The following is a 144,179-nucleotide window of genomic DNA, read 5'->3' on the forward strand; positions in this document are numbered from 1 at the left end:
TAGTTTGAAATCTGGTATCGCTATACCGCCTGATTCACATTTCCTGCTTAGAATTGCTTTTGCTATTCTGGGTCTTTTATTTTTCCATATGAATTTCATGATTGCTTTATCTATTTCTACAAGAAATACCGTTGGGATTTTGATTGGCATTGCATTAAACCTATAGAGAACTTTTGGTAATATCGCCATTTTGATAATGTTAGTTCTGCCTATCCATGAACAGGGTATATTTTTCCATCTTCTAAGATCTTCTTCTACTTCTCTCTTTAGGGTTTGTAGTTTTCATTGTATAAATCTTTCACCTCTTTTGTTAGGTTGATTCCCAAGTATTTTATTTTTTTGGAGGATATTGTGAATGGAGTGTTTTTCCTCATTTCCGTTTCAGAAGTTTTGTCTCTGATATACAGAAATGCCTTTGATTTATGCATGTTGATTTTATATCCTGCCACTTTGCTGAATTCATTTATTAGTTCTAGTAGTTTTTTTGTAGACCCTTTTGGGTCTTCCAGGTATAGGATCATGTCATCCGCAAATAGTGATAATTTAAGTTCTTCTTTTCCTATCTTTATGCCTTTAATTTCTTTTGTGTGTCTAATTGCTCTGGCTAGTATTTCAAGGACTAAATTAAATAGAAGTGGTGAGAGAGGTAATCCCTGTCTTGTTCCAGATTTTAGAGGGAATGCCTTCAACTTTTGCCCATTCAGAATGATGCTAGCCTGAGGCTTAGCATAGATAGCTTTTACAATGTCAAGGTAAGTTCCTGTTATCCCTAGTTTTTCTAATGTTTTGAACATAAAGGGATGCTGTACTTTGTCGAATGCTTTCTTTGCATCTATCGAGATGATCATATGGTTCTTATCTTTAAGTCTATTGATGTGGTGAATAACGTTTATTGATTTCCGTATATTGAACCATCCTTGCATCCCAGGGATGAATCCTACTTGATCATGGTGCACAATTTTTTTGATGTGTTTTTGTATTCGATTCGCCAGAATTTTATTGAGGATTTTTGCATCTAGGTTCATTAGAGATATTGGTCTGTAGTTTTCTTTCTTTGAGGTGTCTTTGTCTGGTTTCAGAATCAGGGTGATGTTGGCCTCATAGAATGAATTTGGAAGAGCTCCCTCTTTTTCTATTTCCTGAAATAACTTGAAAAGTATTGGTATTAATTCTTCTTTAAAGGTTTTGTAAAACTCCTCTGTATACCCATCCGGTCCTGGGCTTTACTTGGTTGGAAGTCTTTTGATTGCTTCTTCTATTTCATATATTGATATTAGTCTGTTTAAGTTGTGAGTTTCCTCCTGACTCAGTCTGGGCAAATCATATGACTTAAGAAATTTATCGATGTCTTCACTATCTTCTATTTTACTGGAATATAGGTTTTCAAAATAATTTCTAATTGTCTTCTGTATTTCTGTAGCATCTGTTGTGATATTGCCTATTTCATCCCGTATGTTAGTAATTTGAGTTCTCTCTTTTCTTCTCTTCGTTAGCATGGCTAAAGGTCTGTCGATCTTATTTATTTTTTCGAAGAACCAACTTTTAGTTTTGTTAATTTTTTCAATAGTTTCTTTTGTTTCAATTTCATTGATTTCCACTCTGATTTTAATTATTTCTTGCCTTCTGCTACATTTGCTGTTATTTTGCTCTTCCTTTTCTAGGGCTTTGAGATGAAGTGTGAGCTCATTTATTTGTTGTTTTTTTTCTTTTTTTGAGGAATGACCATGAGGCGATGAATTTTCCTCTTAAAACTGCTTTCATTGTGTCCCATAGATTCCGATATGTTGTGTCTGTATTTTCATTTATCTCTAAGAACTTTTTTATTTCCTCCTTTATGTCTTCTGTAACCCATTGATCATTCAGTAACATATTGTTCATTTTCCATGTGATGTAGGATTTTTCCTTCCTTCTTTTATCATTGATTTCCATTTTCATTCCATTATGATCAGATAAAATGCATGGTATTATCTCCACCCCTTTATATTTACTGAGGGTTGCCCTATGGCATAATATATGGTCTATTTTTTAGAAGGATCCATGTGCTGCTGAGAAATAGTATATCCATTTGATGATGGTTGATATATTCTATATATGTCAGTTAAGTCTAGGTTATTGATTGTGATATTGAGTTCTATAGTTTCTTTATTCATCTTTTGTTTGGAGGATCTGTCCAATGGTGAGAGAGGTGTGTTGAAGTCACCCATAATTATTGTGTTGTGGACTATTTGATTCTTGAACTTGAGGAGAATTTTTTTTATGAATGTCGCAGCACCATTATTTGGTGCATAAATATTGATAATTGTTATGTCTTGTTGGTGAATGGTTCCTTTTAACAGTATATAATGTCCTTCCTTATCCCTTTTGAATAACTTAGTCTTGAAGTTGATTTTATTCGATATGAGGATGGCCACCCCTGCTGGCTTACAAAGACCGTGTGTGTGGTATATTTTTTCCCATCCTTTCACCTTCAGCCTGTGTATGTGTTTTCCAATCAGATGTGTCTCCTGGAGGCAGCATATTGTTGGATTTGTTTTTTTAATCCTTGATACCAGCCTATGTCGCTTTATTGGAGAGTTGAAGCCATTAACATTCAGAGTTACTATTGATATATGGTTTGTACTTCCAGCCATGTTTGATTATTTATCCTTTTTTTTAAAAAAATTTAGTTTGTTTCTCCATGATTATCTTTCCCCTCGCCCTCTGTCTTTACCGGGGCACTCCCCACTGATGGTTTTGGTTATTGTTTTTCATTTCTTCCTCGTGTAGTGTTTTGCTCAAAATGCTTTGCAATGCTGGTTTTCTGGCTGCAAATTCTTTTAACTTTTTTTTATCATTTAAGATTTTTATTTTGTTGTCATACCTGAAGCTTAATTTTGCTGGATACAGAATTCTTGGTTGGCATCCCTTGTCTTTCAGTGTTTGAAATACATTGTTCCATGACCTTCTTGCTTTCAGCGTCTGTGATGAAAAATCTGTTGTTAACCTTATTGGTTTACCCCTGAATGTAATCTGTCTCCTTTCTCTTGTAGCTTTTAGTATTTTCTCTTTGTTCTGTATATTGGATATCTTCATAACAATGTGTCTTGGCATTGGTCTACTGTCATTTTGTGTGCTCGGTGTCCTGTATGCATCTTCAATTTGTATATCTGTTTCCTTTTTTATTTCTGGAAAGTTTTCTGTAATTATTTCATTCAGCAGGTTACTCATTCCCTTGGTTTGAATCTCTGTACCTTCTTTTATCCCGATGACTCATAAGTTTGGTTTTTTTATGTTATCCCATAACTCTTGGATGTTTGTCTCGTGATTTTTTACCAGCCTTTCTGAGTTGGCTAGACTCTTTTCAAGATGATATATTTTGTCTTCATTATCTGACGTTCTGGCTTCTACTTGCTCCACTCTGTTAGTGATACTCTCAATTGAGTTTTTAATTTGGTTTATCGTTTCCTTCATTTCTAGAATTATTGTTTGATTATTTTTTATAATCTCTATCTCCTGATAAAGATGCTTAACTTCTTCTTTTATCCATTTATGTAATTCATTCTCAATGTGTTCTTTTGCTCCTTGAATTTGCTGTCTCGTATCCTCTTTAAGGTTCCATTCCATCTGTCTAAGGTGTTCCTTGAGTTCTTTATATGACCATTTTTCTGATGACTCTAGGTCCTCCTTAATATTTAGGCTGTTCTGCATTGTTTGTACTCCTTTTCTTCCTTGCTTTTCAAGTTGCTCATGTTACTTCTTGTTCTGTTTGAATGCTGAGTTACTGTTTACTCCTATAAATTTATTTGATGCTGTAGCCGCAGGTTTGAATGAAGTTATCTCCTCCGCCGCAGTCTGGTGACGTCAGTTCTCTGCCATGGTGGTATCTCTTGCAAATGGCGACAGTTCGTTTCCCTTTGCCAGGTGACCAATGCAACGGGTGGGTCCTTACTGTCTCTCCAAGCCCCGTTTCAAACCTGTGGCCACTACCTATGAAGGCTCAGTTGGCATTTACCTCCGTAGGAACAGAACGGCCAACCAGTTGTTTCAGCCGGATGGATTAGTGCTGAGTCACAGCTCTTTGTCTGCGGGAAGCAGGCGAACGGGAGCTTGAATTCAGCCAATCAGGCTCAGTGTGTGTTCTGAGAGGCCCAGACTGTTCGCCCCAGATCCACGTCAGTTCAGCATTGCCTAGTGATCCATTGCCTGGTTCTCAGGAGTAGGGCTACTTGGGATCCTCAGTTCCTGCACAGCAGAACAACCTGTGACTCTGAAGTGTGAGACATTTCCTGGCTTTCAGGGTTCTCAGCGTTCTCCCTGTGGTTTGTTTTCAGCTTCAGCATAGTACAGAGACCTAGGCTCTGGATGCAGGTCAGAAGCCTACAAAAAGATTGAAAAAAGGGCTGGGGATGTGGCTCAAGCGGTAGCGCGCTCGTCTGGCATGCGTGCGGCCCGGGTTCGATCCTCAGCACCACATACCAACAAAGATGTTGTGTCCGCCGAGAACTAAAAAATAAATATTAAAAAAAATTCTCTCTCTCTCTCTCACCCCTCTCTCACTCTCTCTTTTAAAAAAAAAAAAAAAAAAAAAAAAGATTGAAAAAAAATCTCTCTTCACATTATTGATTGTTTCCTTTGCTGCAAAGAATTTTTCTTGTTTTGTTTTGGTTTTTTTTTTTGTTTGTTTGTTTGTTTTAGTTTGAATCCATCCCATTTATTGATTCTTGATTTTATTTCTTGCACTTTAGGAGTCTTGTTAAGGAAGTCAGGTCCTAAGCCAATATGATGAAGATTCGGGCCTAGTTTTTCTTCTATTAGGTGCAGAGTCTCTGGTCTAATTACTAGGTCCTTGATCCACTTTGAGTTGAGTTTTGCGCAAGGTGAGAGGTAGAGGTTTAAATTCATTTTGTTGCATATGTACATCTTGATTTTTTTTTAATTTATGAGAATGATGTAATATAATTAAGTCACCTATATTTGGCCAACACAGCAATTCAGAAAGAATAAAGCTCTCAGACCTCTAAAGTTAAAGACCAAATAGTGGTATGAGAAGATATTAAAGAACAGAAAAACAAAATTGGATCCCTGAATTGCTAGAAGGTCTCTCTTTTTATACATTCTTTTAACAGTGAACACCTGATGAAAGACAGATCTGATTTCATACTTGTCTCATTTAGCTTTAAATGTTTAAAAATTGAATTTGAATTCCTTTGGAAGAATTTGAATTCTCAACCCCAAAGTCCCTGTGATGATATTATATTTATACAGTGTCACTCACAAATTTATTTTTCCTACATGACTCATAAAAAATTATTTAGTTTGCTAATGTCTACCCTAGAAAATGCCTTGACTTCTAATTGCTTCAAGTATATTAGTTTGATCTCAACAAACCTCATACTATAGGTTAGAGTACTCTACATTGCAAGTTTAACTATTATCGTCAATTTGCAACATCTGAACAAGAAAAAATGAAACCACATATCTTAGGGAGTAAATGTGTTATGGTGAGATTACAATAAATCACTGAGTAGATCTTAGAGCAGGATGGGACCTTTATTCACCAGTTGATGGTCTGGATTCACCAACTAGAAGGACAAGGGGCAGGCTGCAAGTCTATACCCTCTGACCCCCTCCTGGGGTTTGAGTACACCGTTAATAGTCCAAAACCATATTAATCATAAGTTGCTGTTTTTATGATTCAAAACCATAAACAAATGTCATGAGATCTAAAATCATAAGCAAACGGTAGAGTGGGTCAAAACATCTCTAGTTGAGTACAAGTTAAAGAATGGTTACTAATATCTAGACAATCTTTGACCAGGTACATTGTCCAATAAAAATGGGAATGAAAGAGAGAACAATTTTATGTTTTATAAGAATTGCCATTTTGTGTTGCCAAACATACTATGCTAAGGAACTATTGATGGGTAAAGAGGTGGAGCTTTCACACGGGAGAAGCAGTTTTTATATGATGTGGAGTCTCAGGGAAAAAAGGAACTTTGTTTGGTCATTGCTCATATAGTTTGTCCTATAACAAATGGTATCCCCTTAAGGTACTTAGGTAGCTCACATTTTTTATTTGTTAAAAGTGTGCCAAAAAACTCAAATCACAATCCTATGATAGTGGGTCAATGATGCCACTGATGTTATCATGTAGCCAATTTTTCCCATTTGAGGAGTGAACTGACAGATCCTCTACAACTGAGATATGCCCTAGCCCTTTTTTATTTTTTTTAATTTTTTTTTAAAGGAGAGAGAGGGAGAGGGAGAGAGAGAGAATTTTTTAATATTTATTTTTTAGTTTTCGGTGGACACAACATCTTTATTTTATTTGTATGTGGTACTGAGGATCAAACCCAGTGCCCCACACATGCCAGGTGAGCGCACTACCGCTTGAACCACATCCCCAGCCCTTTTTTTATTATGAGACAGGGTTTTTCTAAGTGACCAAGGCTAGTCTCATACATGTGATCCTCCAGCCTCTGTTGTGTCCAGAGTGCCTGGGATTTCAGGCATGCACCACTGAGACAAGCTAGCAACATTAATTTTAAAAGTTTAAAAAAATAGACATTTATTTTTAGTCTATTATTTTTATAATTTAATTATAATTTATGACTGAATTTTGTAATTTAGTTTATTATTTTTATAAAAGATACTTTATCTATGTGCAGTTATTGTTGACTGTCTTACCTTGCAACTGTTCTCCTTCATTAATTTGGTCTACAATACCATGCTTTACAAACAGCAGTAGAAACATTTGCAGCTTAACTTCTTGTTTTGTTTTTCTTTCTCCCCAGCCAGCCTCTACCCTTTTTGTTTATACTTTATACTTAGAGACGGTGTCTCACTGAGTTGCTTAGGGCCTTGGCAAATTGCTGAGGCTGGCTTTGAACTTGCGATCCTCTTGCCTCAGCCTCCCAAGCCATTGGGATTACAGCCTTCCAGTGCAGCTTCACTGCTTGGGAAGGCACTATCATACTGTCTTTTCTACCTATTTCAACCCACCTTTTTTTTTTTCTCCTCAAACCTGCAATTATCCTATCATAAAGTAAATGATAGGTAGAATTTAGAAAACTTTCTCCTAAAACAAATTTTATATAACATCATATTTAAGTATAAAATATTTAATTGTAAAGTAAGTATTTTAGTCTTTATGAACCACAGTCTCTGTTGCAAATAATCAACTCTGCCATTGTAAATCTGAGTATAGCTGAGTTCCTCTAAAACAACAACAACAAAAAAAAGCCAGTGGTGAGAAAATGATATGACCAAAAGTGTTACTTTTCTAACACTGAATAATATCACACTGTCTTATGGAATGCATGTAAATTTGAATGGAGCTCATTTCAGTATACTGTTATCTGACATTCCAGAGCTTCAAATATGCGTAGATGACAAATTTGTGCTAATATACCTAATACTTATATTCCTAACTCCTAATTAGATGTCAAAGTCAGTGCTGTTTTTAAACTTGTTTCATTTCATTACTGAAACATCTCTCAAAATCTCCTGATTAAGAAGAGTAGCTTTTCATCCTGATATTACTTTTGACCCCCATTACTATACAACTATGTAACATGAAATGTTATGTTTCATCTGTCACTGTGATGATGACCAATAAAACTTAATGAGACTTTCACAAATGATTCATCTGACCTAGAAATAAAAACAATAAAAGCGTGGAACATTTTTCAAAATTTGAAGAAAATCTTTATTTCTCTAAATAAATAAGCAGAAGTGGAGCCATCTAATGTAAGTCATTGCCACAATTCTGCATGTCTTTGGAAAGGAAAAATTGTTGAACACCAGTTGTTAATTCTCCCATTCAGGAAAGAACAGGAGTCCAGAGAGTCAGGCATCTGGGCTATATATACATATTCACCCTGTGCAGCTGAACCTATAGAAGCCATTCTTATTTCAGTCCTTCTTCTTGCTCTTCTCCTGAAATTTGGAACATGGTTTTCCAGATGACCTTGTCTCCAGGCCTGCGTTTCTTGGCAATATAGATCTTGGAAAAAAATTTCTAAAATTAGACAACTATGTAAATCTTTTTAAAATTGTGCCAATGGACAATGGTTGTAAGGGGAACAATTGTCACTAAACCAGTTAGAATACGAACCACATATTTGTATTAATATATTCCTTGATGCTATATGGTCAGAAAGTGTAAGAAGATACCATAGAGAATGAGGGGAATGATAATGCCCTGTGAATTGAAGCCAGAAACTAGTAAGGAAGAGACTAAGGCAGCATAAAAGTCAATATATGACTGTCCTTGAGGGCTAAAGTTCCATTTGCCAAAAATTAGATTTGAATTTCAGATAGACAATGCATTTTTTTTCATTATACTTATGTTTCAAGTACTGTGTGATGTATTTTTACCAAAACATTACATATTTGTTTGAAATTATTACCTCATATCATTATTTGGCATATATTTGTGATGTGTAATTTTATCTGCTATTTTTTGTCATATTTAAGAGTACCCAGATATTTGGTTAAACATTATTTTGGAGTGTGTCTGCAAGGGTGCTCTGGGTGAAATTTGCATTTGTATCAGTGGGCTCAGTAACAGAGTTTTCCTGCCAATGTAGGTGGGCATCATAAAATCCACTGAGGGTCTATATAGAACAAAAGGCATAGGAAGGGAGAGTTCACACCTTTTTCCTAACTGCTTGATCTGAGAACTCAGTCTTCCCCTGTCCTTAATCTTATATTTATACCATTGGCTTTTTGGTTTTCAGGCCCTCAGACTTGGACAGGACCCTCACTACTGATATCTTTAAATCTTTATCTTGAAAATGGAAGATCATGGAACTTCCCAGCCTCCAAAATCACATAGGAAAATTGGTAGTACTTGACCTCTCTTGGCTTAATGTTGAGGAAGGGATTCAAAAGCTTAAGGAGGTTGGGATTTCAAACTGGTTTGTCATTTAAGACTTTTGCCCAAATTAGAAGGCTCCAAAAGACACAAGATTTATTAATTTTGATAAATAAATTTTTAAGAGGAACCATAGCATTCTTCTTACTGGTCTTCTTTTCAGGCCAAGCATTACAATGGGAATGTGAATCACTTAATTTGAAAACCTACAACAATGAAAGAATTTGTTTATGGAGGGCCATCTTTTGGTCCACGTTTGAGTCAACCAACTAAATTAACTACTAAAGCCTTTTCTAACACATCATTCATTAGTATCAAATATAGAATATCTGTTTAGTGAGTTCATACCAATAAATTTAGCCTGATTCAACATTGTTTCTTCAGCCACAACCTTACCATCTTTTTCCACATGTTCTCTATTTCACACTAATAGTTTATTTATACATCATATACAAAACAAACCTTTTGAAATTTAATTCCATGAAGCTTTTTTTCTATATTTTTAATAAAAATTTCATAGTTTTAGCACTTACATTGAGTTTTTAGTCAACATTGAGGTTATTTTTTATGTAAGGATTAAGATGTACATTTAATTTTATTCTTTCAATGTAAATATCCCATTTTCCCAGCACTACTCATTGAAAGGACTGCCCTTTCCCATTGCATAGACTTGGAATTCATATAAAAATATGTTTCCATATAAATAAGTGAAGTCTTATTTGTGGACTTTAATCCATTGTATTGACCTCTATGGATGCATTTAGGCTAGTACCACCTTATTTTTATTACTTTATATTTACGGAAGTTTGAAGTCAGGAATTTATTATCTCCAGCTTTGCTTTTGCTGAAAACTGCTTTTGCTATTCAGGGTCATTTGAATGGTTATGAATTTTGTTATTTCTGCAACAAAAAATCATTGGGATTTTGATAGCAATCTCATATAAGTTGGAGATTGCTTTAAGTATTATTGATATCTTAACAATATTTGGTTTTCAGTTCCATGTGCCTGGAATATTTTTTCATTTATTGTGTCTCGTATAGTTTCATTCAACAATATTTTATAGTTTTAGCATATAAATGATTCACCTACTTGCTTAAATTCATTTCCAAGTATTTTATTCATTTGATGGTATTGCAAATATAACAACTTTCCAAAATTTCATTCCATATTGTTCATTATTAGTGTATAGAAGTGATACTGGTTTTTGTGTTCTACAACTTTGCATTAGTTATACCAGTTATTTTTTAATTGATTTTATTTTTTTTAAATATGACAGCGGAATGCATTATAATTCTTATTACACTTATATGCCACAATTTTTCATATATCTGTTTGCATATAAAGTATGTTGATACCCAATTCATGTCTTCATACATGTACTTTGTATAATGATTTCCCTTACATTCCACCATCCTTGCTAATCCCCTGCCCCCTTCTTTGCCCTCCCACCCCTCTTACCTATCTAGAATTCATCTATTCTTCCCATGCTCCCCCTCCTCCTTCATCTATTCCTACCCCACTATGAGTCAGCTTCCTTATATCAGAGAAAACATTCTGCATTTGTTTTTTAGGGATTGGCTAACTTCACTTAGCATTATCTTCTCTAACTCCATCCATTTACCTGCAAATGCCATGATTTTATTCTCTTTTATTGCTGAGTAAAATTCTATTGTGAATATGCCACAATTTTTTTTTTCCATTCATCCACTGAAGGGCATCTAGGTTGCCTCCACAGTTTAACTATTGTGAATTGTGCTGCTGTAAACATTGAAGTGGCTGTGTCCCTGTAGTATTGGAAAGTTTTAGGGATGTCTACATATAAGATCACCTTTTTTTTTCACACAAAGACAATTTTACTTCTTTCATTACAATTTGGGTAGCTTTTATTTTATTTATTTATTATTTTTGTTTTGCATAATTACTCGGGTTAGGACTTTTAGTGCTATGTTTTTGTTCATTTGATTTGGTTTTTCTCTGATGGAGTTTAAACTCTGGGCCTTGCACATATAGGGAAACACTTCCCCACTGAATTGTAGTCCAGTTTTCCAGTACTGTGTTGAATAGAATCATGCATTTGTATCTTGGTTTTGAACTCAGACCATAGAAAGCTTTTAGTATTTCACCATTGAGTATAATATTTTATGTGGGTTATTCATATATGGCCATCTATTTCTATCTTATTGATATTTTTAGCCTCTCAACTATCATTTCCAGATAATAAATCTCTAAGGCACTTAATATCATTTTCATGTTCTTAAGAGCCAAACAGGGCTCTGATGCTTAGTAGTTCTCTAGTCATTTAATATCCAAATTTCAGTTATCTCATCTGTAAGATGTGACTAAAATCAATCTCTCTAGTGATGTAATGGGATTAAAATGAAGTAATGCATGGAGATTATTTAATGTAATACCAAGAAAATAGTATGCATTTACTACAATTTAGCTGTCAGCTCAGTGTAGAAGAGGATATTCTGTACCACTTTCTGTACCCAGTGTATTTCATGATTTTGACCTTGGTCCAAACTCTGCCTTATTCTAACATAATGATAGAAAAATCGCTATTCTAAGAAGCATCTGATGCAGATGAATCCATCCAAAGTCTATTTTGTATGGAAGGCAGCTCAAATGAATGATAGACACGATATTTAGAAAAAAAAATGTTTAACGAAGGATCCAAGAACTGGTAATGGTAGGTAATCTGAATTATCCCTAAACCTGAAAGATAAGAGGAAGAAATAGTTACTGAAATTCAAATAAATATGTAGTTATGAGAAAGGGATGCTTATCAAAAGCTTTAGCTTTCTATAAAACACTCCAATGCCAAAATGTATCATGGCAGGAAGAGAGCCAGGAAAATAAATATCCCAATTTTGTATCCATTGATTTACTTTAAAAAAAACAAACATGCCTTCTGACTTTATGAATGCAAAGTCATAACTATAACACATATGTAATTACTTATTTGAGATTTTTCAATTCATAACAAAACATATTATTTGATTCCTGCAAAAATTAAAGGGTTGGCCCCACTCCTCTTTCTGAATGAAACACTACAAGATATTGAATTCTGATATCAGCATAATTCTGATAATTTTGCCATACTTACTTCCAGTCTTTGTGTGTGGTTGGAGGAGTGTGTGTGTGTGTGTGTGTGTGTGTGTGTGTGTATGAATCAGCCATTACTATGAGGTTCATGTATATCCTTGCAGTTCATTGTTTTGTATTTTCACATATACATATAATGATTTTTTAAAGTTTACAGAAATGAATCATATGATCTCAATCATTTTGAGAAACTCTCTGTCCATCTGGGCTTCTCTGTGTTACTATTCTGTCATATGTACATAAATATAAAGTCCTCTTTTTCTAATTGTCATTTTTTGTTGTTCCATTCCATATACTCTGTATCAGGAAATGTATTGTTCCAGCTACAAGACCACTCTGCAGGTCTATAGGTATATTTACACCTATTCAGGGGGCCGGTTAAATTCCTGGACTTTCCTCTACCCCACTTATGATCACAAGAACCTCAGAGGTGATTTTCAGCCCATTTTCACCTACACATGCTACACAATTATTTTTATTTTACATCTACTTCTACATAGTGCTAAAGTTTGCTGTCACCCTAGTTTTGATCTTAAAAAATAAGGCTTGCTGTCACCCTAGATTTGATGTTAGAAAATTTCTGGGAAATTTACCAGGAGATTTATTTGCATCTAGCACATAGTCAATGAAGATGGGGATATGACAATTCTTCCTATGCCCCACGTACATTCTTGTCTATCTTGCTTTGTCAACAATCTTCTTCCCAAGGCACATTCCCTCCAAGCCCATGGTATCTCTATGTATTTTTAGTAGGGAAGAATAAAAACCTGCTTTTAACTTAATATACATTGTCAATAAAATATTTTATTGAGACATTTTTATGCTTACAATCTTCAAAATTTTTAAGATTTTAATTTTAGAACTTTTGAATGGAACTATAATGGCCTAAAGTGGAAATGGTTACAGGATAAGAGTAAACTCAGAAGTAAGGAAAACCCCAGCTCAAATGTCAGTTCATTACACTGGCACACAAGTAGCAGTAAAGGTGTTTCCCTTATAACAAAATTAGTGAGTGGAATAGATTTCTGAGTTAACAAGTCAGGTTAGTGAGAAAGGGCATCAGCATTTAGGGATTTTGGCTAAGATTTCCAAAACAATAAGAAAGAGAACATTTCTAGGTTTTTCAATGTAAGCATTGTACAGGTTTTACATTTTTACATTCTTATTTTGGTATCAATTAATATACCATAATATTAATTAGTGATAACAGAAATTCTAGTCATCAGAGCACACTTCACATTATTTTAAAACAGGCCTGGAGGGATAAAATCAGACACAGCTCTTTGAAATATATACCTTCATAAATTCACTTAGACTTATGTCAGTTTTTTCAAATCTGAAAGAGGCTAAAAAAGAGTCAATTAGGCTTGGAAATCCATCTGAGTTCATAGAAGAGTCCTGGCCAGTCCAAAGCCGAATAATTTTCCCTAGTGAGAGAAGGTGTGATTCAGTAGACACACATAATTTTATTCCTTTTAACTATAATCTTTCCAGTTGTTGGTGGTGGCACATACCTGAAATCTGTTACTTGAGAGGCTTAGTGTCTCCAGCAACGGGGATGTGATGTAAAGAAAATTGGTAACCAAGAGGAAAATTAATTAGAAAACCTGTCCCTTTCACCTCAGATGAACGTGGCAAGAAAAAGTGGACAAATAATGGTGACTGCTGAGAAAACATGTTTCATAGTCTTTTTTCTTTCCCTGGAATAAGACCATAGGGTCCAAGTCTTATTTGAGAACTCAAGAAATGTTATGGTTTGGACGTGGGGTGTTCCTCAAAAGCTCACATGTGATACAATGCAAGAAGGTTCAGAGGAGAAATGATTGGGTTGTTAAGAGTCTTAGCCCTATCAGTGCATTAATCCCCCTGATAGGGATTAACTGATTGGTAACTGAAGTGTTAAGACAAAGTTGGAGGAGGTGGGACTTGAGGCATGGCTTTGGATACATATTTCTATCTGGCAAATGGAGTCTCTCCCTGCTTTCTGATCATGTTGTGAGCCACTTCTCTCTGTTGCTTCCCTCTGCTGTGATGTTCTGCCTCACCTTGAGCTCTGAGGAATGGAGGCTGTTGTCTATGGATTGAGACCTCTGAAACTGTGAGCCCTCAAATAAACTTTTTCTCTTCTGTAATTGTTCTGGTTGGGTCCTCTTAGTCATAGCACGGAAAAAAGAAATGACTAAAACAAGAGCAAATCTAAAATCCATGGGTTTTTGGATAAATCACTCTGTGGATATAGAAAGAAAAAAAACTTAGTTTCTCCCCACTGTACTCTCACAACACAAAATGCTGCTGCTATCAAATGTGGAGGGTTTCCCCCCAAAGAAACCAAGCAAGTGATCAGATCTGCAGTGAACACACCAACTCTATGTCCTCTAATTCAATTCAATTTTGATAGCATCTCACAGTTGACAGCATCAACTCTCACAGTTGGAGGTCTCTGTTCTCAGTACTCTGTCCCCACTTTTAGAAATCAATTACAAGCCCTAAGTTGTTTCACTCATTTTTCTGATCCACTGGATAAAAATTAGTGTGGGAGGCCTCCACGTCATGTGACCAGCGTTTTCCTGATTGGTTGAGGCCCTGTTGGTCACTCCCAGTGGTCTGCCACTTTCAAGTGGCTGTAGATGGTGGCTCCAATCTTGAGAGTAGTAACATTGCAGACAAATATGTCTTCATGTGTGGGCGTGCCTTCCTACATCCCCAGGGATTGAGTTACCTTATCTATCCTTGTAACCCTGCCCCTCTTGACCTTTTCTGGATGGAAATTTCTAAGAACCAGAGTCCCCCCAATAAAAGACTACTCCAAAACGTGCTAGCTCTCTCTCACCAGCCTCTTGTGACATTCCTTGCTCTCCTATTTGGGGAGCTTGAGGCCGAACGCAGAGAAGCCATCCTGGGGCTTGAATTTAAAGGTAAATTGTGTGTCTGTGTTTTATTTGATACCTTAGGAAATTCACTGGAATGACCTCTAGTTTAGCTGCCGGCACTGGCTGCGGGCAGTAAATTAGAATTCCTATTAGTGTCTCCTCAAGTTCCATTAATTTTCTATATGACTCATGGAACTCAGGGAAATTGTTACTTACATTCACTAGGTTATTATAAAGGATATGACAAAGGACACTGATGAATATCAGATGAAGAGATAGGTAGGGTAAGATATGGAAGAAGAAGTATGGAACTCCTAGGCCCTCTCTGAGCAAGCACCATCCAGGAACCTCCATGTGATCAGAAGTCAACAAGTATCCCCAAACCCGTCTTTGGTGTTTTGTGTGTGTGTGGTTTTTTTGTGCGTGTATAGTTATAATTGTTTAAATAATTCACCATTGGTGATAAACTTTAGACCCTCCACTACTTGCTGGAGATGGGGCTGAAAATTCTCAACCTTCTGATGCTTTGGTCTTTGTGACAGGATCCATCCCGAAGTTTCCTAGAGGCTTCCAGCCATCAGTTACCTTATTATCACACAAGAAAACAGTCATCACTCATCACTGTGGAGATTGGTATGTAAGGAAATGGAGACAAACACAACATATATTTTACAATATTACAACTGCATTTGTGACTTCAGAAGAAATTGCCTTTAGTGTTCCCTCCACATCAAAACGAGGAAGCAGCCACATTTGAGCCACATCTATCCACTTGATGGATAGCATAGTTATGCAAGGTATAACTAGAGTTTAGTGCCACAGCTGTATGGTATATAAGGTATTTAGAAGTTCCTGTATACTCTGTAGAAATAGATATATTAATTATGTTGTTGATCAGATGATGTCCAGGGGATTCTGAACATGGTCATAGTGATTAAATCAAGAAACAGCATTTTCTAATCATAGTTTCTAAATGTGTCAACCCTTATACTTGTTGAAACAATATATAAATAACTCCATTTCCTATATTTGTGTGACTAAACTACCAACTAAGGCATGGTAGCAAGTGCCTTGTCCCTATTCCTCCTTTTACCAATTAACCTTGACTAACACAAGTACAGTTATGCTTTAGTGCCCTGGGCCTCTGCAACTCTCCATTCCTTTTGCTCAAAAATCTCAGATTTTGGAATCTCACTGTAGACCTCAGTAGCCTGAATGTGACTTTCAAATGCAGCTGTTTAGTGGTAGCCCTGGGTAACATATGTTTGTCTCCTACAAGTCAATATGCTTAAGCTGAAGCAAGCCCATCTCGACCATCAAGAACATGATATTCAATCTCAGTTTGCTTAACCAGGCATGGCACAGTATGCATATTGGTGCCACATAACTGTTTCTGGACCTATTACAACCAGGCTGTAATAGGTCTTTTGTTCTGTCCCTTACTTACTGAACTCATTTAACTTGATAGGCCAACTAGTGTGCTATGTATAAATGTTTAACTTTACTCTAGTATTGGTTTGGGTAAAATGTTAATTCAGAAGATCCAACGGGCTGCATATGTGCTTTAAGGCTTCTTTATATCTCCATCTTCCCCTCTAGAACTGGAAAAGTCTAAAATCCTGTATTTAGATTAGAGACCATGGTAAGTGTGAGAAGCAAAGGAAGGGGATTTTATTTTTGTATTTAAATATTTCAGCTACTGTGGCAATATAACATCAAAGGAATATTTAGGAAACATTGACATATTCTAAAGGCACACTCTTTATAACCAGAGGAAATTTGTTTTATTTAAATTCAACTTGTCAAAGTACAAATACCTTTGTACAACTTATGTTGTTGTTTTTTAAAATTTAATAGGTAGTAGTACATTTTATAAGTATTTCTCTGGATTTTTATTTGCTGCTTTCATAATCTACAATACAAAGCCATTTTAAAAGAACATATTGCGGAAATTCTAAAATTGAACATTTACCTGAAAAGTTGCTTTCATAAAGAGTTTTTCCAAAATTTCCCTTAATATCTTTATATTTAAATGGACTAATTGGAAATAAAAATTTAAATCTAAAATACTATTCAAATAGCTATTTTTGTTACTCTATATTAATTTGAAAAGTGTTTTACTACAATTATCCTTTTTTCAGTTGGATAAATATAATGTTAACAGAAAAGCATGTGTTGGTGCATAAAAGATAGCTACAAAATGGACCATGGACTATGCATATAAAACATTTGATGTTTCCATGTGTGAATATTGTATAACATTTTCTCAATTTTAATGCACTTAAAATTGTTGGTTTTGAAACCCATTTAACTTAATGGTATGTATATACTGAGTTTACATAAATATTTGAGGAAAATAATACTTTTCTTGTAAGGGAGGACCTGATATACTGAAGCTAAAGTCACAGTTGGTATCAATATGATAAACATTCACTGTTTTATGATGTAGATTATATATGTAACACCACAATAATATTTTACTGGTAACTAAATTAATATAACAGTATGGTAAGAACTATCAAATCTGAATGCATTTTCTGGTAAATAGTTACTGAAAAGAGTAATGAAGCTTGTGAAAATTTTGACATACTGTGATCAGCATAACAAATTATGACAGTGCACCATTTTTTAGACTTGACACAGGAAATATTTTCATCTTGAGAAATGTAAGATATAATATCATTATTTCGGTGCGGTTTGAATAAGACTATAGTGTCTTGATGAAAATCATATTCTATATTTTAAGTTTCAGGCATTATTTTATATTGTTATATTTTGGATAATAGAGTACCTTTTTAAAAAATAAAGTGTTTTTCATTTGTCAGGCTCTTAATTTGAAAATTCTTAATGCTTATATTATCTTCACACTTTGATCACTGACAATTTTCATTAAGTATTTTACCATTTTATACTAATGAGGTTAAACCTAGCCTATTGGATTTCTCTATATTATTAACTATGACAAAATATGCACTTAATATTTGTCTACAATTCATATTTAAAACTTATGTCGGCTTCAAAAATGAGAGCAATTCTAAGTATATATTAGAATGAAAAAACAAACTTTGAGTTTGCTTATTAATTTTAGAAAAGAACATATTACTTCTTTCTCCCTTTTTTTCTACTATGCTTCTTGCAGTTATCCAGTTTCATTCTATTTGATAAAGATAGCTTTAGGGCAGCTTCACCACCACAACACATGCACCAGCTCTTCCAATATTAACAGGCACCTCCTAAAACAAAAACATGAAAAGAAATAAGGTTTGAATTCTGTCTTTAGCATGACATAGAATGTTGGGACTGAGAAAAGCGATTATTTTGATCCAACTTTCACCGTACAGAAAGATAAGAGAAACTATAGACCACACAACAGTGTAGTGTAGGGAAAATAAGATAGATTTTAGATGGCATAAACCTGAGTTTGTGGATTAAGTGATAAGTTTCACCTCTCTGATAATTTTCATACTTGAAAACTTGCTGAGAATAACACTAACACTTCAATGTTTTTGAAGGGTTAATAAAATTATTAATGAAAATAATTTATCCTATATACTTGTAAATCTACTCCCTGGTATTTATTTCCCTATTTTCATTATCACACAATATAACAGTGACAACCAGAAACAGAATGGGGTTCTCTTAGCTACTTGTCTATTATCTTCAGGAAATTCAATTCCATAAGTTTAGCCAAACATTTTGATTATTGTATTTGAACTAAAACCTTATTTGCTACTTATTTTCCATCTCTGATTGGTACCAAGCTTTGCTAAAATAAGAAGTTACCTACATGGTAGGGTGTGAGACTCTTCAAATTTTTGGAGGAAGGAGAAGAAAACCCATTATCAGTTGTCATTATATTAACAAATATTTATTTAAAGCACAACAAAATGCAATGTGGCATGAAGTCAGTTTCATGCAAGGTAAAGTTGAGTTCTAAATAGGAGATTTGCCAGTTTGCATTGATGGTAAAGAGTTAATCCTATATAATTTTTATCAACCCACAATTAGCAGAATAAAAAAAAATATATTTTGGGATCAATTTAGGGCTAGTCACTGGCAAAATGGTCAAAAGAGTCACATTTTTCTTTACAATCTCCAAGATGTACTTTCAGTTTTCTTTTTTGCATCCTTGGAATTTGTTCTATTAGATCCTCAGCTCTTTTGAGGAGTTTAATTCTGGTCTCTTGCTGTGTACTAAATTCCTTGAATGACTGAAGTTAGGAGTATTGCCATTTACACAGTCTCTATGAGGAGAAGATTGAAGGCTTTTCTTCTAGTCATCAACTGTCTTATTAGGGCAGGCATTGTGGAATAAGATATTGATCATTATTTCTCAACTTAAAATACAAACATAAAAGGTTAACCAGAGTGAAGCTCTTGAATTATTCAATCTGATTCACTGCCTTATTTTCTTTTTTCCCCCAGTACCAGGGACTGAAGCCAGGGATGCTTAGCCACTGAGCCACATCCCTAGTCCTTTTTCATATCTTATTTAGAGACAGAGTCGAAGTTGCTTAGGGCCTTGCTAAATTGCTGATGCTGTCTTTGAACTTGTGATCCTCTTGTCTCAGCCTCCAGAGCCACTGGGATTACAGGCACGTACCACTGTGCCCAGCTGATTCACTTCCTATCTGTGAGAGTAATGCTTCCGTTGAGTCAAGCCTTTTCTCTTTCATATAAGTGCAGCTGTATCCTAGTAATGACCTTCTAAAGCAACTAACAATTCTCTAAATCAACTATAAGTTCTCTAAGACATAGATAAAACACATACTATCAATCTCAACAAAAAGCCAGGTTAGGTCCTAGAAAGGAAAAGAATGAAATTAATTCCAAAAACAAATTTTAAAATAATTTACTAAAATTGAAACATACTAATTTGAATATTTTTATGAGAGTACCTCTGTCCATTCATTTTTCTGAGCATCATATGACTCAACAGTGTTCAAATAAGTGTGTCCATCATATCCTCCAACCACATACAGTTTGTCTCCAAGGGGACAGACAGCAACAGCATCTCGAGGAACACTCAGAGGTGCCACTGTTGACCATGAATCATGTTTTGGATCATATCTTAAGAGATTTAGGAAGACAATTCAGAGAGAAAATGCAATATTGTTAAAATATAAAATAATGGGCATTAATAAAATGCACATTTATCTAAAACACAAAATTAAAAACACATTATAAATATCAAGAGTTAGTTGGCTAATAGTGTTAAGGATACACAAAATTAAAAACACATTATAAATATCAAGTGTTAGTTGGCTAATAGTGTTAAGGATACATACATAACAGAATTCTCATCAGCCACCAGAGGTCTCTCAAGGCATATCAAAGAAGTGTTTCCTAAATACCATGAATTTCTTTATTCTGTATTCAGATTATCTTTGAAGAAAATTCACATGTTGGAATCATAGCATATATAAAAATTGTCCACTCTCTCATGTAGTGTTTTGGTTGGGGAGGTATTTAATTTCATATTCTTTGTTCATGAAAATTATTCTTGGGAAGCCTAATCCTGATTACATGAAAGCTCACATTTCAAAGTAAACCTAAAGACAATTGTTGTTTTTTTAAAAATTTTATTTGTGCTGAATAGAATGTAGTACCTTGCTTTTAATATTATTTACACTTAGAATGAGTATAATTTTATCCTGTTTTTTTTCTTCTGAGGGTACTTATTCAACTATACAGGAGTCTAGGAGCTTTTATGTTTGTTTGTTTGCTTCTATTTTAGTCTAACTGCTATATCAAAACATTTTCAGTTTGCAAACAAGAATTCAGTAAGTAATATTAATTAAAATACTTTCTAGGAACTGTTTCTTAAACTTTAAACACTGAGACTTAAAAGGGATAAAAATTAAGAAAATTCACAAAACTATACTTGGGAATTCTCTAATTTTATGTTGACCTAGTTATAAAGGCCCAATGAAAGATTTATTTATGGCTTATTTTATAAACTAAACTTTCATTTATCATCTACTAATGTATTTATATATTCATATTGTCTCCTCTTTTAATATCATATATATCTATATATCTATCTATATATATATATATATATATATATATAGAGAGAGAGAGAGAGAGCTATATACCATGCCCTTTTTATTTATATTTTTATGTTTGTTTTAATTTTTATTTGTTATTTTTAGTTATGCATGACAATAGAATGCATTTTGACAGATTGTACATATACAGTGTATAATTTATTCTATTTAGGATCAGACTCTTGCGGTTGCACATGATTTGGAGTTACCCTGGTCATGTATTCAAATACAAGTCTAGGAAAGTTATTACCTATTAATTCAGTGTTTCCTAATCCCCTCCCCCACCTTTATCTACATTTTATTTTGTTTAATCCAATGTTTTACTATTATCTTTCTCCCCAAGCTCCCCTGTTTGGGGTTAGTATCCACAAATTAGAGAACATTTGGCCTTTGTTTAGAATTAGATATATTTCACTTAGCATGATAGTTTCCAGTTCCATCCTTTCACTGGCAAATACCATAATTTCATTCTTCTTTATGGCTGAGCAATATTACATTGTGGACATATACCACATTTTCTTCATCCATTGATGTTTGTTGTTTCCATTGCTTGGTTATTGTGAGTTGAGCTGCTATAAACATTGATGTGGCTGAATCACTGTAGTATGCTATTTTTAAGTCCTTTGGGTATAGACGGAGGAGTTGAATAACTGGGTCAAATGGTGTTCCATTCCAAGTTTTCTAAGGAATCTCTATACTGCTTTCCAGATTGGTTGCACCAATTTGCAGTCCCACCAGCAATATATGAGTGAACCTTTTTCCCCCACATCCTCACCAATATTTATTGTTACTTGTATTCTTAATAATTGCCATTCTGAGAGGATTGCTGAGCTACATCCACAGCTATTTTTATTTATTTTTTTTATTTTTTATGTTTTGAGACAGGGTTTCACTAAGTTGTTTAGGGCCTCACTAATTTACTGAGTCTGGCTTTGAACTTACAATCCCCCTGCCTAGTCTCTGGAGTCACTGGGATGTGCACTACCATGCCCTGCACCTTTAATTATATTTTAAATCATCTGATACCAGCTTCTATCTGAAGTTGACCTCATATCCAAGAATATACCTGATACTATTCGAAAACAGTAAGTAACTAAGCAAATTCAATACCCATTAAAATTTATTGTTATGTAGTATATCAACTTGATTTCTGATATAAGATGACCCACAACCAGAATATCTATAGTTATTTGCTCTAGCTATGTGGATCTTCGAAACACGAGCTATTATTAACTGAGGCTGCATTCAGTAACATTCAATGTAAAAACATGTAGGAATGGTGAACCAGAACTCACTAAAGGAATTCCTTACAGATTTGCATCCAATAACCCAAGACTTTTCTGCATGTTTATAAATAATAACCCAAATCTTGCTCATGTTATTATTATCTGGATATTGCTTAATACACATTTCACCATACTTTTTAAGCACAAATAAAATTTTAAAATAACAATAATTTTCCATGGATTCATTTGTACTTTGGATCAATGTTTTCCCTAATATTATATTAATATTATGTTTATATTATAGATGTTTTAGTGTTGTCTACAATAGAGTAATTCATAAAAAGACTATAGAGGGCTAGAGTTGTGCCTCAGTGATAGAGTGCTTGCCTAGCACATGTGAGGCACTGGATTTAGATTCTCAGCACCACATAAAAATAAATAAATAAAATATAGGTATTGTATCTATCTACAACTAAAAAACACTTTAAAAATTTGAAGACACATGGTTCTTAGGTACAGAATCATATTTTACATAAAAATATAATTCAATTCCTCAGTACAGCTAAAATAAAAAACTAGAGATATATATTTTATGACAAGTTTGTATATGTATTTTTCATATATACATATATTACACATATGTATATGTAAATTTTCTGAGAGGCAGAAATTATGAATTGTAGATGTATTTAACTTTTTGAGGTTTACAAAAGGAATCCATAAATTATCCAGGTAATTTAAAATTTCTACACTTCTTTTAATTTATTTCAATATTCTTTTAACAACTGTATCTACTACATATTTTGAGTCTTTCTAAAAGGAGACCATGATTCCTTCTAGCCACACCCACACAATGCATACACACAATTCCTAAAATTTGATAATTTTATCATGAAATTCTTTATGAATAAAAGAAGAAATTATTGACTTGAATTCTGTCAAATGTCCTAATGTAACATAACAAATTTGATTTTACACCAAAATGGAAAGTCAAATATGATAAGTTTCATACATTTACAAACTCCACATGTAAGAAAAATCCTTCTGCTACTGTTTTTTATTTAACAAGAGAAGGCCTCAGCTTCTACATCTGTAAAGTGATAGGGATAAACTAGATCTTAAAGGTCTTTTCCACTTGAAACTATAATAATTCCAGTGTTGTTGCTGATGGATATAAACAATGAACACAGACATAAGCCACATCCTTAAATATAAAGAAAATGAAATGTGACATTTTTGTAATTTTTTATCTTGTCAATGTATTATCATTAAAATTGATGTCAGTAATTCGGTAGGAAATCTATCTATCTATCATCTATGTACCACAATCCAGCCAACAATAGCAGAACAAAAAGTGACTATGGAATATCATAAAGAATAGAGTATGTTTTAGGAGATGAAGTAGATATTAATAAGTCAAAAACATTAAAAATTTCCAAGATATTCTTTTCTGGTCACAAAGAAAATAAACTGCAAATTAAAAAATAAAACTGAAAAATCCATGAACCTGTGGAACAAATGAGTCAAACCAAAAGTCACAAAGAGCTAGGTGTGGTGGTGCACACCTATAATACCTGTGGTTTGGGAGATTGAGGCAGGAAGATCACAAGTTCAAAGCCAGCTCAGCTTCACCAATTTAGCATGGCCGTAAGCAACCATGTTTCAAAATAAACAATAAAAAGTACTGGAGATGTTACTCAGTGATAAAGCACCACTGGGTTCAATCCCCAGTGCCATAAAACAAAGTAATCACAAGAAGAATTATAAAATATTTTAATAGAAATGAAAAGGAAAACATGATATACAAATCCTATGTGATACAATGAAAACAGTGCTATGTGGAAAATTTATAACTGAAAATGCTGTATTTAAACCAAAGTTTGCAAATCAACAAACTTTACATTTAAAAACTAGAAAAAAGTAAGCAAGGGGCTGGGGATGTGGCTCAAGCGGTAGCGCGCTCGCCTGGCATGCGTGTGGCCTGGGTTCGATCCTCAGCACCACATACAAACAAAGATGTTGTGTCCGCCCATAACTAAAATAAATAAATAAATATTAAAAAAAATTTTTAAAAAAAGTAAGCAAACTAAATCCAAAGCACACAAGTAAGGAAATAATATAGAGCAGAAATAAATAATATAGCCAACAGAAAAACTAAAGAATATTAATAATGAATGAAACCAAAAGTTGTTTCTTTTATTATTATTTTTCCTTTTTGGCACTAAGGATCCAACTTAGGGGTGTGTTATCACTGGTCTCCATCCGCAGTCCTTTTTATTTTGAGTCAGGGTCTCACTAAGTTGCTAAAGCTGGCCTCATCTTTGAAATCCTCCTGCCTCTGCCTCCTGAGTAAGTGAGATTACAGATCCATGCTTGCAAGTGTTGGTTCGTTGAAATGATAAAAATGTTTATAAATTTTAATTCTTTTATAATAAGCAAATAGAGAAAATATTCACTAGAATCAGTGAAATAAGTGACATAAATACTAATTTTTCAGAAAAAAGAAATAATAAAAAATTACTAGGAGGGGCTGGGGTTATGGCTCAGTAATAGATTGCTTGCTTAGCATGTTTGAGGCACTGGGTTCTATTCTCAGCACCACTTATAAATAAGTAAAATAAAGGTCCATTGATAAATACAAAAATACATTAATAAATGAAATTAGTATGAATGCTTTTACTCCAATAATTTGGACAAATTAGATGAAATGGGAAAATTCCTAGAAAAATACAACCCACTGAAATTGCATCATGAAGAAGTAGAAAATATAAATAGATTAACAACAAGATGAGACTCAGCCAATAATCAAAAATTTTTCAACTAAGAAATCTCTAGGATTATATTGCTTTTTTAAAATTTAAAGGAAATTAACATTAATCCTCAAATGCCCCAAAAACTGAATAAAAAGTAATAATTCTAAACCCTATCAGTTCTTCATAAGTTTTATGAAGTCAAAAATACCCTACAAGGAAAGAAAACTACAGAACAATATCTCTAATAAATATTGATGTAAAACTTTCAACATGATACTAGGAAACCAAATTATACAACCTATTGAATAACTGTAACCAAGTGAAATTTATTTCTTGACTTCAGGATGTTTTAATATACAAAATACTCCCAGTATAACAAAATGAAGGAAAATATATACATGATCATCTCAATTGATGTAGAAAAAAGTATGGGTCAAAATTAATCATATTTTCATGATAACATACTCATAAAACCAGAAGAAATACACCACAATATAATAAAGACTATATATAAAAAACCCAGAGCTAATATTGTATTTAATTATAAAATGAATTTCTTATATGGTCAGGAACAAGAAAAGGTGTTCATTTTCAACAGTTCTGTTCACTACATTTCTGGAAATTCTAGCCAGAGCAGGAGAAGGAGAAGAAGGAGAAGGAGGAGGAGGAGGGGGAGGGGGAGGGGGAGTGGGAAAGGGAGGAGGAAGGGGAAGGGGAGGGGGAGGAGAAAAGGTATCCAAACTGGAAAATAAGAAATTACTAATGAATGAAAAGATACCTCATGCTTATGGATTGGAGAAGTTAATATTGTTTATGATGCCAAAGTACAGTTTGATCTACAGATCAATTACAATTCCTTACAAATGATGAATGACATTTTTTTGCAGAAATATAATAATGCATCATAACTCCACATGAGGTAACAAGGGATGATTCATAATATCAAAAAAAAAAGTTGGAAACCTCACACATTATGATTTCAAAATACTCTGTAAAGTTACACTAATGCAGTCAGTGTGGTGTTGCTATAAATACATAAAAGACCAGTGGAACAGAATGGAGATCTCAGAAAACAATCCCCACATTCATAGTTAAATAATTTTGGGCAATAGAGCCAAGACCATCTAATGAGGCAGGGGAGATTTTTCAGCAAATTCTGATGGGAAAACAGGATATCAGAATGCAAAAATAAAGTTGGGTCTCTATTCTGCACATGAAAATTAGCTCAAAAGGATCAAAGAGCCAAAACTATAAAATTCTAAGAGGAAAACATAGATGAAAAGCTTACTGACATTGTATTTGGCAAGCAATTCTTAGATATGGCACCAAAAATATAGTTTAAAAGAATACAAATAGATAAATAGGATTCCATCAAAATTTAAAATGTTTTGCAGCACAAACATTATCAATATGGTGAAAAGGAAATACAATGGAGAAATTATTTGAAAATCACATATAAGACAGGCAATTAATTTCCATAATATGTAAAGAATTCTTTTACCTGAATAACAAAAATAAACATCCTTATTTTTAAAACTGCAAAGCACTTCAACAGACATTACTCTAAAAAAGATACCCCAAAGTCTAATAGCATCCAATAAGATGCTCAAAATCAATAATCCTTAGGAAAATAGAAATTACAACCACAATGAGATGATGCTTCACAACCATTGGGATGGCTGTTGTTTAATAAATAATATGTAAGTAAAAAACTATTAATAATATGTAAGTAAGAAACTATTAGATATAATTACTTATTATGATTCAATATTAATGCTTCCCACAAGTGAAATATTAGTTTTCTTCCTTAAGTCTTTTCTTACTACAGTTTATGCTTCAATACCATAGTTGGATAAATTTCATCCAAACTGCTTTCTTTATGATATTTCAATTCCCTCACATTTAAATATTCCTTTGTCTACAAGATCAAGTCCCAAAATGTCTACTTTGTTATTTTAGGTCATATGACAATCTGCTATTAACAAATTGCCTTTTCAAATTATATTTCAACCCAAACTTTATGCTCTCATTTACAAAGCTTTCTCCTTTTACCTCCTTGGCCTTTTTCTAGACCAGAAATTGCCACCTACTTTGGTAGAACTACAAAGTACAGGTTATTTTCAGCAATATACCACACTGAATGTCTCCCATTCAAAGAACTTACCTATGGGAAAGGAAACACTTATTGCAATAGAGTTAACATTCCGAAAACTATTAACACCTTTCTATTGGAGTTTTCCCTGTATATTTTGAGGAAGTAAAGTCTTTATACTTTTGATGATTGATCTGATTTTAGAAATTATAAACTTAATTTCATTTGATTCTGGTTGGTAAATGAATTGACTGATGTAGCTTAGGATAAAATTTCCTTATTCTTTCATCACTTTTGTCTCTATTTTGTGTGATTATCACACAGTAAGATATCATACTTTTAAGGTTTTATGCTGGCTACAAAATGTATAAGGAGGATTTTTTCCAAAATATTTTGAGTGTAAGAGCAAGTAGAAGCCAGCCAGAGTGGCACATGCCTGTAATCCAAGTGTCTCGGGACACTGAGTCAGAAGGATGGTGAGTTTAAAGCTAGCCTCAGCAATTTAGCAAGACCCTAAGCAACACAGTGAGACCCTGACTCTAAATAAAATATTAAAAAAGGACTGGGGATGTGGCTTAGTAGTTAAGTGCCCCTGGGTTCAATCCCCAGTGCCGAAAAAGGACCAATCCACTGAAAAAAAAAAAGATTAACAATTATTTGGAAGATTACTTTCTTATAGTTTAAAAATCGTTTTATTTCTGAAACAATGAATAACCAAATGATCCCACAGAAAAATAAATAGAAACAATTTACCTTTCCACACAGTCAGAAAGCCTGGAGCAATGGTTAGAAGCAGGGGCATCATGACCCCCTACAACATATAAGAATCCATTGTATGTTGCAACTCCCACACCTCCTCGTCTTTTGGACATTGGAGAACACAGACTCCACTTGTTAGTATGTGGGTCAAAATATTCCATTGATTTGAGGCAGGAACTTCCATCACGTCCACCAACAGCATATAACCTAGAAAAAATATAATTGTACTTGTGTGTGTGTGTGTGTGTATAAACAAAGTGCATGCCTAGAAATGAAAGCAAAATAACCTCATATAAAGTAATTCAATTTTCTGACATTTCTGCTTTCATATTCTAAAGTCCCTAAATATTTTGTAACAGAGTTTGTGAATGGATAGTTATCTGGGGGCAACTGTTGAGGTCTATCCTACCCTAATCCTCTCTCCTTCACCATTTTCATCAAAATAACTTTAACAAATAGATAAAAGAACCCATGGGAAATTAACAGAAAAGGGAGGGAGATACCAAAAGTTTTGGGAAAATGGTTCCAAAGACCAACCTTAGTAAACTTGCAATTTTAGTTAGGTCCAATTGCTCAGTATCAGAATCCCTGTCATGAAGCATTTTATTTATTATGAAAATATCTATCACTAAGAAGCTATTAACTTAATAAATAATTAAAAGGATAGAACACATAAGCTGGATTTTTCTAGCTTGGAAAAGAACTATAGTATTTCTCCCATTAACTTTAAAATGCCAATTCTTTTGATGAACAGTATTTTTAATCTAATTTATTCTTGTAACAATAAAGATGATAAACATTTATAGAACCATATGTCTATAAATACCCTTCATAATGAGTTTTAAATAACAGCAACTCATCAAAACAAAATTAAATGAATCAAAGTTGATAATTTCAACCTGTTCTCTATAGAAGATCGTATTACTGAATCACCTGACATCATTTGGGTCATACCAGAGATAGATTTAGATGTAATTTAAGCTCTAAAACATTGTAAATATGGATCTCCTTTAACATATAAAAATTTTCTGTGTCTTCTTGTGCAATATTTTAAAATCCATTTGTGTTGAAATTTCATTGAAATCATTTATATGTTGAGGTATTGGCTTTATAAATAATTAGTACAGAGAGACAAGGCTTTTTCTTGCCACTGATCCAACCTATTGTTTGAAATTCTTTTTTTAAAATATTTTCAATTTCTTTATTTTTTTAAATTTAATTGATTTTATTTTTTTAAATACACAACAGTGGAATGCATTATAATTCTTATTATACATACAGAACACAATTTTTCATATCTATATATAAAGTGTGTTCATGCCAATTCATGTCTTTATACATGTACTTTTTTTGCATTACAATGCTTATTACACATTATCATGCAAACCCTTTCTATATGCTTATCATTTGTCTCCAAAGGTTCCATCTCAAAAAGCCTGTAACTATCTGGTAACAATTCAATCACTTGAAAACCTTTAACATTATCAGTTTTAGTATATTGGCTTGCTCTCTTGGGGAAGTGATCAAGCAAAGGCAAATACTGAGGAAGAGTAAGACTAGGTGGGATTCCATAGTTGGAAACCCTGAACACTCAGGAAAGCAACTGTAGAACCAAAAAAAAAAAAAAAAAAAAAAAAAAAAAAAAAAAAAAAAAAAAAACAAAGAAACAAAACAACTACAAAAATACTTTTGTACAAACAGAGGCAGATAAAATTTTGATAAATCAAGAGTAAATATTAGGGCTGGAGTTGTAGCCCCATTGGTAGAGCTCTTGCCTAGCACATCTGAGGAACTGGATTTGATTCTCAGGACCACATAAAATAAAGGTATTGGTTGTGTCCATCTACAAATAAAAATATTTTTAAAAAGAGTAAATATTAATATAAAAGTGTTAGCTTCTTAAGAGTAAAAATAGACCTGATTGCTGCAAAAGTGAGTTTCAGATTTATGTTCCTATACCTCTACTGAGGATCTTGGTTTAATATAGATTCTGACGCAAAGATTCAGCATTACTGAATGGACCTCAAGGAATGCTGATGTTGCCTGTCCTAGGACCACACTCTGAATAGCAAGGGTCTACAGAATATTTTATCACATATGTATTTTAAACAAATACTTTAATTTTAATGACTGGAAAGTTACAACAAAATGCTTTTATGATAGATAACAAACATATTCTGAACACTTAAAAGGCTTATTTATTGATGGATCATGTTTATGAAGTTCTGTATTACATGACTTGGGAACAAAGAATATGTAAGTCTGGACTTACTTATTGTTTAATGCAACAACACCAACTGTGCTTCTAGGAGTAGACATACTGGCCACATAATTCCACTGGCGTCCCTCAGGATCCCATCTTTCTACAGTATTTAGATAACTCCACCCATCATGACCACCTACAGCATACATTGGTCCTTCAAGTGTGGCTACACCTATAAGATAAATATAGTATTAGGATTCAACTAAGTGTCATTAACAATATGCACTGTTTCATTTCACAAGCAACCTACTACTCAAAAATTGCTATATTCTCAAATGGTTTTGCCTTCATACAAATAATTTACTCAATTTGATCCCAGGCTAAATATAGTCTTCTTACCCTAGAAAACTTTTAGTTATAGCTACTTAACCATAGAAATTTATTGTTGCTACTGAAGTCAAAGAAGTCACAGAATGCACCATTTCTAGGTATGCAATAAAAAAATGGGAAACTTTTCTTTCTGGCATAAAGTCAATGTGTTATTTTAATGCAAGAGGTAGATAAAATATTCAATCTTAGAAAAACCTGGAATTCTAGACTGAATGTACCATATCTTTTTAACTCTTGTTATTTAATATATAGATAAAAAGAGTACTGTGAGATAATTAACCAGACATTGAGTTTTAAGATTTAGTTAGTAGTTTGTTCTCTGCTTCCTATCTGTTCTGAGAAATCATATCATTGAGTTTTTCTACACTTTATTCATCATCTCAATCCACCTTTCAGTGATGTATCTTCATCTTCTTTCCTACCTCTTTAATAACATTAATTATATTGAAAACAAACTTGCTCTGATGTTTTTTTTTCTACAGGAAATGATTTCTTATCTGTAAGAACTATACTGACATAACCAATCTTAATAATCACATAGTGCATATGTGACAGAAACAATTTATCTGGATAATTGGTAGGGGTGATACCAGTCCTGGATCTGCCATATTTCAGCTATAAAAAGTTCATTATTAAAAAAGCCAATTCTTGTGGTGTTTTTTAATCACCATTATGACATCTCAAACATATGGAACCTAGTATGTATGAAGAAAGATGTATCCTGACAGATATTCAGGAGAATAAATATTTCCCACTATTCCATAAGTCCTTACTTCATTTATCTTAAACTTCTTGGAAACTGCTGGGCAATGTGTAAGTTAAAATTGTTTTCAACCAAAGTGTTTCTCTGAAACAACTTTACCTTGGACCTGCATCCTAAGAGTTTTGAAGAAATATAGATTTGATTCTTGTGGGAAGATACATAATTCATCTAACTAGAAACAATATCTCTCTATCATCAAATGGTCTCCTCTCTATATTGAGCTTAGGAGAAAACTTCCTGTTGTAATTTTAGGTTCCTCAATAATATAACCTACCTAAAGTTGCTATCTTTGTTAAAATGTAATCCTCTTTTAAAAATGGTATAAAGGAAGCAGGATTAACAAGTATGTAATCTATTACATTTAAAGAGTTTCATGAGTTTTTACTATTTGCTTAAGCTTTTCAGCATTTAGAATCATTTTGACCTAGAGTTTGACTAAAGTTCAAAAATGTACAACTATGGTTCATTTTTTAAAATATTTACTATACATTCTTAATGAATTATATAGCATTAATTCTTACCTAAGCCATGCCTGTGTGTTGACATGGGAGGCATGACAATCCAGATTTTGGCAACAGGATTAAAACATTCAACTGTATTCAAAGTTTTTAGACCATCTCTTCCTCCCACAACATAAAGCTTATTATCAATAACTGCAACACCAAACTGAAGCCTACGGCCACTCATGGTGCCAATATGCAGCCAATTGTTGGTCCTGAGGTCATATTTTTCAATTGTAGTGGTACCTGTTAAAGGGATATTTGACAATGGTAAAAATCATTTATATTAAAAATTTTAAGTTGACATAATTCACATTATATTTTTATATCCACAACTTATAGTAAATTATCAGGGATTGCAGCTCACATTGCACTAAGTAGCCCAGATGACACTACAACATGACAGATAAAGCAAAGGGTAAAATATTTACTTACCACTTTTGGGTCAAAATGGAAAAGTCAGAATAAAATAATACTTATGGTACATATATTATATATTTATACCTCATTTGGCAATATTGTGCTATTGGTAGTACTAATACATGTATTAAATATTATATTTTATAAAACATACCTTGGGTTCTGTTATTCAACATTTGCACGTCTTTTACAGTTTTAGTTACGTATGAGCATTGGGTATGTTGATTTCTGCTCCACTGTTCAGGTTGTAAGGTGTGTGCGTGTGTGTTTTAAAAGACAAATGACTAAAGAACAAGGAACTGATACACACAATGTTTCATGGTAGTATCACAAATCGTGGTTAAGAATATAGAAATCTGAGGTATTACTTTAGATTTTAATAAAATTTCATTTTTCACTCTATTACTAAAAAATGTTTATGGCCATGGGAAATTATCACTACCATCATTATAAGTAACAATAAATTGTAATTTCTGCAGACAATTCTTGATTATCATTCACTCATAATTACTGCTGATACAGTAAAAGAAGATTTTGCACAATATAGAGCCTTCTTTCAGTACTATGATGGAAAATACTAAAATTATTATTCAAACCAATAGTGTTCCTAATATACTATGTGGAAAGCTTAGGAATTTTCATACCAATCGCACAAAGCCAAGAACAGAGATATGAAAATTACATTTTCTAATTGTCCCTTTACTGAGAGATTTGTGGAGAAAAAAATACATCAGTTATTATGGAAATAAAATTATTATCTGAAGTTTATTCTATGGCAGTTATAAGGCTATGGTATGGGGTAACATCAAGTCAAAATTTGATCATAGAACATATTAGATATTTTGTTAAATATGAATATTTTTGTTGGGTTACGTTTTTTTATTAGATTATCATTTCTGTACCAAACATATTCAGATGACACTGTTCAAACTTGAATATCTACAAACACATATAGTTTCACTCCTGTTGCTTTCAACTAGTTTTCTCTGAATATTTTCATATTTTTATATTTCCTTATTCCAATTTTCCAAAATCTTTCTCCATATATTGTATATGTACATTTATGCATACATATACATACATACATACATACATATACATGAATACATTTGTATATGTTAACTTCTTTACTTCTAACTCTTTCCATTAGTGGACTTTACAAGCTAGCCAATTTAGATTAGGACACAAAAGCTAGGCTGCATTAATTATTGATATCATGGTGATATTCATGTTGAAGTAATTAGGCAGGAAACTGTACAAAGCTACATTAATTATCTGTATACAGAAGGTTTACACTGAAAGTTGCAGACATTTGCCTTATGCCAGGTTAATACTTCCAGGAATTATATTAACTGTTAAATAAGTTTATCTCTCACTTCTCTATTGCCATCATGAATGTTTATGAACCAGTAGTTCGGTATCTTGAATTCGGGAGAATTCCCTATCCCATTTGCCCATACCTACTAATGTGCCAACTAATTAAGATGTAAATTCTCTAGCTAGTTTATTATGATAGCTCCACATTTCATGGGAAAAAAAATCACAAATTATATTTTGGCTTTTTTTGTATTTTTTCTGTGGAGATCATCCTTTTGCTGAGAATGTTACAAATACTGTTTCTCGGGTCATTTTGAAGCTCAATTGTTAATTATAATCTTAGCAAGAATGAACAAATCCCATTAAACTTTGTAATACTAATGGGAACACAATATTTCCTGCAGTTGCGAATATATATGAATTAATGATTTCCTTTATTTATTTTTAAAATGAACTAAAAGTGACTATAATCACATTTCCTTTGTCATCTGTAGTATTCTCTCTCAGAATTCATTGCTTTTAATGAATAAATCATTACTAAATAGTTTGTATGTACAAAGTTTATCATTGGACCATTGTACAATTTCAACCTTGTTCACACTTAGAACTTTTCTGATTATTCTTTCAGATACATTCTAAAAGTTATTATTAACCCTAGTCATTTGTGTGGTACCTATATTTAGCAATTAATTCTGAGTTTATTGCATGAGTCAGAGAGGAAATTAAAAACAGAGGAAGCACTATATTTAATAGACATCAAAAGGTAAAAGCTCCAAAATATATATCTTTAAAAAATAACTTAAATAACACACAATAGAGCTCTAATTATAGACAATATTTTTATAGTTTTATGAAAGAATGGTAATTGACATATTTTTTCAATATAATATTGATTTATATAAATATATGTTACACTTTAATGTTCTTTGTTATATTTCTTTCTTTACCCCACTTTTTATTTTTCAATAGATTCTAAGGCATATAAGAAAGAGGGTGTTTTGCTATTGTTCTTCCTTTTAGAATAGTGGTAGTATAAAAAGACACACACAGAATTTGAGTCAGAATTCAATTTCTAGACTTTCTCCATGTTTGTCCTTGGGTTGGCTAACTAATATTAATATGTGCAAATTAGAAGTAATAAAACCTCTCTTGCAGTATGGTTGTAAGGTTTAGAAATAATGTTTGAAAATGTCAATCAAGGATTGGGTACTTAAAAGTTAGAAATTTAAGTATTCTTCTAGCAATCTGCAACATCCCATAGAGACATTTACAGTGTCTCCACATAGTAGGAACTCAAAGGGTCTCAAAATAATGCTCTCTACTTTCCATAACAAACTGTGGTAACAGAGACTAGGGATTATAGGCTACTATTTTACGAAATTGAGTTGATAATTAAAATGATCAACGAACTAAAAATAATCTAAGGAATGAGCTAAGAAAATACAGAAGTGGAAAAACACTGCAATAAACAGATGGAGGTTATGGAGAAGAACTAAGTGGAAATACTGAAAATGAAATATTCAATAAATCAAATTAAAAATTTTATTTGAAAGTATAACCAAGAGATTAGACTATGTATAACACAGATTTTCAGGCATCAAATGAAGAATATAATCTTGAAACCCAGAAAACAAAAAAGAAAAGATGATAAGTGACTATGGCCAGAGTGTTCAAGAAAAATGAGATAGTATTAAGAAACCAAATCTTAGAATATTAGCTTAGAAAAAGGACAAAATTTTAAATCCACAAGAGAAAAAGAGGGAGAACTTCCAAATACATTCTACGAGGCCAACATCACCCTGATTCCTAAACCAGACAAAGACACTTCAAAGAAAGAAAACTACAGACCAATATCTCTAATGAACCTAGATGCAAAAATCCTCAATAAAATTCTGGCGAATCGGATTCAAAAACATATCAAAAAAATTATACACCATGATCAAATAGGATTCATCCCTGGGATGCAAGGCTGGTTCAATATACGGAAATCAATAAATGTTATTCACCACATCAATAGACTTAAAAATAAGAACCATATGATCATCTCGATAGATGCAGAAAAGGCATTCGACAAAGTACAGCATCCCTTTATGTTCAAAACTCTAGAAAAATTAGGGATAACAGGATCATTCCTCAACATTGTTAAAGCAATCTATGATAAGCCACAGGCCAGCATCATCCTAAATGGAGAAAAATTGAAGGCATTCCCTCTAAGATCTGGTACAAGACAGGGATGCCCTCTCTCACCACTTCTGTTCAACATAGTCCTCGAAACACTGGCCAGAGCAATTAGACAGACGAAAGAAATTAAAGGCATAAAAATAGGAAAAGAAGAACTTAAATTATCACTATTTGCAGACGATATGATTCTATACCTAACAGACCCAAAAGGGCCTACAAAGAAACTATTAGAGTTAATAAATGAATTCAGCAAAGTGGCGGGATATAAAATCAACACGCATAAATCAAATGCATTCCTGTATATCAGCGACAAATCCTCTGAAACAGAAATGAGGACAACTACTCCATTCACAATATCCCCCAAAAAAATAAAATACCTGGGAATCAATCTAACAAAAGAGGTGAAAGACCTATACAATGAAAACTACAGAACACTAAAAAGAGACATAGAAGAAGACCTCAGAAGATGGAAAAATATACCCTGCTCATGGATAGGCAGAACTAACATCATCAAAATGGCGATATTACCAAAAGTTCTCTATAAGTTCAATGCTATCCCAATCAAAATCCCAACAGCATTTCTTGTAGAAATAGATAAAACAATCAGGAAATTCATATGGAATAATAAAAGACCCAGAATAGCAAAAACAATGCTAAGCAGGAAGTGTGAATCAGGCGGTATAGCGATACCAGACTTCAAACTATACTACAGAGCAATAGTAACAAAAACAGCATGGTACTGGTACCAAAACAGGCGAGCGGACCAATGGTACAGAATAGAAGACACAGTAACCAATCCGCAAAACTACAACTATCTTATATTTGATAAAGGGGCTAAAAGCATGCAATGGAGGAAGGATAGCATCTTCAACAAATGGTGCTGGGAAAACTGGAAATCCATTTGCATCAAAATGAAACTGAATCCCTTTCTCTCGCCATGCACAAAAGTTAACTCAAAATGGATCAAGGAGCTCGATATTAAATCAGAGACACGGCGTCTGATAGAAGAAAAAGTCGGCTATGATCTACATACTGTGGGGTCAGGCCCCAAATTCCTCAATAAGACACCCATAGCGCAAGAGTTAACAACCAGAATCAACAAATGGGACTTACTCAAACTAAGAAGTTTTCTCTCAACAAAAGAAACAATAAGAGAGATAAACAGGGAGCCTACATCCTGGGAACAAATCTTTACCCCACACACTTCAGATAGAGCCCTAATATCCAGAGTATACAAAGAACTCAAAAAATTAGATAATAAGATAACAAATAACCCAATCAACAAATGGGCCAAGGACCTGAACAGACACTTCTCAGAGGAGGACATACAATCAATCAACAAGTACATGAAAAAATGCTCAACATCGCTAGCAGTCAGAGAAATGCAAATCAAAACCACCCTAAGATACCATCTCACTCCAGTAAGATTGGCAGCCATTAAAAAATCCAACAACAACAAGTGCTGGCGAGGATGTGGGGAAATGGGTACACTTGTTCATTGTTGGTGGGACTGCAAAATGGTGCAGCCAATTTGGAAAGCAGTATGGAGATTTCTTGGAAAGTTGGGAATGGAACCACCATTTGACCCAGCTATTCCCCTCCTCGGTCTATTCCCTAAAGACCTAACAAGAGCATGCTACAGGGACACTGCTATATCGATGTTCATAGCAGCACAATTCACGATAGCAAGACTGTGGAACCAACCTAGAAGCCCTTCAATAGATGAATGGATTAAAAAATGTGGCATTTATACACAATGGAGTATTACTCTGCAATAAGAAATGACAAAATCATAGAATTTGGAGGGAAATGGATGGCATTAGAGCAGATTATGCTAAGTGAAGCTAGCCAATCCTTAAAAAACAAATTTCAAATGTCTTCTTTGATATAAGGGGAGTAACCAAGGACAGGGTAGAGACGAAGAGCTTGAGGAAGATTAACATTAAACAGGGATGATAGGCGGGAGGGAAAGTGAGAGTTAAGGGAAATTGCATGGAACTGGAAGGTGAGCCTCAGGGTTATACACAATTACATATAAGAGGAAAGAAGGAGTAGGAGGAAAATTATATAAGTGGAAGAAACGATTTATAGTAGAGGGGATGGAGAGAGAGTAGGGGAGGGGAGGGGAGGGGAGGGGTGAGGGGACAGTGGAGAATGGGATAGACAGCAGAATACATCAGTCACTAGAAAGGCAATTTGTAAATCAATGGAAATGTAACTGATGTGACACAGCAATCTGTATACAGGGTAAAAATGGGAGTTCATAACCCACTTGAATCAATCTGTGAAATATGGTATGTTAAGAACTATGTAATGTTATGAACAACCAACAATAAAATAATTAAAAAAAAAAAAAAGAAAAAGGACAAAATTTTAAATCCACAAGAGAAAAATGGCAGGTCATATTTAGAGGTAAATACAAAATACCCCTCATCTTCAGTTCAGTCTCTAAATGCTAAGAGGGATTAGAACAGTATATACCAAGTCCTGAGAGGTAATGCTTGCCAACCAGGATTTCTATATCAAGCAAAGCTATCCTTCAGAATTGAAAATTAGAAAAAACCCTCTAATATAGGCAGAAACTAAAAGAATTTTGACTACAAATTAAGTACTATTCAGAATATTCAATAAAATATTACATGTAGATATAATGAAAAACAAATGTTAGAGCCAGAAAATGGATGAATATTACAAGTATAGCCAAATAAAAGAATTAGATATTAGAAGTAAATTAAAATAGCATATTATGGTAATCATCTCTTTATAATAACACTGAATGAAAGTGGTCTCAAATCTCAAATTACAAGATATAGACTGGCAGAATGAACTAGAAAACAAGATGTACCCATGTATTGTTTACAGAAGACTCACCTTACAGGCAAAGAGAGCCATAGACTAAAGATGAAAGGATTATAAAAGATATATAATGCAAACATAGTACAAAGACAAACAAGGGTAGCTATTCTCATAACTCACAAATCTGAATTAGAATAAAAATTTATAATAAAAGACAGATAATTCATTATTTTAATAAATAAAACATTAATGAGTAGCTTGTATATACAAGATAAACAAAGTTTATCATTTTATCATTTTTAAATTCCAACCTTGATCCTGCTTAGAACATTCTATTCATTGTCATCATTCTTTTATATACATTATAAAAAGTCTTTGCCATAGTATACTGGTGAAGGAACTATTCAGCAAGAATAATGATTGTGAATATTTCTGCCTCAAATATTAGCACACTTACTAACATAAAGCAAACCGTACTCAATATATGATGACTCAGTTATCCCCAAATACAATACTACTGGGTTGTTTCAACAGACTTCTTTCACCAATAGATAGCTCATCCACATAAAAAAAAAAAACAAGTTTCTCCAGACCTACAAAATAATATTAAATAAACAGACCTATCAGTCATTTATATAATATTTCATCCATCTCCAACAGAGGTCACCTTCTTTTCAGATACATATGGAATCTTCTCAAAAATATACCATATTTTAGGACACAAAGCAAGACTTAACATATAAAAAATAGAGATAATTTGTCATATTGTCAGAAAATAATGAAATAAAATTAGAAATCAATTACAAGATAAAAAGAAATCATTTTAATACATGGAATTTGAATATTGTACTTTTGAAGGAGAAATGGTTCATAGTAGAAATCAGGAGGGAAACCAAACCAATTATTAGAAACAAGAATAGAGATAAAACATAATCTCCAGGACATTATGAAGCAGTTTTAAGAGGAAAGTTTATAATACTGAGTGTCTACATAAAAAAGAGAAAGACCTCAAATAAACAACCTAAGGTTAAATCTCAAAGCCCTAGAAAAGCAAGAAAAAACTAATTCTGAGACCAACAGAAGACAGGATATAATTAATAGTCAAAAGTAATGAAATTGAGAATAAAAAAATACAAAGGATCAATGAAAGAAAGTATTGGTTCTTTGAAAAGATGAACAAGATTGATAAATACTTAGCCAAACTATCTAAAAGAAAAAGAGAGAACCCAATCAATAAATGTAGAAATGTAAAAGAAGATATCACAAACATTTGTGAAATCAAGAGGAATATTAGGGACAATTTTGAAAATTTATACTCCAATAAACTGGAAAATCTACAGGGTATTGCTAGTTACATATGTCTTACCCAAACTGAACCAGGAGGATATACAAAACCTAAGCACACCAATATCAAGAAATGAGATTGACTCAATAATTAGAAGCCTTCCAATTAAGAAAACTCCATAACCAGGTGGATTCTCAGCTGAGTTCTAGCAGATCTGTAAAGAAGAACTAATACCAATAACCCTCAAATTATTCCATGCAATAGAAAGGGAAGGGACACTCCCAAATTTATTCTAAGAAGTGTGTAACACACTTGATACCAAAACCATATTAAGAAATGTCAAGGAAAAAAATACAGACAAATATCCCTGATGAACTTAGATATAAAAATTCTTAATAAAATATTAGCATTCCACATTAAAAAACATATTAATGGGGCTGGGAATGTGGCTCAAGCGGTAGTGCGCTTGCCTGGCATGCGCGGGGCACTGGGTTCGATCCTCAGCACCACATAAAAGTAAAATAAACGTGTTGTGTCCACCGAAAACTAAAAAATAAATATTAAAAAATTCTCTCTCTCTCTTAAAAATCATATTAATGATTGTACATAATAATGAGGCTCATTTCATTGAAGAGATGCATAGTTGGTCAAACATATACAAATCAATAAATGTGATTCACCACATAAATAGAATTAGACAAAAAACACATGGTTTTATCAATAGATGCAGAAAAGTCAACAAAGTCCAGGACACATTCTTGCTAAAAACACTGAAGAAACTAGGAATACAAAGAACTTACCTGAACATCATAAAAACTATATACAACAAATCTAAAGCCAATGCAAACATCATAATGAATGGAGAGAAACTAAAAGAATATCCTCTAAAATCAGGAACAAGACAAAGACGTCCACTCTCATCACTTCTATTCAATATATTTCTTGAAACTTTAGAGAATTCAGGGAACAGACTGAAATAAAAGGGTTACATATAGAAAAAAATAAGTAGAAATATCTGTTTGCTAATTACATGATCATATATGTAGAAGACTACAAAAAACACCAGAAGATATACAGAGCCAATAAACAAATTCAGTAAAATAGAAGGATTGAAGATCAAAATAAATAAGTCAATGACTTCCCTGTACCCCAACAATGATTCTGCTGAGAGAGAAATTAGGAAAATAATTACATTCACAATAGTCTCAATACAAGAAATACAATAGAAAGGGAAGGGACACTCCCAAATTTATTCTAAGAAGTGTATAACACACTTGATACCAAATCTAACCAAGGATGTGAAGTACCTCTACAATAAAAACTATGGAACAATGGGAAAAAGAAATTGTAGGTCTCAGAAGGTGGAAATACCTCCCATATTTTTGTATAGGCAGAATTAGTATTGTTAAAGTGGCGATATTACCAAAAGTGATCTATAGATTCAATGTGATTGCCATAAAAATACCAATGACATTTGGCACAGAACTAGAAGAAACAATTCTAAAATTCATTTGGAAAAATAAAAGACCCAGAATAATCAAAGCAATACTAAGCCATAAGAGTGATGCTGGAGGCATGACAATATAAAATTTCAAATTTTACTATAGAGATAAAATAACAAAAGAGCATGGTATTGACATAAAAACAGGCATGGAGATCAGTGGAATTGAATGAAAGACACAGAAAAACTCACATATTAACAGTCATCTTAACCTTGACAAAGGTGCCAAAAACATACCTTGGAGAAAAGGTAGCCTTTTTAATAAACACTGCTGGAAAAACTGGCTATCCATATGTAGAATGATGAAACTAGATATTTATACCTCGCCCTGCACAAAAATCAATACAAATTAGACCTAAGACCTAGGAATTAGACAAGAAAAAAAGCAACTGCTAGAAGAAAACATAGGTCAACACTCCATCATACTGGCACAGGGACCAACTTCCTAAAGACTAAGACTCCTGAATTTCAAGAAATAAGACCTAGAATCAATAAGTGGAATGGCATCAAATTAAAAAGCTTCTGCACACTAAAGGAAATAAATGTGTGAAGACAGAGCCTACAGAATGGAAGAAAATCTTTGGCAGATACTATTTCATTGGGGAATTAATAATCTGGATATATAAAAAATTCAAAAACTTAAAGCAAAAAAAAACCCAATCAATAAATGTGCATATGGACTAAATAGACACTTCTCAAAAAATAAATAAATGCATGCAATCTACAAATATATGAAAACATTTTGACATCCATGAGGGAAATCCAACTACAAATAACACTAAAATTTTACCTCACTACAGTTAGAACAGCAATCATCAAGAATAAAATAATAGCTGGTGAAGATGTGGGGGAAAAGTACATTCATGCATTTTTGGTGGGACTGCAAATGAGTACAACCACTTTGGAAAGCAATATGGAGATTCTTCAAAAGACTAGGAATATCACTACTAAATGATCCAAGTATTGCACTCCTTGGTATTTATCCACAATAACTAGAATAAGCATTTATAATGATACATGCATACCAATATTAATAGCAGTGTAATTCACAATAGCCAAGTCATGGAACCAGAATAGGTACCCATAAACAGATAAATGTATAAAGTGATTGTGATATATACATACAATCAAAGGAGTTTTACTCAGCAATAAAGAAAAATAAATTATGTCATTTGCTGATAAAATGGGTGAAGCTGGAGAGGATCATGCTAAGTGAAATAAGCCAGACTTAGAATGTCAAGAATTGTTTTCTCTCATCTGCTGAAGCTAGATAGACATAAGGAAAAAATGAGGAAGGTCATGAAAATAGAAGGGAGAACAGTAGGGTAGAGGAAAGAGATTAAAGAGGAAGGAGGAAAAATGTGAAAGGGGAGTAACTATGGAGTTAAAATGAATACATGTTATGTGCATGTATGAAAACATTATAATGAATGAATTCCACTTTATTTATAACTATAATGCACCAAGTATAAAAACAACAAATAAATGGAAAAATAGTAGAGCAAGTGAATCAGTAGGAGGGAAGAGAAATAGGAAAGGGGAAGTACTGGGGATTGAATTGGTGCAAGTTATGTTCTATGCATTTATGAGTAGGTCAAAATACCCACAATATTATTCATGACTATAATGAACTAATTTTAAAAAGAAGCTGCTGGGCACTGTGATGCACAACTGTAATCCTAGCGGCAGAGGAGCCTGAGAGAGGATGATCGTGAGTTCAAAGCCAGTGTCAGCAAAAGTGAGGTGCTAAGCAACTCAGTGAGACCCTGTTTCTAAATAAAATACAAAATAGAACTGGGGATGTGGCTTAGTGGTCAAGTGCTCATGAGTTCAATCCCTGCTATCCTTCAAAAAAAAAAAAAAAACTATGCCCAGCTGAAATGCTTATTGAGGAGAAAGAAAACAAAGAATGGGTAGTAGTAGAAGATCATTAAAAACACCAGCTACAAACACAAGATGAGTTACATAAATGAGCATTGTAATTTTCTTTTTTCTTCTATTATCCATTTTTCCTGTTATAGGATCAATTGATTTTATATCACAATATTATAGCATTGTTTATTTTACATTTTAATATTTAAGTCATCAATTAGACATCAAAGGATATCAAGAAAAAGAGTAAATACCACCCAATGATTCCATATTCTCTTCTAGTGCATTGTCTGCAGCACATATTTGTATCATGTTAGGTGGAAGTATGACCTTGGTAATTTGGAAATTAAATATGGTTTTAGGAGATGTATATGGGTGCCAAATTGACAGGGCCTGAAGTTGTGATGGACTATTTTATGTTTCAAATTGGCTAATCCAAAGCAACCAGATGTTTGATCAAACATTCATTCTCCCAGATACTTTTGTGAAGGTATTTTAAAAAATGAGATTAACAGAACAGTAGACTCAGTAAATATGATTATCCTAAATAATATATGGAGGCCTCGTTCAATTAGTGAAGACATCAATGGAAATAAAAGTTCGATCTCCCCAAGAAGAAAGAGTTTTGTCTGCATGCTGCCCTTGGACTCAAACTAATTGAAATTCTTTCCTGCTAGCCTGTATGTGCATGGATGTGCCAACCCTCCACAACACATAACTCAATTCCACATGAACCAAATCCATTTGGTTTTGTTTCTCTGGGGAATCCTGATGATTACAGAAAGTTCCCCATATTTTTGTGTGATAAAAATTCTTAGGCTCATTCTACCCAAACCACAATTAATGAAGTTATTTTACTAACATATTCCTTAATCTGATACATCAGACAACTATTTTATTAGGCTTCCCAAAATGTTGTATTTATTTAATTGTAAAAGTGTACTGATTTTTAATTTGTGCTCTATTTCATTAAATTTTCCTTATATAAAGTAGAGAAACTGAAAAGGAGTTATAGATACTTATAACTATTATCTAAAAACATTCATTTATACAAGAATAATATAAGAAGAACCTGAAAAATAAGAAATACAAACAAAAATAAACATAAAAGTTTCCATTCTCATATTAAATATGAGTCCATTAATAATATCAGAAACTAAAGATAACCACATTTGAATTTTGTATTTATTACCTTTCAATTTAAATAACAAAAAACTTCTAACATGCTATTAAATTCATTCTATTCAACAAAATGCAAGAAAATACACAGTTGCCAGGCTTAAAACTTATGATAGGATCCCATTGTAATTTGGTAAATTCTGAAGCACAAACACCTGTAAAATAATCCTTTAACATTGAAAATAATTCTGTTTTCAGCCTCCTGTTCTTAAATAGATTCTGAGGTTTTAATATATTCTCTAAAATATATTTGTTGAAAAATTAGTCCCCAGGGTGGTAATACTGAGAGGTAGTTGGACATCAAAAAGGAGTCAGGGCCATGAGTCACTTTCTTATGAATAGATTAATGCTGTTCTTACTTGACTGAAATAGTTGCCATGATAGCACTTCATTACAAAGGTTCCATTATGTTTTTCTCTTCTACATGTACGTGCTTTGCCCTTTTACTTTTCTAACAGGTTGGCCTTCCAGTCTCCAACTAAATAAACTTTGTTTTTTTTTTTAAATTACCTAACTTATTCCCATACATATAACAGGAAACTAAACAACAAGGTTACAATTAATCAGAATATTTCCTGTGTACTGTTCCAATTTCCAGTTACACTTATCAGAGGAAAAAAAAATATGTTTCCAGTAGTATAAAACTTTTAGTTTTGTATTATTTTCTACAACATAGTCATTCTATGTATGATTTGCTAATAAATTTTATCTTTAAGTAGATTGATGGTTTTATTTTATATGCAACCAATTCAATTTAAAATATTTTTTCTATTATAGCAATATGGATTGAAAGACTGAGAAATCAAGTGTAAAGAGGCAGAACTATAGAAAACAAGTTCTGAAAAGGGTTTGGGTAGATATAATGGCTTCAGGAACTGTCCCCTATAACATTTGATGAAATTCTTATAAAAAATTATTATTTTTAGGTTTGAATTCCAGCATTTCATGATTATTTATAACTAGTCTTTGAGTATCTATATAACAAGAATTTGAGAACAGGAAAGAAACTACTCTTTCTCTCAAAAAATAAATCTGAAGGTCCTTGTCCTTTTCCTTTATGACCAACATCAAATAAGTGGTCCTTGAAAACATTTCATATAGCAATATGAATATTCAAATTGAAAATTCCTTGCATACATTGAAAGTGTCTATTAGGAGTTTAGTTCGATCCTCAGCACCACATACAAACAAAGATGTTGTGTCCGCCGAAAAAACTAAAAAATAAATATTAAAAAATTCTCTCTCTCTCTCTCTCTTTAAAAAATTACATTAAATAACTTATTTAAGAATATATATATATATACACACATATATACATACACTCATTTAACATGGCTTTAGTACCACCTTCCTGATTTGGAGAATGTTTACTATATCTTTTCTTTCTGGAATGAAGACACTTTCTATTTCTCTCTTTTACCTTTCATTGCATCCATGCCTCCCACAGCATAAAGAGACCCCACAGTTGATTTTCTAGGCTTTGTTCTAGGGCTTTGCATCATGGGTCTTCTCTCAGGTAAGAGATGATACTTCATAGCTTCCATGAGTAACTTCTGACACTCAAGATCACCAGCAAACATGGAACTATTTTCTAGATCTGCCAGTAACTGAAAAGTAATGATGCATGGCATATAAGTGAAGAGTCTACCATTACAAAGAAAATATTTAAGTTTATATAAATTTGAAGATAACTGAAGCTAATTCAAGTGTATATTTTTTGTTATTTTTTAGTTTAAGTTTCTTATTAGTAAGATATTTTTATTTTCACTTATCATGTAAATGACTAGAAGTTTCATAGTAGTATCAATGATCTATTGCAACTTTGTTCCATTTGATTTGTACATATATCATATCATCTGAAGGAATATAAAAAAGCACTTATAAAATTATTATTTTTACTATTATTGTTTAAATAATCCATATTATAGGTACAGAACACACTCAGAGATAAGAGTACAAAAGACTACTGGTTGTATGTTTGAGCTGGAAATTTCCCTTCATGCCAATAAAATAACTTCAAACTAAATTACTTTGCTAAAAAAGTCAAATAGACTTAAAGGAATGTAAAATTAAAGACTTCTGATATATTATACCCACCAGTGCATCTTAAAATTCCATGTCTAAAATTCATCTGGTGAGATTTTAAAAATGTGAATTTCTCAACATGACCCCCAAATATTGCTTAAATGGGCCTGAGAAATTGTTTCTAATAAGCACCTAGGTAATGCCATACTGCTAGGACAGGAACATATTTTTCTTCCATATTTTTATTAGTATAAAATAGTTGTAAATAATCCTAGGCTTCATTGTAACATATTGGTATATGCACATAATATAACAATATAATTTGGCCAGTATCATTCCCAGTATTTCTCCTTTCACTTCCCTCCTCCCTCTTCTGGGACAATAACATTTTAAATGGTGCTCTCTAAGAGAATCTAATAAATCACTTGAGAATAACACCAATAAGCATACATATATTCACAAAAACATAAAATTTCTATAGTTTATGAAGTTAATCTATCGATTCTAGATTTAGAACTGTGGGTCTAAAATTACATATATATGTTAATGTTTCTTTTTTAGGTGTTACCATTGCCTTGCCCTTTGGATAAATTTGCTATAGTTAGAAGGGTGATCAATGTTATTGTATTACACATGTATGGAGTTTTAAAAGCAAGTATGTAGTTTCATGGGATTTAATTAACAGCTAAAAGTAATATATGGAGAAACTATCAGTGGATTAACAATCTTTTTTCAATATTAATATTCAGTTAACAATTTTGTTGAAAAATGGACTAATTTTAATATTAATTTTAATATTTATGAAACTATCACAAGCTATCTAAAGTCTAGGCAAGACTCCTCTTTCTGATGTGGATGCTGTTTGAGGACTTTAACAGAACCAATAAATATGAAATACATATGGGTAATATACTTTTACATTTAGTATAAATAATATCCATTTTGATCAATTTTTAAAGAAAAAATTGTGCTTACCATCAATGATGGGATTATGCAGTGGCACTGCACTGCAGTCTCACTAAAATGCAAATATTAAGATTCAGTAAGAGATAAGTCAAACTTGGGCCTAAATCAATGTTGTTTGCTTAGAAGCATCCTTGCTATATTCCTTCAGTTTGGCAAGCATGATGAGGATGCCATTATAATGATGCTCTAGTGCATCTGAAAATATGCTTTCAATCATAGCAGATAATTACTCATGGTGGTAGATATTATTCAGAATCAGATTCTTTTCTAGACATTCTTGTGGGAGGCTCTTATACTTATTATAAACACCTTGCCTAGAAGGTGAGCAGTAAAAGAAAAAGCGTCAGACTAGTTATTTTCTCTGCTTGGTACAAGTGCTATTTAGCAAGAGAGGAAACTGAAACTAATTAATATAATGATGTGTAGGGATTATCTGTATTTTTATCCATGTTTCCTCTCTTTCCATATTAATATTTCTAATTAAAGGTTGAATATGAATTTCTGTGAAATAAATACTGAGTACACTAAATCGAATATTCCCTGAATAAATAGGCAATTAAAGAATGGATTGGTGGCCTTGGGTTGTGGCTCAATGGTAGAGTGCTCACCTAGCATGGGTGAGGCACTGGGTTCAATCCTCAGCACCAAATAAAAATAAATAAATAAAATAAAGGCATTGTGTTCACCTACAACTAAAAAAAAAAAAAAACAATTAAAAAAAGAATGGATTGGTGCCTAGAGGTAGTTTAGAACTCTAATATACATTACCTGGGGAAATTTCCATACCTGTGCTGGAAGTAATGGCAGTCGGATGTAAGAAAGCAGCGTTGCCAGGTCTTGTTGCCTAGTCTGAACATCATGACCTACCCACTGCATTAGAGCATGGAAAATGGTTTCTTCATCAGGCACATTAATATCATCACTGCACAGAAGTTTTGAAATTTCATTAGCTGGAAGCAGGAGGAATTCTTGGTTTTTTATTACCTCAATGAAGTGTTCCTAGAAAAGAAAGGTCATCTACTGAAATTTTGTATTTTAGAATTTTCTTAAGGAAACAAGCATATCAAAGGATTTCACTTTGTTAATCTTTAAAAATGTCAGATAGATATATATCCATTTATAGCAATAGGTGCTATTGCTATCTGACAGGAGTATTGGAGCCTTCTGAAGCTTAGGGTCCAAGTACTTCCACTAGGAATTATTTAATGAACACAAGGAAAGTCTTTCACTTCACAGGCCACATGGGAAGAATGAAGAATGTCAGAGCTGAGAACACTGCTTTTTCTTCCAGCTGTTTACATGACAAAAAGAGTTTTTGACTCCAGAACTGACTTCCTAGTTGATCTTTAGTAAAAAGCCCCAAAGAGAAAGGCTGAAAAGTTTTGAGGTGGAAGCAATCCTGAAGGTCTGGGAGAGTTAACTCTAGCTTAATGTATTTGAGGCAACAACTGATTGTACTTTTTTGAGATGATAAAAGGAGATAAATGAAAAAGTATTTCCTCTTATGGAAGAGAATGATCTACTATTGACCAAGGGAAATGTATCCTTCTCTAATGCATCATAGTCAACAGATTCGACAGTCTGAAAGGTGTTAGGAAATGTTCCTTGAGACAAGAGTAGGGCTATATTTCCATTTCTGTTATATCTCCAATGTCCTTTCTATAAATGTTTTCTCATGTATTTTGGCAAGTATCAAATTTAAACAGCTGTGTTTCCATTTTTTTAATCAAAATACCACCATATTTTCTAGTTTATAAATATTACATATTTTTGAAATATTTTAATCTACAATATTTTTCACAATGAAGATACGAAGTTTTGAATGCTATAAAATATGCTTCTGAAATATACATAAACATGTGCACCTGGTAATTTATGTTACACAGCAAACAGATATTCTGAGAGTAGAGTAAGACTCTGAATAACTGGGGACTCTGGATGAATCAAATCAATCCCTCACCTCTACTCGTACATTAGTCATTATAGAACTGAGTTAGCCTAATAACAAAATTATCCATACAGCATTCTCAAAGTTGATAGACCCCTAAGGAAGTTCTGATATCATAAAGTTTCAAACTAACTCATCTATTAAAAAGAAACATTGGAAATCCTCTCACTCATAGAAAATGATGACAATAGTGTTACTAATATATCTCATTCATACAGCATTTCACACTTTAATAAAATATTTCACAAGCATTAAACCATCCAAAATATGTTCTTACGAGGAAGTGAAATTACTCTGATGAGAAAGCCAGCAATACATATTATTTGATCTATTAAGCTGCAAAATCTGGATTTAGATGTAACCCTCTAACATAACATCTATTGCATTTTTTAAATGCTAAAACGTTTTGGTAAGAGATAAAATATTTTTATTAAAGAGTTAATAAAACATAAAACACTGTAAAATTTAGGGTTACCAATAGCCAGCATTTACATAAGCTCTGAAACTATGGTAAATAATGGAAAACACTGTTTCATTCTCCTTTTTGTCTATTTTACAATGACACAAAAGGAACAAAGAAAGGAAAGAGATGCCTACTCAATGGAAAAGGTGGATTACAGTCTATTAAATTTGATTATACATTTGAGGGAATAAAGAAAATAGAAATGGTTTACTTGGTGTTCATACTACATACAATCAGAAATTTGATTTTCTGATAGAATTTTGTATGACTTCGAGTTGCTGTCTTATAAGACTATTGAAAATTGCTGGGCAATCTGGATAAGTCTAAATAACAAATATATGTATTATTTTAAATTATCAACATATAACCCTGAAGTATTAAATATTGTAGAAAAAATTATTATTTTAAATTATCAACATATGACCCTGAAATATTCAGTACATGTAGACAAATAATTAGTAATGCATAAATCTGATTTTTAAAACATATTTTTTAGTGTCAATGAACCTTTATTTTTTTCATTTATTTATATGTGGTGCTGAGAATTGAACCCAGTGACTCACACATGTGAGGCAAGCACTCTACCACTGAGCCACAACCCCAGCCCTAAAGTCTGATTTTAAATTTTTGATTTTGAAATTATTTTGCTCCCTGTTTAAGGTAAACATATTTTTCTTCTATGTACTTTCCCAAGAATCTTCTTTTGTGTCTTGTATTCACTATGAAACTCTTTTCCAGATCTACATTTAAATTGCTATAAAATTTAACAAAAGAATATAGCATGCTTGCTGAATGATTCATTGGTACAGACAACTATTTACATGATTGAAATGGTTAATTTTGTGTGAACTTGTTTAGGTCACAGAGTGCCCAGACATTTGACCAAATATTTTTCTGGGTGTCGCCCTAAGGTATTTCTGGATGAAGCCCATCCACATTATAGAGGACAATCTGCTTATTCAATCTAGCAGTTCACCTGATTGTAATTGTATCTCTAAATTGTTTAACATTATCCTTAGATATCAAAATTATTTGGGCTGGGGCTGGGGCTCAGTAGCAGCGCACCTGCCTGTCATGTGTGAGGCACTTATTTTGATCCTCAGCACTGCATATAAATAAATAAAAAATAAAGGTACATCAACTAAAAATGAATATTTAAAAAAATTTGCACTATTATATGGTCTAAAATTATTTGCAGTATTACAAAAGCACTATTATAGCAAGCCCTTTACCTATTTTATTGTACTTACAATAGATACTAACATAATACTAAAGGAGGATTAAGGGAGACAAAACCATTGTATTTTTATACACATCCTGCTTTAACACTCAGTTTGGGACACATAATAGGAAAAGGAAGACAAGTTCATTTTGTGTAACAAAAATAATTCATGCTGTTTATCAGAACTTATTTTGTCTGCAAGAGTAAGATACCAGGCAGGAAACTGTTAATACTTAGTTCAAGAATTTAAGTAATTTAACAGGAAGTTTTCATGTTTGGCTTTTGTGGGTAAGATTAACCTTTGAACTACATAACTGCTGTTCCTTTAGATTCTGTGGCATGTGTATTTAGGACACATGAATACAAATAGCATAATTAAATGACACATTTTAAAATGCAAATCCATTATAATGTGATTACCACACAATGATACTGTTAAAGAATATATTTGCAATTTCAAATGTTTAGGAATGATATGGAGTGGGAAGAAGGAAGAAGAAAAATTTACAAGAAATTTTTAGAGAATGCAAATTTTAGAAATTTGAAAATTTTATGATCAGGTAAAACTGTAGAAAATATATATATGGACTTTACACTAAAATAATGTTACATTTACTAATAAATTTTACATGTCATTCTCTTTTTTCACTTGTAAGGACATGCCTTTCATTTTTTTAAAACTTAAATAACTGAAACATTTCTTGTATAAAATATTCTTTATTAGGTTTCATAGATAGATCCATCTCTTATGTCGGTCAGTACTCTCAGAGGTTAAAAAAGTTCATTTTCTTCTTTGCATCAGGATAGTATTAACGTTAATGCTAAGGCTTATTTTATATTCTCTGTCCAGTTTTCCTTGCCTCTTTACAACTCATATTTCATGTGATTGTCACCTGACTAAATAAAGATCATTTCATTCTATGGAAATATTAAATAACTACCACAAACTGATAGGGCTGGGGACAGAGCTCAGTGATAGAGCACTTCCTTAGCATTCTGACACTTTCATTTAATTCAATATAATTAATAGTAGAATTGTAGAGGGTTTTGGTTTGCTTTTCTGTGGTGCTGAGTATAAACCCAGTGCCTAGCACATTTTAAGTAAGAGCTCCAAAAAATTGTCTGAGTTATTAATTTTGGTAATTCTTAAGCTCTTTCAATTAATCTATTAATATTAGCATTTTCTTATTGAGTGATATTGATCTTTCATTATAAATCATAACATGTCAATTTTAGAAATTAAATAATTATGCAAAAGCATCAGCAAATTAATATTTTTTCTTAATAATATAGATCTGATTTGCAATATATACGTGCACAATTCAATTTTGGCATTATTTTCATTTCTCCAAGTTTTGAGATTTAATAAAACTTTTTGGTTCCAAAGATTAACAAAATTTAATTGAGTATTGCTCAACTAGACAAATATTTTTATCTATTATGTGTAAGTCACCTGTAAATTATGTTTATATATTGCTTTTAATTTTATTCCAATATTTACATAGTACTTGTACAAGTTATTTTGAAACAATTGACTTTACCATGGTGTACTTATGTGCCACGTTGAGGAGCTCTGTACAGCCCTGGGCATCTCCAAATGATCGAATTCCTAAGCAATTTGAAGGATGGAGCTGCTTTATGAGGAAACTGGAGCAGACTTCAATGACCTGCGTCAGTTGCAGGAGACAAGCTGCAGCCAGCAGACTTTCAATGGTATCTTCTTTTAATAGAAGGACACCTAAATTATTTGAAAAAGTAAACAATGATTATGTTTCCTATAAAGAATGGCAAAAATGTGCTAGTTAGTTGAATTTTCCATTTCCCTCCAAATTAAGGCTGTTTTTTTTTTTTCCTATACTGTAGTTATACTCTAGGAATATGTTTTGAGCCTGATATACATAAGGGAGACTGAGTGGAAACACTAATAGGACTGAAGGGAGCCAAAGTAGAATATCAAAAGGACTATGGTAAATGAACAGTGAATATTAACATTACAAAAACTACAAATTGTTTTTCTTAAGTCTGAATTTAAAACTTATCTCAGTCATTTATTATTATTGTATTCATAAGTACATCACCATAAATATATTATTTTTAATGGTCAATCATATCTAAATAAAGCTGGAAAAATTGTCTACATTATGAGTCAAGGCACATTATGTCAGTTTGTACAGAGATCATACCACTGACCATACACATTAACTGTCATTTGTGAGAAGCTAAAGATCTTGGTAAACGAGAAGAGCCCTTTATATCCAAATTTTTGTATATGCATCTATTATTTGGTAAAGATATCTTTGCCCAAATATTATTCATGGACTTGAGTCCTATAAGTGACTCAAAAGGAAGAGAATGTTGCACAGGGTCTACATATAAATAACTGCTTATATAAGTATTTGCTTTTATAAAAAATAGACTTTGTTTAAAAATATCTGTAATGATTTTTAAAAATGGGATCAGAAGTAATTTATATTATTTCCTTTATCACGATATATCTAAAATTTTTAGAGCAAGCATTATTGATAATTTATTGCAAACATTGTTATTTTTAAGATATACCCCCACTTTTAATGTTTTAGCCAAAGTGACTATTTCTTTAAGTTTTCTTTCTAAAAATAACTTAATATGTATCCAATATGACTGCACAGCCATAAGTATTTTGTGACAAGTTCTATATTTAATTCAGTCTGTGAAATACGTTGTAAAGTAGTCTGGTCCATTTCTACATTTTCTTGTGTTATTTCTTTTCTTGAAGTTTGAAAAGAAAACCCAGACAATATCTCATGAGATGCAAAAAGTATTAACTATATCTGCAAATGGTCACTCCCAATTTTGCCTATACTCTGGCAAACACTATGCATTTTCTCTATGACTTTCCCTATTTTGGATACCTAAAACAGATGGAATAATACAATAAGTGGTCTTTTGTGTGGTATGATGTTTTCAAAGTTACATTCTTGTTGTACCATCTATCAGAACATCATTCCTTTTGTATTGCCTATTAATATACATGTTATGAACTTACAAAGTTTGGTGTATCAATTCAGATTTTATAAACAGCTTGGTTGTTTCTGCTTTTTCATTATTATGAATAATGCTGTTATAAACATTTGTGTGCACATTTTGGGGTGCATATATTTTCATTTCTCTTGGACATATATTTAAAAGTGGAATCTCTGAATTGTAAGTACAATATGTTTAATTTTTGAGAAATTTCCCTACACATATACTTTCAAGTGAATGGTTACTGGTACTAAATTGATAAAGTGTGGAGATATCACCAGATACATTTAAAATGAAAGTGTAATCGTTACTTTTGAAAGATATCAATATTTACAACATATTATGAGTTTTGCACCTTACAACTATTTAAAATTACAAAAACTTTTAGTCATTAATGAAAAATTTAAGGGGACTTTTTTGTTTTTCAAATTTATTTTAGGCACAATGTAAACAAAATTGTTTGAAAACAATTCTCCTGGAGAAAGCCAAGATGCACACTTATAGCCTTTAGAAGAGTCTATGAATATATGATTACATAAAGGTATTTAAATTGTAGGAGATCCTAAAGATGAAAAAAATCATTATGGAGAAAAGATCAAAATACTTTGTTGGCCCACAGAGTCATGTTTTAGAATTTGAGTAAATATGAATTTATAATCCCAAAGGAGGAGACTAATTCTCTATTATAAAATTAGAACATAATTTTATAGTAGAGAATTAGTCAGAATTTACTTCCACTTTTCTTTTGAAAACAAGAATTTGTTAACTTTATTCAAGAGGGACATCTTCTTATATTGGGGGCTAAAATAATTCTCTACTATCATGGTAAAATACTTTACTGCATGTTATTTACCTTTCGTTGTTTTCTGTTATGATTCAATACTCATAGGCTCCCTTCTTACTACCTTAGAAAGGTTACTTAACTCATCTATCCTCAGTAGATTGAAAATAATAATAATACAGTTTATATAATGCACATTATAATGAGTTAATTCATGTCAGAACTTACCTGTATAAGCGTATTGCACCAAGGAGTTAAGTGCGTTTGGATCTACTCCTTCCATTCTGACCTCTTCTTGTTTGGCTTCAAGCACATCATTAGTGAACATGGCAGCAAAATAATCAGACACTGCACTGAGAACCAACCTATAAATAGTAATGTTTCATAAGAACTGAAATCAAATTGATAATCTCACCAAAAAGATGAAATTCATTCAATAAGTTTATAAATCTGGTCAGTTTGGAATTTGCATAGATCTTTCATAATTCCATAAAATGTAATGAAGTTAGAAAGGCCATATAAGTAAACTGGTCTTCTTTCAGAGAGTTTGTGTTGTTTCCTTCAACAATCTCTCTGAACTTTGGTTCTTCTAAACATTGCATGAAGAATTAGATCATATAATGTTTTTTTTTTCAATGTGAGAAAATAAATCTATTTGTCCAGTGTTCCAATTTATGAGCAATTTGCTTATTCTCCCTCATTCATATTGGCCCTACTGTCCATATGTTCTGTCTGCATAAGTATACTTACCGATGTGCTGGAATTCTGAGGGGTCCAGCAATGAGTAGTACATCACACAGTTGTTTCTCTTTCAAGTAGTTCTCCATTTTACAGAGAGTTTGCTCTGCATGGTTTTTAGCGTGGTATTGCTCCTCAGACCTGGTGGTATTCATTTCTTCAGTATACTGTGAATACAGTCTAAAAGGTAAGAAAGAATGAAAATATAGTTTATCATAACATTTTATAAGAATTGCATTTTTTTTCTCCTAGAGAGATGCACATATCTAGTGTGGTAAGGGCTCTCTCAGAACAAAGAGAAAGCAACTTGACACACTCAGTAGCTATGTGCATATATTCCAAAAACAAAGAGAAAGCAACATGGTATATTCAGTGTGCATGTGCAATTCTGCTCTAACTCTGTGGTAACACTGCCACAACATTGTTGCAACTCTGTTATGGGTGACACTGTCCAATTCTGTTCTAATTCTATAGTATGGAATACTTAATCAGAATGTATGTTGCCATATAGGGAAGAAAAAGCAGCTAACATGTAAAGGGGATATGTAAGGCAATCCCTGGCTGTGCATAGGGTTCAGCCTCTGGATATGAATCCACTGTGCCAGTGCTGGGATTAAAAAAACAGTTTCCTATCTATCTGTGAGAGAATCCTGCAACACTAGTAGAAATTTAGGCACGTAATCTTCAGAAAACAATATTTTGGATTAAAGTAAAATTAAAATTAGCTCTATAATCTTAAATATGTTCATATGATTACTGTCTCACTCTCCATTAAAGTGAAGAGTCATGGTTAGTATTTATATTTGGAATGTAATCATAATCATGAATGCTTTACCCTAGTAAAAACTATTATATGCACAAATATAATCATGAAAATACCACTTTTCTTTGAATCTAAATGTGTATCAAATTTATGTCACAGGACACATAACCTTTAAACATTCTTCAAAATAATTAAAAATTTTTTTCATTCCACTTTTGTCTATGAGCTACTCATTAACCATCAGAAATATTTCTTGAAGATTTTTTAGCCCTGAGAGTCCTTATAACTTTCTTTACAATATTTCAATCTTATGAGAAAACTTGATGTATTTCCTCTATTTATTGGGGGCTTAATATTTAGGAAAATGTGATCACTGTGGTATTTATAATAATGAAAGCTGTACTAGTGTATTTTGAATTTCACACAGTGGAGGAATCTAAATGCCTATAGAAACACACACAGTCTTATAATTGGTAGAGTTTTACAAATTTGATTGTTGAATGAACAGAATTAAATATATTGCTCATTATCTTTCTTGTTTCCAGGCATCATATTCCAACCAACAATTAGGATTAGCTTTAAATTTCCCAACTCTAACACAGCCTATGTTGTTTTACAGAAAACTGGTCCACGGTGATATTACTCTCTCTATATATAACTCAAATAAATGATTCCTCTCTGAATCTTCCTGACTTTAAAGAATTTTTAAGTTACAATAATGTATTAACAACCAGGGTACCATGTGTTAAATTAAGATTGGATTAAACCAATCTCCATACTTTGATGATAAATTTTGTCCCAACAGTGGCCTCCATTCATAGAGAACTGAACCGTAGCTTGCTATGCAAATAAATAGTAACCTTGTAATCAAGTGACTGAGACCTATCCAAATATAGCAGGATGGACCTTCAGGCAATCTCAGGAAAAAGGCTGGCAAATTATGATCAAATGAGGTGAATGGGCTGAACTACACCAATCAGATAACTTCTCTATGCTCTTTCCTGGTTTTCTGCCTATAAATATAGCTTACCACATTGGAGGTAAGACATTCTAAATCATCTTCATATAGAATTTAATCTGTTCTACAACCTTTTTTTCTCAAATAAACATTTCTAAATTTAACTATTTTTCCTTTAACATATGATATGGATAGCCTAATAATTTCCTATATTTTCCCGATAGAGGCAATCTTCTTTACTAATTCTAGAAAGGAAAAATCCCTTGGAACCACTGAAAGGAAAACATTCAGGTTCCACAGTCTAGCTATTGTGAATTGTGCCGCTATAATCATTGATGCAGCCGTATCCCTATAGAGCGCTTTTTTAAGGTCCTCAGGGAATAGTCCGAGAAGGGCGATAGCTGGGTCAAATGGTAGATCCATTCCCAGCTTTCCCAGGAATCTCCATACTGCTTTCCAAATTGGCCTCACCATTTTGCAGCCCCACCAGCAGTGTACAAGTGTACCCTTTTCCCCACATCCCCGCCAACACTTATTGTTGTTTGACTTCATAATGGCTGCCAATCTTACTGGAGTGAGATGGTATCTTAGGGTGGTTTTGATTTGCATTTCTCTGATTGCTAGAGATGGTGAGCATTTTTTCATGTACTTGTTGATTGATTGTATGTCCTCCTCTGAGAAGTGTCTGTTCAGGTCCTTGGCCCATTTGTTAATTGGGTTATTTGTTATCTTATTGTTTAATTTTTTGAGTTCTTTGTACATTCTGGATATTAGGGCTCTATCGGAGGTGTGGGGGGTAAAAATTTGTTCCCAGGATGTAGGCTCTCTATTTACCTCTTTTATTGTTTCTCTTGCTGAGAAAAAACTTTTTAGTTTAAGTAAGTCCCATTTGTTTATTCAATAGATGAATGGATAAAAAAAAAATGTGGCATCTATACACAATGGAGTATTATGCAGCACTAAGAAATGACAAAATCATAGAATTTGCAGGGAAATGGATGTCATTAGAGCAGATTATGCTAAGCGAAGCTAGCCAAGCCCTAAAAAACAAATGCCAAATGTCTGCTTTGATATAAAGAGAACAACTAAGAACAGAACAGGAAGGAAGAGCATGAGGAAAAGACTACAGTGAACAAAGACGAATGGGGGGAGAGAAACGGAGAGAGAAGGGAAAGCACATGGAAATAGTAGGAGACCTTCAATGATACATAGAATTATAAGAGGTTATGAGGGGCAAGGGGGAGGAAAAAAAAGGGAGAGAATTGAACAACAGCAGGGGCGGTAGAGAGGGAAGATGGGAGGGGAGGGGAGGGGAGGGGGGATAGTAGGGGATAGGAAAGGTAGCAGAATACAACAGTCACTAATATGGCATTATGTAAAAATGTGAATATGTAACAGATGTGATTCTGCAATCTGTATTTGGGGTGAAAATGGGAGTTCAAAACACAATTTGAGTCAAATGTATGAAAGATGATATATCATGAGCTATGTAATGCTTTAAATAATCAATAAAAAAAGAAAAAAAACATTCAGGTTATATTTAATTCACATTATTTTAATATTTACTCTGCAATTGTAATTGTTAAATTCACATTAATTTTGTCAATCAAGCATTCAGTGTTTTATTATCTTAGTTACCATCATGTATACAGCAATTATGTGAAACTTTCTAAAGAAGAGGTATGTTTGGCAAGTTTTGGTAAGGGAACAATTTTATTTTCTTATTTTTTTTAATCAGCCTAACTTGGACAAGGATTAAAACTAGTTTAGGATGCTCTTATTTGGACACAATGAAATTATTCTATATCTGAAATGAATTTCATAATCAAAATGCAGGTTTTTAAGAATCTAAAAATCCAATAAATATGAACCACACATAAGTTCCTTATGCTTCAAAATACAGACACAACTCTTCTGTCAAATCAAGAAATAAGAAATCAAGGCTGAAAATGTAGCTCAGTGGTAGAGTGCTTGCTTAGCATTTGTGAAAAACTGGGTTCAATCCTCAGCAACTACATAAAAAATAAATAAAGGAAATAAAGGTACTGTGTCCATCTACAATTAAAAATATTTAAAAAATAAGAAATCAGTGCTCAGAGATATGAGTAAATCAAAATACTAGCATTCAAAATACAGCAAATATATTAATCTAAAGATACAAAATAAAGCAAAAAAATTATAATCTACTCTCGGTTATTATCTAAGGAGAATGTAATGATCACCACCAGGAAAGCTAGTACATTGATACTTACCTACCTAATTTTATTAATTACCTAGAGCTCATAAAGTATAGTTCTTTTGTCTCCAGTTTAGATAGCATAATGTCAAGTCAGAGGTTATAATGGAAACCACTGCATTAGAGAATATTTGTACCATTGTCTTATTGTATAGTAACTACAGGATATAACATGGGAGGCAGATGATGGAATGAAAAGATCCTATGATCTGAAGGCGGAATACTTAAATTTAAATTTAAGTCCAGTATTTGCTATATACTTGATGAGTGATCTTAGCCAAGTCACATTATCTTTGTTAATTATTAACTTTATCCTACAAAATGGGGATGAAAATAATATTAAGATGCTGAGGGCCATTACCAAGTAGAAATGACGCATCAAAATTTCCTTGCTAGCGTACCCCATGTTAATGATTTCGCTGTTGACATTGCATGTAAGGTGACCTTGCTCAAAGACCAAGGCGGATCCGGGTTTAGAGCTGATCAGGTTTGAGGAAGTATCCCGGTCCTTGGGTTAAGGGCGTTCCAAGTTTAAGACCTTGGATTTTAGGGAAGTTCGATGTTGAGGATTATTGCTGCTGGAATTAGGGCGTTCCTGCTGTCTGAGCTCCCATTGAGTTCTGGTGAGATTCAGAGAGCATTTTGGGAGAGGGAGCCTCGTGGAGTAGGTGATTTGGGTGGCAGCAGAACTGGGATTGCCCCAGAACGTGTGTGGAGGCCGGTGTGAGTTCGGGAATAAAGAATTGCTGTTTGAATCTACAAAGCTGTGTGGTGGCTCGTGATTCTGTGCCCAGCCAAGACTGCGGCATTAAGACTACCAGCAATTATGTTTATGGTACAAGACTCTTCTAAGAACCAAATGAAATAATGGAAATGAAAGATTTATGTACAAAGTTAAGTCTTAAGTTAACTGACAAGATTTACTTACATAAATATGTAATGTTTTAAAAATTCTTACATTGAATTTTTATAAGTTAATATACATTTTTCTCTGGAACAGTAATAAAATTACATAATATAAACATATTTATGTACATATATATATATATAAATGTATGATGTATTTATATAAATATCATCTCATGGGCTTTTCCTCTATAATTTGGTTTAAAAACTAATACTGCTTCATTCATTCTGTTGCTTAAATCATTCAAGGTTTGAACATTAGCAGCTCTTACAACTGGCTCATCTGTCCCTTTGACATATTTTATTATTGTTAGATTTCCCTTACTGTCTGACACTAGAAGTTGCCATAAGCTTACTTTTTTTTTAAGTATAATCAGACATTTCAGCAAGGATCCTAAGTTCTTTTCATTGGTTAATTATATTAGAAATCAACATCTGGGTACTAGTTGTGCTGAATTTATTAGGTATGACTGCTTCTAGGGTCTCATCAGAGTAAGAGAATACATGTATATACACTAAACTAATAACTTGAGTTTTAATATTAATAATAAATTATTACTTTAGTGCACTAGGTATTTATAATGTTTTGTTCTTAGGCAGCACTTAACAAGATCATCACCAACTTAAATAAAAACTATTTTCCCTTTGGAGTCTAAACTCAGGATGGTACTATAATTGAACTGCAATGAGATTTTTAAAACAAGTAAAAATTGAAATATGGCAAAACTTGATGGCCAAAATACAATTATTCTATAGTGTTCTTGGTATAGATGTCAATGAAAAATAAAATAACATATCCTTAAAAAATTCACAGTGTACCAGAGGTTGTGGTGCATGCCCATAATCCCAGCAACTAGGGAAATTGAGGCAGGAAGATCACAAATTCAAAGCCAGCCTCAGCAACTTAGTGAGGCCATAAACAACTTATTGAGACCTTCTCTAAAGATAAAAAGTAAAAATGGATGTGTCTCCATGGTTAAGAGGCTCTAGATTCAATTCCCAGTACCAAACAAAAAATGTGTTGTAAAATTTAAAAACCACATTCCTCTAAGGAAATGCTCTGTATTTAAATGGGCTTGTGAGAGATTAAGAGTCCAAAGATCATTGTTAGAAATATTGCTTTAAGCACTTTCAGATACAGTTCAAAGCTTACTATAAACATGTTTATGTAATAGTCCCACACATTAAAATTAAGGCTAATGAAGATCTTTGGAAAAATGTTAAAACCACATCTCTGAGTACATGTTGAAATCCCAGTTAAAATTCTATATGAAAATGTGTATTAGAGTCCCTCTTCCTGTAATCAGATCCCATTGTCTTAATATTATTTTCAATGCCCTATTATTTGAATCTGTCTCCTCTCTGGTTTCTATGATATATATATATATATATATATATATATATATATATATATATATATATATATATATATTCTACCAGCCACTCTTTCTCTCCCAGTTTCCTAAATGTCCAGATCCTGAAGATTGTATTTTTAGCTCTCTCTTTCCTCTTTGAATTTAATCCACTGTCAATCAAATGCCTATGAATTCTAATCTTTATAAAAATCCTCTCTGTTAAGCTAAAGACATTTCAATGGCCAGTCTGACACTTCTACAGGAAGATTTAACTTAGTATGTCAAACTTAGTATGTCAAACCGTAGCTCCATCTTTTCCTTCCAAAGTTAAGAGTTATATGATACACTTCATTCTCCTATTTGACCCATAATAAATTATTCAAATGTTTTTATACTGTGGTTCATGAAGTATGGTATGGTGAAAAGATTATGCATTTTATAACAAAATATTAGGCTTGTACCATATCTCTGCTACTCCTAGGTCTGTGAGTTTAAGCAAATTAATTGATCCCATGGAATCTTTCTTTCTTTCTTTTTTTTATGGTGCTGGGGATTGAACCCAGGGCCTTGTGCATGTGAACAAAGCACTCTACCAAATTCTACCAACTGAGCCATATCCCCAGCCACCAAAACTTTTTCTTTATAAAACTAACAATAATTAATTTACTTTCCAGATTTGTTATAAATATTTATGAAAGTATATAAAAGTAAATGACAACCAAAAATTTTAGTTTACTTTCTCTAATCCTTTTTTCTATGAATTACTGTAAGCCTGATGTAAGCTCTGATTCCTTTCTACAGCTTTTCAATTAATATTCATACTTATGACTTTCTGTTCTCTAAATGATCTGTAAGATATTGCTGGATTACTGTTAGTAAAACATACCTCCATGAATCCATTTCATTTTCAAAACAATTAAATAGTTCACAATTATTAACCAGGTTAAGTACAAACTTCTTACCTTACAACTGCAACATGGCCTCAATTTATACTCCCTATCACATCTTCCTTTACATAGTGTATGCTATCTTCTACTAATTCTTTGACTATCCCTTGCACTTTATCTCATTACATTGCTGATTCAATTTTTGTCTCTATGCAATTTCTCACTCCATATTTATTTACTGAGGCAGTTTCTTCTGCCTGTTTTCGTACAAATATGTAATATTCCCCTTCATTTGAAAATTCATAATGATTTGTATTACTCTTTTTACATTTACCTTCTATAGAAATAACTAAAACAGTCAAAGTATCTGTCCTCAATCAACTAACACTAAAGTTTAGGAACATAAAGAAATATACAAGTGAATAGTAATATAAAAGTTAATTTGCAGGGCTGGGGTCATGGCTCAGTGGTAGAGTGCTCGCCTAGTACATGCGAGACACTGGGTTCAATCCTAAGCACTACATAAAAATAAGTAAATAAAATAAAGGTTTTGTGTCCAACTACAACTAAAAAAATTAATTAAAAAAAGGTAATTTGGATTTATCCATGCATTTATCCAAGAAACATACTAAATAACAATTAAATATCAGATTCTATAAAATTAATATGGAAAACTTTTGTGCTTCATTCACTATCACAGCCCAGAATGCTGGTATGCCTAAAGCCAGTTATTTGGTTTCTTCTTTAATAATCTCAGAATGCAGGTAAGAATCTACAAACTCCTAAACATTTTAAAAACACAATCAGTTCAGTTTCCTGACATAGATTGTAAGTATTACTTGAGAATGGATTTGTATTATGTTATTCCTGATTTTTTAAAAGTGTAGCAAAATGTACATAACCTAAAATTTATCATATTCACCATTGTAAGTATATGGTTCAGTGGCATTAATTACATTCATATTATTTTGCAACCAATACTAACATCCATGTCCATAATATATATTTTTTATTATTCAAAACTCTGTACTCATTTAATAATAACTCACCATTCCCTTCTCCCCCCCCAGCTTCTGGCAACCTCAATTCTATTTTCTGTCTCTATGAATGTGATCACTATAGGTATCTCATTTAAGTGTACAATATAGTATTTACCAATTTGTGATGGTTTTAGTTCATAAAACATAATATTTTTAAATTTCATTCATGGTCTTCCTTTTTATGGCCAAGTAAGAGTTATTTATATGAATATACCAAAATTTGTTTACCCATGAACATGTCAATGGTCATTTTGGTTCTTTCTACATGTAGATTTTTAACTAACAATGCTATAAATATCAATGCACAATTATCTGTTCAGATTTTGGCTTTTAATTATTTTTAAATATACCTAAAACTTGATATCTTGATCTGCAGGCTAATAGACTAGTTCTATGTTTAATCTTTTTGTTGTTGTTTATTTAGCTTAAAATAACTCAAACTTATTTTCTTATAGTTCTTGGAAGACAAAAGTCTGAAATGCATTTCACTGATTTAAACCAAAGGTGTTGGCAGAGCTACATTACTTTCAGAAGGATCTAGAGTTAGATGCTTATGTTCCCCTCCTGTATTCAACCCTAGCAATTTTGTGAGACTTTCATATCACATTACTGTGACACCTAGTCTTATTCAACTTAAAAAATTGTAAAATACTTATAAAACATTTTAATTATTTTGAATGAACAGTCAGTGGTATTATGTACACATTATTTTGCAACAAATCTCTAGAGATTTTTTCTTCTTGTGAAACTGAAACTCTATAATCATTAAACAGCCAACTCTTATTTTCCATTCCTCTAGCAAACACAATTCTACTTTCTGCCTCTGTGAATTTGAACACTCTAAGTGCCTCATATAAGTGAAATCATTCAGTATTTGTGTTTTGTGATTGGATACTTTTCCTACCATAATGGCTACATGGTCAATCCTCATTGTAGCATGTGTCAAAATTCCTTTCTTTTTAAGACTGAATATCAGATTTGTTTATTCAATCATCAATTGTTGGGCCCTTCAGATGTTTCCATATTTTGGCTATTATGAATAATGCCACTATGACCATGCATTTTCAAATATCTATTCACATCCTTGCTTTCAATTCTGTAAATATACCTGGAAGTGAAATTGCTGGATCATAGAGTAAATGTACTGTTCTATTTTTTAAGACTTGCCATATTGTTTTCCACGGTGGCTACACAATATTTTATTCCCACCAACTTAAAAATTTGCATTTCTAGACCTGCTCAATAAAAATGTTATTTTTTAGGCTTTTTCCCCTTTTGTTAATAATAGCCATCCTAGTGTATGCAAACTGATATATTAGTTTTTTGGATTTGCATTTCCTAAATGGTTTTAAATAGACTTCTGTTTAAGTTTGTTAGTAAATATATCTTTCTTCTTCTTCAATTAGATAAAACATGTTTGATTATTTATTGGTCTAACTACTATGGAAAGACTTCCAGGAAAATTTTAAAAAGAACAGGAGTGTTATGTTTTAGATTTAGGTGTCCCCGAAAAGCTCATGGGTGAGACAATTAAATAAAATTTAGAGATTAAATGATTGGGTTATGAGAAGCTGAATCTTATTAGTGCATTAATCAGTCACCTGATAGGGGTTAAGTAAGTGGTAACTATATAGGCAGATGGTATGGCTAAAGAAGGTGGATCCCTGTGGAGGAGTATACATTTTGTGCTTGTTGATTGGATCTCTCTCTCTCTCTCTCTCTCTCTCTCTCTCTCTCTCTCTCTCTCTCTCTCTCTCTCTCTGCCTTCTGGTGTGATGTCCTGTGTTGCTTTCCTCTGTCATGCCCTTCTTCCATGATGTTCTACATCCTCTCATGCACAGAGCAACGGAGCCAGCCATCTATGAAGTAGGACTTCTGAAACTGTGAGGCCCCAAATAAACTTGTTCTCCTCTAAAATGTGTCTTGTCAGGTCTTATAGTTACAGTAGCAAAAAAGCTTACTAGGACAGAAATTGGTACCAAGAAGTGGGGTCATTGCTGTGACTAACCTAAACATGTGATTCAAAAGCTTTTTGATCTTTTTGGAATTTGTGGGAGGAATTTTGGAAAATTTAGAAATACAAGCTACAAAAGCTTTAGAATGTCATAGGTTGACCTGAGTGGATTATTCTCATGAGAGTTCATAATAGCAGAATGCTGATATGACTCTAGATCATAAAAAGTGGGTTCATTGGGGTTTCAACAGAGAAGGAAGAATCTACTGCAATTGAAATTGGAATAAACACTACTCATATTAAGGTTTGGCAAAATTGTCTACATTTTGCTCATGTCCTGAGACTTTGTGTAAGCCTGAATTTAAACTTGACAGACTTCTTAAACTTGTAGAAGAAATTTCAAGACAGCAGAGCCTTCAGGGGTGGCATGAGTATTGCTGGCAGTTTGTAGCCAAGATTATTGTGATATCAGGAGCAGAAAGCAAAGCAAATAGACTTGAAAAACTTGAAATTTGCCCAGTAAATGGTGAGTAAAACTGGAACTAAGGAAGTTGTTGTAATTAAAGATAAAACAACCACTAAAGATATGCTGCTAAGTACTTTACACAGAAACAATAGGAAAGATGGCTGTGGGCATCTCAGAAATTTGCAAGGACACACATATCTCAGGCTCAAGGGTGCCAAAAATTTTTTTTTTCTTTTTGAGAAGAAAGGAGTAGAACATGCTATGTGGGCAGGGGGTGCTAGGAAGTTGTTTCACCATACTCAGCCACCCAGGCACTCACAGTCTGCTTCAATCACGATCTATAGAGGCTTGGCTAGTGCTCAAAGTGATGGCAGACCTTAGCACCAACTATGTAGTACCAGTACTGCATGTAGAAATGAAGGATGCTGGTCATGGAGGCGTCTCCTGTGGTTTCAAAGGAAGGCCTGGGAGGTCAGGCAAAGGACAGTAGGGTTCTATTTCCTGTGGGCAGCCCCCGAGCAGGCCATTAAGCACAAAGATGTGAGAAGGAAACAGAAACTGCAGTGGAGATTCCCCAAAATAAAAAAAAAATGCCAATACCATGAAATTTCTGCTGAGTAAAGCTGCAAGAATTGAGCAGGGACAAGCCAAGAGAGGAGTCATGTGGGCTGCAATCAGGAAAACCATAGGGTAGAGATACAAGCCCTTTGGAGAGACTGTCATGATGGTATGTGCCCCAGAACCTGGACCCAGAACTACAGTATTTGCTTGCCCAGCTGGGTTTTAGTCTTACATTGGTCCCATCCCTTCTTTCTATGCCCTTATTTCTCCATTTTGAAATGGAAATGTTACTAAGTGCTTTTATATATTGGATACATGAAACTTGCTTTTGAGTTTTACAAAGGCTCACACTGAGATTTTGCCTTCAGTCTCAGAGGAGACTTTGAACTTGGACTTTTGAGCAATGCTTGGATTTTTGATAATATGGGAACTCTTGAAAGAGTAAATGTATTTTGCATTATGAGATAAGCATGAGCTTTTTGGAGGCCAGGATTGAATGCTATGATTTAGATATTAGGTGTCCCCCAAATGTTCGTGTTTGAGATAATAAGAGAAATTTTAAAGGTGAAATGATTAGTTTATGAGAAGCTGAACCTTATTAGTGCATTAATCTCCTCTTGGGAATTAAGTGGTGGTAACTATATAGGCAGATAATGTGGCTAGAGGAGGAGGGTCCCTGGGGAATTGGCTCTGGAGTATACATTTTGTGCTTGTTGAGTGGAGAGTGCTCTCTCTCTCTCTCTCTCTCTCTCTCTCTCTCTCTCTCTCTCTCTCTCTCTCTCTCTCTCTCTCCCCCCCTTTCTGGTGTAATGTCCTGTGTTGCTTTCCTCTGTCATGCCCGTCTTCCATGATGTTCTGCATCACCTCAGGCCCAGAGTAATGGAGCCCGCAGTCTACAAATTAAAACTGCTGAAACCATGAGTCCCCAAATAAACTTATTCTCCTCTAAAATTGTTTTTGTTGGGTCTTTTAGTCATAGTAGCCAAAAAGCTGACTAAAATATGGTGAAAGTAGGCATCCTTGTCTTGTTCCTAATAGCATAAGAAAAACCTTCAATATGATGTTAGTTGAGATATTTTCATATAGTCCCTCATTATGCTGGCAAAGTTTCAGGGTATATGGTTCTGTATTTATCTTTTAGGTCCACTTGATTATAATGTTGTCTAAGGCTATAATTAAATTATTGATCTTATAACTGATTTTCCTGTAGATTATGTGTATTGGGATATTTAAATCTTCTGAAAGTAGAGTAAAGCCATCTAAGTCTCCTTAAATTCTGTCAATAATTGTTTACTTTTTTTAGGAGCTGTGGTGTTGTGCATATTTCTTTCATAATTGTTTTATTTGTGAAATGACCCTTTAATCAGTATATCCCTACCTGTCTCTTGTGGGTGTGTTTTCATTAAAATGTATCTTGTCCCATTGGTTTGGGAGGCTGAGGCAGGAAGATCACAAGTTCAAGGCAACTTAGTAAGACTCTGTATTAAAATTTAAAAAAAAATGGTCTGGGGATGTGGTTCAGTGGTTAAGTGCTCCTGGGTTCAATCCTTGGTACCAAAAAACAAACAAAATATATATATTGTTAGATTAAAGTATAGGAGTATATTAACCCAGGTCACTATGCCACTATTTGTTATTATATACCATGTATTTACATAGAAATTATACTGAATAGACTTTATTTTAGCAAAGATATATTTGGATTTTTGGATTTTTTTCCCTAAAGAACTTGGCCAATGCATGTCTTTGGGATTGAAGAGATTAACCTATTTATACTTACACTTATTAGTATTTGTCATTTTCATTGTATTATTTCCTGAATGTGATATATATATATATATATATATATATATATATATATATATATATATGTCTTTCATTCACTTCATCAGTCTTCTTCTTTTTTCAAATCTTTGTTATGCAGTATATAGAATCTCATCTTATTTTCATTTGTGAATACTATGTATATATTTTCTTTTTTTATATTTTTAGGTATAGATAGACACAATACCTTTATTTGTTTATTTAGTTTTCTATGTGGTGCTGGGGATTGAACCCAGTGCCTTACACATGCTGGGCAAGCACTCTACCACTGAGCCACAATATATATTTTCTTGGTAGTTACCAAGAAATTCCTTATAATATCATGACATTATAAAAATTCATTGTACTCTAATTCTTATTTAACTTTTATTTATATGCAAAATTATACTCATTTTATAACTATGCCCCTCCCATAATGTTAGGGACATAAAATTTCCTTTTTATATATTGTATACTCATTACCATATTCTTTTATGTAATAGGGATTGAAACAAGGGGTGCACGATCACTTAGCTACATCTCCAATTGTTTTATTATTACTTTTTTAAAATTTTGGTAACAGGGATCAAACACAGGGATGCTTAACCACTGAGCCACATTCCAAGCCCTTTTTATTTTTTTTTTATTTTGAGAGAATGTCTTGCTAAGTTGTTTGGGGCCTTACTAAGTTGCTGAGGCTGGCTTTGAACTTGCAAGCTTCCAGTCTCAGCTTCTTCAGCTACTGGGAATACAGATGTGCACCTCCACACCTGGCTACTGTTCTGTTTTCAAAAGATCCTTCAATTTAGAATGACAATGTTCTTTCACAGAGAATTCATGGTTGATTAAAAAATTTTCAGCACTTTAAATATATCATCTCACTGCTTTCTATTCTGCTAAGTTTCTTCTGAAAAATATACTAATAATTTTATTGAGGATTCTTTTTACATTATGGGTCATATTGCTGCTTTTAGGATGATCTCTTTATCATATCAGACTTTCAACAATTTAACTATTATGGGGTTGTAACTGAATCATTTTGCTTTATCTAACTTGGAGTTCTATTAATTCATTGTATTTGTCAATATATGTCTTTCTCCAAATTTGAGAAACTCTCTGCCATTACTTTTAAAAAGCTCTGTGACCCTTTCTCATTTCTCCTTTGGAGATTCCAGTTGTATGAACACTGGTCTGCTTAATATGCATACTCTTAAGATCACAGACTTTCTTGCACTACTTAAAACTTTACTGTTGAACCCTATAGTGTATTTTTCATTTAGGTTATTGTATTTTTATGTCCCAGAAGTTCTGATTTGTTCTTTTGTACTTGTCATCTCCTCTTTGATATTTAAATTTTGTTCATATATTGCTTCTCTGATTTCCTTTAATGTTTTCTGTTTTCCATTAGCTTTTTGAGCATATTTGTGAAAGATTTCTAAACAAATTCTTTGTCTAGTAAATCTGAATCTTGTGCTACTTTAAGGTCTATTTGTGGATACTTATTTTGCTCCTTTTAATAAAACATGCTTCATTGTTCTATTTTGGTTTTATTATCTGTTTCATTGAAAATTTTGTACTTAGGGGGAAATAACTCATCTTCCAGCCTTGGGACAATGGCTATATGTGGGAAAAGTATTTTCCTTATCTTGCTAACAAGAAGGCTTTATGTGTTTTCAGGACTTTTCAGTTTATGCAACTTCTGTGAACCTATGTGTATGCTTTTATGCAATATACAGGTTTTTATACAATATACAGGTTTCTTTCAAATGTATCAATTTTCCTAAATCTCAATTCTGTTTCTACTAGGTGTCTGAGATAGTCCATTGTATTGTTTTACCTATAATCTCTAGCCCTAATTTACCAAGAATTAGTAGTTCCCCAGCAGTTTTCACTTAAGTGACACTCCCGTTATTTCCTACTGTGATTTTCAATGAGAGATTTAAATTATGCTGCTGTTTTCTTCTAAACTGTAAGTCAGGCAATATTGAAACCAGTCCTTTAGGTAGCTCATGACAGACCAGGAGTTTGGCAACATGTTTCATTCTTTTCCTTGTATCTTGAGAGGGGAAACTTTCATATGTATTTCTTCTGAAATGAAACTGAACTTTGACCACCATCACCCCTTTCCCTTTCATGACCCCTGATCCTTTGTCCTTAGCCTCTGGTAACCACCATTCTAACTCTCTGTTTCCATGACTTTGGCATTTTTAGTTTCCAGATATGAATTTCTTTAATGAAACAAAAAGCACTCCTTAAATATGAGATATCATCATCACACCATCATCACCAGAGCTGGCATTAATTGTGAAAGCAAAGATAAACTACCAAGTATCCTTAGAAGGATGAAGAAAAAAAAAACAGATAAGTTTAGTCTTAAAGAACATGTGTAGCCTGCATTAACAGTAAAGTGTGAGAAAAATATGTAAGGAATGAAGTGTTTAACAGGGTGAACAAATGTGTAACGATTTTAAATGGTGTTGGTATTTGTTCCAGCTAGGCTACTTATAACTTGCAAGTAGCAGAGTCAAAAGTAGATTATTAACAAAGCTAAACATAGGAAAATCATAGGCCACTTAGCAAACATTTATGGACAAGTGACACAGAAAAAAAAAGAAAGAAAAAACCATAAAATCTGGGATGAGGAATTGAGCCAACAAGAAGGGATGCTCAGAATTAATTATTCAGAGGGGTCTTTGAAATTAAAGCTGACAGGAATTTGACTATGAAAGAAAGAGAGTGAAAGTAGTTTGCACTTGCCTTCAGTGGGCTGAAGGTCATCCCTGAGTAAAATTAGACAATTATGAACCAGATGCCTTGAAGAAAAAAAAATGTGCGCAGTATGTTTAGCACCAGCATTTTATCAATTTTATATACTTTTTGTGTGTCACAAAAATGAGAGCAACAAATAATAATCAAGCATTAGATTTAATGAGAAAGAAGATGACAAATTTGTGATTTAAACAGATGAAGGGTCAATAAAAATCATGCGACCACTTTTTGTTTGTTGTTGTTAATTTGGGATAATTTTAACTGCAGGGAACCTCATGAATTTTTGATTACACTTTGTTGGGACAAAAGTATCTGAAACAAGTTTATTGAATCCAAAAGATAAAATTTCACACAATCTATACATAAATAACAGCCCCTTAAATATGAAGATGGATTCATTAACCTGGCTGAAGTTTCTGAAAGTCTACTGTAGCAATTTGTAAAGCTTTGGGTCTTACAGTGGTAGAAGTAAAAGGAAGCTGCAATTCTCCAACCAGATTTAAAGTACTATTAAAATGTTTTCTTACTTATTGTTTAATGTGACAACATTTTAAATAAAACACACTTACTGGTTTTCTAAATACTGCTGAGAATGTTTTAATGCTATCATTTTTCATCTATTTTATAAAATTCAAGAAATTTGTGACTGCTTTTCCTTTAAAAGAGTTGCCAATTTTCTACATTAAAACTAGGATTTCTGGGCTGAGGATTTAACTCGATGGTGAGGTACATGACTAACATGCAAGAGAGTCTGGGTTTGATCCCCAGCAACACACACACACACACACAAAAAAAAAAAAAAAACAAAAAAAAAAACAAAGAAAGAAAGAAAAAAAAAAAGCGGGACATGGTGGCACGTGCCTGTAATCCCAAAGGATCTGGGACAGTAGGATCACAAGTTCAAAGCCAGCCTCAGCAAAAGTGAAGTGCTAAGCAACTCATTGAGACCTTGTCTCTAAATAAAATACAAAAATAGGACTGAGGATGTGGTTGAGTGCCCTTGAGTTCAATGCCTGGTAAACCACCCCCCAGCATAAAAAAAAAAAAAAAAAAGAAAAACAAAATTCCTTTAATAGGACTTTTTAAAAGCCCTAACATTTTATTTTGACTGACCAAATCTTAATACATCAATTTTGTTTACAGAAATTACATCTATACTTCTACCCAAGATTATATTAATGTTTTAGTCAGCTGTTTTGCTACTGTGACTAAATGAACAGATTAGAACAATTTTATGGGAAGAAAAGTTTATTTGAGGGCTCAGAGTTTCAGAGGTCTTAGTCCATAGAAGGCCAGATCCATTCCATGGGATGCAAGGTGAGGCAGGACATCATGGTGAAAGAGTGTGGCAGAGGAAAGCAGCTCACATTGCAATCAGGAAGCAGAGAGAAAGAGTCCACTATCCAGATATCCAAATATATACCCCAAAGATCCAATTCCCACCTCCTCCAGCCACACCCTACCACTTTAATTACCTCTCAGTTAATCCCTACAGGGGAATTAATTCACTGATTGGGTTAAGGCTCTTATAACCCAATCATTTCTCCACTGAACCTTCTTTCATTATCTCACACAAGAGCTTTTGGGGGACACCTCACATCCAAACCATTACAATTATATATGAGTGTATTTCTACCCAAAATAACAATTTTAAATTACTGACAAAATGACAATTAAGTAGTACTGATTAATAATTTATAAAATCTAATATAATGATTTATGTTATAAGAAAAAAAATCACTAAATATCACTACATGAATGTACAAAATTCATTTTGGATACATTCTTATAATTGAAGCATATTTTCCACAGTTCCTGTAACATAGTAGATCTATAAAGTCTATCAAGTATTCAATGTCACATTAACCACAAAAGTTTTTAGAACTGAAAATAGAACATATTAAAGTCTTTCAAATTTGAAGAAATATTCTTGTTTCAAATATGTTTATGAATCTCCCATGTGTGCATGTAATTATTTTCTTTGTTGCTATCTTAAGATGCAGATCATTTTTCATATCCATTACGTAAAAGAATTCATTAACATCTCTTTTCCCATACTTTTTAGTATAAACTTAATGTTACATTATGAAAATGATTTGACCTTTGTGTTGATGTGTATACAGATGCTTACATCACAGTTCTGTTTATATTAAGTTAAAACATAATACCAATTATTAGCAATCCACATCTAGATTAAGTCAAAGATTAGATGGAAAATTCAATAAAGCCATATTTGGGGTAAACAACACTAAGGCCTCACAAATCATCAAATAAAGACAAAAATATAATATTTTAAAAATTTTCTAAGGAGAATGTGGAAACATAAGTACTATCAACTAATCAAAGTAAATCCTCAATTTGGCTTGTTTTCTAAATACAACTTGCTTTATGCTATTGTCTTTGTTAGCTCTGAAATAATACTTAATCTAAGAGAAAAATTCAGGACAAGTAAGGAAAACTATTGATAGTGCATTTTAATAATAAAATACTATAAAAAATGTTGGTTCTTAAAGTCTTGTTTTTCATCTTGCACTTGTGACCCCTCTATTTTCATTTTGGGACACAGTTGAAGATTTTTGATTCATTTTATATGCCTAAATGAATTATGGGTATATTAAAAGTTATGTTTATATAAAGAACTTTGGCCATTATAATCAAATAAATACCCCATCATAAGGCTGGATTGGGGGCTGATATAATTCACGTTTTCCTTATGGCATATCTCTCTCATGGCTTCATATTTTTCAGAGTTGCTATGATTTAGGAGATATAATTTAATAGCAGTCTATATAAATCCATTCTATAATTAACTGTATACTTTATAACTTACTTCAGTTATCAAAAACATTCTGGGGCTGGGGTTGTGGCTCAGCGGTAGAGCGCTCACCTAGCACGTGCGAGGCCCTGGGTTTGATCCTCAGCACCACATAAAAATAAAAAAATAAAATAAAATAAATGTATTGTGTCCAGCTACAACTAAAAAATAAATTTAAAAAAACATTCTAATAAAAATATAATACAATCTTTTACTTTTGTTTGCAGTTGCCAAGAAAGACAGACTTACTCATCCTTCTATATTACTAATTTAATAATAATAGGCTATTTAATTTCACTTAGAAGCCAGGCAATATGCATAATTTCTTAGGTATTAATACATTTAATCTTCAGGCTTTGAGTTAAATTTTATCACCACTTCTCATGTATGGAAACTTAGGCTCAGCAAGATATAAACCTGCCCAATATTAGAGAGCTGCTAAATACATTGGGTTTTGAATCAAGGTCTGTCTAATCCTAAGGCTGTGGACTTTGCATTATTTAACACTACCATTTAAATACTTATATTAAGTTGCTCATTTAATTAATAGTATTTTTGAATCTTTGTACTGTCTTCTAAACAGATCTAAGTTATATTGTTACTGATAAATGCATACTTACTTAAAAAAAACCTTAGAAAAACTTTAATTAGAAAAACTGATAAATTATATGAATTTATGAAAGCTGCTTAAATTGCTTATTACAATGACAAAATATAAGCATTATAAGTTAGTGACCAGAAATCATATTTTTATCTCAACATAATTGAAGGTAGGAAGACAAGGGTTTTAAGGATCACTTGGCTTAGAAGTCATTTGAGAAATATACTAGTTTCCTTTACTGACCTACTAATTTTAGCATTTTAGAATTTTACATTTAAAAGTTGGTTTAGGGAGGAGGATCTCTTGAAGCTATTTTCTAAAAAAATCATAATTTTGAATAGTTTTACTTTTACCTATTTATCTTAACACTACTTATCTTTGTAATTAGCAAAAATATTTGTACGTATTTATGGGTTACAATGTGTCCTTTGATACATGTATATATTGATAAGATTGTGAAATGATCAAACCAGTTTAATCAGTGTATCAATAGCTTCAAATATCATTTCTTTGTGGTGAGAACTTTGAAATTCCTCTCTTTTTAGTTGTTTTGAAACATACAATATATTATCATTAACCGTATTCACTATTCTGTGCATCACATCACCAGAACCTATTCCTTCTAACTGAAATATTGTATCCTTTTTTAATTGAATTTATTATTTTTTTAAAATACACAACAACAGTGGAATGCATTACAATCCTTATTACACATATAGAGCACAATTTTTCGTATCTCTGTATATAAAGTATGTTCACATCAATTTATGCCATTATACATGTACTTTTTTGCATTATAATTCTTAATACACATATATACCACAGTTTTTCATATCTCTGTTTGTATATAAGGTGTGTTGACACCCAATTCAAGTCTTCATACATGTACTTTGTATAATGATGACCACCAATTTCCACCATCCTTGCTAATCCCCTTCCTCCTCCCTTTCCCTCTTAGCCCTCTTTCTTATCTAGAATTAATCTAATCCTTTCTATTGATATTTTAAAGAAAAATAATGTATTCTTCAGTATCAGATTTTAGAAGAGACACATGAAAAGAAGAAATAGTGTTTTTCATTGAAATAATATTTTCATATTAATGATGAGGATTTTAAATTTTCATTTCTATTTTTAGACTCCTGTGTTAAGTCTTTGATTTGTAGTTTACTTGTAAAGTAGGAATAAGAAGATACAAAAGCAAAATAATGGGCCAACTCATATTCTAAGAGGAATAGATTTATTACATCTCCATATATGGTTTATTTGGGCACTTGAACCACATACACTCACCTCGATTCTTTTTTCAAGTGGTAGGGCAATTGCCAAATCCAAAGTAGAGCCTCTAATGGGGAAGTAACAGAAGTAGACAGACAAGCTGAGCTAAAATAATCACATTTTCTCAGTGACATGAAAATGTTCTATTAAAAGCAGCACAAGTGGTATAATCCTCAAGTCTGTGGTTGGCAATCTCTTAAGAATCACATCATTGTTTTGTTTGCTACTTATGCTTCTCAGATTTACAAACCATTTACAGAATCAAGTGTTTCTGATAATATGTTTACTTCAGATGTTAAAAATACTCAGAATCTATAACTGTAATAAAGAAACACAAATAGTATTTTTTCAGAAATATTTTCTAAATAGAATAAAAGGCAAATGTAATTCATACATGGTACATATGTTTTTGCAAAATCATAATAATGCATTATTTATGTTCTCAGTGGTGGATTGAATATGAATATAGTAAAACAAAATACATTAGTAGGCTGTATTTTGATTTGAGTATTTCTTGAGTATTTTTCCTTTCATAGTATTTCTGAATTTGGCACTTCAATATCTAGTTAAGGCAATACAGCACAATCTAGTTAGGCAGTAGGAACCTCAGGAGAACATGTTAAATGTAAATCTTAGAAATAACAGGGTCAGCTATCCAGGAAGATAGATAAGAATAAAGCAGACAGAACTTTATGGAAAGACAAGGCAAAGAGTGATTTTCTAATTTCCTAGTTTCAAGTGCAAAAAATAAATAAATTAAACTATCAGAATATATTAATTTAATATATTTTTTAAAAATTCAACATCATTGTGAGGATTTAAATTTAGGGTCTCATTTTTTGATTCAGTCAAAAGCTAATCTGAGAGTTTCAACAGTTCTCAAAATAATCTATTTTGTGGATTGGGGATATAGCTTGGTGGTAGTGTGCTTGTCTACTATGTACAACCCCTGGGTTCAATCTTCATCACTACCAAAAATAATAATAACATATTTTTTCTTATCAATGCGCTTTGCTGGTTTTGAACTTGTGATCCTCCTGTCTCAGCCTCCCAAACTGCTGAGTTTACAGGTTTGCACCACCATGCCTGGCATTGCTTAGTGATTTAACTATCTTCTATTTCTTCCATAGACTGGTATATAATCCTCTTTCAATCTCTTTACCAAAAATTAATTTATGTATATAAATAAGAAAATTTTATTATCTCATTTCCATTAGAATGTTGAATTGTTCTACTTTATTTATGTTGGCACTAAAAAGAGTGTATCACCATTTGCTTTTACTAAAACAGACTGTCAAAAATATCTGTACATTCTATATTCTGATTATATAAGCACATTAACTATTATTATTATCCTGTTAAAATTCATTAATTTGATGTACACTAATTCAGATTTTGTAATACTTGAAATAGGTGATATATTGTTAATGTTGAAAAGAGTTTACTAAAGAAATTAAGTAAGGGAAAGGAAAACTCCAAATAAAGAGAAAACAATGCTTAAATGGACATTAGGAATGTTAATTTACATTAACAAAAATGTAATACTTGTATCAGCAGACAATAGTTTAGGTTGCAATATACTAATTAAAAAAGAACCCTAGACTAGATGTTAAATTAATATTCCTAGTAGAAAACATGCATTTAATGTAATTTCCTTTCTTTTCAAAAGAAATCATAATTCCTTTACTACATTGTTTTACCATCTAAGGCCAATTAGTGAAAAGAATCAAACCTGAACAGACTTTTTTCTATTCTTGAAAAACATTATAAAGTGTATGGGGATGATACCTCTGCACAAAATAACAATTGGTAGAAAGATGTTACTTTATAAATACTAGTAGAAAACAAGAGCTAAAACACTGTTCTACTCAATTCGGCAAATATTCAATAACCAGTATACACAAAACACTGTACTGACACACAATGTACCATGATATATGTGAACAGCCCATCACTTTCTGTAGTCAGATTCCTAAGAAATAATATTATCTTCAGTTTATGCATATACTAAAACAAATATAAACCAAAGGGAATACTGATATCTTGAAGTAAGTACTGTATTGTGCCCATTTCTATAATTTATAAGCCTTAAACTCACCAAAATTTATTTTCCTCACTGAACTTCAATTAAAACATTTTTTAATATTAGTAACAAATACAAGATTAACAAAGTTAGATAAAGTTAAAGCCTAGAATTGAAATGGCACATTTAAAGAAGTTTTATAGCAGAAAATTCTGTGTTAATACATGGGCCAACTGGAAATATAAGCAGAGACTTCTGGACAAACCTAGATGCTATTTTTCTTCCTAAAGAAAGTAAGGTGAGGTGCAGAAATGAGAATGTCAATTCCTTGTGTTAAGGCAATGTATTAGTCCATTTTCCATTCCTTTTTAAAACAAAACAAAAAACAAACTCAAGGCTGGACACTTTATGAAAAAAAGAAGTTAATTTAGTTCACAGTTTGGAAGACTGAAAATCCAAACAGCATGGCACTAACTCTGGTGAGGGCCTCTTTGACATCATGGCAGAGGGTGTTACTGTGGAAGCACATGTGAGAGGAAGAAAGAGACCTATGTTGCTAGAGAATTACAGAAAGACTCTGGTCCCATGAGGGCTACATTAATCCCTTCCAGTGATATGCTGTCAATGACCTAATGACCTCCTCTACGTCCCACTTCTTTTTTTTTTTTTTTTTTTTGGTACTGAGAAATGAACTCAGGGGCACTTGATCACTCAGCCACATCCCCAGCCCTATTTTGTATTTTATTTAGAGAAAGGGTCTCACTGAGTTCCTTAGTGCCTCGCCATTGCTGAGGCTGGCTTTGAACTTGCAATCCTACTGCCTCAGCCTCCCAAGCCGTAGGGATTACAGGCATGTACCACCATGCTGGCTAAGTCCCACTTCTTAAAGATCCCACAACTCCTTAATATCACCATACTGAGGAAGGACCAAGCTACCAACAAATGAATGTTTGGGGATGCAATCTATATTCAAACCATAGCAAGCAATGTTTCTGTTCTAGAATGAACTATAGTGTCTGAATATCAATAATAATTGTCATTTCAACAGTTCAATGGATTGCTATATGACAGGTACTTTTCAGAATAGTTGATATAAAGTACCTCATTCAACCCTCTCAACAACTAACTACATCATCATACTAATTTTATTGATGCAGAAATAAGCTATGCAGAGTAAATATGTAACTTGCTGAAAGGTGGAAAAGCCACTCAAAGTCACAATTGGGATTTGAATTTAGGTAGTCTCTCTAGAGGGCCAGAGTCCTAATAACTAAAAAAAAAGATAAATAACACTTATCTTTCAAGAATTTCTTCTCTAATTTGCCTTTTTCTTGGTGGGTTTGGAGATTAAATGCAAATCAATAATGACTAAAAATATTTCAAATTTTTCCAGGATCTAAATAAATGTAATAGCTAGCACATGCAAGAGTCTTTCAGCTACCTCAGAACTTTTTAGGTTGCCCAAGAGACTCTTACAGAGAGATTAAAAATTATAATTTCAACAATACACAAAAAGTCAAATTTTAAAAGTCCTACCAGTTGTATCTTGCCTTCCTGTAGCCAAATTTTAAGTCAATTGCAAAGGAAGTAATAATGAATCCATACCATACTGTATTTGAAAATAAACTAGGCTCTAACTTATAATTATTTTCTAAGCCAAATGTACAAATGTATTCATGCCTTTAACAAATATTTATTGAATATACACAAAAAATGAAGGAATATATATAAATAAGGTCTTCCTCCATCCATGGTTTTATGTGACAAAATATTGTGCCCCATATAAAATTAAGTGACACAAAAATTCATATTTTTGTGAATAACCAGTGAACAATTTCAGAATATAATTTACATATATGTACATTTAAAAAATAAAATATTATGTACATTAAAGTTTACATATATGTATTTAGTTTTATTAGTTTGCAATAGATTAAACTTACTCCACAGAAATCTAATTGGGTAGTATTTTGGATGTATTTTTATAATTTCTGATGCTGTAAACATGGAAACAAGTACACAGAATGTGCTGGACAGGACCTGATGAAAAATTAAGGATTTCTGTCTTCCATAAAAAGGAGGTGGAGAAAGTGTGACTATATTTATGGGTATGATGCATCTCAGATAAAATAATGTATGACACTCCTAAGAATTCAGACTAGGATAGAAGTTATCCTTGCACTAACAATTTTCAATTAAGTATATATAGGCTGAAATGTTGGGCTTATTTAAACTCTGCTCCATAATCACAAAGACTATACACACATACTACTGTATAGGGGTAGAGTGTTTCAGAAGGTATAAGTAGAAATGCCTAAGTGAATCTCTCCAAATAAACACTTTTGAAGAATGTTTGAGACCCTCTTAAGCTAAGTTGAGAATTTAGCACTAAAGATCACCTAAAGAGAAGTTGAAAGAAAGGAGAGGTGGAGATAAAATGTATGATAACATTTTACTGGACACTGGAACATAGCTTACTCTCATAATATGACATTGTGAAATATAGAGGTTTTCACTCCTTGTTCTGAATAAAATATTTAAAAGCCCGGAGGTTCCTAGAAAATCATGTGGAAATTTTTTAAGCATAAACCAAGAAAATTTCTTCTGATCATGGAAATGTATGGGGAAGCATTCCCCTCGTGAGTAAACTCTTGAGGTGGGGGGTGGAGTAACAGGTGCTCTGTCTCCCACCCTTAGAATGCCCTACAATCTCTCCTAGGCTCTAGTAAAATAACTAAATATATGTGCAACGTCTAGCTGGTATGCAATGACCTGCTTGAGAAGCCATTGTGCTGGAAACTCATCAGCCTCGACCTTGATTACAGGCACATAGTTCCTGGTTGTAAAGGAACTTGCTTGCTACATAACTACAATGTTTCATCAAGCTCCCATGTACCCAGATCTGCCCACCTAACAGTAACTTCAGACAATGGACTTTCTTGATAACTGCACAAAGCTCCTAACATTGCATATTGTAACTGCAGAATGTAACTGAAGAATAAGCAACATTACTGATACTATAAGCAATAGTGTAGTTGTGGCACTAATGCCCTAATGTAAACTATTGGTATAAATAAATGTGGCCACTTGGATTAGCAGCCATTTTCCTACCTCTGCACTTTGTCTCTGTGTCTCTGTTTATTTTACTTACAGGTGGGACAAGAGAGCCAGGTCCCACCAGAAGAGATTTTTCTGGTGGTTTTGAAATCTAATAAGAAAAAATGATAATGGAATAACCTGGATAGAATCAATACCAATTGATTCTAATGGATTTCTACTGCAACAACAACATGTAGTCTCTGATAGAAGGGAGTAGGATTGCAGATCACACAAACTTGTTTGTGACATCCCACAATGAAGGTGGTAAAATAAAGGGATGGACCTTTTTAGTTGACTGTGTAGAAAGAGATTAGTCTCATGTAGTCTCTTGGAAATAATCATAGTTTATGAATGAATAGAAATGAAATGAAAGGCTCCATAAAATACTGTTGAATTCACAAGAGGAAAAAAATAAAACAATGCCAGCCTGATTTGGAAGTTGCTTCACTGGATCATTCACAGGTGCATTGAGACTAGATAATAATTTCATTATAAATTCAACTTCATGCAGTGGCCTTTTAAAGTGAATATATAGTAATAAGATCATCATTAAATTTTCCTACTAATATTTCCTTTATAAACACTCTATAAAATAGCATGCAAAACTCTGCATCTCCTTATATGTGAAGATGTAATGTAAATAATTCAAACTGGAAAAGTTTGCTTAACTACTTGAACAAATGCATTCTGTTCACAAGTATCCAGAATGATGTAAATCACATAAAGGTGTCATATTTTTTCATTGTGATCAGAAAATCCAACAAGAACAATAAAAAGGAGGAAATGTTTATTTTGATTCACAGTTTCAGAGGTTCAGCCCATGATTGGCCAACTCCTTAGCTGTGGGCCTAAGGTAAGGCAGAATATCATGGCCAAAGGACATGGGGAAGAAAAGCAGATCCAAATATGACAAACAAGAAGCTGGGACTTCTGCTCACAGGAAAAACATATAAACCTAAAGGCACACTTCACCTGACCTACTTCTACCAGTGCCACTCTACCTGCCTATAGTTACTGCCCAGTTAATCACTTTTAATCTACTGACCAGGCTACACCACTTATAGTCTAATCATTGGAAATCTGAAAATTCTTGCACTATCTCACATGAGATTTTATGTAATGCTTCATACTGAAACAATAACAATTCCTTCAGCTACACAGAGAGATTAAATATACCATTTATATTCTACCACTCTCTCATTTTCAGAGAAATTATATATATATATATATATATATATATATATATATATATATATATATATATATATCTTCATTTTTTATTAGTTGCTCAAGACAATACAATGATCTTAACATATCATACATTTGATTCAAATAGGGTATGAATTCTCATTTTTCCACATGTACAGATTGCAGGATCTCATTGGTTATATAACCAATAAAATATTTATTTTAATGGGTATTTTAGTTTTATAATTATTAAACAGGTAAAATATATATTTTAAAAACCAAGTGTTTCTAATATTTAAGTGAATGAATGCATTGTCCATATGCCTTGAGATACAATTTTATGAAACATAGACAATTGGCATTATTTCAAAACAGCTTCTAACTCTCTCCCAAGATGATGAATATGAAGATGATGGCACACATTCTTGGTGGGAAGTGCTGGTAACACAAGGGACAATATGGACATTGATCTCTGAGAATTGTGGTTGTAGATATGGACCTCTCTGATGGCTCCTTATACCATGGGCTTAGGGGCTTATCTTTGTTATGCCTATCTCAATGGTTTTTTAGGAATGGGTCAGTCACTTGGTTATTGATTATTTAAGTCATTTAAAGGGAAAATACACTAGCAGTATTTTCCTGTGGCAAAGGATAAGAGGACAAGCAGCATAAAATACAAACAGTGTAAGAATGAAGAGGCAAGAAAAGAAGACACATAAAAAGGACTTTGTATATATACTTAGAAATATAGCACACATCTCACAAAGTCTGGGCTGAATACCTACTCATAAAAGTTGTCAGAAAACCTTAAGCTTTCAACTGTGGGTGACACAGGGGCTCTGTAAAAGCAGGCAATGTAGGATAAAAGAAAGTTGTAAATGGACTTGCTAACTGGTGAAAGAGGATATCAACCCAAAGCTAATCTGCAAAGAGCAATGGAATAGAATTCATTTTTTTCCAGAAGTTTAAGGATCTCTGTTAAATTACTAACTAACCACAAAGCAAACAGAATACAGACTTCAGTGACCATGCATGAACTATAAGTTAAAATTGAGTTAAGAAATTCACTAAGAAAAAGTACAACCCACAAAAAAACAGCAAAAAAGAAACACTGGAGAGGGGTGATTTGATTTTCAGAGTTGTCACATTTTAAAACTTAAAGTGACATTTTCTAACAAAATATTATGAGGCAAACAAGGAAACAAGAAAGTATGATCCACTTATGTTGTTGGTAGATTGTCTAAGGAAGCCCAGACATTGGAATTAAGACTAGACATTGGACAAAGACTTTAAGTCAACTGCTTTACATAATTCAAAGAATTAAAGGAAGCTAGGGGAAATAGTCTACCAAATACAAAACATGAATACAGTGATAGAGCTTGTAAAATGGATTCAAATAAATTCTAATGAGATTCCAGTGAAATTTTGTAGCTGAAAGCATAACAAAAATGAAAAATTTACTACACTGGTTTAATGGTAATAGCAAGCAGAAGAAAAAACTGAATCTGAATTGAGATGATCTATTCTGAGAGCAGAAAGTTAAACTAATTAAGAAATATGAACATTTTAAGAGTATTCCTAAGCATACTAAAAATGAATAATTTAAATCCAAAAAAGGTTTATGTGGTTAGACAGACAAGGTATTAGTAAAAATATTCATTAAAACAATTTCAAAAGTTGATTAGAGATCTGAATCTACACATATAAGGAACTCAACAAATTCCCAGTAGGATTATCTAAGATTCTATGATATAATACCAAAATGCCAAAAATTGCAAACAAATAGAGAATCTTGGAAGCATTGAGAGAGACTTAACTCATAACATGCAAGTATTCCTTAAAATGATTACTAGCAAACTTCTCTTTAGAAAAGGCTGGAGACAAATGACAGTGGAATGATATCCTTAAAATGCTGAAAGAAAAATAATTGAACAAGAATTCTCTACTTTTGAAATCATTCTTTAAGAAAAAGGAGGAAATTAAGACATTTCCAGAAAAAAAAGTGAATAGAATTAGTCACTAGTAATCCTGATGTACAACAATTCCACAAGGAAATTATTCAGTCTGAATTGTAAGAACCCTAGATAATAACCTGAAGACATACAAAGGAATAAAATCCCTGGTAAAGGTAATTATCAAGATTAAATGGATATGGTTTTATTGTATTCTTAGTTTGTAATTCTTATTTATATCTATATAATTTAAAAGTTAAGTTCATGAAATAATTTTAAGCCTATATTAGTGAAAGCACTACACATAAAGATGATTTGTGATGACAATATTATAAAGAGGGACATGTATACAAATAGTGTTTTTTATACTACTGAAGGTAAAATGCTATTAAAATTAGATTGTTATGTATTTTCAGATGTCAAATATAATCACCAGGGTAACCTGTAATGAAATGAGAAAAGAATACATGAAAAGAAATGAGAAAGAAATCTAGATGGCATACTTGAGAAAATAAAACACAAATGAAAAATATAATTGAGAAATTGAAAATAAAATGATACAATGCATATAGAAAATTAGCAAAATGGGAACATTACTTTAAATGTGAATGGAATAATATCTCCTATTAAATGGCAGAGATTATAGCATGGATTTTTTTAAAAGCTATATAATTTTTTTCTAAAAAAGGCACAATTTAGTGTAAGGAAATAATAATAAAGAGGAGACAGAGACAAGGTGCTGAGGCAGGGTAGGTGGCAGAGTGGCTCCTTGTCCAACTGGCCAAGTTTGTTTATACCATAGGTTACATTAGGTCATTAGTACTATAACAACATTATTGTTTAGAGTATCAGTAAAGTTGCTTATTCTGCAGTTACATTTCATAGTTACAACATGCAATATTAGGAGCTTTGTGCAATTCTCAAGAAAGTCCATTGTCTGAAGTTACTGATAGGTGGGCAGATCCAGAGGCACCAGAGCTTGGTGAAACATTGTAGTTATCTACTAAACAAGCTCTTCTATTCCCAGGAGCTATGTGCCTGGAATCAAGGTCGAGGCTTGATGAGGCTCTAACACAGAGGTATCTCTGGGCACTGCCATACCAGCTAGATATTGCACATATATTAGCTATATTATTAGATTCTAAGAGAGACTACAAACTCCTGTCTGTTACCCCCCAGGAGTTTGCTCACCAGGGGAATGCTTCCTTACACATTTCCATGGTCAGAATCCTTACAGTTTAGATGCAAAGATACAACCAGTTTGAAAGTGAATAGAAAAAAAAAATTCAACTAGAATCACGGGCATGGTTATAGTAATAAATACCTCCTTATCCATGGGGGATACATTCCTACATTCCAATACACATAATGGGTAGCAGAAACAGTAGGCAACAGAGAATTATATATATATGTGTGTGTGTGTGTGTGTGTGTGTGTGTGTGTGTGTGTAGTTAAACTTATGAATTAGGCACATTAGAGATAAATAATAACTAATAATAAAATTGAACAAATATAACAATATAGTGTAATAAATTGTGCAAATGTAGTCTTCCTCTCCCCTTATCAAAATATCTTTCTGTAGTCCACACATTCTTTTGCTCATGATTATATGAGATGATATAATGTTTCTATGATGAGAATAAGAATGTTATAGGCATCACAATATAACATAATACTACTATGTAAAACAAGCACTGCAAAAATCACAATATCTGATCTGGTAACTAACTAATGGAAGGGCAGGGTATACAGACTGGATGTGCTGGAAAAAGGATGATTCACTTTCCAGCTGGGGCAGAGTAGGGAAGTCCAAATTTTATCATAGTACTCTGAATGAAACACAATTTAGAACTTGTAAATTGCTTCTGGAATTTTCAATCCAATGTTTTGGTACAATATTTACCATGGGTTCCATGAAAAGAGAAACAACAGATATGAAGGGACTAGTATATCAAACAAATATACCTAAGTAAAAACATTGCTACAAGGACAAAGGACATTACATATTGGAAAAAAGGGATAATCTATCAAGAAGACATAACATTATAAATATCTACATACCTATCAACATAACAACAAATCATAAGAAGCAAAACTAACAGAATTGAACAGATGTAGACAATTTAATATTAATAGCTTGAGATTTCACCATCAACTTTCAATGAGAGAACAATAAAACAAAACAAATCTAAGTAACATGAAAAACTCTATAAACTGACAATATCTAACATAACTACACAGAATTCTCTACCCATAAATTGGAAAATACTCACTCATCTCAAATGCACATAGAACATTCTCCAGAAAATATCATATCTTATGCCAAAAAAGAAGACCTGATGAATTTAAATGACAATACAGTAAGCTTGTTCTCAGAATACAATGAAATAAATTAGAAATAAATAATAAAATTAAAAGAGTCAGATCCACCAATATATAGAAATTAAAGAATACACACTTAACCAATAAATAAAAGTAATCACAGGAGAAATTAGAAAATACTTTTAGATGAATTTTAAAAAGATGACATACTTAAATTTATGTGATGTAGGGAAAGCAGTGACTTTGTGAGATTATATAGTCATAAACACATACATTATAAAAGAAAAACTTTACACCTTAAATAGAAAAGAAAAAGCAATGTGAATACAAATCCAGTAAGAGCAGGAAACACAATAAATAATGGTAAACAATAGAACAAAGAGTTGGTTCTTTGGAAAGATCAATAAAATTTACAAACACTTGGCTAGACAGACTGAAGAAGGAAATTAAACTTCACTAAATTCAGAAATTAAATATGGTATTACCATTTATCATATAAATATAAGTGATTATTAGTCTATGAACAATTGTATGCCAACAAATTTGATTCCCTAGATAAAAAGTACAAATCTGTAGAAATACCAAATTTTCAAGCAGACCCAATAGGAAATTAAAAAAAAATCTTGACAGCCCTGTAATAAAAAGTTGAATATTAATATTTCCCCACAAAGAAAAAATCCAGGATTGACTCATAGTGGGGTAGGGAGGGGGAGCATGGGAGGAATAGACGAATTCTAGATAGGGAAGAGGGGTGGGAGAGAAAGGGAGGGGGCAGGGAATTAGCAAGGATGGTGGAATGTGATGGACTTCATTATCCAAATTACATGTATGAAGACACAAATTGGGTGTCAACTTACTTTATATAGAGAGATATGAAAAACTGTGGTATACATATGTAATAAGAATTGTAATGCAACAAAAAAGTACATGTATAAGACATGAATTGGTATGAACATACTATGAAAAACTGTGCTCTGTATGTGTAATGAGAATTGTAATGCATTCCGCTGTCATGTATTTTTAAAAAATAAAATCAATTAAAAAGAAAAAGAAAAAGCCAGGATCACATGGCTTTACTGGCAAATTCTACCAAAACATTAAAAATTTATATTAATCCTTCTCAGTTTTATCTAAAAAATAGGGGACAACACTTCACAATTATTCTATGGGGTTATAACACTATGTTGACAAAAAAAATTAAAAAAGAAAAAAATTTAAAAGTTCATCATGAATATAAAAATCATCAACAAAACACTACAAATCCAAATCCAGTAACATATTAAAAGATTACACAAAAAGACCAAGTGATATTTATCTTGGAAAAATTGATTCAATATTCAAAATTCAGCCACTGTGGCAAACTATATTAATGTAATAAGGAGGAAGAACACATATGACAATCTTGATGCAGAAAAGAATTTGCTAAAATAATGATTAAAATAAACCAGGAGTACAAACTTGATAAAGGGGATTTGTGAGAAACAACAGGCAGCATTATACTTAAATACGAATGAAAACACAATGAGATATCACTTTGTGCCCATTACAAGTGGTTATTACAACAGAAGAAAACTCAATAAAATAAGCAAAAAAGAAATAATAAGTGTTGGTGGGGATGTGGAGACATTAGAACTCCTGTGAATTACTGGTAAATAGGTAAAACAATTCCTTTGTGGAAAACACTATGGCAGCTCCTCAAATAATTTACAAAGAATTTCTGTATGTTTTAGTAATTATAATTCTGGGTATATACCCAAACAATTGAAAGTAATGTTTTGATATTTGTTCAAAAATAATCTCAGAAGAATTAGTCACAATAAACAAAAAGTAGAAAAACACATCCACCAACTGATGAACTGTATAAAGAATAGTTAATTTAAACATAAAATGAAATGTTATGAAGCTTTAAAAATGCCTGAAATTCTGAAAAATCTTACAACACAGATGAATCTTGAAGACATTACATTAATTAAAATAATCCAGACAAAAGGGACCTCATTCTATTATTCCATTTATATAAGGTACTTAGAAAAGTCAAAATTATAGCAACAGAGAGTATAAAGGGACTAAGAGGAGGAGGAAATTGTGCTTTATTTTTTACTTTATAAAGGTAATTTTTTTGGTACTGATAAGAGGAGGAAATGGGGCTTTCTTATTGAGTATAGATTTCATTTGGGGATCATTGAAAAGTTCTAGTTTAGGACAGTAGTGAGGGTCTAAGTATACTACGTGCCACAGAACTATTTTTTAATGGGAGTGTTCTGGGCTGGCCTAGATGGCTGTTATAGCAAGCTCTGCAGCTCATGCCCCCCAGATTCAGTGCTTTGGGTCCTGGGTATAGATTTTATTGAGGACTTGTGCTTTGTATACAGGAATTTGATGTGGCCGACAAAGAGACAAGCCCTGTACAGACAGTCTTGTGATTATTCAAAGCAGGCCCATTTGCTGTATTGCAGGGGCTGCACTAGATCAGAGCCTGATATCTTATCAAGCTACATCAGATACAACCAAAATCTGTTGATTGCAGTGTCTGAAACTGTCAGAATAGTTTGGCACAGACAAACTGAAAAAGGAGTTCCTGTCAGAATAGTTTAGCTCTGACAAACTGAAGAAAGTGTTGGTGACATTGGCAGCTCAGAACCAGCAATTGGAGCCCAGGTCATCTCCCCACAGCTGGCGTTAAGGCTTGGACATAGAATGTCCCACAAAACTCATGTGCTACAAACATGATCCCCAATGTGGCAAGGTTCAGAAATGGAGCATTTAGGCCATGATTAGACCATGAGGGATCTGACCTCATTAATAGCTTAGTCCATTTGATGGACTAACACATTTTTTATCAGAGTATTTATAGTTATATAAAATTAACTTTTTTCATTTTCACAAAATCATACATTCATGGAGTTTGATTTATACCACATCAGATCTGGTTCCTCCCCTTACTCTATCTACCAAAAAGCAATTCATAAAATTAAGGTTTGGATATTTTCTCTCATATGCGGGAACTGGAAAAAAAGGTAAAAATGGGGGTTGGATATAATAAAGATGTAGAGAATACCAGTAGAGTAGAAGTAGGTATATTTCTCTTTCCATGGCACCCACGGTAAATATGGTACAAAGACATTGGATTGAGAAAGAAAAGATATGAAGGGACTAGTATATCCCTTAGATCACATCCACTTGGTTATGGAGTATTACCTTCTTGATGTGCATTTGAATGCAGTTTGCTAATATGTCAGTAAGGCATTTGGCACATATGTTCACTGGGGACATTTGTCTATAGTTTTTCTTTTTTATTTCTTTGGTTCATTTTGGTATCAGATCACACTGGCTAAATTCATAAAATGAATTTGGGAGTGTTCCTTCCCCTTAAGTTTCATGGAATAATTTGAGGAAAACTTGTGCTAGTTCTTTAAATGTTTGGTAGGGCTCATCTGGTAATATATCTGGTCCTGGTCTTTTCTTTGTTGTAAGGCTTTCAATTGCTATTTAAATTTCATTGCATGATATTAATCTGTTTAGGTTTTCTATATTTGCCTGATTCAATGTGGGCAGGTCATGTGTGTCTAGAAATCTGTTAATATCTTCTAGAATTTCCAGTTTTTCAGAATATAAATTTTCAAAATGATTTCTAATGATACTCTGAATTTTGGAAGTGTCTCTGATGATATTTCATTTTTCACCTCTAATTTTGTTGATTTGCATCTTCTCTCTCTTGTGATTACTTTCACTAAGGGATTATCAATCTTATTTATCTTTTGGAAGTACCAACTCTTTGCTGCATTGATCCTTTGTTTTTTAATTCTCTATTTCATTAATTTGGCCTTCTGGTTTTGATTATTTCCTGCTTTCTACTGATTTGGGAATTAATCCACTCTTCCTTTTTTAAGGCCTCGAGGTGAGGCATAAGCTTATTTACTTGAGATCTGTTTTTTTTTTTTTTTTTTTACATGTAGGCACTGAATGCTGTACCTTTTTTTCTTAGAACTGGTTTCATAGTGTACCAAAGATTTTGATATGTTGTACCTCTGTTCACATTTGTTTCTAAGAATTTCTTGATTTCTTCTCTCATTTCTTCTATGATGGCATTCTTCATATAAAAGAGTATTTTTCAAGCTGGGAATTGTGGCACATGCCTATAATCTAAGTAACTTGCGAGGCTAAGATAAAAGTATCACAGATTCGAGGCTACCTTCAGCAACTAGGCAAGACAGTATCACAAAAAAAAAAAAAGAAAGGGGATGGGTATGTAACTCAGTAGTAAAGCACCCCAGGGCTTACTTCCTAGCACCAAAATACACACACACACACACACACACACACACACACACACGTGTGTGTGTGTGTGTCTGTGTGTGTGTATATATACATTTCAATCTCCTTATGTTTGATTTATAAGGATCAAAGTCTATAATATATATATATATATATATATATATATATATATATATATATATTCCTTTTTTAAATTTTTTTAGTGTAGATGGACACAACACCTTTATTTTATATGTTTTTGTGTTTATATGGTGCCAGGGATTGAACCCAGTGCCTCATGTATGCATGCTAGGCAAGCGCTATACCACTGAGACACAACTCCAGCCCTTATTGCTATTACTTTTACTGATGTAGGTTTTCAGTTTTATTCCATTATGATCTGTTAGAATGCACAGGATTATATCTATTTTTTGTATATACTAACATATACATTGGGACCTAGAATACAGTCTATATTGGAAAAGGTTAAATGAGCTGCTAAGAAGAAAGTAAATTCTGGTATTTGAGGATGAAAAAATTCTGTATCTGTATATTTGGTCCATTTGATTTATAGTATTACTTACATGTGAAATATATTTTTTGAATTTACATTTTGATTACCTGTCTATTCAGAACAAGGATGTGTTAAAAATCATCCAGTATTGTCATACTGGGGTCCATCTGGGATTTAATGTCAAAAACTATTTTTAATGTAATTAGAGGCACTGCTGTTTGGTACATATATATTTACTATCATTATAACCTCTTGTTGGATTGCTCCCTTTACCAATATGTAGTGGCTTTCTTTGATTTTTCTGCATAATTTTTGCTTGAAACATGTTTTTTTTTTCAGGGATGAGAATAGTATTTGGAATCCATTTGCATGGAATGTCTCTCTTCATTCTTTTACTTTCAGCTTATAGAAAACTTTGCTTATAAGATAAGTCTTTTGAAAATATCATTTATTTGGATCTTACTTTTTAATAAATTCTGCTAATCTGTGTCTTTCTTTTTAAAAATAATTTTTTAGTTGTTGATAGATGCTCATTTCATTTATTTATATGCAGTGCTGAGAATCAAACCCAGTGCCTCACACATGCCAGGCAAGTGTGCTACCACTAAGCCCCAGCCCTAGCCCCTAATCTGTGTCTTTCAATTAGGGAGTTGATAAAAATTATATTCACTATTATTATTGAGAGATGTTTGTTTTTTCCTACAATTCTGGTTGATTTGCTATATTTAATTCTGTCCTGACTGTCATTTAGGTAGTTGAGTTTGTGAGCTTCACCTATTTGAGAGATTTCAGGTTTGTTTTGGAATTCCTCTGAATATTAGTCAGCTATTCCATCACTGAGATTAAAAATCCTGGCTACAATAATTTTAGAGGAAGAAAAATTTCTTTTTTCCCCTGATTCCTGAGGTCTCAGTCCATAGATGGCCAGATCCATTCTTCTGGGTCTAACGTGAGGTAGAACATTATGGAAGGAAAGTATGGAGGAAAGCAGCTCAGGACATGGCCATTGGAAAGCAGAGATAGAGAGGTCTTACTTACCAGAGACAAAATATAAACCCTAAAGTCATGCTCCCAGTAACCTTCCTTATTCAGCCATACCCTACCTGGTGACATTTACTGATGAGTGTGACTGTTTTAAATATTCTTGAATTTTACACTATTAAGTGGTTAAAATTGTCAATCATATGTTGTTGTTTTTTTGAGTTAATCAAATATGAATAAGAAATTTTCACTATTCTCATTTGTTATGCTTAATTATCCTGCTAAATACATTGCAAAGGAGAACAGGCTGAGACATTGTCACTTTCCTAAAGAAATTTATTTAATCTTAAGGTAAGATAAGTTAAAAAATATTTAAAATGTACAAACAAAACAGATAGGTTTCAGAGGAAAAAGATATCGTGTACAAATTAGAATTACTGGGAAATTCTTCAATAAGGAGGTAAAGCCCAGTGGCTCAGGAGGCTGAGGCAGGAGGATTGTGAATTCAAAGCCAGCCTCAGCAACTTAGTGAGGTCCTAAGCAACTCAGGGAGACCCTGTCTCTAAATAAAATATAAATAAATGGCTAGGGATATATCTTCGTGTTTAAGTGCCCCTATGTTCAATACTTGGCACAAAAGGAAAAAAAGGAGGTAACAGTTACATGACCCTCAAAAATGTACTAATCAATTTGTAGGCATATATCAGGTATATGTGTGATCAATCAGTCAATAAATATGTGTAGACTGCTTCCTGTTGTAAAAAAGGTAGGATGCTACCTTCTAATAATACATTAGAAAGTACAAGAGACATCTCTGTAGCTGACATTCTGTCTTAGAAGTCTAATGATGTTAATTAAACATTAACAAATATGACATACTATGAAAAATAATATAGTTGGCTCTCTGAATATAGAAGAGTGACTTCATCTACTCCTGAAGCTTAGTGGGGATGATGGGAACAAACATTCTGGAAACAAAGAGTCATAAGGCCCTAATTGAACACAGTAGGCTCATGGAACTTAGAGAAGTGAAATATGATTAACTATATCATTTATTTTCCAAACATGCAACATGTTTTAGATTGAAAGGGAGATGTACTAAATGTAATCCTCAGCACTAGGTGTGGTACCATCTAGTGTAATTCCAGTGACTCAGGAAGCTGAGGCAGGAGGATCACAAGCTTGAGCCTAGCTTCTGCAACTTATATTCACTATTATTAGTGAGAGATGTTTGTTTTTTCCTACAAATTTAATTCTGAGATAGGGATACGCTTTTCAATGTCATCTTATTTAGAGTTAGAGTTTAATGGCTAAGTATACTATACTGCATCAGATTTCAAAATATAGGTAGGCATATGTGAAAAATGCTAAAACATCCATGTTAGGCTACAATATTGAACATACTTAAAATTATCTTGTTAAAACAGTATAATAAATAACTCCAGCTGTTTTCAAATAATAGTTATGCTTTACCTCATTTTACAACTGCCTTTCTTCTCCTAGCTTAAATATCTTAAAAGTTTCTTCTTTCATTACTTTTTTAAAACAAAAATAAGGCTGTGTTTTCAACAAGTGAACACGATAATAGCACTTATATTACACAATCAAGGGTCTTAATCAAGAACTCAACAGACCTTTATAATATGATTATAAAAGTTATATTTGAAATATCCTATAAAATGGTAATATTTATGTCTGTCATTTGATTGCCAATGCAGTGAAACTTAATGATAATTTTGATAGAGTACCTATGCACAGTATCTGTATTTCAATTACGTCACAATTTTAACTGCTTTTAATATTCAAAATGTAATGGTAAGGGCTGGGGCCGTAGCTCAGCAGCAGAGGGCTTGTCTAGCATGGGTGAGGCACTAGGTTCAATCTTCATAAAAATAAGCAAATAAAATAAAGGCATTCTGTCCATTTATAATTATAAATAAATTTTTTTAAATGTAATGGTAATTTCTGGAAATTAATCTTTTTGATAATGCTTCTTTCCTGTTTTTTTTTTTTTCTGTTTGAATTGTATTTCCAGAGTATCCCTATCTCAGAATTAAATTCAAATATCCTTACTTCATTTACAGAGGGTTTTTTTTGGAATGGTAATATTTTAAATATCTCAAGATTAGTCAAAATGGAAACATTACAAACCAAAACATAAAGGATGCATCTAAAGCAATATCAAGAAGGAAGTTTATAGCTATTAGCAGGTACATTACAGAAGAAAGATCTCAAATAAACAACCTAACTTTATACTTCAAAGAATTAAAAAAAAAACTGGGATTTTAATTCAGTGGTAGAGGAACTGTCTAGCATGGTGGCCCTGGGTTTAATACTCAGTAAAAACAAAAACAAAAATAAAACATGTAGTTAGCATAAGAAAGGAAACAATAAAATTAGAGCAGAAACGAATAGTGTAGAAAACAATGAGAAATCAATAAAAATAAGAGGTGGCTTTTTAAAAAACATAAAATTGATAAACTCTTAATTAAACTAAGAAAAAGGAAAGAAGATTCAAATAAATAAAATCTAAAATGAAAAATGAGATATTTGTACTTATATCATGGATGTACAAAAAGTTCATCAAACACTACCACAAACAAGTGAATGCAAACAAATTGAATGGCCTACAAAAACTAGGAATAAATTCTGGCAAGATTTATTTTCTGGAGAAATAGATAATCTGAGCAGATAATAATTAAAAAGAAGTTTTATTCAGCAATCAAAACCTAACTAACTAAAAAAAAAAATCTCATGACCAGATAGCTTTAATGGTTCATTATCCCAAACATTCAAGAATGATTAACATGAATCTTCTTAAAACTTTTCAAAGAATTGATGAAGAGGGAACATTTAAAACTCACTTTTCTAATATGAATAGCCAAATAAACACATCATAAATAAAGAAAACTAAAGACCACTATTCCTATTAGTAGATGAAAAAAATCTTCATCAAAACACTAGAGGAACCAAATTTAACATCACATTAAAATATCAAATATGAATGGTATTTATCATTGAGTTGCAAGGCTGTTCTGTGATATGCAATTACTCTGATACAACAAATTTAAAATAAAGAATAAGATCATATTATTATATGTCAAACAGTACTTAAAAAATTCAACATTCCTCCATGATAAAAATTCTTACTAAACTAAGCAGAGAAGGAATTTGCCTCAGCATCATTGAGGACTTATATGAAAGTCCATAAGTAACAAAATACCCAAGGGTTAAAAATCAAAGATTTTCCCTATTTTATTTGACATCACACTGGAACCCTAAATTGGAGAAATTGGCAAGAAAAATAAACAAACATCATTTAATTCAGGAAAAGAAGATGCAAAATCATTTCTATTTGCAGATAGCATAATATTACATGTTGAAAACTCTAGTAAAGCCACAAAAACTGATAGAATGAACATATTCAATAATGTTACAAGATATATAATCAGCATGCAACTAACAATGAACTACCCAGAAATGAAATAATTCTTTTTTCTGAATAGCATAAGTAGGAATCAAATATTTGGGAATTAACTAAAGCGAGGAGATGAAATGCTTGTATATTCAAAGCCACATAATATAGATGAAAGAAATTCAAGAAAACACAAAGCAATGGAAAGAAACCTGTACTTATGGATTTCAAGTCTTAATATTTTGAAAGATCAATAATATCCAAAGCCATATGTAGATTAACTGCCAATTCCATTGAAATCTCAGTGGCACTGTTACAATCATAGAAAAAAATCAAAATTCATATAGATTTAGAAAATACTCAAGATTATATCCAAGAAATCTTAATGGTAAAAAAGGTGACACTGGCATGTTTCTTGGTTTTAAAATAAAGTGATAGTAATTAAAACAGCATGTTGGGGCTGGGATTGGGGCTCAATGAAGGAGTGCTTGCCTAGCACATGTGAGGCACTGGGTTCAATCCTTAGCACCACATTAAAAAAAATACATAAATAACAATATAGTTTAAGAACTGATATGTTGCTAGCATAAAACCATTTACATAGACCTCGAAACAGAAAAGGCAGATCAGAAATAAACCCATACATGTGGGATCTACTGACCTTCCACAGAGAGCCAAGAATACACAATAACAAAGGATAGTCCCTTCAATAAATGTATTGAGAAAAGTGGATACCCACATGCAAAAAAATGAAACTGAATATCTTACACATAACACAAAATTTAACTCAAATTGATCAATTATTTAAATATAACACTTGAGTTCCCTAGGAGGCAATAAAGAAAAAATAAAGGACAAAATCTTGTCCCATGATCCAGCAAATGTTTTCTTGGATATGACACCAAAAGCAAGTAGACAAGTGGTAATATATTAAACTATAAGTTTTATTCCCACAAAGGAAACAATCAATAGAATGCTAGGATAGCCTGTAAAATGAGAGAAAAAATTTGCAAGCCATATATCTAAAAGAGAGTTATTATACCAATATATATTAAAATAATTAAAATAGGTAAATGACTTGAATAGACTTTTCTTTTTTAAAGTTATATAACTGTCTAATAGGTATATGTAAAAAAAGCTCACCAGCTCTCATCATTTTGGAGTAAACACTTAAATCACCAAGTACAGTTGAATGGATAAACAAATTGTGGTACATACATGCAATTAAATACTATTTAGTCTTAGAAAACAAACAAACTGTATATGCAGGAACATGAATGAACCTGAAAGACATTATTCTAGGTGTAATTCTTAAGAAGGCAGGTCTCTCTTTCAACATTCTTGCCACACTAAAATTAAAAATAAACCAAGTTTATGTGGAAAATTTTATTAGAGGCCTGAAAATGAACGTGTCCTTATTCAAAGCAATAGCAGAGAGGCCATGGCTGTTTATGGTTAAACAAAGGACAATGGCAGCCTTGAAAAAGAGGATGTAATCTCCAAAAATAAATGTGGAAATTGGCAAAACGTATAAGAAAAACATATTTGGACCATGAGGTGTTTATTTTTTCTAGTATTCCTTCAATTTCATTCTGCCTACTTAAGGGATACACCTTAAGGAGTCTTAAAGCAAGAGTGAAATATCATTGTTAAAGGGCTTTACAAATAAATTCTATCTCCCTTTAGGTATCCAGACCTTACCTTAAAATAAAAAGCTCCCCTGTATGTACAGAGAAAGAGCTAGCTATATATGAACCTATTAGTTACCCAGTTATTGCCCAAAGGAACAAGTAAATCTCCCACATATAAACACACTATACATCAGTAGTTAATATATTGAAATAAAGGGAAAGGTTTGTGTAAGGGTCTTTTTCTAATTCACTCTAAAATTACATTACATTATTTATGGATTATTGGCTATACTACTATTATATTACTTGTTACATTCTATACTGCATTACAGTTATTAGTATAAATAGTCTATATTCTCTTATATAAGCAATTAAAAGCAGTTGTTTTATACATCTTTCTCTATTTCAAAGTGCCTTGCATTTATTATATTTATTCTAAATGTCAACTGAACTTAAAACTGGAAGTATAGTTTGGGGAAAATTTCTACTTTCATGGGATTTTTGCTTTCTAGATATGAGAGAAATTTATACTAATTCTCTTGTTTCTTATTTTGTTTTGTGTCAGTGTAAAAAACTTGCAGTCAGATTTACTTTAGCTTCTTTAACAGTTGTGTTAGCATCGTGACATAAAACTGAGTCTAAATAGAGTGCAAAATCAAAACACTTCTGAAAAATAAGCAAGAATCAGTCAGTGACAAGCTTCAAAGCTATAAGTTTCTCAACTAAGGCTGGTCAAAATGAAAACACTCTCATGGTTTTTGCTTGTAGAAAGCATTCATTTCATATCTTACAGAGTGCTTCTATAAAAGAGATTGACAAACTATAGCATGTGGGCCAAATCTTGTCATCCATCAATTTTGTATGCCTTTGAATTAGGACTACATTTTACTTTTTTAATGGTTAAAATAAAAAGAGGAATTCAAAATTATAAATTCAAAATTCAATGTCCATAAATTTGGTTATATTAGAACACTGTCACACTCATTCATGTACGTATTATGGTTGCTTTCAAGCTAATGTCAAAGTTAAGTAGTTGTAATAGAGAACATATGGCCTACACAATCTTAATATTTACTCTGAGTCCCTTTATTGAAAATAAAGGGACTCACTTATCCTTATTCTAAAACAGTCATCACATTCATGCCTCACAATATGCTTCTAGAATATCCAGCAAAGACTTAAAAAGTTTTTATCATCCTATTTCCTACATTTTGTTATACTGATTTACACAATCCAAATAAAGCAATGATGTATTAGATGGATTTTAAATATTTTTTGTAAATTTCTCTTATTCCATCCATCGTTTCAACTATAAGAAAGTGTTAGCTTTTGAACATTACTACTCCACAAATTCAGTTTAGCAAATGAAGAAAGAGTATTTGTAACTGACTGTATAGTATAAAGTTTCATTAAGTAATCATAAAGTAATATTTTTTAGATTACATTGAGCCAAACTATGAGAATCATTTCCTTAACTGTACTGGTAAATTTCAAGAACATGAATGCAGGGGCTGGGGTTGTAGCTTAGTGGCAGAGGCATGTGTGAGGCACTGGGTTCAATATATATATATATATATATATATATATATATATATATATATATATATATATATATATTTAAAAGAACATGAATGTATTTACTTACTTTTTTTCTAGTCTCTTCTCTAAAAACACTGGTCAAGTTTAGCTTGAATTACCAGCCAACTCATAGTTACTACTCATGACCTGGAAACCAAAGTTGAGTGTTTAGCAATAAGAAAATGTCTCTTTAATGACAGAAATATGGGTGGAGATTACAAGAATTTTAGTATATTTTCAATGCTGTATGTGAGGAAATTTACAGCAATTAACAACGTCTATAGAACACCCTATCACAATGTGAATTTTCTATGTGAAAAAAGTTGCATGCATAAAATAATAATCTCAAACTGCAAAAAATGGAAAAATAAACATAAAAACAAGTTGTTTAGTATTGTTGAAGCCCAGGAAAAACATTAAGCCTAAAAGTCCACTATGTTAAGCTGAAAATGATAAAGAAATTATGAAGAACATAATCTTTTAGTAGAAGAGATGAACTTACTTTCCAGATATTGAGGACATATTAAAAGAATTGGATTCTCCAAGAAAAAAAAAAGCTGGACTACCTTTTACATTTAAAAAATGACAGGAAGATTGAATGGAGAAAAATTAGTTTTATGTCCTCCTTACTGCAGTCCATGAAATGCAGCAGATACTACATGATAATGAGAAGTCTCTGAACTGGACAATTCCACAGACACTAGCATGGTAACAGCCTAAACTCAGAATGACTCAAAATCCTATTACCATACATACATACATATCTAATATTAATTATTTTTCTCTATTTATAATATAGATAATAAATTTTGTATATTCTTGAATATTTAAAATTGCTAATCTCATGAAAATTACAAATTATTGCACCTCATGTGTAACTTTCTTTCCAACTGCTAATGACTATTGCAGCTATAAAGATTCATAAAATACAAAAATGAAGTTATTCTCATGTGGTTTGCTTTATGACATATTTAAATGGTCTATAATATAAATAAAATACAAAAAAGTCTGAAGGTTTTAGCAAAAATGTCCAGTGAGCAAAATAACTCCAATACAAGATTAGGTGTAACATGAGGTCCATGGTGTTCTCTGTCCTTTCCAAGTTTTCTTACAGTAAATACTTAAAGTTTAAGTGAAGAAGGGCAAAGGAATTGAGGTAAAAGTTACAGAGCTAGGTGAAGCTAATGCTTGAAATTTCATGAATGATATACAATAGCAGAATTTGGGAATTTTCCTTATATTTCACCATGGTATTACACTAGCTACATCAAAATAAAGCTCTTCCTTAAAAAACTAACAAAGTGGGGCTGAGGTTGTAGCAGAGTGGTTGAGCACTTGCCTTGCATGCATGAGGCACTGGGTTTGATCCTCAACACCACATAAAAACAAATAAATAAATAAATAAATAAATAAATAAATAAATAAATAAGAAAGATAGATTGTGTCATCTGCAACTTAAAAATAGAAAATAAAAAATAAATAACAAAGTGACCCAGTTGAGGTTTCCCAGCATGATTCTAAGTGGAATTTATCAAACAGAAACTTCAAAAGAACATGTTTGCATATATTAGATGTTCTAACTATAGTAATATATTTCTAAAAAGTTTGTCATCTTAGGCTTGAGTTGTAGCTCAGTGGTAAAACACTTGCCTAGCATGATTCTCAGCACCACATAAAAATAAATAAATAAAATGAAGGTATTTTTTAAAAGCTTGTCATCTTTTCAAGGCCAATTATCTCACTTTAAATTATGATTTTCCTCTGCTAATAAAATTAACCCAACTAGCAAAAATTATTAGTATAAATTTGGTAGCTTCCAAAAAGAAATATTAATAATCTTAATCATCCTCATACTATACATCCAGCTACATAGAAATGATTGTTAGAACATAGTTTCTAATGCAACCTTGAATTTATGAAACAGTCAACACTAACACAAATGGAGCACAGATTAACACTCTCCTTTATCATTCTCAAGTCAATGATGTTGACTTCTGCTGCATCATAAAGTCACTCTTTTGGACAAAAACTATAACTGAGATGTTCCTCCATAAATCAATTCTTATTTCTGTGTATCCACTCTTTGGAAAGGAATTAAATAATAAAAAAGAATAGAGAGTTAAGAAAAAGATGAAGATAAAAATGAAGGGAAATTAAAAAGAAAATAATGGGAACTTAAACACCATTTGTACCTGGCATAAAATGGAATCGGAAGCGAGATTCTCATCCTTTTAATCCCTATATTATTATTTGATGTTAAGTACAGGACTATGACTTAACATCATAGTCATATAATGTGAAAAAAAGTTGCATGCATACAATAATAATCTCAAACTGCAAAAAATGGAAAAATAAACGTAAAAACAAGTTGTTTAGTATTGTTGAAGCCCAGACTCATCTTCAGTTAATGTGTGCCCTCATAAACATTTCTTAATGAAATACCAAATAAATGGTTTGAAGTTGTCTTCTAGTCAGTTTTAGAATAGCTGACATTAAATATAAGGACCAAATCAAAATATTGTTTAACATGCCCCCCCTCTTCTAACTACACGTTGTTACTTTTCATTAAATGGGAACAAGAATATAGCTACTGGCATAAATAATTTAAAAACAAGAAAGTAGGAAAAAAAATGAAGTAAAATTTAAAAATTAAGATGCCTTGATATTTACTGTAGTTAAGGTTTGTTTAAGCATTTCTTCTGGAAAACAAAACATATTTAGTTAGTTACACTTTAGAAACAATACACAGGTTTTGAAAGTTTGACCTTTTATAGGAAAATGTATATATGTGTGTATATCTATATTTATATATCTATAGAATTAGTTGTATGGTATCATGGAGCTTGAGATAAAATCATAGTGTCATTTTGTATTGCAGTTAAAGTTGAAAAAAATCAACTTTACAAAATCATATAACATTGAAACACTAATATAAAGACAAATATATGGAGAAAACATTCTTTAGAATTCATATAAGTATTCTAAAATAAAAATCATCTGTGTTTTACCATATCTTGATGCAGTCAAATACATATGTTTTTAAAGGATAATTTACTCCAAATCAAAAATTTCTTGGTTCTCACATGTTAACTGAAGGAAAAATACCAGGGAAATATTGAGATATATTTAGTTTACTCCTTTACTTTTAAATGTACTTTATTTTTTTCAAGCATGGTATATGCAAACTTAAACATAGCCAGTTTGTTACTTATGTAAGTACTATTATTGTAAATCTCAGAACTATCTTCTTTTCAGAATGATAGAGGTAAGAAGGAGGAGACAGATTACTCTAAGGATATGATAAATTCTCTGTGTTTTATTTCTTTTGATCACACAAGAGCATCAAAGTAAACCTTCTCCAGCACTTGTTGTTGTTTGACTTCATAATGGCTGCCAATCTTACTGGAGTGAGATGGTATCTTAGGGTGGTTTTGATTTGCATTTTTCTGACTGCTAGCGATGGTGAGCATTTTTTCATGTACTTGTTGATTGATTGTATGTCCTCCTCTGAGAAGTGTCTGTTTAGGTCCTTGGCCCATTTGTTGATTGGGTTATTTGTTATCTTATTGTCTAATTTTTTGAGTTCTTTATATACTCTGGATATTAGGGCTCTATCTGAAGTGTGAGGAGTAAAGATTTGTTCCCATGATGTAGGCTCCCCATTTACCTCTCTTATTGTCTCTTTTGCTGAGAAAAAACTTTTTAGTTTGACCAAGTCCCATTTGTTGATTCTAGATATTAATTCTTGTGCTATGGGTGTCCTATTGAGGAATTTGGAGCCCGACCCCACAGTATGTAGGTCGTAGCCGACTTTTTCTTCTATCAGATGCCTTGTCTCTGGTTTGATATCAAGCTCCTTGATCCATTTTGAGTTAACTTTTGTGCATGGCGAGAGAAAGGGATTCAGTTTCATTTTGTTGCATATGGATTTCCAGTTTTCCCAGCACCATTTGTTGAAGATGCTATCCTTCCTCCATTGCATGCTTTTAGCCCCTTTATCAAATATAAGAAAGTTGTAGTTTTGTGGGTTGGTTTCTGTGTCCTCTATTTTGTACCATTGGTCCACCCGCCTGTTTTGGTACCAATACCATGCTGTTTTTGTTACTATTGCTCTGTAGTATACTTTGAAGTCTGGTATCGCTATACCACCTGATTCACACTTCCTGCTTAGCATTGTTTTTGCTATTCTGGGTCTTTTATTTTTCCATATGAATTTCATGATTGCTTTCTCTATTTCTACAAGAAATGCCATTGGGATTTTGATTGGCATTGCATTAAACCTATAGAGAACTTTTGGTAATATCACCATTTTGATGATGTTAGTTCTGCCTATCCATGAACAGGGTATATTTTTCCATCTTCTAAGATCTTCTTCAATTTCTCTCTTTAGGGTTCTGTAGTTTTCATTGTATAAGTCTTTTACCTCTTTTGTTAGGTTGATTCCCAAGTATTTTATTATTTTTGAGGATATTGTGAATGGAGTGGTTGTCCTCATTTCCATTTCAGAGGGTTTGTCGCTGATATACAGGAATGCCTTTGATTTATGCGTGTGTACATTGTTGGTGGGACTGCAAATTGGTGCAACCAATTTGGAAAGCAGTATGGAGATTTCTTGGAAAGCTGGGAATGGAACCACCATTTGATCCAGCTATTCCCCTTCTCAGTCTATTCCCTAAAGACCTAAAAACAGCATGCTACAGGGACACTGCTACATCGATGTTCATAGCAGTACAATTCACAATAGCAAGACTGTGGAAGCAACCTAGATGCCCTTCAATAGACGAATGGATAAAAAAATGTGGCATTTATACACAATGGAGTATTACTCTGCATTAAAAAATGACAAAATTATAGAATTTGGAGGGAAATGGATGGCATTAGAGCAGATTATGCTAAGTGAAGCTAGCCAATCCCTAAAAACAAATGCCAAATGTCTTCTTTGATATAAGGAGAGTAACTAAGAACAGAGTAGGGAAGAAGAGCATGAGAAGATGACTAACATTAAACAGGGTTGAGAGGTGGGAGGTACAGGGAAAGAGAAGGGAAATTGCTTGGAAATGGAAGGAGACCCTTAGGGTTATACAAAATTACATACAAGAGGAAGTGAGGGGAAAGGGAAAAATAATACAAGGGGGAGAAATGAATTACAGTAGAGGGGGTAGAGAGAGAAGAGGGGAGGGGAGGGGAGGGGGGATAGTAGAGGATAGGAAAGGCAGCAGAATACAACAGACATGAGTATGACAATATGTAAATCAGTGGAAGTGTAATTGATGTGACTCTGCAATCTGTATACGGGGTAAAAATGGGAGTTCATAATCCACTTGAATCAAAGTGGGAAATATGATATATCAAGAACTATGTAATGTTTTGAACAACCAATAAAAAAATGCATTTGACAAATAAAAAAAGTCAAAAAAAAAAGTAAACCTTCTGGGTGAAAAACACACTAACATCACTAGCAAGAATAAGTAACTAAGATGTTTCAATATAAAGATGTTTTATTAACCAAATAAATTCTAAAAGAAGCTTGAATTCATTAATTATAGTATGTTCTGATTTTACAGTTTATTTGCTGATACAATTTGTAGGCAAAAATAATAAAGGATCCAACATCTGTATCAAGATGCTACCTGTTCCTCAAAGTTTATTTCAAATCATATCTCTTCTGTGAAGTGTTCCAACGTTTCTCTGGCTAGAAGGGTTTTTTTGTTGTTGTTGTTTTGTTTTGTTTTTTGTTTTTGCCTTTTAATGTGTAAGGCTTATTTCTTGAATGGAAGAAAAAATATAAGATAATAAATAATGCCAAATCTCAGTTGAGCAACTGGCTTGTTCAGTGCTGCAGCAGACTTCAGACTATATACATAGTTGTGTTGCTTAAATTTTTATGTAAAACTCTGTTATCCATACAGTTGTTTATTGGGTCTTTTAACAAGTATTGTAAATAACATTACCCAGAAAAGTACACCTAAGTCTAATTGTGCTGTCAGCAGTCCAGTAAGCCAAGGAAAAATTAGGAAAGAGATTTAGCAGACAGCTTCCATTTACTAACCTAGCAGTAGCATGATTAAGTACAAATAACTTAGGTTAAAGAACTGTTGGAAAACATTGTAGGATGTTTAGTATAGGTACTAAGGAAGCAACAGGAATAGACAGGGAGTAAAGAGAGTAAGAGGTACATTCCGTACAATACATTTGAAAGTATGTAAGTGATAAATCACTGTGAGTAATGGAGAAATATGAGAAAATTTAACAGGATTAATAAAAAACTTATAGATTCACTTGCTACCTGCAATAAACATTACCATCCACATGGCATTTTCAAATGGAAATTATAGTGATGTATAAGTATCATATTTATGTAATTAGTTAAGAAATAAATGTTTAACAGTGTTTCCAAAGTGAACCTTCTATAATTCTTTTTGTTAAAAAGTATCTCTTCTATCCTAAGTCTTCATATGACTTAAAACAATTTGTTTTGCATTTTCTCACTTCTAGTTACCTTTTCTTAGGTAGTTTTCAGTACACTTAGAAAATATTCTTGCTATATCACTAGGCAGGCATGAAAAAGATTCACAAAAAATGAAATATACTTAATGGATATATGTATCATTTTGCATAAGAAAATAAACATTTTTATATAAGAAAGCCTATCTTATATGTTCCACTGTTTTCTTCCTCAAAGATAAAACAGAAATAGGATTGCAACTAATTATTTTTTTTAAGTGGCAGGCCACTTTTATTTGAAATAAATATATGTCACTTCATTGGTATCCATGATATTATCAGTGAATAAAAATAATTTTTGTTTTAGATGGCATCAAAAGGAGTTACTTTACTGTGACCTTATTAGTCATTAGGCCCTTAAAGGTAGTACACCAACTGACAGCCACAGATAATGTCATCTGGATAAGACTTAATATTGCAGGTATCCTTTTAATCAGTTTCCAAAAAGCACAAGAAAAACAAAAAAGAAAACACCAAGTTTTTACAATTGGATGGTCCTCTAGTGTTTATTTAGGAAATTTATTTGCTAAGATAGCACTTGCTAAAATGGTGAAATTATAGCTTAGTTATAGTACAGAGTGTCCCCATATACTTCCACCCAGTTTCCTATTTCTTATATTAGTATAATAAAAATTTTATAGTTAAGCAACCAATGTTGATATTTTATTAATAAATAAAATCCATCTTCATTCAGATTTATAAGTTTTTACCAAAGGTTCCTTTTTTTGTTTCACATTATACATATTCAGAATATCTTCTTTTCCTTTGTATTTTATTTTATGCATTCTAATTATACATGACAATATATTTTGACATATACATATAAACATGAATTATGTCTTATTCTAGTTAGGATCCAGTCTTGTGGATGTACATGATATGATGATTCACTGTGGTGTATCCATATAGGTACATTGGAAAATACACAGAGACAAACCCACATAAATAAGACAAAGATAGCATAAACATACACTGAAGAAAAGATAGCCTCTTCATCAAATGGTGCTGGGAAAACTGAAAATTCATACATAGCAGAATGAAATTTAAATCCTATCTCTCACCCTGTACAAATTCAACTCAAAATGGATCAAGGATCTAGATATTAATTAGACCAGAGACCCTGGACCTACTAAAAGAAAAAGTAGGCCCAAAATGTCAGTTTAGGAACAAAATTCCTCAATGAGTCTCTTAAAGCACAATAAGTATAATCAAGAATTAATAAATAGGATGCTATCAAAAAATCTTCTTCGCAACAAAGGAAATGAGCATGCAGAAAGAACCCACAGAATAAGAGAAAGTCTTTGCCACCTGAACATCAGATAGAGCATTAATCTCTAGGATATATAAAGAATTCAAAACACTTAACACCAAAAAATCAAGTAACCCAATCAATAAATGGACAAAGGAACTGAACAGATGCTTAACAAAAGAAGAAATACAAATGATCAACAAATATATGAAAAAAAAATGTTCAACATTTCTAGCAATTAGAGAAGTGCAAATGAAAACTACACTGAGATTTCATCTCACTCCAGTCAGAGTGGCAACAATCAAGCATACAAGCAAGTCAGGTGTAGTGGTGCATGCCTTAATCCTTGCGGCTCAGGAGGCTGAGATAGGAGAATGGTGGGTTCAAAGCCAGTCTCAGCAAAAGTAAGGTGCTAAGCAATTCAGTGAGACCCTATCTCTAAATAAAATACAAAACAGTGCTGGGGATGTGGCTCGGTGATCAAGTTCCCCTGAGTTCAATCCCCAATACATTCCCCCCACCAAAACAATAAAAGCAACAGTAAATGGTGGCAAGGATGTTGGGGAAAAAGTACACTCATACATTGCTGGGGGGACTGCAGATTGGTTTAACCACTCTGGAAACCAGTATAGAGATTCCTCAAAAAAACTAGGAATAGAATTGGCATTTCTTCTTAAGCTCCTCTTGGTCATGAGTGTATTTCAGGCTTTTTTTTTTTTCTCTTGATTACAAGACAACAGGATAAATAAGTGGGTATTTTGTAGAATGTCCTCCTATTTGGATTTGTCTGATTTTTTTTCATAATTAAATTGGGGTGATAGGTTTAGAGGAGGAGGAAGACAGATAAAATATCATTCTCATCACTACGTACATTTTATGTATATTTGATGTAATTGAACAGTTTTAATATTAACCTTGATTATACAATTAATGTAATGTTTCTTTTTTTCTCCATTGACAATTTTTAAATAGATATTGCTTGATTGTAGATGAACACAATGTCTTTATTTTATTCATTTATTTGGTGCTAAGGATGGAACCTAGTGCTTCACACATGCTAGGCAAGTGCTCTACCATTAACAATTTAAATGTATTTTTTTCTACAAGAAATGCCGTTGGGATTTTGATTGGCATTGCATTAAACCTGTAGAGAACTTTGGGTAATATCGCCATTTTGATGATGTTAGTTCTGCCTATCCATGAACAGGGTACATTTTTCCATCTTCTGAGATCTTCTTCTATCTCTCTCTTTAGGGTTCTGTAGTTTTCATTGTATAAATCGTTCACCTCTTTTGTTAGGTTGATTCCCAAGTATCTTATTTTCTTTGAGGATATTGTGAATGGAGTGGTTTTCCTTATTTCCATTTCAGAGGTTTTGTTGCTGATATACAGGAATGCCTTTGATTTATGCGTGTTGATTTTATAACCTGCCACTTTGCTGAATTCATTTATTAACTCTAGCAGCTTCTTTGTAGACCCTTTTGGGTCTGTTAAGTATATTATCATGTCATCCGCAAATAGCGATAATTTAATTTCTTCTTTTCCTATTTTTATGCCTTTAATTTCTTTTGTCTGTCTAATTGCTCTGGCTAGTACTTTGAGAACTAAATTGAATAGAAGTGGTGATAGAGGGCATCCCTGTCTTGTTCCAGATTTTAGAGGGAATGCCTTCAGTTTTTCTCCATTTAGGATGATGCTAGCCTGAGGTTTAGCAATATATAGCTTTTACAATGTTGAGGTAAGTTCCTGTTATCCCTAGTTTTTCTAATGTTTTGAACATAAAGGGATGCTGTACTTTGTCAAATAAAGCAATCATGAAATTCGTATGGAAAAACAAAAGACCCAGAATAGCAAAAGCAATTCTAAGCAGGAAGTGTGAATCTGGAGGTATAGCGATACCAGAGTTCAAACTGTACTACAAAGCAATAGTAACAAAAACAGCATGGTACTGGTACCAAAACAGGAAGGTGGACCAGTGGTACAGAATAGAGGACACAGAGACTAATCCACAAAGTTACAACTATCTTATATTTGATAAAGGGGCTAAAAACATGCAATGGAGGAAGGATAGCATCTTCAACAAATGGTGCTGGGAAAATTGGAAATCCATATGCAACAAAATGAAACTGAATCCCTTTCTCTCGCCATGCACAAAAGTTAACTCAAAATGGATCAAAGAGCTAGATATCAAATCAGAGACACTGAGTCTGATAGAAGAAAAAGTTGGCTACAATCTACATATTGTGGGGTCAGGCTCCAAATTCCTTAATAGGACGCCCATAGCCCAAGAGTTAATAACAAGAATAAACAAATGGGACTTACTTAAACTAAAAAGTTTTTTCTCAGCAGGAGAAACAATAAAAGAGGTGAATAGAGAGCCTACATCCTGGGAACAAATTTTTACCCCTCACACCTCAGATAGAGCACTAATATCCAGAATATACAAAGAACTCAAAAAATTAAACAATAAGATAACAAATAACCCAATCAACAAATGGGCCAAGGACCTGAACAGACACTTCTCAGAGGAGGACATACAATCAATCAACAAGTACATGAAAAAATGCTCACCATCTCTAGCAATCAGAGAAATGCAAATCAAAACCACCCTAAGATACCATCTCACTCCAGTAAGATTGGCAGCCATTATGAAGTCAAACAACAACAAGTGTTGGCGGGGATGTGGGGAAAAAGGTACACTTGTACACTGCTGGTGGGGCTGCAAAATGGTGAGGCCAATTTGGAAAGCAGTATGGAGATTCCTGGGAAAGCTGGGAATGGAACCACCATTTGACCCAGCTATTGCACTTCTCGGACTATTCCCTGAGGACCTTAAAAGAGCGCACTATAGGGATACGGCTGCATCAATGATTATAGCGGCACAATTCACAATAGCTAGACTGTGGAACCAACCTAGATGCCCTTCAATAGATGAATGGATAAAAAAAAATGTGGCATCTATACACAATGGAGTATTATGCAGCACTAAGAAATGACAAAATCATACAATTTTCAGGGAAATGGATGGCATTAGAGCAAATTATGCTAAGTGAAGCTAGCCAAGCCCTAAAAAACAAATGCCAAACGTCTTCTTTGATATAAAGAGAGCAACTAAGAACAGAACAGGAAGGAAGAACAAGAGGAAAAGACTAACAGTAAACAAAGACGAATGGGGGGAGAGAAAGGGAGAGAGAAGGGAAAGCATATGGAAATGGTAGGAGACCTTCAATGATACACAAAATTATAAGAGGTTGTGAGGGGCAAGGGGGAGGGAAAAAAAGGGGGAGAGAATTGAACAACAGCAGAGGAGGTAGAGAGAGAAGATGGGAGGGGAGGGGAGGGGAGGGGGGATAGTAGGGGATAGGAATGGTAGCAGAATACAACAGTCACTAATATGCCATTGTGTAAAAATGTGAGTGTGTAACAGATGTGATTCTGCAATCTGTATTTGGGGTAAAAATGGGAGTTCAAAACCCAATTGAGTCAAATGTATGAAAGATGATATATCATGAGCTCTGTAATGTTTTGAACAATCAATAAAAAAATAAAAATAATAAAAAATAAAAAAATAAATAAAAATAAATGTATGTTTTTCCTGTCCCTTTTCAACTCAGTAATCATTCTTTGAAATGAAGTCAATATGTGCAACTCACCCTTAAAGCTAAGTATTCTGCCTCACCTCCTAGGGAGCAGAGTTTCTAAGTAAATTATTTGGAATTACACTTCAAGAGACCTATCTTTATCTCTCTAATTATTCAACCATTTATTTATATCCCTATGGACTCATGAATGTTTGTTTTATACTTTGGTTCATAAACTAATGCTACTCTATATTGCTTTTCATATTGTTCCAGTTTTATCTATTGGGGGAGGCTCTTTAAGTCATTCCTGTATTCATTTGACACATACCTATTATTATTTTTCAGCACTTCTTATTTTCTGAAACAGCAAGGTATTCCAGGTTCATCCTGCAGAATATTGTGTTTTGAATTAAGTATATTTATTGAGGATCCAGTGATCTCTAATCTACCCCTTGATGTCAGTTTACATTTTCTTTAGATAAAATAATGTGATACTGATAAAGATGTACATTAATATATATACACATGTATATATGCATATATATATACATACACACACAACATTCGACTATTTTTGCTGAGAATATCAAAAGAAATAAATCAACAAAATTAGCATTAAGAGCCAGGCATGGTGGACTCTTGTAATCCCAGCAGCTTAGGAGGCTGATTCAGGAGGATAGCAAATTCAAAGCCAGCCTCAGCAAATTAGTCAGGCCCTAAGCCACTCAGTGAGGCCCTGTCTCTGAATAAAATACAAAACGTGCTAGGTATGTGGCTCAGTGGTTAAGTGTTCCTGGGTTCAATCCCTGGTATAAAAAAAAATAGCATCAAGGGGCAGACATTTTAGACGAGTCATAAAGAAGATATGAAAGTTTAAGAAATAAACTTCAAACTAAAGTATTATGATAACTAAATACTTCTGCAATTTGCAACAGGACAATGTGATATATTGCTCTTGAATCACATATTAAATAGTATAAAATATTCTGTATAATTTATTCTTGTTTGCAAATGCAGAAATGAAAAACTTTTATTTCAAATATCAGAAATAATGAATACAGGTGTTTAATCATAATATTTAAAGAAACATGGCCACAAAATATTATCAGATTCTTAAATGGAAGGGAGTCCTAAATTTTTCAAACATTAAATATATGTTATGAAATCCTAACTTAAATTGTGTGCCCCAAATGAGAGAGGAGGACCAGAGTATTTCACTCCAAAGACACAAGCTACAATTAATGAGAATTTAAGATCAACTAAATGAAGTTCCATTCCTAAACAAACATTAGAAACCACTGCATTAAATTCAAACTATTTGTTGAAATGTTACAAATTTAGTAAAATAATTTAACTACTTATACAACTTTGTTCAACATATTCTAATGCACAGGCAAGAAAATTTAACCTCAATCTTTCTATAAACAATAAAATTGTAGTTTGTTCCTTATCTCTTTTTCTGAAATAGTCTCTCTGAAATAATTCAGTATAAAGTAGGCCTAAATCTGAAAAAAAATCACAAATTATTTTTGCCTTGTATGAAGACTAGCAACAACAACAAAATAATTCCAAGAGATTTATTCTGACATTGTCATGTGATAAATCATAGATGTGATCACCATCTTCACCTTCAAAATTTTTTTCTTAAAAGCATAAGACATGTAAAGTACTTTGTGCCTGGCACATAGTAAATGTTGATAAATGATACCTTTAATTTTTGTTGCTCCATTATTATTGCTTTATTATTGTTATCTTTCCAAATTCATTTTCTACCATTTTTTCTATTGAACCCTCTATTCCAGATGCACTGACTTTCTTGCACTTGAACATAACATGCACAGTCCCATATCAAGGTAATGGAAATTGCTGTTCATTCTTCCTGGAAAACTCTTCCTTCAAGTAGCAACAAAGCTCATTTTTATTTTATGAGAAAAGAATCTTATAGTAAGTTTCACTATTTTCAATTCAGGATTTCCCTCATGCATAAATATTTCCAGGATTCCATGTCACAGATGGGTTTCTGTGAAGGATGAAGATCCACAATGGATTTGTCTCTATCTGAAAATTTTTCATAAAAAAGGAAGTAAACTACCATGTGGCAATGTTTCACAAAGGGCATACGCCTCTGTAAATGAAATATATGATCTGTTGGTTGAATACAAAGATGCCCTCAGAAAAAAATGGCAGCATTATTAAAGGATGACTGAAAAGTTACCTCTGAGGCCAGGAGCCATACACATGATCCTAAAATCACTAATGAACAAAAGGACAGGGCATATTTTATTCTTGTTTGCAAATGCAGAAATGAAAAACTTTTATTAAGTAAATTAAGGTATATTTTAGGCATTAATTAATAGATTGTGTGGGGGACAATTGGCAAAGATTTGTGTAGAAAAAGATGTATGGTAGTTACGAACTTTTTTGCAGAATAGATGCAGTAACCTCTCATTTGCTTCAAATTCTTGAGTCAGCCATCTTGGCTTCTTCTATCATTTCATATAATTCTGCTCATATATCTCCTCATCAGAAAAGCCTTCCAGGGCTGGGGATGTGGCTCAAGCGGTAGCGCGCTCGCCTGGCATGCGTGCGGCCCGGGTTCGATCCTCAGCACCACATACAAACAAAGATGTTGTGTCTGCCGATAACTAAAAATTAAATATTTAAAAAATTCTCTCTCTCTCTCTCTCTCTCTCTCTCTCTCTCTCTCTCTCTCTCTCTCTCCTCACTCTCTCTTAAAAAAAAAAAAAGAAAAGCCTTCCATATCCAAAGGAGCATAACCCATTCATTCTCTTCCCTCTAGTTAATTTTTCTTCATACTATTTATTACAACTTAAATATTATATTTTTGGTTATGTTAATGACCCTCTCAGTTAAAATGTTCATTCCATGAAAACAACTGATTTAATCTGATTTTATTCCTGGAAACTAGAAAAGTACCTGACACAATGGGTGCTCAATAGATGTGGAATGAATTACCAATGAATTCTGTATCTTGCCACCTTCCTTTGGGGTATCATCTAATCCTCCTTTCTTTGGGATATCCACATAAACAGTGATACTTGCTCTTTTTTCTAGGAAATCTTCACTTGAAAATTCAAAAGAGCTCAAGTGGAGAGGGAATTTGGAGTCTTTTCTAACAGTGCAGCACTGGCAAAGATATACAAACTAATATATCAGTAGAGTTGGCAGGGTATGCAAAAGCCTGAATCTTTAACAGATAGAATGAGATCATGATCCCCATTTCTGCCAATTATTTTCAAATAAGCAGTTTTGAGAACCTCAAATTTTGTACTAAGACATGTTCTTGGACCGTAACTAGGTCAGTTGCATTTTAGTCAATATCATCAAACATTTGACTTAGCCAATTCAGTTTTGAAAAATGTTGCCTAGTGTTAACATTGTGGCATCTACCTGAGTACTTATGCAATTGTTTATTTATTAACAACTGCAAAAAATGAAAAAAATAAATATATATATATATAAATATATGGATTCATAACCATATATTGTGTCACAGAAAGTATAATCATAATGTACTACTAAAATGTTTTGTTGGAAGTTATAGCTAAACTAAAAAAAGAACACTTGAGCAAGGTAGTTTCAGAGAAGAAAAGATGCAGAGTCTGTAGATAATTAGGACAAAAAGAAAATGATAATTGAACCTAGGTCTCTAATAGTAAAGCATATTGGTATGTGCATACTTAACAATGTTGAATCAGGATGTAGAGCTTTTCTCAGATATACTACATACTTATAATACAATGCTACAGAAATGTACCTGAATTTTTAAATTTCAAAAACAATATATAATTTTAATATGTTAGATTTAATACCTCTTGAGATACTAACTGTGGGTTATTATGTTATATTGTGTATTTCAAACTTATCCCATTCTTTATTCATTCTCTGTAATACTTATAGAAAATAGAATAGTTAAAGATCCTTACTTTGCATAAGTGTCAGAGCTCATCTCAAACTAATGTGATAATTCTGCATACTTATTACTGTTTTCTTTTTAAAACCAGAGGTGTTATATTGTGGGGATACAGGTTACCACCGCCACAAGCCTTTTATCCTGCTCCCCAATCTTGCTGAAGAAGAAAGGCATTAGAGAGTCAAGACATCAGACAACTGCTTCTTAGTCTTTCCTGGGGCAAGACATAGAGATTCAAATTGGGTAATGAGAGAGTAATAAAGCATCATATTTCATTTAACTTAGTCCTTCCCTTCTGCCTAAGATATACTTAGCATATTTACAAAACCACTTCTTCTTTTAAGAAAATATTTGTTTTCCTCTGAAACCACTGGATAATTAACAGAATAATTTTTAATTTGTTTTTAGTTACACATGGACATATCTTTACTTTGTTTATTTATTTATTTATTAACCCACATGTATGAGGCAAGCACTCTGCCACTGAGCCACAACCCCAGCCCCAACAGAATAATTTTTAAAACATAAAAAAAAATCATCAGTCAAAAAAATCAAAAGAGACTATTTTTTAAAATATATCACATGGTGATACTTTGCATTCAACACCATAGCCAGCATTTTCTTCTAGCATCTAATTTTTTGTAAACATTTCCATGAGGTAAAATCAATTCATGAGTACTCAGAGAATTTTGTCAGGGGAGCACAGTGAACAATTTCAGTTTGTCTACTGTGTGTTAAATGCTTTCATTAATCTCCAAATTCAACATTTTTAAAAATGTTGTTCACAATAAAGAGACATAATTTGAGAAACTGCTGAGTCTAATAATATAGGCTTTATATTATTGTGAAAGTCCTGTTAGGTGTACCAAATGCAACTTTCAATCTCAGTATTTACATACCATTTCCTCGGGTAAACACAAAATACGTTAGAAAATACACACGTGCACGCTTCATTTCTTAAGAAGCTTATATCACAATAAACTAAAGTCATTTCAAAAAATCTTCTATGTGTTTCCATTTCAACAAAACTTAGTTCTTATAAAAGTGTCAGTTGGCACATTTGATTTGTCTTTTGTCATAATGTTACGTTATTTTTAGAGTTTCTCTTTTCAATTTATGGAAGCAAGACAGTGTTCTTAAAACACATTTGGGACAACTTTTATCAAGGAGTAACTCTGCATCCTCCACAGAGACACAATATGCCAAGTTTCCAGATTTCCAAATAAAATTGCATAGCTTTTTGTTGAACTGTTATTTTTAAAAATATTTTATTAGTTGTTGGTGGACCTTTATTTATTTTTATGTGGTGCTGAGAATTTAACCCAGTGCCTCAAACATGCTAGGTAAGCATTCTACCACTGAGTCACAACCCCAGTCCTGAACTGAACTGTTATTTTAAGCAGATCAAAATATGTCTTGCATTTTCAAAACTTAATTACATTGCAAGGGTCTTCATCTGTGTCTAAAATATATTGAGAATATAAAAATTTCTGATAATGAATAAGAGAAGTAGAAACATAAAAATTCACTATATTATATTTGACAATATTAGAGGGCACAATATATATTTTTTTCAACTCAAATAGACCAATGGACACAAAAGTAACATAAAATCAATTTGTTTCTGGACTGTACCCAAACACAATATATTATTTCTTCTTTGATTTTAATGTCCTAAATAGCTGACATATTCCATTTCCTACTTTAAGATCTCATTGTTGTAAGCAACATCTTGTTTTTTAATTTTTTTTAGTTGTAGGTAAACACACTATCTTTATTTATTTTTTTATGTGGTGCTGAGGATCAAACCCAGTACCTCATAAGTACGATGGAGACACTCTGCCACTGAGCTACAGCCTCAGCCCTGTAAACAACATCTTGTTACTTGCTTTATGCAGAATATTTTCATGATTGCAAACTAGTTGTGAAAGTAGCATAACTTGAATGTCAAATGCCAAAGAAAGTTTTCATATCCTCATATACAATAACATAATTTTGTAAGTCCTTATTATAACTGTGTATTAAGCAATAGACAAGGATATGCTGAGCAGCCAGAGCCTTTATTTTGTCCAAGTTAGTCTAACTCACAAAATCAGGAAAAATTCTCGTAATTTATCACACTTGCTCAAAGAATCACAACTATTTGAACATCTGAACCACAGAGGTATTTTTTAAAAATTAAAAATTATAAAAATATCTCTTAAAACTGGAACAATTCTTAATGGAGTGGGGATGGAACAGGAGAAATAAACTCACTACCCTAAAATTAATTTCATTAATTATCAAAATAGATGCGTTATTACAGTTTTCCTTTATAAACTTAGAGGAGGGAGTTTCTTGGAGACCTTGATTGGCTGCATAAAAACTCAAGAGATTATTATAACACCTTCTATTTAAACCTGAAAGTTTTAGAGAATAAGTTAAAATAGTCTATGACTTTCATTTATATAACCCAAAACTCCTACCTTGCTTTAGAATCTTCTTTGTGGTTATCAGGCTTCATCTTCAAATTTTGTGAATGTTTATCACAATCTTCTTTGAGCAAATTCTCCTCTGATCCTCCTTTAGGACTATTTTTATTTGATTGAAGGTGTTCTCTTAGGTTTTGCTGGTGCCAATTCTGAAGGGCTCTTTGATGAGCAGCAGCCGGTCCCGACACTGGTGTCAGTATATTGTAGTGGACAGGACTGTTGCCTTTCTTCAGTCCGTTTCTGTCCCGAGAGTGGTTCTTCAACCTGCCCTGAACCGGGGTCCCTCTATGCTCATATCCTTCCTGCTGAAGGCAGCTTCCAGTGTTAGGCGAACCTTGAGAAGGGTGACTGAACCACCTCCAGCGCAGCCTTAAGATTTGTTTCACATCAAATTCTTTCTTGCCGGACACAGACATTGTTGCAAAAGGAAAGACAAAGCCTTCTCTAACAGAAAGGAAACCGAGCCTTTGTTATCTCTTGTTTCTCTGCCTCTTCTGCAAAACTAACAAAAGCACAAGAGAGCAGTCTTTCTTGCTTTCTCTCCCCTCCCCCTCTGCCTGTGATACACTGTGAATACTTCTAGCCTTCTAGCTGAAGCAGAAAGCTGCTGCTAACAGTGTAGGTGGGAACCCATACTGACAGGATGATGAGGTCAGACCTTAAACAAGTAAATCAGCTTAGCACAGGAAAGCAGCTACCACAACACACCCCAGCTGCTAGATTTTCAAGCTCACAAGCCCTCTGTCTGGACTTGCAAATGTCTAGCCCAGCTTCTTTCCTACCAAAGCCCAGTAGCTGCAGCCTAAACATAAGCAAGTGAATTACAGCAAAGTATTTAAAACACACTTCCTTCTGTATTTCCTCACCCATCCCCCTGCCAGACTAATTTTTGGGTAGCCCACTTCTGAAAATATGTCACTTTATCCTAGGAGAATATGTGACAGGGGAATTAATTATAATCTATTTTGGATTCCTCTTGTGAAAATTTTGAAAGTAGTTCATTAAGGAAAAGCATCATGTCACAAATCCCCTCAGGCAGATCTGTAGTTATATCCAAAGCTCATCGAAAAATGTGAATGTTTCTATATAAACATTTACTTGAAATTTTGAACAATTATAGAAACCTAAGAAAGTGTTGATTACCCATTACTACACACACAAAAACAAATAAACACCTATACACTCATACACACCCCACTATGGGATGTAGGAATTTTAAGCTTACATGTGCTTTTCTAAATGGGTTATATTAAAGAGATGTTTTCTTTCAGTGACCAAAGGTTAAAAATGAATAGTCCATTCTGGTTTCATCCTATGTAAACACCTCCTTATCATATCCTTTACTTTTACAGGCAACCCTAATGTTTCATTTTCTTTGTTCAGAAGCCTGTATGAACGGATGTAATAGGGTATGTTTTGCATCAATTCAATATCACCGTGCATTGAAATCTGAATCAGAATCACTAAGATGTGCAGTGTTAGTTATTTCCACTAGCACCAACATACAATAGATTTTAAAAGAACTTAGAGAATGAGAAATGAACTCTTCTTTTTGGCTGGCATTTTTCCTTGAGTTTTTCATAAATCCAACTATATCTTTCCCTTTTTTTCCCCTCTTGTTTTTAGATGTGATGGTTAACTTATGTGTCAATTTGTGTGGGTTATATGAGGTGTCCAGGTAGTTGATTAAACATTAGTTTAATTATTTCTGTAAGGATGTTTTTGGATGAGTTAAGCATTTAAATTGACAGACTGAGAAAAGTAGAATGTTCTTTCTAATTTTGTGGGATTCATATGATTATGTGACTCATCTGATCTGAAGACCTAAATAGAAAAAAATCACTGACTCTCCACTGAGTAAAAACTATTCCTTCTTTTGCTGACTGCCTTTAAACTGGAACATGGATTCTATTTTCCCATATTCAAACTTGAATTGAAACATTGGCTTTTTGTGTGTCTAAAGTTTGATGGCATTTAGGTTGGCACTATATACCATTGGCTCATCTGGGTCTCTAGCTTGCCAACAGCAGATTTTGAAGTTTGCCAGCCTTTGTAATCCTGTGAATTAATTTCTTGTAATAAATCTTTCCCTCTTTTCTCTCTCTCCCCTTTTCTTCTTTCCTCTTCCTCCTCCTCCTCCTCCTCCTCCTTTTCTTCTTCCTCTTCTTCCTCCACCTCCTTCTTCTTCCTCTTCTTCCTCCACCTCCTTCTTCTTCCTCTTCTTCCTCCTCCTCTTCCTCCTCCTCCTCCTCCTCTCTCCCCACTCCTTCTCTTTCTCCCTCCCCCTCCCCCCAACCCTTCCTCCTTCTCTCTTTTCCTTTCTGGCTCTCTCTCTCTCCACAAACACACAGCCATCCTCTTGGTTCTGTACAGTTGTTCTTTTTTTTCTCATACTTGGAAGTTATTAAATAGACACTGATAAGATACATACTTCAGTTTAACGGGAATTATCAACAAGTTATTTTCTTTTCTACCTTTTTGATCTATTTTCCAACCAATTTCTTAACTCCAGTGTTAGTATCATCATCTCTCTTTGGTTTATTACCAACATTCAGCATTTAAATAATTGTAGAAAATATCAAATAGTTATTTTGATAAACTCAAGGCATATCAGTACTGGCAAGTAAACATGAATTATCTTCTTGATATCTAGCAGATAGCATTCTAAGTAAAGATCCTCAGAGTTAGGATCTGTGCAGTGATTTAGTACAGGGATATTCAGGGAGCAAAAATACCTGTCTAAATAATTACTAATTATAGAGGTGAAGAAATAAGACTGCAAGTCAGTTGATTATTCTGGGCAACTTAACCATGAGCTGTCTTGCTGTAGTACTCTGAGAACAAACCTATTCAGGAAATTAGTTCCCAAGACACCAGAACAATTAACATTAATCAAATGTACTTGGGAATACTGGATTTCTTTCCCATAATTAACTGATTACACAACTTAAATAAAAATAACATAGTCACAGACTTCCAGGAAATAAAAGCTGCATGTCAACAACCTATTATGGTCCCAATATGGAACTATTCACTTGATGTGAGATATACTAGGCTGCACTAAAATGATCAAAATATGTGTGGTGTCTGATTTCAAGTTTGTATGCTAATACACATCTTTGAAAGATCACAACTTGATTTTAGTCTCTCCTTCCCTCTATCTATTAGCTAATTAAAGGCAACCTACAGAAGCATTTTATATATCCTCTGCATATATTCCCCCCTTAATCCCCATACATGTAACTGCCATCAATCACCCTTTATACAAATTCAAATGCAACTGTTCTCAAATTTCCCTGAGACAATAATTTACATCTGTTACTTATTACAAAAGCATTTTCTAATTCAGCAGTTTGGAGACAAACAACAGTTTGTCATTTAAATCTGCCTTTAAATGACAACTGCAGGCAGGCAAGAAACAATTTAAGAAACTGTTTTTAAGTAACTAATGATGTGTTTCTTGGTGTTAAATATAACATTCTTTTGACAAGTTTTTCATTAACTTATATGACAAAAACATTGAGTACCTACTATGTGAAGGCTATGAGGATGCAAAATTGCATTTCTTTGCCCACAAAAGTCATATCTTTTATAAACTCTTAACCATCCCATTCTTTTTTGAAGTCTCCTCTTTATATAATATAATCTGCCATCTCTCTCTTCCTGTCTATGCCTTTATATCCATCACTCTCACCTTTCCAGCCAGGCATCTACATATGAGCAGGCACCAGGTTTCAGTCTTGTTTCACTACATTTGTTCATTTATATTAGCTCTCATATAAACTTTATTTGCTCCTAGGTTTGAGCAGTGATATCTACATCAGTGATTTCTAAATCTTTCTCCTACAAAATTCTCTCAATTCTACTTCAGTTCCAGATCTCCAGCTGCCTATAAAATCTTACTATATAAAGAAGTGTTTATCTCTGTCATTATGCAGTGTATAAGAGAAAAAAGTGTTGGTTATTTTACAAGCTGATTACCCTAAGTTAAATTTTTTTTCTTTCAATTGAACAAAACTGGGTTTAGTGTTTTGAGGATCAAGATATTACCCCTAAAAAAATGTTTTTAAAAATTATTTTGTTTTTAGCATAGTGATCCTGACTGAAACTAATCTTTAATTATAGGAAATTAAGACATGTTAATGTTGACCAACATAAATATTTACAATATCATAAATATTTGTATATGTGCTCATACATTGTTCTAAAATTTCGTAAAATTAATCCTTTATTTCTAACCTTTCTAAATACCTAAATATTAAATAGATAAAAATCATTCTTAGTTGGTTTTAAGGAACTGAAGTGTGAAAATTTTGATTTGCTGAGATAAAAATTCATATTAAGTTATTTAAATTCATTTGCAAGATCAAATGACATTATAAACCAAGAACAGAATGCAGAACTATTAGACTTCCCCAATATACTATGGAGGAAAGAATATCAAAATTATGCAAAATTAGTTATCATCATGAATGAATTCATTAAAAATTTAACTGTACAAACTATATTCAATGATATGTAATTAAACTTTGGCAACTGTTAACATTTTAAACTGAAGTCTATTTCCTCACTTCACAATGATAATCTTTAAAAAGAGAATACAGTAGCAGAAGAGTCTTGGTTTGTGTGTATGGTCATATGGCATTTTCAACAGAACACTTTCCCTTAGAGACTGGTCTTTCCCCATTTAGAAGTTCAATTACAAATATCAAACACTTCATTTAATGGTGAAGAAATAAGATGTGATCTAACAGAAGCAGGCAAAGGCTAGACTGAATTAACAATAACATTATGTGTATAGGTACCAATATAAAAATTTAATTTCCATGAGGATTTTTAATTAAATTTAATTTCTAAAATTTTAGTAAAATATACCTGGAAAAAACAGTTCAGAAATTTCAACATAAAAACAAAATACAATTTTGAGTATAGGATAGTATAGTGTTTCATAAACATGAATTGTACAATGCAGATTGTGTTTGTAAAACTGCAGAGAATCAGACATATATATATATATATATATATACATATATATATATACATATATATATATATATCAGACATATATTTGTGTGTATATATATATATATGTATACACATACACACACACACATGCAGAGAGAGAGTGTAATGGTCTGCTAAGAGCCACAGCCGAAGGGGCCCCAGCAAACTTTCAGCTGATTGGCTCACTGCGGCCCCAGCAAACTTCAAGCTGCCAGCTTATTGGCTCCTCTGTGGTAATGCTCATTGGGCTGTTTCCCCGCCCTTTCAGACCATGAAGCTGCTCATTGGGGGACTCTTTGGGCTCCGCCCACATGACCCAGCCAATCGGCCTCAAGAGCGGGAAGAGTGGGGGTTGAGAAGCTCGCAGGAAGCTGGTGGAGGCAGTTGGGCTCTGACTGAATTCCTGAAGAGCTTGTGTGGTGCAGCATGTGTGTTCTAAAAATAAAGTTTGTTTCTGCTTGACAAGTGGCTCATGAATTGTGCCCAGCCAGACTGCTGCGATGGTCAATTTGAACTTTCGACTTGATTGGATTGAGAGATGCCTAAAATATTTTTGGTTTTCCTTATATTCTAGGGAAAGAACCATTGTGTTTTCAGTTGTACAAAGGATAATTACATGAGGTGGAATTATGACCTTGTTACTGTGTTTATTTGGATATTAAGTATGATGTAAGGAGTCATGTTTGGATATCAAGTTGACAAGAGGTAGACATGCAATGGTTAATTTCAACTGTCAACCTGATTGAATTAAGATATGCTGAAGATTAAGAGGCTTCTGTGTGTGTCAATGAGGGTGTGTCAATGTGGTTGTGTCTAGGACTGACTGTCACCTGGGATAATAAAATAGAGACCCTCCCTAAACATGGATGGCACCATCCAGTAGGTCAGAGGCTTGGATGGAATAAAAATTGGAAAAGCAAGGAAGCAGCGGCAGATGCCATCTTGATTCTTCTTTAACAGGTTCTTGATTGCTGCTATGATCATCTTAGTTTCTCTGATTCTCATGTCTTCACTCTTTCACTGTGTACTCAGCCAGTGATTCTCCAGGGAGTTTCCAGAAGCTTTTGGTCTTGGACTGCGAGAGCATCATTTATCCTTCTTGTCTTGAGGCTTCAGCATCTTGGACTGCACAGTTATTGTTTTCCTCCAGCTCTCTATCCTGCAGACGGCCATTGTGGACTATCTAGCTTCTGGTTGTGAGCCCCAATCTAATAAATCCCATTTTTATAATCACAATTCCTGTTGGTTATGTTCCTCTAGAGAACCCTAACACACACACACACACACACACACACACACACACACACCATGAACTAAATCATGTCTCACAGAATTAAAAACTTCAAGCAGTAAGATAGTTTGTCCATTTCCCATCAATACAATAGTACTCAGATAAGCACATGGAACCTGGCAGAGGTACACAGCACATTCCTATGCTGATAGTCATGCATATATTCTCAGATACACACACTGATTTCACATTGTTAGAAGTCTCACAAAGTAAAGAACTCACTACAATTTCTATTAAATCAATCTCAACTGTATGAACATGAAAATTAGATTATAAAATTGCACTTATCTGATGAGCAACATACTTTAGTTTTGGCTCAGAAATTTATTCAAAAGAATGTTTATATACATATGCACATGCACTACATTCTTATAAGAATACACATAGAAGCAACTTAATATGCCACTTCTCTCTGGTAGGTAATCAGTTTTTTGCAAGTACTTCCTCAAAATATATGCTGGCTATAATGACTTGATTTAGATTTTCTAGTTGTATTAAGAATAAATGTTTACCAAAAACAACTTCAGAAAAAGTTTTCAATATAAATCTATTCACTATGTAAATATTTCCATTCCATGAATTTTCAGAAGTTACTACATATAGAATTGCAAAGACCATTCAAGTCAGGAAATATTACCTACCTACTATGAACAAAGTATTGCTACATAATGGCAGACATTTATACTTCATTTACTTCAAAAAGTTTATGATCTGTATGCAAAAACATGCATGAACAATAGCTGTAATAGAAGGCAAGATGAAATGAGAACTATAGTAAAACTTTGAACAAAATTTTAGAAAGGCTTGAATTTGAATTTTAGCAGGATATATAATAGCAATTATGTACAGGATGAATTACAGAGAAAAGAGAGGAAAACTGAAAATCAGGAGGTTGCTGCAATAATGTAGATAAGAGATCATGGGGTGTGGGACAGATTGATGGAAAAAGAAGTTGGAGAAAAACATGAAGGAAATCATGAGGTAGCATGGACAAAATCTGATGACTAATTAAACATGAATGCTGACACAAAGACATGAATCACAAATAAATATTTGACCTCTGAACTTAACTGAAAGGTTTATGAGGAAGTGGGAAACAGAAAAATAGGAACAAAATTTCAGGTTAAATGGAAGAGTAGAAGTGTAATGATTATTTCAATTTGAAATAGGTTTTGTTTTGATATCATAATGAAATACTGGCACGGATAAGTTGAGCTTGTTTTTACAAATTTATATCTAAATCTCAATACTGAGATCAAGTTTAGAGATGAAGACTTGGGAATTTTCAATGTAGCATTGTAATCAGATATATGAGAAAAGGTTCAACATTTCCAATCTTCAGAGAAATGAAATTAAAACCACAATGTGATATCACTTCAAACCTGTTATTTATAAAAATGATAAAAGATAGCAAGTGTTGATTAGGATGTGGAGAAAAAAAGATCCTTTAAACACTGTTGTTAGGAATATACTGGTATATCCATTACAGAAATCAGTAGGAAGATTCCTCAAAAATTAAAATTGAACTCAGCACCACATGTATCTAGCACTCCTACTACTGGCAATATACACAAAAGAATTGAAATCAGAGTGTTGAAAGGACCTCTGCACTCCCATGTTCATTGTAACATTATTCACAATAGCCAAGATATGTAAATAACCTATAAATTTATCAGTAGATAATTGAATTTAAAATGTGGAATATATACTCAATGGAATACTATTCAGTCATCAAAAATGTAAAAAAAAAAACAAGAATTCTGCCATTTGTGACAACATGTATGAATCTAGAGGGTGTTATATTAAGTGGAATTGGTCAGGCAAGAGAGTCAAATACAGTTTTGGCTCATATGTGAAATCAATAAATGTTGAACTAATAGAGGTACAGAATAAAGTGACTAACAGGGGTTCAAAATAGTGGGTCAACTGGGAAAGGGGAGATGGGTCATTGGGTACAAAAATTCAGTTAGATAAGAGGGATAAATCTTGGTGTTCTATTGCATGGTATGGTGGCTATAAATAATACATTGTATATTTCAAAATAGTTAAAAAAGAAGATTGTAAATGTTCTCCTCACAAATAAATGATAAATGGTTGAAGTTATGGATATGCTTATTAGCCTAATTTGCTCATTCTACAATGTAAACATGTGTCACAGCAACACATTGTAATATATATATATATATATATATATATATATATATATATATATATACACACTGTCAATTGAAAGCAAAATAAAAGTTTATAAAAAACTTTATGAGTTGATCATTGATCAGCTCAAATAGACTTGGCTGTAACAGGGCAAAGAGAAAATTGAGGTACAGAGAGGTATGAGTTAAGGAAAGGGTTTTAGGTTATATTATTAAATGAAAACAAAATTAAGGACACAACAAAATAAAGTTGTAACACCAAAACTTAGATGAACTAAATATAATAAAACTCAAAATAATTTTAGCATAATTTAAAATTATAATGCTATATAGGACAGTGCTGAGGGCCATTACCAAGTAGGAATGATGCATTCGAAATTTCCTTGCCAGCGTACCCCATGTTAAATGACTTGCCTTGGAATTTCGCTGTTGACATTGCATGTAAGGTGACCTTGCTCAAGGAAGGCGGATCCGGGTTTAGAGCTGATCAGGTTTGAGGAAGTATCCCGGTCCTTGGGTTAAGGGCGTTCCCAGTTTAAGACCTTGGGTTTTAGGGAAGTTCGATGTTGAGGATTATTGCTGCTGGAAATAGGGCGTTCCTGCTACCTGAGCTCCCGTTGAGATTCAGAGAGTATTTTGGAAAAAGCCTCGTGGAGTAGGTGAATTGGGTGGCAGCAGAACTGGGATTGTCCCAGAACGTGTGTGGAGGCCGGTGTGAGTTTGGGAATAAAGAATTGCTGTTTGAATCTACAAAGCTGTGTGGTGGCTCATGATTCTGTGCCCAGCCAAGACTGCGGCAGGACAGAACTTTGCTCATGGTTATCAGGTCAGGGGCTTTAAAGACTATTCTGTTCAGTATCTGCTTAGATATCACATTGTTTCATCTAAATAGTTATAGGTAGAGTATATCTCAAATCATTTTATACTAATTACTTATTAATGCAGAGTGCAAGATGAAGAAATTTAAAAGATAAGCATTAGGCAGCATTTCTAGATGTCCTGGAGATATGAATTGTGACAACAGGTGAAAGTGTTCACAGAACTACATATGCTTAACTGACACTTTCCACAGGTTAACTTGAAATCTCAATTAATAGCAAGATTGAGTGAACAAGTATATATTGAAGTAATTTAAGAGCTAAATTTACAATTTTATTTCTTTCAAATCTGATTAGTACCCCCTTGGTCATGTAGAAATGATGAGTCCCATGAAAGGCTTATAGATTCTACTTGAGATATTTGGAATAAAATTATATTTGAAAAGAACAGCCTAGGTTCATGAGGGCACCTGGTTGCTGAATCAATTCTAGAATTAGAATAATCTAGACTTCTGCTAGTTTTTCACTGCTGTGACCAAAAGACCCAACAAGAACAATTAGAGTAGGGAAAATGTATTTTGGGGCTGGCTTAGGGTTTCAGAGGTCTCAGTCCATAGATAGTCAACACTGTTGCTCTTAGCTAGAGGGGGAGGCAGAATATCAAGGTAAAACGGTGTGGCAGAGGAACACAGCTGGGAACATGGCACCAAGAAGCAGAAAGAAGGCTCAATCCAACATACATCCCCTGAAGGCATGCCCCAGGGACCCAGGGGCTCACAAGTGCAGAGGTCTCAGTCCATAAATGGGGCCTGATATAAGGCAGAACATCATGGCAGAAGTGTGTGGACAAGGAAAGCAGCAAGAGGTGATGATCAAGAAGCAGACAGACAACTCCACTCAACAAGGAATCAACAAGGACAAAATATATACTTCCAAGGGATACCCCCAGGGACCTATCTCCTCCAGTCATATTCCACTGGCCTACAGTTACCACCCAGTTAATCCCTATCTGGGAAGGAATGCACTGATTAGGTTAAAACTATCCTAATCCAATCGTCTCACTTCTAAACTTTCTTGCATTGTTTCATATGAATTTGGCGGGGTGGGGGGGCAACTCATATCTAAACCAAAATGACATCTAAAGGGAAATCTTTGAACTGATCTTATTATCTCTGTTCCCTTACTGATTTTGAGTATGAGGAAAGTCATAAAAGCTGTTTTGTGCCTCAGATTTCCCTTTTATAAAGGTAAATAAATGCCTATTAACTAGTTTATGAGATGGGAAGAAAGACAATTTAATCTATAGGGTTTTTATAGCCAGCTAGAAATATACAATGTAGAAGTAAATTTTCTCATTACAAAAATATTACTTCAGAGCTTTTTTATTGTTTGAAAGATTTCTTTTGATGCATCCTTTTTTCATGTATTGTGATGACAAACCAAGAAAATCCACAGGCTACTATGTTAACAAAATTACTATATTATGGGATGAACAGAAATATTGGGATAATTGGAAGGATTGTTAAGAATTGTAATAGTTAAAAATCGTTGCACTTCTACAAAATATATGATAAATATTCTTCCTAGAGTTAAGAGTTCAGGGAAATAAGTCCATTTATCTATTCTAACTAATCTCATAAACACGGTTGCCAGTTTAGAGTGATCAAAGCAAGTAACAAAAAATGTAGAGAAGTGTAGTATTTCTGCTGTGAAAAAAAAATGCTAGTTTTTCATAGTCATAAACATGAAAGGATAGCATTTTATTTCTGATACTTGGAACTATAATTGATACTTAGAATTTTTCTGTTAGAAAAAATATTTGTTTTATCAAAACTTTCACTAAACTTCATTTTAATGTTAACTTTGGTCTCATAAATCTGCTCTCTCTCTTACCTCCCCATACAAAAATACACAGGTTTTTTTTCTATTTTGGTAATCTACACTATTTACAATTGCTTTGCAAAATATAGACTAAATAACCATTTGAAACGTGGGTGATGTATGGGAAGAGATAATCCACAGAAGATAACAACTGAATATAAAATGAAAAAAAAAAAACATGAGTGATCAAAAATGAAAATAAAAATAATAGCTAAATATAATTTCATGTCCATTAAACTGAAACACATTAAATTGCTTCAAAATGTGGAACAGTGGCTAGAATATGGCTTTTTATACATGGGAGTAACAGGAAGTTACTCCCATTTATACTAGAGGTATACATTAAGAAAATTTGGGAAAAAGGGAATAAAATTGAAATTGTACATACCCAATGACTAGGTATTTCACTGACAAATAATATGACCATGAGAAATTTTCACACTTACATATGAAATTATACACACAAAAATATTTACTGCAGAATTATTTTTAATTGAATTAAACTAGAAAAAAATACTTTTAGAATGGGAATACAAAAATATGTCTTGACATAATTATAAAATAAAATTATAGCTATAAATAAAATTTAGAAATTAACTAGAAATAAATTAAACACCATGGTGATAAATCTAAAAAGCAAAATGCTGAAGTGGACATTAGTCTCCTATTTGCATATATGCTTACAATTACACTACCAGTGTAATTCTACATAATGTACAATCAGAGGAATGAAAAGTTATATTCCATATATGTATAATATGTAAAAATACATTCTACTACCATATATAACTAATTAGAATAAAAAAATTAAAAAAGAAAAACTGTTGAATAAAGTATTTGTTCAGTCACAAGATAGTGTGTACAAAAAGAATACTATGGAAGGATATGGAAGGAATTTTCCTTTATGATATCCTACTTTCAGTTAGAAGAAGAGCACAAAGGAGATTTAAAAAGCTGCATAGTAAAATAGTAAGTTAAAATCTTAAGACTGCATAGCTTAAGCAAGGAAAATTGAAATAAATATGTGTGTATACACATATATTTAGTATATATGTGTATAAAATTTAAATTTCACATACCCAATATATATACAAGTGTATATATGTACACTTGGGATATATATGTATATAATTGACACATGTGTATAATTAGGAAATATGTTTATTGTATACCTATATTTTGGATATACACATGCACTAATGCTGCATAGTTTAATTGAAATCATTATAAACTCCAACAAAAATTTTTGTAGTTCTAGACAAACTTTTTTCTAAATTCTGTAGGAAAGACTCAGGCCAAAGAATAGATAAAAAAGGGCTGGGGTTGTGGCTCAGTGGCAGAGCACTTGCCTCTCACATGTGAGGCACTGGGTTTGATCCTCAGCACTACATAAAAATAAATAAACAAAATAAAGATATTGTTTCCATGGATAACTAAAAAAATATTTTTAAAAATGAATGAAAAGAATCATTGAAAATAAGAACACAGTGAGAGTAATCATGCTACTTGATTTCTAACAGTAAGGCTTCCTATATAGCTACAGTAATCAAGTAATCCTAGTAACCAGGATTACAAATGTATCAATGGAAAAAAATACATATATAGGGAACCTAGAAATTGACCTACACAAGCACGTTCAACTAATTTTTGGAAATAGGGCAGGGGTTGTAGCTCAGTGGTAGAGCACTTAGCTAGCAGGTGTGAGGAATTGGATTTGACCCTCAGCACCACATAAAAATAAATAAAATTGTGTTCATTTAATAAAATAAAACAAAAAATAATTTTAAGGGCTGGGGATATAGCTCAGATAGTAGGGCCCTTGCTTTGCAATGTACAAGGCCCTGGGTTCAATCCACAGCAACACACGCACACACACAAATTAAAAAGCATTCTAATGGAGAAAGGATAATCCTTTCAAAAAATAAAACCACAACAACTAGATATCCATTGGGAGGGGGGGACCTGACCAAAATGTAACATAGTTACTCAAGGCCAGAAACTCACTCAGATTCAGTGTATATACTCAAATATTAACTTGTGAGCATGCATCCCTCCCATATGTAACCTGTTTGCAATGTAATTTTTTTAACTGTATATAAAATTGGCCTATGAAGGGACTGAAGCTGTAGCTCAGTGGTTGAGCACTTGCCTTGTACATGTGAGGCACTGGGTTCAATCCTCAGCACCACATAAAAAGTAAATAATAAAGTTATAAATATATATATATATATATATATATATATATATATTTTTTTTTAAAGGGCCTATAAAAAAGACTCAGGGGTTGGGTAATGGCTATGGCCACCTCTGAATAAAATATGACCAATATTCCCACTGTGCCTCACATCTCCTTTCAACTTCTAGATCCTCAACCCTTGTTTCTTGGGTCAGAGCACCCACATTACAGTTGGTGTAGTTGGCAGGATATTCCACAGGTGAAAGATACCTTAACCTTAGTGAATGGGAGGGACCTGTGACCACCAAGCAGCATGTAGCACTCATTTGCCAAGCTCCTATTAGCATGAATGTCTGTGTAGAGTTGGGATATGATGGATGGGTGCCCTGCGAGCATAAAGAAGATCTCTGATATCCCTGTGGTGAACATGGACCCGCCAGAGCAGATTGTTAACTTAGCAGGGAAGCCCATTCACCACCATGGAGCCAACGACCAAGATGGCAACAGGGTTGCTAATGAGACAGAGAAATGGACTGAGAAGCTGCACACATAGCTGCTGGGGACATGGAATGAGTGTTTCTTAGAGCTCTGAGAGTAAAAGCTGATGCAGCTTTACCAGAGACTGCCAAGATGAGGGAGTTACAAAGAAGAGGCCTTGAGAGCCAGAGTACAGTCACTGGAGGAGGATCTCTGTACCTTTGCCTCCCTGATAGTGCAGATGAAGTCCCAGGAGGAGGAGGAAGATTAATGCCTGAAAGCCCAGCCAGTGGTAACACAGAAAATGAAACAGTAGCAGCTGCTGATTTCAATGGGCAACTGCCAGAAGGGCCCATCCGGGTAACAAAGATCACCATGTTCTGCCTGTCAAGGAGAGTTGGAGGACTTGAAAAAAATAATTTGAACAGAGGCCAAGAGACCTCTGGCTGCTTTTCTGTTGTGCCTGTGAGATTTAGGGGTACTGTTAACTGACAGAGGCAAGACCCTCTATATGCTCTATGTTATTGATCCTGTATAACCTTGTGACTTACATGTGCTGGAGGCCAGTAAGTGTCAAGAGAGTCCAGTACACTAGAAGCTGGCAAGTACCAGAAAGTCCAGATGTGCCAGGAGCTAGTAGGGGCCAAGAGAACTCAAGTATGCTAGGAGCCAGCAAGGGACAAGAGAGAGCCCAAGTGTGCTAAGATCCACAAGGGGCCAAGAGAGCCCAGATATGATGGAGGCCAGGAGGGACCAGGAAAGCCTAGTGTACTAGAAGCCGGTGAGGGCCAAGAGAGCTCAGATATGCTAGAGTCTGGTTGAGGCCAGGAGAAAGCCCAAGTGTATTAAGACCTAGAAGGGGCCAAAAAAGAGAGAAGTGCTAGGGCCTATTACCTATGTAGGTAAATAAGAAATAAGCCCACACCTTGGAGAAAAGGCACCTATACTGTTCAGTGTTTGGTGCACTGATGACTCCAGTCGTGGACAGCTGCCTGTGTGGATGGCAGTGGCTGTGGAGTCAGAAACAGACATTATCTGGTTTGATACATGTATAAGACAAGGAAGCTAGCTAACTGAGCTGAATGTTGATAGCAAATGAAGCATTCCCCATAGTGATATCTACTGATAATTGTGCTATGTAATAGGAGAGGTTTTGTAGCAAGAGCTTTGGGAGCTAAGCCACCAGGAACAGGTTAATATAGGGAATGTTACTGGCCAAGCACTGCTGACTAGCCCAAGGAATGATGAAGCAGATGCTTTGGCTAGGATGTGGCGGTTAGAGAAGGTGCCCCCCCCCCACCAACTTGGCAACTTGGTAGCACTGCCGGCTGCAATATGCAGGTGTGAAGACTGTAGAATGTAGTGAAACAGTGGGGTCTGTGTTTAATTTGGGATGTCCTGGTAGAGGCTTGCCAGTCATTTTTGGTCTGCATTCAAGAATATCCACACCCCCAAAACTTTGGAGCCACAGATGACCAGGCAATGCGGGAATGCATCCCTTTGACAAGATGGCAGGTTTACTACACTGGCCCTTTACTGAGGTCAGAAGGGATCATGTTTGCCTTGATAGCACTTGATATGGCTACAGACTTGTTATTTTCCTGGCCTAGTGGTCAAGCAAATCAGCGTGTTATATGATTTATGCCCTGACCATGTTGATGGACTTGTACAGCCATTTCACAGATACCCATTTCACAGGTCAGGATATGCAGCTATGGACAAATCAGTTACAGATTCAATGGAAGCTTCATGTTCCATATCACCCACAGGCTGCAGGCATGATACAGGGATAGGATGGCCTGCTTAAGCAAGGGCTTAGGAGTGCAGTCAACCCACCTTCTATGAAGGGGTGGGCACAGAACCTATGGGCAGTTGTAAGAGCTCTAAATGAATGTACCTGGTAAGGGGTACCAACTCCTGTGAGAGATTTGCTGCATGGCACAGTAGCACCAATACAGTTCCAGATGACAACAAGATGTCATACTTAAGCCTGGGTCTGGGAAGCAAGGGAAGATTCTTTTGCCGCTCCCACTAGATTAAATAAGGGGTGAATTTTGGATTAGACATGGCCCTGGACAATAAAGGTCCCCTACCTTCATTGGGTAGCCCCGTTGACCCATGGGAAAGAGGCTTGGAGTGTGATCTCCCTATAATGCCATGGGTAACTAGTGAATGCCCTCCTGAGTACATATGACTGGGTCAGATCCCTCAAGTGGGACACAGATTTTAAAGGGCACATTTGTTATTTCCTTTTGCCCAATTATGAGTTCCCTGATGCTGGTGCACACTGAGCCCATGGTTCAGGAACAACCTGTATGAATGTGGTATCACCACCCAGGAAAGCCACTACAGGTGGTCATTGTGATTTCTAGAGATTCAAAGCTGTGATGCATTATCTCAGACAGACATGATTTACCTGTGCTAGTGTCAGTAACTGTCTTGTTCTTTTATCCTTAGATGTGTTCCCTCCAATACCATCATAGACTGGGCACACACCTACATCAGAATAGCAAACACTTCTACCTGCTGGGTATGCACTGAAGTGCCTGTGAGTTCTGCTGCTAGACTGCCCTGGCAAATTCAGACTATGTCACTAGACAAATGGACATGGCTGGAAAAGACTTTTGCTAATGCTCCAATGTTGGATGAAACTAAGGCAACCATATGACAGCAGCCTGGACACAACTTAATGCTTCCCTCCCATGGTTGGGGTACTGCATTTGGGATGGAATAGCCTGGCTCCCTGCTGAAAATGTAGAATTAAGGAGCCTGGTACCCCAATGTTTGGAGAAAATGAAAGGTAGAGAATCTTCTAGGGATTGGATCCCTAGAGGCTTTTGTCAGGCTATCCAATCTGATGTCATAGAACAGGTATGATTGTTATTCCAGTGCCCCATGGCACGTTGTAGGTTTGTGGCACTCATGGATGGCCATACTTCCCACTGAATTATGGCACTGCACATGGGGTCATCCATACCCCGCAGCATCCATACACCAGACATTGCCTCAGAGATCTACTAAATGGGAGACTATAAGAACAAGTTACAGATTGTTCTGGATGCTATGGTGGTATTATCCTTTGGCTTTGTTCTTCCCACAAGGGGTGTCTTTGGGGGCTGAGATGCAGATAACTGCCTTGGCTGAGCACACAGCCTGAGACATAAATCATACAATACAGTCTGTCTCTGCTTAAAAAATGTATCAAATATGTAAAGTTGTGCTGCAAAATCATATGATACTTGATTTGTTAACAGCATCTCAGGGAGGGGTATATGCCATGCTTAGTACTGAATGCTGTTTATACCTTCCAGATCACTGCAGAAATATTAGAATGGCTTTAGCATATATGACTTCTGAAGTAGAAGCCATACAGGAGCTGACTGGTGATCCTTTGCAGGAATGGTAAGCTAGTTTAAGCACCACGTGGAGGGGGCTCCTGGTAATATTAGGTGGTAGTGCTTGCTTCCTGGTTGTAGGATGTTGCAGCTTATATCGTTCTGGTCTTTGGATACAGGACTTGCCCTCCTCGCTAAGGGAACACTGTGGAAAGTTTCAGATGCCTAGATTGTATGATGAGGAGTCCTAAAATAAGTGGATTGTTGGGGAAGGCCCCAAAATGGCTGTAGTTAGGCTCCCTCACCAAGACTTCCAGTGGGCTGTTATGTGTTTAGTGTGCAGACAAGGCTGGTAACTAGCTACGTTATGGTTAGTCAAGGCAAGAAACACTCTGATTCAGTGTATAGACTCAAGGTCATAAACATTAACTTGTGAGTATGCACCCCTCCTCTTATGTAACCTGTTGGCAATGTGATTTCTTTGGACTGTATATAAAAAGGACCTATGAAAACAGCTCAGGGGGCTGGCTAATGGCTGTGGCCACCTCCAAATAAAGGATGACCAGTATTCCCACCATGCTTCACATTTTCTTTTGACTTCAGGATCTTCAAGCCTTGTTTCCTGGGTCAGAGACCCCACATGATGGCATGGCAGGAATAGCAGTGTCTCCAAAGTAGATCAAACAGCTAAATACCAAATCATGACAGGAAACCTGAGCTGGGGGATCCACAGCCATTTTGTGGAGCTCTCTCCCAACCAGTCACCTCTTAATTCAACATAGCATGTTCCCACATCCAGAGAGCTGCAAATTAAACCAGTGGGAAGTCCCTTAAATTGGAACCTCTTAAGAATCCGGCTAGAAATAACCTTCTAGAGGGTGCGATACTTGCCAAAAATTTCTGAAAACCTCCCCCCATCTCACCACAAGCACAGAGATTGCAATAGAGTGGATCTGTCAGGAATGTGCACCTAACCTAGCACTTTGCTCAGCCTGTTGTGTGTAAGAGTTCAGGATACAGGCTCTGGAATATCCCTTACAAAGGCAGAAAGCAACAGACAGCTTAAACAAGACAAATAGTCATAGAGCAGTAAAGCAACTTTGACTCCAACTTTGACTCTCTACAACCCAATGACACAGATTGGCAAATTGGATTAAAAAGCAAGACAATAATATTCTCTGTGCAAGAGAGTCACCTCACAGGCAAGTACATTCATTGACTGAAGGTGAAAAGATGGGAAAAGACATACCATGCAAACTGGAATTGTAAGCAAGCAGGGGTTATTATTCTCATACAAGAAAAAGTTGACTTCAAGCCAATATTAATCAGAAGAGACAACAAGGTCACTTTTTATTGCTTAAGGAAATCATATATCAACACGATATAATTATTGTAAATATTTGTGCCTCAAACAATGATGCATCAGCATACATAAAAAACACCCTTTACAAATTTAAGAATCCAATAGACCACAATATAATAATACTGGGTGAATTGATCACCACTAGTTAAATCATGCAGGTATCAACAAAGATTCTACAGAACTAAAAAATATAATTAATAATATGGACCTAACAACATCTATAGAATATTTCATCCATCAACAACTGAATTCTCTTTCTTTTCAGAAGCACATGGAATATTTCCAAAATAGACCATGTTTTAGGCCACAAAGCAAATCTTAGCAAATAAAAAAATAGAGATTACACCTTGCATTCTACCAGATCATGATGGGAAGAAATTAGAAGTCAATGATAAGATAAAAAACAGAAACAACTCTAACACCTGGAGATTAAATAATATAGTTTTTAGTAATGATTACACAATAGACAAGAAGGACAGAATTTTAAAAATCTTACAAGTAAATGAAAATATTTATACAACATCAAGATCCCTAGGATTCTATGAAGGATGTTCTAAGAGGAAAGTTTATACCATTGAATTCATACTTCAAAAGAATAGAAAGATAACAAATAAATAATCTAACATTAAATATGAAGGCCCTATAAAAAAAGGAACAAACCAACAACAAAATTAGAAGAAGACAGGAAACTATTAAAATTAGAGCTAAAGGAAGATGGCCGCTGCGTAAGGGGGTAGCTGAAGTGCTGAGCCTGGTGCTCAGAACAGCGGCTTTAATAGAGACTTCGCCCAGCTTGTTAGAGCTCCTTTCACCATTAATCTGTAGTGGACCACCCAGCCAAGCAGCAGAAAAAACAAAGAGATTGAAAAAGAGACGCTTGGCTCCCAGACGCTTTCCTGCTCAAAACCGCGGGCGCTTTGCGCCCATCTGCTTCCTCTTTCACTTCGCTCCCGGCAGAGAAGCTGAATGGGCAATCAGCAGTGGATTGTAAGTACCTGAGGCAAAGAAAGCTCAGTACACCCCGCCCTTTTTTTTTTTTTTTTTTGAATATTGTCTATACAGGGAGAATTAGTGGATTGGAATTGTTGGCGGGGCTGTAGTTTCGGGGCCGAAAATCCACTCCGCGGGAGCCGCCATTTGCTTTCTGCATGCTGTCTTGATGGCCCTGTCTACACGGTCCAGCTACCGCAGCTAGAGACTGGAACTGGGCTGCGTGCCGAACCCTGTCCTCCGAAGGCAGGTCCACGGCCTCAAGTGCCTCGGTCGCCTGTTCCCTGCTGCACCTTGGGGCATAGCCTGCTCTGGGATCATTCGGCATCCCTCTGTGAGGGGACAGGCGCGGCGGCAGCCGCGTGGGCCCCCCGCGGCGGCAGCCACTTGGGCCCTCCGCGGCGGCAGCCGCTTGGGCCCCCTGCGGCGGCGCTGCTAAGGTCGCAGACAAGCGCAGCGCCAAAGAGCGCGGACCAGAGGTGGAGGCGAAGGCAGCAGGATTTCAGTTCTAGAAAACTGGACTGGAAACAGAAGCAGCAGTTTGTATAACCCCAAGATCTTGCTTATGCCAGGAAACTGTAAGGGTAACATGAATATCATTGAGGAGGTCTAACATGACGGCAGACGCGGAGGGATCAAGTCTCTGACCTCTTCAACTGCGAGGGCATAGGGAGCTGTAAATTATCTAAAGCCTATTTGCTCAGGATCACTAGGCAATGCTGAGCTGACGTGGAGCAAGGGCGTACACTTTGGGCCCCTCAGAAAACACACACTGAGCACGAATTTGCTGCATTTAAGCCCCAGATCGCCTGCTTCTCGTGACTCAGCACTAACGATCCTGCTGAAATAACTAGTCGGCCCACCTGATCTCACAGAGGTAAAAGCCAACTGAGCACCATAGCCAGACCCAGGGAATCAGGAGTGACGTGGGACTAGCGGAGCAGAACCCCGGCTATCGCTCCCACCAGGGCTGACAACAGAGGTCCCTTGCACCAGCTACCAGGGGAGTTGCTACCTAAGGGCAAACAAATTTGCTAGGGGTCCGGAGCCCCAAGCCCTACAAACTTAGGGTCCGAGGGAGGCAAACAGAAAGGGTGTGCCCAGGCATCCGTGAAAACAGGGCTCCCAGGAGCAGCAGACCCGGCGTGTAGCCAGTAATGTAGTAAGCGTCACAGGTGAGTGGGGCCTGGATTGAGGAACCACAAGAGAAGGACCTAGACACTCAGGACTGGAGACTCGCACAGTCTGGGAAGAAGAGCTGAGGCACAGTGATTGGTTCCCACCTATCACGAGGAGAAGCCTGGCCCAGTGGGCATAGCTCCACCTACTGGAAGAGAAGTTAATCGAGCTCTATGACTGCATTTATTATTATTACTATTTTTTTAATGATTATTATTAGTATTTTTTTATTCTCACTTTTTGTAGTTGATGTTGTTGTTGTTCTTTAACTTTCTTATTAATGGTTTCATTTTTTTAATTCTTTTTATTCTATTATTATTATTATTTTTTAAACTCCAATTTCCATTTTCCTATTATCATTATGATTTTTTTGTTTGTTTTAAAATTTTTATTTTTTCGTTTTTTCTTTCTTTCTTTTCACTTTCTTTTCTTTTGTCTTTTCATTTCTTTTCAATTTTCTTATTCCCCCTCTCTTGAATTCCACCTGCCTACACTCACTCTATTTAGTCACTTCTTCCCTTCCCTTCTAATACCTCTCCTCCCAAGCATCAAATAAATTTATAAGAGTAAACAGTAACTCAGCAGTCAAACAGAACAAGAAGTATCATGAGCATAAAAAAGCAAGGAAGAAAAGGAGTACAAACAATGAAAGACAGCCTAAATATTCAGGAGGACCTGGAGTCATCAGAAAAATGGCCATATAAAGAACTCAAGGAACACCTTAGACAGATGGAAAGGAACCTTAAAGAGCACATTGAAAAGGAATTACATAAACAGATAAAAGAAGAAGTTAAGCATCTTTATCAGGAGATAGAGATTATAAAAAAAATCAAACAATAATTCTAGAAATGAAGGAAACGATAAACCAAATTAAAAACTCAATCGAGAGTATCACTAACAGAGTGGAGCAAGTAGAAGCCAGAACGTCAGATAATGAAGAAAAAAATATATCATCTTGAAAAGAGTCTAGCCAACTCAGATAGACTGGTAAAAAATCACGAGAAAAACATCCAAGAGATTTGGGATAATTTAAAAAAATCAAACTTACGAGTCATCGGGATAGAGGAAGGCACAGAGATTCATGCCAAGGGAATGAGTAACGTGCTGAAGGAAATAATTACAGAAAACTTCCCAGAAATAAAAAAGGAAACAGATATACAAATTGTAGATGCATACAGGGCACCGAGCACACAAAATCACAGTAGACCAACACCAAGACACATTGTTATGAAGCTATCCAATATACAGAACAAAGAGATAATATTAAAAGCTACAAGAGAAAAGAGGCAGATTACATTTAGGGGTAAACCAATAAGGTTGACAACGGATTTTTCATCACAGACGCTGAAAGCAAGAAGATCCTGGAACAACGTATTTCAAACACTGAAAGACAATGGATGCCAACCAAGAATTCTGTATCCAGCAAAATTAAGCTTCAGATACGAAAACAAAATAAAAATCTTTCATGACAAACAAAAGCTAAAAGAATTTGTAGCCAGAAAACCAGCATTGCAAGGCGTCTTGAGCAAAACTCTACACTAGGAAGAAATGGAAAACAATAACCAAAACCATCAGCGGGAAGTGCCTCGGTAAAGACAGAGGACGGGGGGAAAGCTAATCATGGAGAAACAATCTAAATTAGGGGGGGAAAAAGAGATAAATAATCAAACATGGCAGGAAGTACAAACCATATACCAATAGTAACTCTAAACGTTAATGGCTTAAACTCTCCAATAAAGCGACATAGGCTGGTAACATGGATTAAAAAAACAAATCCAACAATATGCTGCCTCCAGGAGACACATCTGATTGGAAAAGACATACACAGGCTCAAGGTAAAAGGTTGGGAAAAAATATACCACGCACACGCTCCTCGTAAGCAAGCAGGGGTGGCCATTCTCATATAGAATAAAATCGACTTCAAGACTAAGTTAATCAAAATGGATAAGGAAGGACATTATATACTGTTAAAAGGAACCATTGACCAACAAGACATAACAATTATCAATATTTATGCACCAAATAATGGCGCTGCGACGTTCATAAAACAAACTCTCCTCAAGTTCAAGAATCGAATAGACCACAACACAATAATCATGGGTGACTTCAACACACCTCTCTCACCATTGGACAGATCCTCCAAACAAAAGTTGAATAAAGAAACTATTGACCTCAATATCACAATAAATAACCTAGACTTAACTGACATATATAGAATATATCAACCATCATCAAGTGGATATACTTTTTTCTCAGCAGCACATGGAACCTTCTCAAAAATAGATCATATATTATGCCATAGGGCAACCCTCAGTAAATATAAAGGGGTTGAGATAATACCATGCACTTTATCAGATCATAATGGAATGAAACTGGAAATCAATGATAAAAGAAGGAAGGAAAAATCCTACATCACATGGACAATGAACAATACGTTACTGAATGATCAATGGGTTACAGAAGACATAAAGGAGGAAATCAAAAAATTCTTAGAGATAAATGAAAATACAGACACAACATATTGGAATCTATGGGACACAATGAAAGCAGTTTTGAGAGGGAAATTCATCGCCTGGAGGTCATTCCTCAAAAAAAGGAAAAACCAACAAATAAATGAGCTCACACTTCATCTCAAAGCCCTAGAAAAGGAAGAGCAAAACAATAGCAAATGTAGTAGAAGGCAAGAATTAATTAAAATCAGAGCAGAAATCAATGAAATTGAAACAAAAGAAACTATTGAAAAAATTAACAAAACAAAAAGTTGGTTCTTTGAAAAAATAAATAAGATCGACAGACCCCTAGCCATACTAACGAACAGAAGAAGAGAGAGAACTCAAATTACTAACATACGGGATGAAAAAGGCAATATTACAACAGACGCTTCAGAAATACAGAAAACAATTAGAAATTATTTTGAAAACCTATATTCCAATAAAATAGAAGATAGTGAAGACATCGATAAATTCCTTAAGTCATATGATTTGCCCAGACTGAGTCAGGAGGAAACTCACAACTTAAACAGACCAATATCAATATATGAAATAGAAGAAGCAATCAAAAGACTTCCAACCAAGAAAAGCCCAGGACCGGATGGGTATACAGCGGAGTTCTACAAAACCTTTAAAGAAGAATTAATACCAATACTTTTCAAATTATTTCAGGAAATAGAAAAAGAGGGAGCTGTTCTAAATTCATTCTAAGAGGCCAACATCACCCTGATTCCGAAACCAGACAAAGACACCTCAAAGAAAGAAAACTACAGACCAATATCTCTAATGAACCTAGATGCAAAAATCCTCAATAAAATTCTGGCAAATCAGATACAAAGGCACATCAAAAAAATTGTGCAACATGATCAAGTAGGATTCATCCCTGGGATGCAAGGATGGTTCAATATACGGAAATCAATAAATGTTATTCACCACATCAATAGACTTAAAGATAAGAACCATATGATCATCTCGATAGATGCAGAAAAATCATTTGACAAAGTACAGCATCCCTTTATGTTCAAAACATTAGAAAAACTAGGGATAACAGGAACTTACCTCGACATTGTAAAAGCTATCTATGCTAAGCCTCAGGCTAGCATCATTCTGAATGGAGAAAAATTGAAGGCATTCCCTCTAAACTCTGGAACAAGACAGGGATGCCCCCTATCACCACTTCTATTCAATATAGTTCTCGAAACACTGGCCAGAGCAATTAGACAGACGAAAGAAATTAAAGGCATAAAAATAGGAAAAGAAGAACTTAAATTATCACTATTTGCAGATGACATGATTCTATACCTAGAAGACCCAAAAGGGTCTACAAAAAAACTACTAGAACTAATAAATGAATTTAGCAAAGTGGCAGGATATAAAATCAACACACATAAATCAAAGGCATTTCTGTATATCAGCGACAAAACTTCTGAAATGGAAATGAGGAAAAACACTCCATTCACAATATCCTCAAAAAAAATAAAATACTTGGGAATCAACCTAACAAAAGAGGTGAAAGACCTATACAATGAAAACTACAGAACCCTAAAGAAAGAAATAGAAGAGGATCTTAGAAGATGGAAAAATATACCTTGTTCATGGATAGGCAGAACTAACATCATCAAAATGGCGATATTACCAAAAGTTCTCTATAGGTTCAATGCAATGCCAATCAAAATCCCAATGGCATTTCTTGTAGAAATAGATAAAGCAATCATGAAATTCATATGGAAAAATAAAAGACCCAGAATAGCAAAAACAATTCTAAGCAGGAAGTGTGAATCAGGTGGTATAGCGATACCAGATTTCAAACTATACTACAGAGCAATAGTAATAAAAACAGCATGGTACTGGTACCAGAACAGGCGGGTGGACCAATGGTACAGAATAGAGGACACAGAGACTAATCCACAAAGCTACAACTATCTTATATTTGATAAAGGAGCTAAAAACATGCAATGGAGAAAGGATAGCATCTTCAACAAATGGTGTTGGGAAAACTGGAAATCCATATGCAACAAAATGAAACTGAATCCCCTCCTCTCGCCATGCACAAAAGTCAACTCAAAGTGGATAAAGGAGCTAGATATCAAATCAGAGACTCTCCGTCTGATAGAAGAAAAAGTTGGCTCCGATCTACAGATTGTGGGGGCGGGCTCAAAATTCCTTAACAGGACACCCATAGCACAAGAGTTAATAACAAGAATCAACAAATGGGACTTTCTTAAACTGAAAAGATTTTTCTCAGCAAGAGAAACAATAAGAGAGGTAAATAGGGAGCCCACATCATGGGAACAAATTTTTACTCCTCACACTTCAGATAGAGCCCTAATATCCAGAGTATACAAAGAACTCAAAAAATTAGACAATAAGAAAACAAACAACCCAATCAACAAATGGGCCAAGGACATGAACAAACACTTCACAGAGGAGGACATACAATCAATCAACAAGTACATGAAAAAATGCTCACCATCTCTAGCAGTCAAGGAAATGCAAATCAAAACCACACTAAGACACCACCTCACCCCAGTAAGATTGGCAGCCATGACGAAGTCAAACAACAACGAGTGCTGGCGAGGATGTGGGGAAAAGGGTACTCTTGTACACTGCTGGTGGGACTGCAAACGGGTGCGGCCAATTTGGAAAGCAGTATGGAGATTCCTGGGAAAGCTGGGAATGGAACCACCATTTGACCCAGCTATTGCCCTTCTCGGACTATTTCCTGAAAACCTTAAAAGAGCACACTACAAGGATACTGCCACATCGATGTTCATAGCAGCACAATTCACAATTGCTAGACTGTGGAATCAACCCAGATGCCCTTCAATAGATGAATGGATAAAAAAATGTGGCATTTATACACCATGGAGTATTACGCAGCACTAAAAAATGACAAAATCACGGAATTTGCAGGGAAATGGATGGCACTAGAGCAGATTATGCTTAGTGAAGCTAGCCAATCCCTAAAAAACAAATACCAAATGTCTTCTTTGATATAATGAGAGCAACTAAGAACAGAACAGGGAGGAAGAGCAGGAAGAAAAGTTTAACATTAAACAGAGACATGAGGCGGGAGGGAAAGGGAGAAAAAAAAGGAAATCACATGGAAATGGAGGGAGACCCTCATTGTTATACAAAATTATATATAAGAGGTTATGAGGGGAATGGGATAACAAACATGGAGGGAAATGAATTATAGTAGATGGGGTAGAGAGAGAAGATGGGAGGGGAGGGGAGGGGGGATAGTAGGGGATAGGAAAGGTAGCAGAATACAACAGTCACTAATATGGCAGTATGTAAAAATGTGATGTGTAACTGATGTGATTCTGCAATCTGTATTTGGGGTAAAAATGGGAGTTCGTAACCCACTTGCTTCTAATGTATGAAATATGATTTGTCAAGAGCTTTGTAATGTTGTGAACATCCAATAAATAAAAAAAATTAGAGCTAAAATCAATGAAATTGAAAATTTAAAAAATACAAAAAATCAATGAGTCAGTTTTTTTTAATGGATAAAATCTACTGGTTATCTACAACTTGTATATAAGTCTTATTGCCTTAAAGAAGTTGAGAATAGGGTATATATTAACTACATAATATGGCCAGAAGTAGAGAAAAATCCAAATAAAGCAGACATAAAGAATGTTCTATTATTCTAAATATAAATTTTATCCTACCCAAAGATTTTGCTTAACTATACATGTGTGGTTTTGAATCTAGCAGCCCAGTTAAGACTAAAGAAACTGGACAAAAATTTAAGCTCTTTACTGCTGGAAATGAGACAAAGTTTGATTTCAGCCTACAAAAAAACAAGAAAAAAACAATACTTTTTGAAATAATATAAAAAATTCATAATCTATGCATATATATAATCACAATGTGCAAGATAAAAATTCAATTTACTGGACATATGAAAAACAAAAACATGACACATATTTAACAGAAAAGATATTCTGTGGAATATCAATGCAGACATGAACCAGATGTTTGAATTGTTAGATCAGAATTTAAAGCAGGTATTGTAATTATTTTCAAGGATGTAAATAAATGTGGGAAATCTTAGAAGAAAAGCAGCCATAAAATGGAACTAAATGGAAAGTCTCTGGAAATGGTAATGTATGCCTGTAATCTCAGCTACTCAGGAGATTGAGGCAGGAGGATTGCAAGTTTGAGGCCAGCCTGGGCTACTTAGTGAGACCCTGTATCAAAATACAAAAGTCATTGAATATATCTCAGTGATAGAACACCCTTGTGTTCAAACAAACAACAACAAACTAAGGAAGTCTAGAGTTGGAAAGAATACAATATCTAAAATAAAAGTTCCCTGGATGGGATTATCAATGAAAAGGGATAAGAGAAGAAAGAGGTAATTTCAAAAGAGAAACATAGAAAATATTCAATATGAAGAACAGTGAGAAAGAAAAACTTTGAAACTACACTGGGCTGTGTATGTGTATCTGTGTGATGATATGAAAATGTCTAATATATGCATAATTAAAATTACAAAGGTATAGAAGAAGGGAGTAGGCCAACAAAAATATTTGAAGGGTCAATACACAAACATTTTCTAAATTTGACTAGACACATAAAGTTACAAATTCAAGAAGCTCAGTAATGCCAAGCAGAATAAATACAAATACAACCATTCTCAGGCCTATCAAACTTAAGTTGC

General features: G+C 33.7%; 1 protein-coding gene across 1 annotated transcript; it reads right to left on the reverse strand.

Moving 5' to 3' along the window:
• Nucleotides 1-16,433: 16,433 nt before the first annotated feature.
• On the reverse strand, nt 16,434-116,953 carry KLHL4 (kelch like family member 4). Its single transcript, XM_081277292.1, has 11 exons — nt 116,346-116,953; nt 55,279-55,446; nt 54,757-54,893; nt 52,286-52,482; nt 47,898-48,110; nt 45,541-45,727; nt 31,591-31,815; nt 29,986-30,148; nt 27,708-27,920; nt 19,732-19,903; nt 16,434-18,066 (listed from the first exon to the last, which is right to left on the reverse strand). The coding sequence occupies exons 1-11, from the start codon at nt 116,765-116,767 to the stop codon at nt 18,007-18,009; spliced, it is 2,157 nt and encodes a 718-aa protein (XP_081133418.1). The 5' UTR covers nt 116,768-116,953; the 3' UTR covers nt 16,434-18,006.
• Nucleotides 116,954-144,179: the final 27,226 nt, after the last annotated feature.

This window comes from Spermophilus citellus, assembly GCF_964194105.1.
Source record: "Spermophilus citellus genome assembly, chromosome: X".
In the NCBI taxonomy this organism is placed as follows: Eukaryota; Metazoa; Chordata; class Mammalia; order Rodentia; family Sciuridae; genus Spermophilus; species Spermophilus citellus.

Coding starts and splice junctions, on each gene's coding strand:
- KLHL4 (XM_081277292.1), bottom strand. CDS start 116,767: ATGTCTGTGTCCGGCAAGAAAGAATTTGATGTGAAACAAATCTTAAGG. Junction 27,921..29,985: donor GTTGTTGCATTAAACAATAA/GTAAGTCCAGAC, acceptor TATTTTTTCTAG/GTTATATGCTGTTGGTGGAC. Junction 19,904..27,707: donor CTTTCTGACTGTGTGGAAAG/GTAAATTGTTTC, acceptor AAATCTCTTAAG/ATATGATCCAAAACATGATT.